The 144,179-nt window shown below is 43.0% G+C and overlaps 1 protein-coding gene and 1 long non-coding RNA gene across 2 annotated transcripts; one reads left to right on the forward strand and one right to left on the reverse strand.

Moving 5' to 3' along the window:
- The first annotated feature begins 1,306 nt into the window (after positions 1–1,306).
- Positions 1,307–61,203, forward strand: LOC139359739 (uncharacterized). Its single transcript, XR_011616127.1, has 3 exons — positions 1,307–1,819; positions 25,830–25,949; positions 60,964–61,203. It is a non-coding gene; the product is annotated as an uncharacterized lncRNA (long non-coding RNA).
- A 16,316-nt stretch (positions 61,204–77,519) lies between these two features.
- LOC105484978 (G protein-coupled receptor 139) lies at positions 77,520–123,227 on the reverse strand. The gene is made up of 2 exons (XM_011747095.2): positions 122,942–123,227; positions 77,520–81,888 (listed from the first exon to the last, which is right to left on the reverse strand). Exons 1-2 carry the CDS (start codon positions 123,066–123,068, stop codon positions 80,954–80,956), a joined length of 1,062 nt encoding a protein of 353 aa, XP_011745397.2. The 5' UTR covers positions 123,069–123,227; the 3' UTR covers positions 77,520–80,953.
- Positions 123,228–144,179: the final 20,952 nt, after the last annotated feature.

Consider the following 144,179-nt stretch of genomic DNA (forward strand, 5'->3'; position numbering starts at 1 on the left):
GGTCAGTTACAAACCTTACTGTGAGTCCCTGAAATAAAAACTGGGTGAGGATTCCCCTCGTTTTGTTTTATGTCCTTGAGAGCTTGACTTTGTGACCATGTAGGCATACTTTCTTCTGGTCTTTGCCATCTGGAGGGTGAGAATTTTCGGGTTCATGTCAGGCATTTGGTCTGAAAGGAACATGATCATGTCACAACTAGTCTTTGGCACTATTCACAATAGCAAAGACTTGGAACCAACCCAAATGTCCATCAGTGACAGACTGGATTAAGAACATGTGGCACATATATACACCATGGAATACTATGCAACCATAAAAAAGGATGAGTTCATGTCCTTTGTAGGGACATGGATGCAGCTGGAAACCATCATTCTCAGCAAACTATCGCAAGAACAGAAAACCAAACATCTCATGTTCTCACTCATAGGTGGGAATTGAACAATAAGAACACTTGGACATAGGAAGGGGAACATCATATACCAGGACCTGTTGTGGGGTGGGGGAAGGGGGGAGGGATAGCATTAGGAGATATACCTAATGTAAATGACGAGTTAATGGGTGCAGCACACCAACATGGCACATGTATACATATGTAACAAACCTGCACGTTGTGCACATGTACCCTAGAACATAAAGTATAATTAAAAAAAATAGTTCTCTTGAGCAGTTAAAAATGTTTTGCAAGTTCAACAATGACTGCTCTAGATACCTTCTGGGAGAAACAGTGGTGGCTGCCTCATGCTGTGGTTCAGTAGCTAAGGGTTTGTCGTTTGATGAAGGTGGCTAGGGTTCAATTCCTGGCTTAGGGAATGAGTTCTTTCTGGTTTGATAACATGTGGGACTTTTGCCATTTATTCTTTTCCCCTCCATGGACAGCTTCTGATTTCCTGTCTTGAATTTTTTTTTTTTTTTTTTTTCTGAGCTACCTCTGGGGCGATTCTAGATCTTCTAAAAGCTGCTTGTCATCTCTTTGGAAACACTTTGTGCATCCATGATTAAGTCATAATCTTAATCATGTCATAATCTAGTTAAGGCTTATTGTTTCATTTGGAAAATACCTTTGGGGAGAAAATGCTTAAAAGCCAGAGGTATTGGCTGTTTGTCCTGGCTAAAGTCTGGCAATAAAATATTTTTAAAAATATATTTTTCTTTTTGAAAAAGAGCTCTATGGTTAAAAGCCAGATTAATTTTAAAAGTCTTTTATGCTTTTGCTTTTCTTCTTGGATCTTGGTTTTTGAAAATTTTTTTTTCTTTTAGTTGACTAAATTGTTTCTCCGTTTACTTTGTTGTACCCAGTCCGTTTATTCCCCAAAGAAGTCCACCAGAGACTGCAGTCAAAGCCAAGCGGCAAGGATCTTTATTGCAGGTTCGAACCTGGACCCCCGACCGAGTGTCGAGCGAGAGCCCTGAGGAGGGTTAGGAACTGTCTTTTATAGTCAGCAGTAAACAAGTACAGAGTCAAAGGGGTCTTTTTGAACGACGCAAGCTTGGGATTGGTTGATATTTGAACAGTGCGAGTTGGCTGTTCTTGATTGGTTCCTGCCATCTCCCGCCATCCGAGCTATTTCAGTTACTCTTCTGACATGTTTATGACCTCTGGCAGGGATTTTCCTAACCGGTTTGTCCCGGCTTCAGTTCCGGGAGCCAACTGTATTGTTCCTCCCACAACTTCTGTCTGTCTCCTTGCCACCCACAATGCCTGCAAGAGAGGACCTCAGGTCATTTCTAACAGCCTAGGACTCCTTGGAAAAACAGAGGAGGCATCACAGACCCTGTTTGGGGAGAAACCTCTGTTTTCCTCATAGAACGCCATGAATTGTAAGCAGACAGATTCCTCTCACAATCTAATGCTTTGCTTTGTTTTGTATTACGTTACCTAAACATTCTGACTTTTGGGGGTATCACTTATTAGTTTACATTATGAGAAAACTTTTAGCCTTGGTGTGTACAAACACCACCTGGAAAGTCTCCGATAAGGAGACAGCCGTTCGAAGTTTTACTAAAAGCGCGGGGACCAAAAGAATTCCTTTGTTCCCCTGTAACTTTCGGGCTATAAAAAAGCAAGCACTCGCATTGTTCGGGGCCCTCTTATATGCTGTGGAATGGAGGGACCAAGTTCGAACTTGTAGTAAAGATCCTTGCCGCTTGGCTCTGACTCTGGACTCTGGTGGTCTTCTTTGGGGAACTAACGGTCTGGGCATAACATTACGTTACCTAAACATTCTGACTTTTGGGGGTATCACATATTAGTTTACATTATGAGAAAACTTTTAGCCTTGGTGTGTAACAGCTAGATGAGAAATACACTTTTAGGGATGGCTAATGATGGTTGCTTACAGTGAATGTTTATTACTGCAGGGCGATACTTCTTTCTTTGAACATTTAGACAAGAAGAGTGTGCTCTTGGGTACCTAGAAGGTATGGAATGGGGGGATGGGCTGATTACCAAATGCTGTGATTGGTACTGGGCTGCCCACCAGCATGGGAGAAATGTCCTTGCAGTGAGATGTGCTGTGGAAGCATTGCACTGTCCTGTCTTGTAGCATTTCCCTCTTTTTGGGGAACCAGGACTCGGGATAAAAATGGGATCCTCAATCCCTGGGAATCTGTTTTGCCATCCAGCTGTGCCTGCTTGTTAGGCCTTAGAAACGGACTTTTCTGGCCTTGTTCCTTAAAAGGCTCCACCCCAAAGCCAATAATCCAATTAAAAAATTTACATCTTTAAGGAAATCTCCATGAGTAAGAGTGTCTGCTTTCCCTAGCTATCTTTTTTTTTTTTTTTTTTTTTGAGATGGAGTGGCCAGTTCTGTGGCCTAGGCTGGAGCGCAGTGGCTCAGTCTTCTCGGCTCACTGCAACCTCTGCCTCCCAGGTTCAAGTGATTCTCGTGCCTAAGTCTCCCGAGTAGCTGGGATTACAGGCGTGTGCCACCATGCCCAGCTAATTTTTGTAATTTTTAGTACAGACAGGGTTTCACCATGTTGGTCAGGCTGGTCTTGAACTCCTGACCTCAAGCAGTCTGTCCGCCTTGGCCTCCCAAAGTGCTGGGATTACAGGCTTGAGCCACCGCACCTGGTCCGTGTCCTGGCCATCTTAATTGAACTTTTGCTCACACAATTTTCCCTTGGTTTGAGTAAAATATCAGTCCTCTATCTTGTTTCACCTGAGTTGTTCCTTTACAAATGCAAATTTAGAGTTGCCTAGCTGTATTTAGGCAGGAAACAGGTAATCAAAAGACTCGTGGTCTAAAATTGTCAAGAGAGAAACTGGCAAATGAAAAATGTATTACTGTACCAGATCTGCTTCTGTCTGTGTATTTATATGTGTTGTGTGTGATGTTTATAAAAAAGAGCTCTAATTAATTGGCTTAAAGAAAAACAAGTGCTTAAATAATATACTTTGTCAAAAAATGAAAACTTGAATGCCTTTTAGTTCACGTGACTTTAGTAATCTTTGGTATTACTAATAATAATTTAAAGATTATGAATAAAATAAAAACAACTTCAAAATTTAAGCATTTGGTCTACATTAGACAGCTCAGATACTGTCTTTACTAGATGGCTTTGAAGTAATAAACTGCTTTTATGACTTTTGATAATTATTCGACATGCTGGCTTTAGAGCTATTTTTAGGTTGGTGTGAAAGTAATTGTAGTTTTTATTATTAACAATAATAGATTCAGCTGGCCGCGATGTCGCATGCCTGTAATCCTAGCACTTTGGGAAGCTGAGGTGGGCAGATCACTTGAGGCCAAGAGTTCAAGACCAGCCTTGCCAGCATGGTGAAACCCCATCGTCTCTACTAAAAATACAAAAATTAGCCAGGCATGGTGGCACACACCTGTAATCCCAGCTATTCGGGAGACTGAGGCACGAGAATTATTTGAACCTGGAGGCAGAGGTTGCAGTGAGCTGAGATCACGCCACTGCATTCTAGCCTGGGTGACAGAGTGAGACTCTGCCTCAAAAAATAAAAAAAAAAAGTAATAGATTCTAGGTAAGGTTTGGGTACATATGGTGTTAGACATGAGCCCTAGCTATGCTAGAAAGTTAGACATTATCTGCTGTTCTGTCCTATGTCCCAGACTCTGCACCTGATACATAATTATAATTGCTTATGTTAAAAATAAAAATTATACGTTTTTGGTAAAAAGGCATGGGAATGTGGTTTTTTAAGAAAAACTAATTTTGTCTAATTTAAAGGGTTGGTAAAAGGAAAATAAGTCTTGGAAATCTTGGGACCCCAAAACCGCTAAGCTAAAGGGAAAAGTCAAGCTGGGAACTGCTTAGGGCAAACCTGCTTCCCATTCTATTCAAAGTCATTCCTCTGCTCACTGAGATAAATGCACATCTGTTTGCCTCCTTTGGAAAGGCTAATCAGAAACTCAAAAGATACCATTTAGGACATGGGCATGGGCAAAGACTTCATGACTAAAACACCAAAAACAATGGCAACAAAAGCCAGAATTGACAAATGGGACCTAATTAAACTAAAGAGCTTCTGCACAGCAAAAGAAACTATCATCAGAGTGAGCAGGCAACGGACAGAATGGGAGAAAATTTTTACAGTCTACCCATCTGACACAGGGCTAATATCCAGAATCTACAAAGAACTTAAACAAATTTACAAGAAACAAACAGCCCCATCAAAAAGTGGGCAAAGGATATGAACAGACACTTTGCAAAAGAAGACATTTATGCAGCTAATAAACATATGAAAAAAAGCTCATCATCACTTGTCATTAGAGAAATGCAAATCAAAACCACAATGAGATACCATCTCACACCAGTTAGAATGGCAATCATTGAAAAGTCAGGAAACAACAGATGCTGGAGAGGATATGGAGAAATAGGAGCACTTTTACACTGTTGGTGGGAGTGTAAATTAGTTCAACCACTGTGGAAGACAGTGTGGCGCTTCCTCAAGGATCTAGAACCAGAAATACCATTTGACCCAGCGATCCCATTACTGGGTGTATACGCAAAGGATTAGAAATCATGCTGCTCTAAAGACACATGCACATATATGTTTATTGCAGCACTATTCACAATAGCAAAGACCTGGAACCAACCGAAATGCCCATCAATGACAGGCTGGATAAAGAAAAAGTGGCACATATACACCATGGAATACTATGCAGCCATAAAAAAGGATGAGTTCATGTCCTTTGCAGGGACATGGATGAAGCTGGAAATCATCATTCTCAGCAAACTAACACAAGAACAGAAAACCAAACACCGCACGTTCTCATAAGTGGGAGCTGAACAATGAGAACACATGGACACAGGGATGCGAACATCACACACTGGGGCCTGTCAGCGGGTAGGGGACTAGGGGAGGGACAGCATTAGGAGAAATACCTAATGTAGATGACGGGTTGATGGGTGCAGCAAACCATCACGGCACGTGTATACCTATGTAACAAACCTGTGCGTTCTGCACATGTATCCCAGAACTTAAAGTATAATAATAAAACGAATAATAATCTAAAAAAGGAGAAGAAAAAAAAGAATGCAACCCGTTTGTCTCTCACCTACTTGTGACCTGGAAGCCCCCTCCCTGCTTGAGTTATCCTGTCTTTCCAGAGGGAACCAACGTACAGTACATCTTACATATATTGATTGATGCCTCATGTCTCCCTAAAGTGTAGAACCAAGCTGTGCCTTGACCATCTTGACCACATGTCATCAGGACCTCCTGAGGCTGTGTCTCAGGCGTCCGTCCTCAACCTTGGCTAAATAAACTTTCTAAATTAACTGAGACCTGTCTCGGATTTTCGGGGTTTGCAGGTTTAAAGATTATCTTAGGTTAAAAGAAAGATAGAGGCCGGGCGCGGTGGCTCAAGCCTGTAATCCCAGCACTTTGGGAGGCCGAGATGGGCGGATCACGAGGTCAGGAGATCGAGACCATCCTGGCTGACACGGTGAAACCCCGTCTCTACTAAAAAAAAATACAAAAACTTAGCCGGACGAGGTGGCGGGCGCCTGTAGTCCCAGCTACTCGGGAGGCTGAGGCAGGAGAATGGCGTGAACCCGGGAGGCGGAGCTTGCAGTGAGCTGAGATCCGGCCACTGCACTCCAGCCTGGGCGACAGAGCGAGACTCCGTCTCAAAAAAAAAAAAAAAAAAAGAAAGATAGAATAAAACTGATGGTTTAAGCAACTTGAAGAAGGTTGGTGAAAAATTAATATTATTAAGAAAATTGTGTGAGAAAGTTGGCTAAAATTAAGATTATTTAGTTTTCCCATAAATTACACATTAAAATAAAATCATATTGACGCAGGGCTAGAATTTGGGCCCATGTGTCAGAGTAACAGGGTTTTCTCGGAGTATTGATCGGTTCTTTAATAAAAAATTATAAAGGGTTATGAAAGGTTTATAAAAATCTTACCTTATGGTCAAATTGGTTACAGTTCGATAGATTTGTTTATAAAATTTTATTAAAATGAACTTTAGCATTAATACACTAATGCAGAGGTAACGTTTGGTTTTCTCTTTTAAACAAGATTTTCATTTGCCTGCAGGAAAAAGGGAGAGAGAAGAGACAGATTCCGTTGGCTTTAAGCTGTCTTTTTTGGGTTTTGTTGTTTGGAAAGCTGTCTCCTCTCTATAAAAGACCAATGGATTTTTGCTTTTTTGAAATCTTTGAGTTAATCACTTTGACTAAAATAAACTGTGGTTCTATTTTGTGATGAAGTGTTTTAAACCTTTGATATTTGATTAACTTTTCAAAATCATACTCTAAACCTTTTTTTGACTGGATTGACCTTTTTAGATATTAGGTTCTGTGAAGTCCAAAAGAGACGTATCTAGCTTATTTGGTACATAAAAACCATGCAGGAAACATTGTCAAATATAAAATGGTGTTTAACTTTCTTTGGGTTATATTTATATGTTATTTGTATGTATCACAAAATTATATAAAATTCCTATAATTCTAATATATCTCAGTATTGTGTTGTTAGTTATGATTGTTATGTTAAATTACTGTGTGCCCCACGGATGACTAGATTTCCTTGTCAATTGTGTCTTTCACTGTGGCTGCCCTAAGACTTTGGTCCTCTACAGACAATCGTCTTGTTTTGATCTTAGTCAAAAGACAGTTTAGAATCAGCTAGAGGACTCTGACAGGTACTCTTGAATGCAGGTCTCTGATAACTTTGAGGATTGAGTCATTAGAATAGAGGCAAAAATTTCCAAGACTTTCTTGGGGAGGTAATGTATTCATAAATATTGAACAGACCAGAAGTTAATTGCACGGACCAAACTGATAAAAGATTTTGCTTGAAACGCTGCTGGTCCTTTTTATTTTGTTTTTCAGAGTCAAGAACACTTTTTTTTTTTTTTCTTTTGAGCTACCTACAGGTTTTAACAATTGAGTCAAGTGTGCTTCTGTGAACAAAATTTCTCTAATTTCTCTATTTTCAAATAGAATTTGAAAACTATGAGTATTCTTAACTTATAGCAATATAGTTATTTGCATAAGTGCAATAAGAATCTGTTTTCTTTTATGATAGGACACACTTGGAGATATTGGTTATTTACCAAGGCTTTCACTGAAATGACATGCTTTCACATATAAGCAGACTGCTTTAGGGAATCAAAGTTGACTTATAGAGCCGATAAAAGCTCCTTGGGAGAACTGGCCTCATACCTTGTCTACCCAGTCCCTGCATAGGGTTCCTAACCTGTGGTAAGTAAAGAATATAACTTTCTTTTTGCCTTTTTTTCTTTTCTTTTGTTTCCTTTTTTTTTTTTTTTTTGAAACAGAGTCTCACTCTGTCACCCAGGCAGTGGCATGATCTTGGCTCAGTGCAACCTCTGCCTCCCGAGTTCAGAGGATTCTCTTGCCTCAGCCTCCCGAGTAGCTGAGCCTACTGGTGCATGCCGCCACACATGGCTAATTTTTTGTAATTTTAGTAGAGACGAGGTTTCACCATGTTGGCCAGGCTGTCTCAAACTCCCAACCTCAGGTGATTTGCCTGCCTTGGCCTTCCAAAGTGCTGAGATTACAGGCAGGAGCCACCATGCCCGGCAAGAACATCACTTTCTAACAGGCCCAAAAGCCCCAGTTTATCTTGGGACCTCTAGAAGAGAGGAATTCACCCAACTCATATAGGTATTTGCAGGCACAGATAAATGTGCGACTGGGCTTGAGGCTTTAAAAAGTCAAATCTGGTATTCCTTATGGAAAAAGTTCTAGGAAAGCCAATTTAAAAGAGACCCTGTATGGGAAATAATTATTTTTGTTGCGCTTTATGCAAATAATCAGGCCAAGTGTAATAAGATCAAAACTTCTTTTGCAAATTGGTCCTGCTGTGATTTGTCATTGACAAAAATGAAAGACTGGATGGAGAAAGCTTATAATATACCTGCTGTTAGATTCTGTTCTTGTTCATTGTTTTTGCTCATTGTTTTTGAGTTGAAAAATTATTTGCCACTGTTTGGATTGAATCTTAAGTCCTTTCTCTGGACTACAAGTCTCCAAACTAATGTTTTCAAATTTTTCTTCCATTTTCTGATTTAATAGGATTTCTACTGTCTTTTTCCTGATTCCCTGCAAGCTAAAGCTTATTCTTTATGATACAGGTGAGAACTTGTCAGATTGCCACTGCCTTCCTATGTAACTAAAGATGCTTTGAATCTAACATCTGGATAGATTATGCCCACCATTAATGCTTGTTTTTCTTCTGTTTCCATAGAAATGCGTCTATTAAAAGTCTGTTTGCTTTATATTTCAGACAACAGGAGACTGGTTTTCCAGCCTGCTAACTTAAATTTCAAATGGCATTCAATCCCTTCTTATAAGCATTGTTAAACTGAGCTTAAGCATTTTGTTAATTATTACTGTGTGCTATTTGATTTTAAAAATAATTATCTGTTATATTCAACAGGGGTGCAGATGGTTGAAGTTTGTCTTTCAGGCTTCAACAGTTCATGTCAAACTCATAGTGGTGCAAGGATCCCAACCCCTACCATCCCAGGAGGAGCCAAGCTCCTATAAAACACTAAATCAAGAGGTTTTTATGACCTCATAAATTAGACAGAAACAATGACCCTGGCCAGCAGGAAGTAGCTCCAAAAGATGAAACCACTGCTCTTTCTCCTTGAGAAGAGGGAGAATAAATTCTCTCAGCGGGGAATGAGACACAGTAGAGATGGGGTTGGTTCAGCTCACATGCTCTAGAGCATTCTTTCATGCAGTCTCACTGATCACAAACCCACCCCACTACCTCAATGCTAAAAATTCCAGGAACTGGCTCTAGGAGATAACCAAGGTTGCAGAGTATCCCACCTTGGAAGGGAATGCTGAACAGTGGATTTATAGCCTTGTTGCTGCTGGCCAGACCACCAGGTGACCCATGACTCCAAACAGCCATTGCAACCTGGTATACTGAACTGCACACCCTACCCTTCACATACCTTGCCCAGTACAGCCTGCATACCCTCCCCATGATGTCAATCCCCATGTTTTGCCTAATAAAAAAGCCCTGCCCACTCTTTTCAGGGAATTGGTTTAAGGAATTCCCTCTCTCTCTTGTGCCGCCTCCCTTATGCCCAAGCATAAGCTCCAATGAAGCCTCATTGGATATCCCATGATCCCACCATTGCACTCCAGCCTGAGTGACAGAGATACTGTTTCAAAAGAAAATATTTCGATGCCTCTCCCTGGGACATAATCAGAGAAACACAGGAATTCAAGGGACTTGTGTGGGCATAGACCCAGAGTCAGCAAACTATGGCTGCCACTTGTTTGTGTAAATGAAGTTTTATTGCAACACAGACGAGACCATTCATTTACGGATTTGCCTGTGGCTGCTTTTGCAATACAACAGCGGAACTGAGTAATTGCAGCATAAACTGTATGGCCTGCAAAGTTGAAAATACTGACTAACCCTTTACAAAAAAAACTTTGCTGACTGGCTTGGATAATGTGCATCTCAGCAGAGACTACCTGGGGCAAAACCTGTGAGTATTGCCTTGAAAGAATAGGGCTAAGACCTGAGAACTTTTGTTCATCCCTTGTGGGTAGGGGGTGGTGCTCAGAAAAGGTGTTCTGATAATCACTGAAGTCCCGTTTTCCACCAGGACAGTGGATGGCCTCCCAGAGTTGGATTGAAGTTGATTTAAATAAAATGAAGGAACAGGATAACCTTGCACACTGGAGATTTGTATCTGCTTGGGTAAAAATAGCATGATAATATTATATTACCCAGTGCATCCCACCACTTCTGGAAATTTCGTATATCATTTGCCCTCCCACCTGAGACTGCAGTATTCCATACTCATCACCATCCAGGGATGGCTGTTATGGCAGGAATGCACAGAAGAAGAAGAAAAAAAGCCAACACTCACCTTTTGAGTTTCAAAACAGGTTTTTGAAATGCTTGGCACCTGACAATAATTTTGAAAACCAAGGATTTTGCTTTATAAAAGCCAGGGTTTTTTTTTTTAATGGTTTCAAAAGCTTAAGTCCTAAAGAACTTCGGATGTATGGTTTATATCATAATAAAAAACTTGGAAAGGGTAGATGAGGAGGCAATTTTATCACTACAGAAATGATAACATCTCCCTGGGAAGAGACAGAAACAAGGAGATACAAGAGAATTAGGTGTGGATAAGTATGGAATCAGTTATTTATTGCTGTGTAAAAACCACCCCAAAACTTAGTGGCTTAAAACAACAATTCTTATTTATTTTGCTCACTGTTCTGCAATTTGGGCAGGGCCTTCTCTGCTCCAGTGACATCAGCTGGGATGGCTTGATGGCGTGGGGTTGGGAGGTGGTTAGGAGATCTGTTTTCCAGATGGCTCATTCATATGGCTGGTAAGTTGGTGCTGACTGTTGGAAAAAACAGCTGGGGCCAGGGTCAGGGATCTCAGTCCTCTCCACAAGTCTCTCCATGGCTACTTGGACTTTTCTGCAGCATAGGATTTGGGTGCTAAGAGCAAGTATCCCAAGACAGGAGGATAGAAATGCATAGCTTTAAAATGATCTAACCTTGGAAGTCATATAGTATCTCTTCCACCGTCCTCTACTGATGGAGGCAGTCATAAAGTTCTACTCAGGTTCAAGGGAAGGTGCTATGGTTTGAATGTTTATCCCCCCAAAAACTTATGTTGAAACTTAAAACCCTAATGTGGCACTATTGAAATGTGAAGCCTTTAAGAGGTGATTGGACCATGGATGCTCTGCCCTTATGAGTAGATTAATCCATTCATGGATTGATGGGTTAATGAATTAATGGGTTATTATGGGAGTGGCATTGCTAAGTTTATAAGAAAGAGACACCTGAGCTAGCACACTCAGCCCCCTTCCCATGTAGTGCCCTCCTCAGAACTCTGCAGAGAGTCCCTATCAGCAAGAAGGCCCTCACCAGATGCACCCGCCTTGACCTTGGGCTTCTCAGCCTCCAGAACTGTACGAAATAAATTTCGTTTCTTTATAAATTTCCCAGTTTAAGGTATTCTGTTATATGCAATAGAAAATGGACTAAAACAGAAGGAGATACAGACTCCACCACTCCATGGATGGAGTATCAAGGTTACATTACAAGAAGAGCAAGTTGGACAAGAGATGTTATTGCCTCCATCTTTGGGAAATCCAATCTGCCACAAGTCTGTTTTAGAAAGGACTTTGGCTCTTGTTCCCTCACCTGACTCTCAAGTGGGGGAGGGGTTGCATAAGTAAACTCTAGTGAGGTTGGGAGATCAAGAGCATTGGGGAATGGTGCCTCAGCTGTCAGGCCTTTCAGAGAAGCTTCTACCCGGCTCAGCTTGAAATGGTAGATAAGAGGTGGCTGTGAGTGTTGTCTGAGCAGACTGGTCAGGGGCAGGCTCACTGCGTCATCAACATCTCCAGCACCTCCTAGGAAAAGAGAACATGCTTCTGTGGCCAAGGTTAGCATGGTGGGGGTGGTGAGAGCCTTGTACAGGGAATGATGGAAAATGGCCATCACTGACTAGTGAGACCAGAAAGCATGAAGTCCCCATGAAGTCAAGAGGAGTAACGACGTTGATTGAAGAGAAGCAACTTCTCAGTGGCTACCAAAGGGATATCCAAGGGCCAAAGAATGCCCCCCACCAATGCCATGATGCTATGAACACCTCCCAGAAATGCGATGCAACTGGAAGGAGAAGGCAGAAGGAAGTAGACCATGAAATAACCAATGAAACCTTGAATTTGCTGAGTTCTTCCTGAATTGTCCGAGTTTATCCTCAATTGAACAGGATTAGGTTTACTGCAGCCACATAGAGTGGGGGCCCTGAAAAATAATAAAATTCAGTTATAAGGAAGTAAAAGAGATTATATTTTTGCTCACCTGGGTTTGCGGCTTTTAAAATGTTATATCTGCTGCAAAGAGATATGCATTGGCTACAAAAAGCAGCAGAGAACCAAACAGTTTTGAAAAAAACACTTAGGAGGTGAGGTTGGGGCTTGGTGGTGAATGAGTCAGTAGGAGATGCAGACAATGATCTTTTGGAATACCTGCATTGTAAGGTGCTTATCTTCTCTGAATCTCTGTGGAACTGAGGGGTAGCCTGGCGACAGACACAGTTTTAATCCTCCTTCTTCTGAAATGCAAGACGGAGTCACAAAATTGAACAGAAAAAAAAAATGATGGACATTTTTGCATCATTGTCCAATTTGGCCAAGGCTATATCAACTCCACAAGCAAACAAGCACTTGGCATCCCTCGGCAGGTTTTTCCTCGAGTCTCATTAGTTCCCCAAATGAAACAGCTGCTGCCAAAGCAGTTTGCTCCACCAGCCCAGCGCTCGCTCCTCTGCCTGCTCAGGCTCCCTCAGCTCTGGAGGAATTAATTTCATCTGTAGCAGAGCTCAGAGGCACTACGGTGACTTCAGTTGGCGGCCAAGGGGTTCCAAGCAGCCAAGCTAAACATGGTGGGGGAAGCAAGCCCTGTTGTCCCAGCTGATGGCTGGCACGCCAAGACTCCATTAGTCAAGAGCACTTCCTGGTGCAGGGTGGGAAAGGGAGGAGGCTGGAGTGCAATTGCATCCTAAGCATGGAGCACACCTGCAAAGGGGAACCTGTGTTCAGAGCTGCTCTCCCTTGTTTTCTGCATTTATGCTACCTTGTACTCTTCCCTGTAAACAGCCATCCCTATACGGGCGGCCTGATAGTCTAGTCAGTGGTAATGTTCCTCAAGTGTTAATGTGCACAGGATACCTGAGGATCTTATCATAAAAGCAAGTCTTGGCTGGGTACAGTGGCTCACACCTGTAATCTCAGCACTTTGGATGGCCAAGGCAGGAGAATCACTTGAGGCCAGGAGTTCAAGACCAGCCTGGGCAACAAAATGAGACCTCCATTTCTAAAAAACTAAAAAAATTAGCTGGGCATGGTGGCATGCCCCTGTAATTTTAGGAACTCAGAAGGCTGAGACAGGAGGATCTCTTTAGTCCAGGAGCTTGAGGCTACAGTGAGCCACGATTGCACCACTGTGCTTTATGTACTCTAGCCTGGGCAACAGCGCAAGACCCTGTCTTTAAAAAAAAAAAAAGACAAACTTGGCATGTCCTGAGACTCTTTTTTGAATGAATGAATGAATTAATTAATTAATTTTAGAGACAGAGTCTTGCTCTGTCGCCCAGGCAGGAGTGCAGTGGAGCAATCATGACTCACTGCAACCTCCACCTCCTGGGTTCAAGCGATTCTCATGCCTCAGCCTCCTGAGTAGCTGGGATTACAGGTGCAGGCCACCATGCCTGGCTAATTTTTGTATTTTTAGTAGAGACGGGGTTTCACCATGTTGGCCAGGCTGGTCTCGAACCCCTGACCTCAGGCAATCCGCCTGCCTTGGCCTCCCAAAGTGCTGGGATTATAGGCGTGAGCCATCATGCCCGGCCTGAAATCATTTTTATTGTGATAAAATATACATAATACAAAGCTTACCATTTTAACTATTTTTAAGTATACAGTTTTGTGGCATTAAGTATATCACATTGTTGTATAACCAGTCTCCAGAACTGTTTTCATCTTCAGTTTTCAGCTGAAACTCTACCCATTAAACAACTCCCCATTCTTCCCTCTCCCCAACTCCCAGCAACCTCCATTCTACTTTTCGTCTCTATGAATTTGACTACTCTAGGGACCTCATATAAGTGGAATCACACAGTATTTGTGTTTTTATGACTGGCTTATTTTACCTAGCACGATGTCCTCAAGGTGCATCATGTCAGTATTTTCTTCCTTTTTAAGACTGGATAATATACTGTTGTATATACTACATTTATCCATTTTATTCATTCATCAGTCAGCATGCTGACATTTGGGTTCTTTCCATCTTTTGCTTATTGTGACTAATGCTGCCGTGATCATGGATGTGCAAATAAGACTTTGCATTTCAAACAAGCTCCCAGGAAAGGCTTGCTGCTGTTGATCCTTGGAACCCACATTGAGCAGCCAGAGCCCTCTAGTGAAAGGTTTGGGCCCCAGATTCTCACCCTCTGGGTTATATCTTAGGTCTGTAATTTATTAGCCATGTGACATTGGGCAAATAAGTTTTTTTGTTAGTTTTTGGGACAGTCTTGCTGTGTCACCAGGCTGGAGTGCAGTGGCATGATCTCAGCTCACTGCAAACTCCGCCTCTCAGGTTCAAGCAATTCTCCTGTCTTAGCCTTCCAAGTTGCTGGGACCACAGGCATGCACCACCACACCCAGCTAATTTTTTTGTATTTTTAGTAGAGACGGGGTTTCACCATCTTGGCTAGGATGGTCTCGATCTTCTGACCTCATGACCCGCCCACGTCGGCCTCCCGAAGTGTTGGGATTACAAGCATGAGCTACTGCGCCCGGCTGGGCAAATTTTTTTTAAATTTATTTTTTATTTTTATCTTAGAGGCTGGAATGCAGTGGTGTGATCATGGCTCACTGCAGCCTTGACCTCCTCGGCTCAAGTGATCCTCCTGCCTCAGCCTCCTGAGTAGCTGGGTTTATAGACATGTGCCACCATGCCCAGCTCAGGCAAATAATTTAACCTTAGTCTCCTCTGTTAAATGGAGATAGTAATGGAATCTTGGAGGGTGATATGGCTTGGCTGTGTCTCCACCCAAATCTCATCTTAAATTGTAGCTCCCACACTTCCCACGTGTTGTGGGAGGGACCCAGTGGGAGGTAATTGAATCATGGAGGTAGGTCCTTCCTGTGCTATTCTTGTGATAGTGAATAAGTCTCATGAGATCTTATGGTTTTATAAAGGGTAGTTTCCCTGCATAAGTTCTCTTCTCTTATCTGCCACCATGTGAGATGTGCCTTTCACCTTCCACCAGGGTTGTGAGGCCTCCCCAGCCACGTGGAACTATCAGTCCATTAAATCTCTTTCTTTTGTAAATTGTCCAGTCTCAGGTGTGTCTTTATCAGCAGCATGAAGATGGACTAATACTGAGGGCTAGATGGGTATTGAATAAAATGATTATGTGTTAACTGCCTAGCACAGTGTCTGGCGTATGTTAGGTTGCCCCCTGTGAAACTGTGCTTTATGAAATCGCCCAGGTCAGAACTGGTAAAATATCAATTCATATGAGTCTGGTCATATGAGAGTTGGTCAAATATCAATTTCATATGAGGCAACCTAATTATAAGCTTTAAAAATATTTTTAATAATAATTATTGAATAATGTTAATATTAACCCTCATTTCCAACCCATAGTTACTCATCTCCTTCCAGAATATAGTCTGCATCTTGGGGACTTCCAGAAGGGAACATCACCACCCCTTTGCTGCTTTCCCATCCCATCTTGACACCAGCTGGCAGTCACAGCTGCCACCTTGGCCTTCCTTTGGCAGCATACCCCTTTCCCCCAGCCTGTCGAGGTGAGAAAAGGCCTTCTGAATGTTCAGTGGTGCTGTCTGCATTTTTCTGCCTAGAGATAATTTTTGGGTGTGCGTACATCTTGCCCTTGTGTGTGTACAGTTTTACTAGTGACCTGATTTTGCAAAGCTCAGCAACCTGTGAGGACCAAAAGGGACTTGTTGACTAGGACAGTTCAGTGTTTGCTGGTTCATGCATTTAACTGCATAATGCACTGCATAACGCCCGTGGACCCAGCCCTGAGTCTTCCCTCATCATCCCTGTAGTCCCACGGGTTTCTCACGTGTCCCCCTGACCAGTCTTCTCAGCTCCCACTCTGCATCCCCTGGCTGACCTTGGCTGTCTGATAAGATGTGAGAAGGAAGGACATTCACTGTGGCTGCTGAGTTGGTGCCTCTGAAAATGCCAAGCCCTTGGTCAGGGGGTTCTGTCCTCCACCCTCCAAAAATGACAATCCCTGGAGATGATGTAAAACACTGCATCTGAGTCCATTTCTTGCTGCATCCGAGTCCCAGGGTTGAGAGAAGGCCTTTCTCGGCTACTCTGGCTCTGGGTCATATTTTATCCTGTGGACCTAGGACCCAAGACAGTCCTTGTTTTTTTTTTTTTTTTAGATGGAATCTTGCTCTGTCATTCAGGCTGAAGTGCAGTGGCACGATCTCAGCTCACTGCAACCTCTGCCTCCCAGGTTCAAATGATTCTCGTGCCTCAGCCTCATGAGTAGCTGGGATAACAGGTGAGCAACACCACACCTGGCTAATTTTTGTATTTTTAGTAGAGATAGGGTTTCACCATGTTGACCAGGCTGGTCTTGAACTCCTGACCTCAAGTGAGCCTCCTGCCGTGGCCTCCCAAAGTGCTGGGATTACAGGTATGAGCCACCACGCCCAGCCTGTGTTTGGGTTTTATGTTGAAACTAGCTCCTTTGGCTGTGTCTCCCAACCATGATATCCAAGAGGCCAAATGAAAGGACAAACTCCCAGTCATCCTCTTCATCTTCCCCTATATCTTTGTACTTCAGAGCCCAAACTTTTCCTTGCCGACTCCTTTTACCATGTGTGAAAAGCATAATCACTAACTTTTACTGAGGGATATTTTAGATTTTATAATTTCCCCCCCATTATTTGCCTCCCGATAAAAGGATTATATATTCCTGCTCATTGCTGTGTGATTGACATGCCTCCCAGTGAGAGGAGCAACATTCTTGTCCCACTGATATTAGACTTGGTCCTGTGACTTGCTTTGGCCAAAGGTATCTGGAGGATGTGATGGCTGTCTGAGCAACTTTTCTGCCAGCTCCCTTGTTCCTTTCCTCTGTCACAAGAATGGTACATCTTAGGGCTTATCCCAGAGAGGGACTGCCCTTCAGCATGAAACCAGGAAGTAAACTTTTGTGGTTGTAAGCCACTGAAATGTTGGAATTATTTGACATTATAACAAAGCCAATAATTAGAAGGGCTTACCATGTCTAGGCACTGTTCTGTGTTTCACGTATATTTAATAATTCATTTAACTCTTAGAACAATGTTATGAGCTATTTGGTTGGTGCAAAAGTAATTGTGGTTTTTGCAATTAAAAGTAATTGCAGAATGTGCTAATTTTGTCATTTTGCAGTTTTTGCAATGAAAAGTAATTGCAAAATTCACTAATTTTGTAATTTTTTGTTGCTACAGCAAGCCTACCCCATCCTACATACCAGTCAGGATGGGGTAGGCTTTGCTGCAGTAACAAAAGAAAAAACAATTCCAGATACTCTATGGCTTAGCTAGAATAGAACTTACTTTTTCCACATGCTGTGTGTCTGCTGAAGGTCAGGAGGGGAATCTTTTCCTCATTGTTACTGAGGAACCCAGGATGATGGAGGCTCCAAATTGTGACATGTGGTCACAGTACAAGAAGGGGCACATAGCACATAGTGCATTGGCTCTTAAAGTTTTTTCCTGGAACAAATACACATCATTGTGCTCATGTTTCACTGGGTCGAAGCAAGCCTTAATTCCACATAGCAACCCTACAAAGCAGGTGGACTTCTCTCTGGTTCTCAGGTGAGGGACCTGAGGTTCAGCAGGTGAAGGACTTGCCCAAGGTCACACAAGGGGGGTGGAGCCTGCATTTGAATTCAAATCTGTTTGACTCTAAAGCCTGTTCTCTTAAGCAGCACATCCTTCTGCCTTGGAAAAGTTGGTCTCTTTCAGGTCAGACGACCTATGGTTTCTCCCAGGAAAGGGTGTTCTTATCTTCAGATTTTTCAGCTTCCTTGAGCTCAGAGATGGTGAACAGAAATCCAAGGGTTGGATTTGACCTCCAGAAGTAATTTGTTCGACTTCTATGTTAAAACATCCTTAAAAATTAATTGCAGGTATTTGAACTGGAAAGATATCAGAAACGCACACACAAATTCCCCTTTCCCAAATTCTTGGAAAATTGAAGATCCTCTCACAATGGGGATCATTTGCATATGGGCAGGCAACAATGGCCAGGAACCGAGTAGGGCCATCCCTTTTAGGTGATGTCTGTGCTCTCTAGTTTGTCTCTTCCCCTCGTCTCCCAGCCCAATTCGCTAATTTGTCATGCCCGCCTGGTCCTGGCAGGCACATGAATTTGGACTCCTGCCCTGATTCTCCCCTACTTGGCTCAGAGAGTTGCCAGGTGGAAAACCAGCCTGCACCCAGTCAGTGGAGATGGGAGGGGGTGTGACTTCCTGTACAAAGAAATGGGCAAATGCGTCACCCATCAATAAAACTGTAACACAATAATCCAGAGTGGTCCCAGCTTCTAGGACAAGCAGGCTACACACACAGAAGTAGGCTCAGGGACAATCAGATTCAATAAATATAAATTTTATATCAGCAAGTTTTACCACCAGCTCATTAAACTGGAGTAATAAGTATGGGGCTGAGTACCCTCTTAACACACGGCAGCCAGAAGGAGGGCTGATGGGGAACCAGGCAAGGGACTCACGGGGGAATGGTTACCGGCAATAAGAAAACATTCATCACAGCTGCTGAGGAGGCCGGAGAATGCCCCATGGTGCACAAACTGCCGGCCATGGAGGAAAAGGTAGAGGGAGAACACCGAACAGGAAGCATTTAAGGCAGGGCAATTTGTTCACAGTCCTGGTGAAATTAAGGGACTGCTAACTATTACCTGGTGCCTTGTTTCCTTCTTCAGGAATGCTTTTTCTCCCCACTGCAGCACAGCGTTGCTAGAGACAGTTGTACAACTGCACAACCCGAGGGGGTGCCATTCCCACTGTGTTCGTGTGAATGTGCCTGCTGGAGTTGAGCAGTGCACAGTCTGTACAACTGCATGTGGCAGGCTGGTGCCTGCACTTCCACGTCCCACTCATCTTTCCAAGTCGAGTTCAAATGGCGTGGCCTTCCAGAAGCCTCTTCTAACCTTACTTCCTTTGAACTGCCTCTACCTTTTGCTGTCTCAGTTTTCTAGCATTTACCATTTCTCCAGAGAGTTCTTCCCTGACCAGCCCTCTCCCCGACAACCTAAATGAATTTTCTCTTGTTATTCTCTCTCATAGCATCATGTTATTTCCTTCATGGCATTTATCCAAATTTGTAATGAAATATTTATCTGTGTGATTATTATTTCATGTCCTTTTCTGCAGCTGGGCTGTAACCTCCCTAAGAACAGAGATCAAGCCTTGATTTGTTCACAGCTGTAGTCTCATTTGCAGCACACAGTAGGTGCTGGGTAAATATATAATGACGGAAAGAATGTGCATAATTATCATTTCATTTACTATTCTGTACGATATGGTTTGCTTCTGTGTCCCCACCCAAATTTCATTTGGAATCGTGCTCCCCATGTGTCGAGGGAGGAACCTGGTCGGAGGTGATTGGATCCTGGAGGTGGTTTCCTCCATGCTGTTCTCCTGATAGTGAGTAAGTCTCAGAAGATCCGGTTGTTGGATAAGTGTGGGGCTCTTTCCCCTTCATGCTCTCTCTCTCCCTCTCCTGCTATCTTGTGCAGGAGGTGCCCGCTTTTCCTTTGCCTTCTGCTATGATTGTAAGTTTCCTGAGGTCTCCCCAGCCATTTGGAACTGTGAGTCAATTAAACCTTTTTCCTTTATAAATTACCCAGTCTCAGGCATTTCTTTATAGCAGTGTGAAAACAGTCTAATACACTATAGGTTAAGAGAGGGCAGGAACTGGTTTTACTCATGGTTGGGTCCCCCAAACACTTGGCAAAGTCCTAACACACAGTAGTTGATCAATCAGTGTTTTATAGAAAAGTAAAGGATATGAGACAACTGTCTCTAGCAACGCTGTGCTGCAGTGGGGAGAAAAAGCATTCCTGAAGAAGGGAAAAAGGCACCAGGTAATAGTTAGCAGTCCCTTAATTTCACCAGGACTGTGAACAAATTGCCCTGCCTTAAATGCTTCCTGTTCGGTGTTCTCCCTCTACCTTTTCCTCCATGGCCTGCAGATGAGATGGACTGTATTTGCTTTGGTCTTTCTCATAGCAAACACCCCTTCCTGGATCTTCACTGTTTTTTCTATGAATCTGTCTTCCTCCAGCTTCTTGTATGAGAGGCTTTCATACCTAATGGACAAACATGGGTTCCATCTTTCTTAGATGACTGTCTAACTCAGGGTTCACCAACTACAGCCCATGGGTCAAATCCTGCCCCTTGCCCATTTTGTACATAAAATCTTATTAGAACACAGCCCAACCCATTTGTTTATGTATTGTCTATGACTGCTTTTGTGCTACACTGGCAGAGTTGAATAGCTATGACACAGACCATGTGACTCACAAAGCCTAAAAAGTATTTGCTACCTGTCCCTTTACAGAAAAACTTTGCTGACCTCTGTTCTACCTCAGTGGCCTCGAACAAACCATTTAACTTCTCTGAGCCTCAGTTTTCTTATAAAGGGGCTTATAGGCGCTGTGGCTCATGCCTGTAATCCTAGCATTTTGGGAGGCCGAGGCGAGTGGATTGCCTGAGCTCTGGAGTTCGAGACCAGCCTGGGCAACATGGTGAAACCCCATCTCTACTAAAATACCAAAAAAATTAGCTGAGCATGGCAGCATGCGCCTGCAATCCAGCTACTTGGGAGGCTGAGGCAGGAGAATTGCTTGAACCCGGGAGGCAGAGATTGCAGTGGGCCAAGATCGAGCCATTGCAGTATAGCCTGGGCAACAGAGTGAGACTCCTCCTCAAAAAAAAAAACCAAAAAACAAAAAACAAAACAAAAAAAAAACCCCCAAAAAACGGCTTATAACAGCTACTTCATAAGATTATTGTGAAACTTTGTGGATAGTAGGTGTTCAGTAAATGCTTGTCTTGTCTCTTTCTTGCTTGCTTTTGTAAACAGAATTCTGGTCCCTTTTCCTGTACCTGAACAGAAACTCTGTGTTATCCATCCATTCAACACATGTTTATTGGGTGTCAACTATGTGCTAAGTATTCTGTTAGGTACTGAGCATTCAAGGGTGAACAAGGCAAAGACTCCGTCTTCATGAATCTACTGGTCTATAAGGGGAGAGACAATTAACATGTAACCAAAACACAATGTGATAAGTGCAGGTGAGTAGGAAATGCGGGGGACTGAAGGAGCACACAGTGGGCCAGCTCATTCAGCCTCTGCAGGCCAAGTAAGTGTTCTAGAAGAACTAACATTTCAGCTGAGACTAGAATGCACAAGATTAAGTTAGCCAGGGGAACACATCTTAGAAGGACTGTCTCTGGAACTCTTTCTGAGTTCATACTTCATGGGATGGCAAGATACTACTGCTGAGTAATTGCAATGATCCAACTGGAGTTGAAGTTGGAGGGGGAGAGAGGTGAACAACAAGGCTGGGCAGGAAAGCAAGAGTTTGATTGAGGGGGCTTGGAAGCCTCTTGCTCCAGGTCTATCACCAGAATGTGAGTGTGGAGTCCCAGGGCAGCCCCAGGGCTGGTGCTGTGAAATGAGTGCTGGAATTCATAGCTCCTGGGGAGGAGCAATGATGGACATGTGATTTCAACGAAGCCCACAGGGTCACCAATGCAAAGGCCTGCAGGACTGGCTGCAGCAACGCCCATGCCCATGGGGGATGGCCAGGTGACTAAGTGCTGTGGGTGATCCAACAGCCTTCCTCACCACCGAAAGTGGGCAGACACCACCTGGATCCAGGTAAGTGTGGTGGTGAGAAAATCAAGAAAATCTAGAAATTTACATTTTATTCTATTTTCTTTTCTTTTGAGACTGAGTCTCACTCTGTCGCCCAGGCTGTAGTGCGGTGCCACGATCTCGGCTCACTGCAACGTCCGCCTCCTGGGTTCAAGCAATTCTCCTGCCTCAGTAGCTAGGACTAAAGGCGCCCAGCACCACGCCCGGCTGATTTTATTTTTAGTAGAGATGGGGTTTCACCATATTGGCCAGGCTGGTCTTGAATTTCTGACCTCAAGCAATCCACCCACCTTGGCCTCCCAAAGTTCTGGGATTACAGGTACGAGCCAATGCGCCTGGCAGAAATCTACATTTTAATGTTGATAGCTAACCTTTATTGAGCATTTACTCTATTCCAGACACTCTTTTATAAGCTTTCTATCAATGAACATACTTAAGTCTCTCATATAACTAGGAGGCGAGAACTACTATTACCCCATTTGGCAGCTGAGAAAATTGAGGTCAGCATGTGTGAGCAGCACAGGTGGAAGCTGGGGGAGCTGGGATGTGAACCAAGGTGGTCTCTGTTTAGGACCATGACTAGATTCTTTCAGAACACTGGTCCAAGAGCCTAAACAGCTGGCCAAATAAATTCTCAAGTCTGCCAGCTTTAGATCTCTGATTAAGAGGATGAAAATGAACTTCATAAATGTAAAATGATGATGGATTTAAACAATTGGCTCACTAATATTAAACAGAGCTCTTGCAAAAGCTGTCTTGTTCTTCATGGATCAAGATGTACCAAGCATCAGAGAGGGATGCCTGGGCTGTAGTTCCCAAGCTCCAGCATGCTTGACACTCTTTCTCGGGTGTTTATTTAAGATGCAGACTCCAGATCTTTTGGTGAGAGTGTCTGTTTCAAAGACTGGGGGCAAGACCAGCTAATCTGCATTTTAACATGTGCCCTAGTTTGATTCTGCTGGGGGTGAACCCAGGACCACCTTTAGAGGATCAGAAAAAGTCTGATCCAGCCTCCAGGTGGTGATGAAGAAGGTCAGATGCTCTTTCTGTCTCTGGGCATCAAATCAACTCTGCACTTGAGTTCAGAAATAATGACCACATCAGCCGGGTGTGGTGACTCACGCCTATAATCCCAGCACTTTGGGAGGCCAAGGTGAGCAGATCACCTGAGGTCAGGAGTTTGAGACCAGCCTGGTCAACATGGTGAAACCCCATCTGTACTAAAAACATGAAATTTAGCCAGTCACGGTGGTGCATGCCTGTAATCCCAGCTACTTGTGAGGCTGAGGCAGGAGAATCGTTTGAACCCAGGAGGCGGAGGTTTCAGTGAGTTGCTATCGCACCACTGCACTCCAATCTGGGCAACAGAGTGAGACTTCATCTTAAAAAAAAAAAAAAAATGACTACATCACTTCCCAACCATATGATCCGCCCTTGGAAAGTCACGTGATCTCCCAAGCCTCAGTTTTCTTATCTGTGAAATGGACGTAAACAATGTGATGAGGACCAAATTTATTTACTGCTTCTTTTTTTGTCTTTTGAGATGGGGTCTTGCTCTGTCTCTCAGGCTGGAGTGCAGTGGTGCCATCATAGCTCACTGCAGCCTTCAACTCCTGGGCTCAAGTGATCCTCCTGCCTCAGCCTCCTGAGTAGCTGGGATGCATGCCACCACACCCAGCTAATCTTTGCCAAAAAAAAATTTTGTACAGATGGGGCCTTGCTTTGTTGCCCACACTGGTCTTGAACTCCTGGCTTCAAGCAATCCTCCCTCCTTGGCCTCCCAAAGTGCTGGGGTTACGAGGCTTGAGCCACCACGCCTGGCCCATTTGCTTCTTAGCTGTGTACTATTAAGTCAGAACCTCTCCAAGCCTCAGTTTTCTCATCCATAAAATGGGCAATAATAATAGTGAAGACATTAAAAGACTATTGGATGATTAAAATAAAATAATTACAGATAAACAGAGACTGACAAAAAAAGAAAATAAAATAATTAGGAAAAAAGTTTATTGGGTAAATTAAATGAGGAAAAATGGACAAGCAATGAGGAGGTTGTTGATAAATTTTTCTTCTCTGCTCCCTCCTACTCTTATTGGTTCAGTTAATTCTTTCTCTGGGTGAATTTATTGCTTCAAAAGGAGATGCTCTTTCATAGTGGGCACTTAGTTAGAGCTTGGAGTTAATGAGATCCCAACTGTGGTTTGAGCCCCAAGGTGCTGGGAGATTTAGTTACTTCTGTTCAGAAGCCCCTCCTGTGGGTTTCCTCACTTCAGTCTGCAGCCCCCACCAGCCCAGTGACCTGGCAGATCAAGGCAGATGAGGGAGAGCAGGCAGAGGAAGGGCCATCCATCACCATTACCAGCCAAACCTCTTCACAAGACACAGGTATCCTTCAGCAGCACTCAGCAGCAGTAGCCTGGAATGGGAAGACAGCTCGTTATGAGTTTATTAATGCACAGTTCGGCGGGGCTGGAAGAGTCTGCTGGGTATCCTGGGGGGTCCCGCCAGGTCATGCTGGCAGCCGGCCCAGCCATGTCCTCCTGGGTTTCTGGGAAAATTTGGGAACAGCCTTTGCCTCCCAACCCCCTGCTTCCCCGGTTCTCAGCAGGACTCTTATCAATCTGTAGGGAACTCTGGAAGGCCTCACAGCACGTCTTCAGGCAAAGACGACAAAGAGGAAAATTTGTACTTGGAGAAAATATCAGTGGGACGGGTGGCTTCTGGGTGAATCACATTTTCCATGGAGCCTGCCTTGACACCCTCTCCATTTTCAGAGAAAACGGAGTACTTTCCTGCTTTGTGCCCCATGATACCTGAGCACCTGTACTACTATTTGACTATGTGTTGGATTCAATTGACTATTTATTTGAGTATCTATTTCTTGATTTTGGTTGTTAATTACACGATACCTGAAATGTTGTCCCTGTAAAAAAATGGAAATTACAGATATGTCTAAAGACCCTTTTGTTCTTCATTCTCATTCCAATACCCCTGTTGTTTATATTATTATCATTATTTTTCTCTTTTATTTTCATTATTTTCATTTTGTATGTATCTTTCCAGATCATGAGTGGTCATAGGAGTAATAATAACCATTGTACTAGTATTGATAATAGCAAACATTAATTGAGCACTTACTTTGCATCAGCTTTATATTAGCTCATTTGATCCTCACAATAACTCTATGATGTATATACCATTTGTATTAGTTTGTTTTCATACTGCTGTAAAGAACTGCTTGAGACTGCATAATGTATAAAGAAAAGAGGTTTAATTGATTCACAGGTCAGCATGTCTGGGGAGGCCTCAGGAAACTTACAATCATGGCAGAAGGTAAAGGGGAAGCAAGACATTTTCTTCACAAGGCAGCAGGAAGGAGAAGTGCTGAGAAAAGGGGGAAGAGCCTCTTATAAAACCATCAGATCTCGTGAGAACTCACCCACTATCAAGAACAGGATAGGGAAACCACCCCTATAATTCAAATACCTCCACCTAGTCTCTACCTTGACACATGGGGATTACGGGATTACAAATTGTACAAATGTACAATTCAGGATGAAATTTTGGTGGGGATACAGCCAAACCATACCACCATTATCATTTCCATTTTACAGATGAAGAAACTAAGCCTCAAAGCGTTTCAGAAACGTTTTCAAGGTCACATAATCAGTAAATGGCATAACTGGAAGTTGGGTCCCTGAAGTCTGAGTGCATAGTTTGTGTCCTTAATCCTCATTGTACTGTTCTCTACCTAATGTATATGTTTATATGTCATTGGAGGTAAATGCTATTTATGTGTGTATGTTCATGCATATGTGTGTGCACAATGGATTATTTTACCTTTTTTTTTTTTTTTTTTTTTTAAGACAGAGTCTTGCTCTGTGGCCCAGACTGGAGTCCAGTGGGTGATCTTGGCTCATTGCAATCTCCGCTCCCCAGGTTCAAGCAATTCTCCTGCCTCAGCCTCCAAGTAGCCGGGATTACAGGTGAGTACCACCATGACTGGCTAATTTTTTATAGTTTTAGTAGAGATGAAGTTTCACTATGTTGGCCAGCCTGGTCTCAAACTCCTGTCCTCAAGTGATACATCCATCTCGGCCTCCCAAAGAGTTGGGATTATAGGCATGAGCCGCTGTGCCCAGCCAAAATGGGTTATTTTTAAATTGTAAATGGTATCTTATTGAATAGTTGCATGAGAAACAACTATTAAGCTATTTTTTTTCTTAACAAATTCAACCAGCAATGTGTCTTGGAATTTTTTCCATGTCGACATATATAGACTTCTATAGACAGATATAGACTTACTTCATTATTTTAAATGGCTGCTAGATACTTCATGGACTGCAAATATAACTGTGTTTTGGTTTTCTTTTTTGGGGTGGTTCTGTTGATGGACACATTTGTGTTTCTTTTCTTCTTTATTTTAAACTAACGTTTCCCTTTAAATTGTAACTAAAAAAATGTACATTTCTTAGTACCTAGGACTTACATTTTGAGGAAGGAGATTGCTGTGCACACATTAACCCTGCATCCTTGTGCACGGATTCCGCATTATTTGCTCTGGGCTGTGTACCTTGCTCTCATTTATATGCTAGTCAGATCCTGCACTAGAATGAACAACCTGAGGATACAGACCATGCCCCAGTTGTTTCTATGTCCCCTCCCCTAGTCTTATGCCTGGTGTGTCATAGGGGCTCAGTGAATGTTTGAATGAATCAGTGATTGAATGGTGTATTAGTTATTGTTGGTTAATAAATTTCCACGAGACTCAGTGGCTTAGAAGAACACACATTTATTATTTTACAGTTTCTGTGGCTCAGGGATTCAGGCAGAGCTCATCTGGGTTCTGTGGCACAGGCTGCAGTTAAGGTGATAGCTGAGGATTCGGTCATCTCAAGGCTCCACTGGGCAAGGATTTGCTTTCCAACTTACGTGGTCTTTGGATGGATTTAGTTGCTTGTGGTTGTTGGAGTGAGGACCTCATTTCCTCTTGTTTATTGCCACATGGGCCCTCCAGCATGGCAGCTTGCCTTATCAGAATGTGCAAGTAATAGAGTCTGCTAGCAAGACAGGAGTCACATTCTTTTGTAACCCAATGTGGAAACGGCATCCCATCACGTTAATTGTGTTTTGTTGACTCACTGCAACCTCCTCCTCCTCCGGAGTTCAAGCAATTCTTCCTGCCTCAGCCTCCCAAGTAGCTGGGATTACAGGTGCCCGCCATCACGCCCGGCTAATTTTTGTATTTTTTAGTAGAGGCAGGGTTTCGCCATGTTGGCCAGGCTGGTCTTGAACTCCCGACCTCTGGTGATCCAACTGCCGAGGCCTCCCAAGTGTGACTTCTGGCTGTGTGAATTTGGGCACTGTCTTCTGTTATCCTCTCTGAGCTCAGACTTGTCCTCTGCAAATGGAGTTGTTGTGAGGATTACATGCCATAATTAATGTATGTAAAGTGCCACTCAGTGTGCTTGGCACATAGTCTGCACGCATGGGGTGTTGCTGCTGTTTTTACGGGAGCTGGTTGGGCAGTGGTATTGTTTATAAAACGTGCTTTTGAAAGTTCCTTCAAAACTCAATGATTAATTGTTAATGGACTGAGCCCAGGGCTTCTCTTTTTGAGGTATCGTTTACGTGGATATTCTGTTTGTTGCTTTTGCACATATAAACTCACTTGATTAAGAATTGATGAAAGAAAGTCATAATTCAAGCAAATAAAGGATGCTCCATGAGGGGAAGTTCTGGCAGCCTTGAAATTAGTGCAGGAGTGTGGTTGCCATGATTAATTGGGACCAAATAATTGGCCTCGGGGAGAACCTGCCAAGTGAGGCAATGGATATCAAGGGAACTTACCCACTGGGCATGAGATCAGGCACCCAGAAGGCACACACTGGGTGGTGAGGTTTCAGCCAGATGGTCACCTCTTTGCTCTATGGGTTTTCGACTGATGGAGAAATTAACAGACACAGGAGTCAGGGATCAAAATATCAGGCCTGTTGCTGGCTAATGTGGGTGGGAGGACATGGCTTGGACCTGTGGACCTAATCATCCTCCTGAATTCTCCTCTCCTGGTCTAGAACTTGAGAACTTCTTAAGATAAGAAGTGAGATAAGAGAAAGGGGAAGAGAAGGCCAACAACAACAACAACAACAACAACAAAACACCAAAAACCAAAAACAAACAAACAAACAAACAAAAAGCAAAAACACCCCAAAAAACTGCGGGGAGGAAAAGAAAGGGAGAAAAGGGAAGAGGGAGGTGGTAACACTTTAACTCTTCCCCCAAACAATGGACCAATGAAGCTCAGATTCTTGCCAATCTGCCAATCAGATGCATTGCTCCACTTCCTGGGGGAGGAGGAAAAAGCTTATTCACCGATCAATGGCACTAGTCAGTATTTTATGAGTCAGCCTGGCTTCTGGGTGAGGGAGACTCTGGTTTCCCGTTTCATCAGGGAATGATCATCATCATAATACCAAATATTTATGGAGTTTTTACTGTGTCAGGCATTGTGCCAACTCCTTTAAAGGAATTATCTAATTTAGTTATTGAGAGTCAAATGTATTTGTATATTTCTGGTTATCACAGCAACCCTTTGAGAGGGAGAATAAAATTAGCTGCAGTTTACAAATGAGCATGGTGGTACCATGTCACCTTTCGACAATCCAAGTCCACACAGCTAGTAAATGTCATGCTGAGATTCAAATTCAAGTCTGTCTGCTCTCAAATTCTGTGTTTTTTACATACTAGTTTTCTCTAAAGGTGGTCCATGGACTTCCTGATCAAGAATCATTTGGGATGTGTTTTAAAAAATGCAGATTTCCAGCATGGCTGACTCTCACACCCAAATGCTGACAGGAGGTCTCAGGAGGGACACAACGAAGTATACTTTAAATAAGGACCCTGGTTGTGTGATTCAAACACACACCAAAGTTCGTGAGTGATTGCACTTGGAAGGATAGATGCCCAATTCATCTTTCACTAACATATCTATGGGACAAGAAAACGGACGCTTGTTTGCAAGCAGGATTTTTCTTTACTGATTTTTGCTAATGTGTTGAATCTGACAGTTTGTTGAGAGCCAGGCAATCCAGGCCTCAGGTAAGCTGGGTCTCAGGTATCTGAACTCCTGCAAAGATCTGGATGTCACCTCTGGTACAACTTTTCTTAAAATTTTCAATCTAGAGACTTTGACTTTTTGCCCAGTGGTGACTCCTGCACCAAGAGAAGCCAAGACCAGGGGAAATTGCCTTCTGAAAAGCTGATCCTCCTTTTTGCTTTTCAGGGCATGGTCATTTACATAGATTAGCATGGCCACTTTTATTCATTTGCATATATCTGCATATATTTGCATGCATAGGATATGTGCATGGCTTTCCCTTATTCATTTGGCTCCATTCTGGAGTATGCTCTGTATATTGCAACTTTCCACCCTCCCATACTCTGATTTGGACCTTCTTGAACTTTGATTTCAACGTTTTATTTTAAATTTTCCACACGGTGGGCAGTTGGCTTTGGGAACCTGACCTGGTTGCTGGGACAGGTGGAGTTACCTTTACTGGCAGATGGGAGGCAGTGGAAGAGTGGTAGCTAACAGCATAGACTGCAGTTAGATCTGGTTTATACACTTACTAGTTGTTTAACATTGAATAAGTCACTTAAAGGCCCCAGGGCTTTGTTTCCTCAACTCTTAATGGGAATAATAATAGTACCTACTTAATAGTATTGTTGTGAGAATTAAGTGTCTGTAAAGCAGTCAGCATACTGCCTGGCATGGCCCTGAAAATGGTACAATTAATATGGTAATTTTCTTATGATGATGATGATGATGACGATGATGATGAAGATAATGATGCAGCACTCATCATAATGCCTTCTAAATTGTGACTCTCTTAATCCTAGAAGATAAGCACTCAGTGGAAGACAGAAAGGATTCAGTGATAGCGTGGTTTTGAAAAATATGTCCACAAGAAATAGGAACACTTTTACACTGTTGGTGGGACTGTAAACTAGTTCAACCACCGTGGAAAACAGTGTGGCGATTCCTCAAGGATCTAGAACTAGAAATACCATTTGACCCAGCCATCCCATTACTGGGGATATACCCAAAGGATTATAAATCATGCTGCTATAAAGACACATGCACACGTATGACACATGCACACGTATGTTTATTGCGGCACTATTCACAACAGCAAAGACTTGGAATCAACCCAAATGTCCATCAGTGACAGACTGGATTAAGAAAATGTGACACATATACACCATGGAATACTATGCAGCCATAAAAAAGGATGAGTTCATGTCCTTTGTAGGTACATGGATGCAGCTGGAAACCATCATTCTCAGCAAACTATCACAAGAACAGAAAACCAAACACCACATGTTCTCACTCATAGGTGGGAATTGAACAATGAGATCACTTGGACACAGGAAAGGGAACACCACACACCGGGGCCTATTGTGGGGAGGGGGGAGGGAGAAGGGATAGCATTAGGAGATATACCTAATGTAAATGACAAGTTAATGGGTGCAGCACACCAACATGGCACATATATACATATGTAACAAACCTGCATATTGTGCACATGTACCCTAGAATTTAAAGTATATATATATATATATATATATATATATATATATATATATATAAAATATGTCCACAAATTCTTTGATATTCTTCCCTTCAAGAAATGTAACTTAAGGCCGGTCTTTCTGAGTGTGAGTTGGACTTAGTGCTTAACTACTTCTCTTCCTCCTCCTCCTTCTTTCTTTTTAGAATTAGTCTGAAAAACATTTTTATTTAAAAAATTTTTTAAATGCATTTACTTGTCTATTTTTAAATTGATAGAGAACACTGTATGTTTTAATCATGTAAGAAATGATGTTTTGAAGTACATCTACATGGTGAAATAGTTAAGTCCGGCTAATTAACAAATGCAATACTCACACAGTTATCATTTTTTGTAGTAAGAGCACATAACAGCCACCCTCTACATTTTTCAAGAATACAATATGTCGTCATTAACTATAGTTACCTTGCCGTATAATAGATCTCTTGAAATTTATTCCTTGGTGCCTGACTTCTAATTAATAACATATGGCAGAGGTGATAGGTTTTCATTTCCAAGATTAGGTTATAAAAAGGCTCAGCTTCTGCCTTGAGTGCATACATTTTCTCTTTCCTGATTCACTCTCTTTATGAGCAGCCCTAATAGAGAGACCCACATGGTGAGGGACTGAAGCCTCCTGCCAACAGCCATGTAATTGAACTTGGAAGCAGATCCTCCAGCTCTTTTAGAAGCAGCTGCAACTCATGGCGATCTCATGAGAGAACTTCAACCAGAACCATGAACCTAAGCCTCTTCACATTCCTGACCTTCTGAAATGATGAAATAATAAGTGTTTGCTGATTAAAGTTTTAGGATAATTTTTCCTAAGTTTGGGGGCAATTGGTTACACAGCAATATATAACTAGAACAGTTGGGAAGAGGGTATTCCAATTGTGGATGTCCAGTTCTGGGGACTGAGGTGTTATGCCTCTTGGTCTGAAGGCAGAATGCTCAAGGTGGTGCCAGGAGAGGTCTGTGCAGAAGTGCATTGAGGAATAACTGGAATAATGGTGAATGTTAACTTGTTGTTGACTGCCACCCACATAATTGATTCCTTTACTTGCATGACACACTCACATATACATTTCTAGATTTCAGATAACTTAATCAATTCACGAATACATAAAACATGAGTAGGGGAGAAGAGATTTCTTTTCTCACCGACTGCTAGGTTCATGACTGAGGCCCCTATAAGAAGAGACAGATTAACAAGAGAAAAGCGTGCAAGTTTATTTAATATAAATTTTTCATTACATAGGAACCTTCAGAAATGAAGACCCAAAGAAACAGGGAAACTTACGTATTTTTATGCATAGGTTTGATGGAGTGGACAATCATGCAGAAGTATGATTGGGCAAAGGTGGTGTCATCTAATGGTAATAAACTGGGTGGAACTTAGCAAGGCCTGTTTGTTCAGGTTATTCACTGCATCCCTGTGTCATCGGAGATAAAGGCATTCCTTTTTTCTGGGTATTGGGAGGGCATCTCTGGAATGAGGATCTTATGACCTGCTTTAAGGGAATGTCAGAGAATTCTTTTCTGGCCTGATTCAGGGGAGAAGAGTGAGGGGAAAGTGAGAGTGACCTTCCTGCTTCTGCTGTTTTCTCAAATGCCAGGGTGTTATATCTTGGGTTAGCATGTTGTGAACCTCATCCCGTGACTACAGTTCGCAACAGCTGTGAAGGTACATTAGTACTATTAGTATTCAATAGAGGATGAAGCACAGTTGAGCTAGGTGAGGGTTACATCCCAATTTTAGCTGGAAGCCTACTCTGTTATCTTCCATTCATAAAGCCTAGAGGATGTTATCCATTTATTTACAAATATTTGTTGCATACCTACTGTATTAGTCCATTTTCACACTGCTGATAAAAACATACCCGAGGCTGGGCAATTTACAAAAGAAAGAGGTTTTATGGACTTACAGTTCTAAGTGCCTGAGAAGGCCTTACAATCATGGTGGAAGGTGAACGGCACCGCATTACATTGGGGCAGACAAGAGAAAAGAGTTTGTGCAGGGAAACTCCCCTTTTTTATACCATCAGATCTCATGAGGCTTAGTCACCATCATGAGAAGAGCATGAAAAAGACCTGTCCCCATAATTTAATTACCTCTGACTGGGTCCCTCCCACAGCGTGTGGGAGTTCAAGATAAGATTTGGGTGGGGACACAGCCAAACCATATCATCCTGCTTCCGCTGCTTTCTCCAATGCCAAGGTGTTATATTTGGGGGTAGCATGTCTTGAACCTCATCACATGACTATAGTCTGCAACAGCTGTGAAGGTACATTAGTACTATTAGTATTCTATAGAGGCTGAAGCACCGTTGAGCTATGCAAGGGTTACATCCCAATTTTAGTTGGACGCCCACTCCCTTCTCTTCCATTTATAAAGCATAGATGATGTTATCCATTTATTTGCAAATATTTGTTGTTGCATACCTACTATGAGCTGTTTACTCTGGTAGGTCCTGGGGAGTCTATGGTAAATAAGACATTCTCTGCGATCACAGAGAATATAGTGAAAAAAAATCTGCAGGCAGCAGGTAATTAAACAAACAAAAATAATAGTGTGTTGAAAATTATGATAGATGCACTTATTAGAATGTTTTTAGCTATAATGGCAGAAAATCTTGATTAAAACTTGTTTAGGAATAAACTATTTAATCACACAGATAGAGCAGTTCACATACAGGGTAGGATCTAAGTAAGAAATGATCAGCAACTCAGTGATGTCAAGAGGACCCAGATTCTCTCCATCTCTCTGCTTTATCCTCCTGGAGCTGGCCTCATCCTGGTTCTCCTTGTAGGTAAAAAATGGCTCTCATAGGCAACTGAGGCTCCACCACTTCATCATTCACTTCTAGCAGGAGAGAGGCTAAAATCTCCCTACTTTGCCCAGGCTGTCTCTTCCCTTCAATGTAATTGGCCAGTTTAGATCATGTGAGCTATCCTGAACCAATAACAGTTGCCAGGAGCATGCCTAATTCTGATGGGTTAAGATGAATTAGGACCCGCTAGAGCTGGGAACGGGTTACCATTGCCCTAAAACAGGTGGCAGGTGTGAATGCCTCATAGACTCAGACTCAGGGAGGGATAAAAGGGAGGGTTTTGAATTCTGGGCAGGCAGCCAGATGTATCTTTTTATAATATGGGGAGACTGGGTAGGTGTGGGAATATATGACTGGGAGTCTGGGAGGACTTCACTGGGGAAGTGATGTTGACATTGAGATCTGAAGGATGAAGACATGGAGTCAGATGAAGGGACTAGTGTGTGTTGTGTACATATTTTGAAGAGTGTGGCATCACAAGATGGAATGGGCCAGGAACCTTGGGCATTACTACAGTGCCAACATTGAATCTATACCAATTTATAAGAAGAAATATGCAATTCATAAAATTCTGCCCTTAAACAGCACCAGTATTAATATATAATATTATACACAGCACCTTTTATCACTGATGGAATTTACAGAACCATTTTACCATGATCTCCTTGACTTTACCATTTTAGGGTACAAGGGCCTGAATTCCAACTTTCTTTTTTTTTTTTTTTTTTTGAGACGGAGTCTCGCTCTGTCGCCGGGGCTGGAGCGCAGTGGCCGGATCTCAGCTCACTGCAAGCTCCGCCTCCCGGGTTTACGCCATTCTCCTGCCTCAGCCTCCTGTGTAGCTGGGACTACAGGCGCCCGCCACCTCGCCCGGCTAGTTTTTTGTATTTTTTTAGTAGAGACGGGGTTTCACCGTGTTCGCCAGGATGGTCTCGATCTCCTGACCTCGTGATCCGCCCGTCTCGGCCTCCCAAAGTGCTGGGATTACAGGCTTGAGCCACCGCGCCCGGCCTGAATTCCAACTTTCAGCATTTATTTATATATATATTTAAAGCTGGACCCATTTTATCACCATTGTGGCAGCCTGAAGTGCTAGAGAATGAACACCTGCTCCCAACATCCTCCACGCAGCTGAAGGAACACAGATGTGGGGCACACAAACATTCAGTCCGTAACAGGTATGACTAAAAGGTGTGGTTCATGGGAGCCACCATGGAATAGTCTATAGCCCTCTCATTTTGCAGTAGGGGAGGCAGAAGACATGTGCGCCCCTAAGGCCAGATAATCTGGTTAGTTGGGCCCTGGGCCAAAGTCCTTCTCACACACCTGTCAGCTTCTGTATTTGGAGCCCTGCTAGCTAATCCATGCACAGGAATTTGTTTTGTTTTTGTTTTTATTTTTGTTATTTTTGAGACAGGATCTCCATCTACCACCCAGACTGGAGTGCAGTGGCATGATCACAGCTCACTGCAACCTCAAAATCCTGGGCTCAAGCGGTCCTTCCACCTCATCTTCCTGAGTAGCTGAGACTATAGATGTGCAACACCACACCTAGCCAATCATTTTTGTTTTCTATTTCTGTAGAGACAGGTTTTCACTATGTCGCCCAGGCTAGTTTTGAACTCCTGGCTGCAAATGATCCTCCCACCTCAACCCACGTTAGTAATTTCTTTTTTGTTTTTGAGATAGGGTCTCACTCTGCCACCCAGGCTGGAGTGTAGTGGCAAAATCACGGCTTACTGCAGCCTCAACCTCCTTGGCTGAAGCCACCTCAGCCTCTCGAGTAGCTGGGACTACAGGCGTGCACCGCCATGCCTGGCTAATTTTTTGTAGAGACAGGGCTAATTTTGTAGTAGAGATAGGGCTTTGCCATATTGCCCAGCCTGGTCTGGAACTCCTGTGCTCAAGCGATCCTCCTATCTTGGCTTCCCAAAGTGCTAGGATTATAGGTATGAGCCACTGTGCCCAACCTATGTGCAGTACTTTGAACTAATATTTACACCCAAGCTCTCTGGGACAGTGTGAGTTATTTGTTGTCTGAGAAGGACACAATCCTCTGCCTTTGGACTCTTGTGCTATTTTTTGGGTCTTGTTCACCTCAACAGTCAGAGCCAAACTTTTCTTTGGCTTTGATGTGGTTGAAGAATGATGACTTCTTTTCTTTGAATAGCTTTTTTCCTTGCAACACAGTGAGATGCATTAATTGAAGAACATATAAACAAAGAAAAGGAAGAAATTTAAAATCACCTGTGGGGATCATGATGCTGCACATCTCAGATGCCCCTTTGAGAAAGGACCTTATGTTGCATGTGGTGACTGTGTCCAGGCTCCAGCTGTTGGCCCTTCAGGGATTGCCTCATGTATTAGTCAGGGTTCTCCAGAGAAACAGAACCAGTGAACATAAACACATAGATACACAGAAAGAGATTTGTTAAGAGAAATTGGCTTATGTGATTATGGGGGCTGAGAAGTTCCATGATCTGCTGTCTGTAAGCTGGAGGCCCAGAAAAGCTGGTTGTGGAATTCATTTCAAGTCCAAAGGTCTGAGAACCAAGGAAGCCAATGGTGTATGTCCCAGGCTGAGTTCCAGTGCCTGAGATCCAGAGATGCTGATGTCTGAGGGCAGGAGAAGATGAATGTTTCAGCTCAAGAAGAGAGAGTGAATTCACTCTTTTTTTGTTGTTGTTGTTATTCTATTTGGACTCTCAATGGATTGGATGATACCCACCATATTGGCAAGGGTGTTCCTTTTTACTCAGTCTACTGATTCAAAAGTGGATATCTTCTGGATAGACACATCTCATAGACACATCCAGAGTTAATGTTTTACCATATATCTGGGCATCCTTTAGCCCAGTCAAGTTGTCATATAAAATTCGTCATCACACCTTGGCTGCAGAGAGCTACCTCATTCAATGTCACACCCTTCAAGGGATGGCTCACATCCAATGACTGAGGAATCAGGAAGCATCAAGGTCTGGGCACTTTGGACCAACTTGGGACACTCTGAAGGGTTGTTCTAGATCTAGAGCTTCCTGCATCAAAGCTCAAGCTCTCCTTCCGCTCTGCCTCCTGTATCCTTCTTCCCATAGCCCTCTTTAATCAACATGCCTCAGGCTATCCTCCACCTCAGGGATTGCTTCCTGGGGAACCTAACTGTGATATCACCTGTCATCAATCTCATTCTCCACAGATAACCACTCTGAAGATTTTGGTCCATATCATGGCCATGCTTTAAAGTGCTCTGCCTCTTTCTACATATAATACTTTTTGCTTTTACAAAAATAAGATCACACTGCACAAACTCTGCTCAACACAGTGCTATGTGGGGGTTAAGAATGCAGACACTGAAGACAAATTGCCTGGGTTCAAATTTTAACTCTGCCACTCACTAGGCTTGTAATTTCAGACATGTCAGATGTCTCCATCTGAGCATCTGTTTCCTCATCTCTGATATGGTGGGTAACAGCAGTACCTTCTTTCCAAGGTCGTTCTGAGGATTCAATGAGCAGTATACAGAGTAAATCCTCAATAAACATTAGCTGCTAATGTTATTTCATAACTGGGTTTTCTCAAAGGTTATTTAACATTCTCCCATGACATGAGATATTTTTCTCTATCATCGGTTTTAATGGCTTCACAATATTCTGTTGTAAGAGTTTGCCATCTTTTATTTAACCAGTCTTCTTTCATGGAAAGGCATTCTTTTTCTTTTCTTTTCTTTTCTTTTTTTCTTTTTTTTTTTTTTTTTTGACGGAATCTTGCTCTGTCGCCATGCTGGAGTGTGGTGGCACAATCTCCACTCACTGCAACCTCTGCCTCCCGGGTTCAGCAGTTCTCCTGCCTCAGCCTCCTGAGTAGCTGGGACTACAGGGGAGGCATTCTTGAAAGAGGAATCAGTCTGTGCGAAACCCACGAAGCAAGAGAGCATGTAGACCTGCAAATGATCGAGTGTCGGGGGCACTGGTGAGGAGAAAGCAGGATCAGGTCACCCTGAACCTTGTAACCTCTGAAGTTTGGGTTTTACCCTGGGACTGGTGGCTGCCAGTGAACAATGGCTTTCTAATGGTAGAGTTGCAGACACTGTGACATCTGGAAGAAAAAGGAATCTTTCCCAGGAACATATTAGGGGTCCTGCTGAACCTGGTTGGTGAGGCTTTTATGCTGGGAGCAGGAGACAGGGCAGCAGCGTGATGTGCTGTTTGCTCGTTTGCCTCTGGAGAGGCAGCTGTTGTCTCACCCCCTGACAATAACCTCACATCCTGAGCGGCCAGGATGCTGCAAGCTCCCTTAGCCTGAATACACTCCTCAAATTGAATTCCCGGGGCAGGCAAACAAACCCTCAGATCATCATGGGCTGTTGTGGGCAGAGTCAATTCACTTGTGGTGAGGAATTGTTTGCCAGGGCGAGGAACTCAAGTGCAGGGCCAGAGGGAAGGTGAGCTCATTGGGAGGAAGCCCTGCTTGCTTTCTCCACGTATGAAAACCTATAAACAAATAACACTCAGAAATTCCCTCTTGGATAAAAGAAAAGAAGCTCCTGGTTTATGAATGTTATGATCCTTTCATGCCCTCAAAAAAGGCGAGGCTATGGAAAGAGAAAAGTGTCACCAGGAGGTTGAGCAGGCTAGACACTGAAGAACCCGTTCACATTATAGCTGATGAGCTTGGCAGCTCCTAGGGCTGTGCAGTGTCCAGTTGGAATGGCTACACGCAGCTGCCCTTAGGTAGGTGCCTGAGAGAGGACCAAACTCTTAGTCAATCACTTCCAGGGCCGGGAAGGAGGCAAACATTGACCTTCTGGTTCTTTTCAAGGGAAGAAAATAGAATTTCCCAAGTATTGGCAAAGGAGGAAATACATTTCTGCTTTGAAATCTCTTCCCTAACATTTATCAACCTGGCCATTTTTCTAAAATAATGTATTTTTTTTATTTGAATAGGTAATAATTCCACATGGTTCAAAATTCAAAAAGCATGAGAAGGTTTTCAGTGACAAGCCTCCCTTTCATTCTATGCCTTAGATGCTGGATTGCTTTCCTCAGAAACAGACAATGGTCCCAGCTTTTCTTTTCCTTGGCCACGTCTTAATTCTACTTCAATACTTTGAAAAGCTTTCTTGCCCACTCGCGGTGGCTCATGCCTGTAATCCCAGCACTTTGGGAGGCTGAGGTGGGTGGATCACAAGCTCAGGAGTTTGAGACCAGCTGATCAACATGGTGAAACCCTGTCTCTCCTGAAAATACAAAAAAATTAGCCAGGCATGGTGGTGCACGCCTGTAATCTCAGCTACTCAGGAGGCTGAGGCAGGAGAATCGCTTGAACCCGGGAGGTGGAGGTTGCAGTAAGCCGAGATCACACAACTGCGCTCCACCCGGGGCAACAGAGTGAGACTCTGTCTCAAAAAAAAAAAAAAAAAAAAAAGAAAGAAAAGAAAAGCTTTCTCAACCCACTTCCTCCCTGCAGCCAACCAACATTCCAACACTCCTGGTGGCATCTGTCATTCACTCTTTAATCAATTAGCCTCTCTCCCTTCCTCCCTTTCTCCTTCCTTCTCTCTTTCTTCTCTCCTCTCTCCCTCTTTTCTTTTCTTCCTCCTTTTGTAGTTTCTGGGTCCCAGGGGGCAAGGTTGAACTAGTCATACCTCTTCCTGCCTAGTAAATTACCACCATGTATGTGGACAAAGCTCCCTTTTGTGTTATTACTAATTAAGTAATTCCCTTTTATTTCATCCCTCTCCAGCTCCCAATAGACAGCATTTCTAATATGTCCAGTGTATATCCTTTTGTTTATATGAGTTCTTGTAAATGGGGAGGCATGCATTTTTGTAAAAATTTCAAGTAAACATTAAATATCCACTCTGGGATAGGCTTTGCACTGGGGGTTCAGGGAAGCACAAGACAGGCTAGTTCAGCTCTAAAGTCTCCAGGATGGAAGTCATTTGGGAGTGTTCCTTGGCTCTGTGTTCCTACACAAATAACTCACTGCTCTTTTCGTTCCTCCATCTCCTCTCTGCCTCTATATGTCTCTGTGTCTGCCTGTTTCTGTTTTCCTATCTCTGTTTCTCTTTCTTACTTAATAATTACTCTTGGTCAGTCACTTTACATGGTTAATCTCATGAATCTGTCCTCCAGCGCTGTAAATCAGTGAACCCAGGCTTTCTGGTTTGTCCAGAGGGGCTGCTGTTCTTCACACTCCCCCCTAATAGACCCATTACTTCAGTACATTAACAAAATGTCATTTTTTTTTTTCCTGAAGATTTTATGGATGTGGGGAGGGTGGTTCACATTGCACAGCATTCAGCAGAAACCCAATCAGATTCTCCATGAAACATCTGCAGTTCAGCCCACCAAGTTTTCTTCCCCCTCTGTTGGGGAGCTCATCCTTTCCCATTTGTCTTCTCTTCTTCCTTTCTCTCCCTCCCTTTCCTTTCCCATCTTGCAGCCTCTAAAAACCTCTCTAGTGTCCTGAAAAATTCAACATGCACCCTCAGTTAACATCTCTCTTTAAGCAAGAAGAAAGCTGGAGATTAACAGTAAAAACCACCTCTTGTCAGGGATAAGGGGAAAGATGGGAGTAGAAGTGGAAATGATTTGTGGGATGGGAGCAGTCTGACCTGTACCAGGAGACAGGGGCTGTGGGGGAAAGGGTGTCATTGTCTGCAAATAATTCAAAGCAATAACAAAACTGAGAGTAGGCATACCTTTCCTTATCACCAAACATTGACCAGAAGTTCTAAACCATGTCTATGATAAAGTACTTCCTTTGACCACCATATGCAACTGTCACTACACATTGGGTGCAGGATGGCAGAATGTGTAAGCCTGGAGTTGAACAGTCAGGCTTGAATGCCAGCTCTGATGTGTACTAGCTGTGTGACCTTGGATGAGTTACTCTACCTCTCTGTACCTTAGTTTCCCACTTGTAAATTTGGGACTATACAACATCGTGGCCTTGTTGGTAGGTTTACATGGGTTAATGCCTAGGATTAGCTTGGAGCGGTTAGTCATTAATGAATGATGGCAATTATGAGTGTCAGGAAAATTGTGAAAAACTTACAGTGAGCAGCAAGGATGGCTGGATGTCCTCTCTGGTGCACCTTTCTGGGTTATTACCACCTTGCATTGTCTTTGAGCTATTGTACAACTCTCTAAGTTGCAGAAAACTGATAATACAAATGAATTTTGTCCGTAGAAATGCAAATAAATTATGTCTAGTAGAAGGCAATTGATTATTGCACTGCGGATATTAAGCAGTTTTGCATCTATTAACCAAATTTATTTCAGGAATCCTGATTACCTATGTATGTGTCTATTCTTCGGCTTCTTTGAATCAGTCGTAAGCATATTTCTGGTTTTCTCTTTAATGAATGAGTTAAATAAAATATCTGACATGTATTTATGAGAGTCATTGTTTTACTTGTTTTAAACATTTCTGCAACTGTTTGTACAATTTTTCTTCAATTTCTTAAAGAAAAACCACAGCAATGGCGGGCGCCTGTAGTTTCAGCTAATCGGGAGGCTGAGGCAGGAGAATGGCCTGAACCCGGGAGGCGGAGCTTGCAGTGAGCCGAGATCGTGCCACTGCACTCCAGCCTGGGCGACAGAGCGAGACTCCATCTCAAAAAAAAAAAAAAAAAAAAAAAAAAAAAAAAGAAAAAGAAAAAGAAAAAAAGAAAAACCACAGCAAAACTTCTCTGCCCTCATCCAAACTCGCCAAACGGAAGAAACCTCTTTAAGTGCTGTGGTGGCTTGGTAATGGTTCAGCGGTCTGAGCTGAACTACATTTCCCAGAATCCTCTTCCCTTCACATTTCCAGGTAGAGTGGGCTATGAAAGATTCCTGTGGGAGATTGGAGCGCAGGAGTAAAACTGCCACCATTATGCAGCTCATGCACATTGCTTGCCTCCTGGCTCTCCTCGTTGGTGTGAGGTGGTGCCTGGGTCTGCAACTGCTTCCCTCCTCTAGATTCTCCTGTCTCCCTCTCCTGGGCAGCTGTGAGTGTTCACCTCCATAGTAGGGTTACCAAGGTGAGAGGCTACAAGAACCTCAGCTCTTGCTTGTGGTCTCCAGTCTGGTCTCAAGCCCCACTTTCTTTACCCTCCTGAACTTCCTGCCCTGAACTTTCTGCTCTGTACACTTGAAGCCCCAGCATCAGATCAAAGAAAACAGCCTTCCAGAGGCTACTTAATCTATTCCCATAGTTGTGTAAGGTCAAGTGTGCAACCAATCCCTTAAAAAACCCTAAATTTAAATCTATATCCATATCTGCTATCTGCTAAATGTTTGTGCCCCCCACACATTCATATGTTGGAACTGAATCCCCAGTGCGATGGTGTTTGGAGGTAGGGCCTTTGCGAGGTAATTAGGTTTAGATGAGCTCAGGAGGGTGGTGCTCTCAAAAGGAGATTAGTGAGGCTTCAAAGAGCTCCCTTGCCCTTTCGGTTATGTGGAGATGCAATGAGAAGGCAGCTGTCTATGAACCAGGAAGGGGGCCCTCACCAGACACTGAATCTGCCAGTGCCTTGGTCGTGGACTTCCCTGTCTCCAGAACTGTGAGAAATAAATTTCTATTGTTATAAGCCAACCCATCGATGACATTCTGTTATAACTGCCCATCCAAACTAAGATAATATCCATATTCACCTTCACATTCACATGTACATCTTCTCAGTATCTGTGTATCTCTTAGTGGCTCTGCTTCCCTGATTGAACTCTAACTGCCCAGCTTAAGGACACAGAGCTGGCCAGTGGTGGAACCCAGATCTGTGTGACCTCAAAGCCCCCAGTCCTTGTTCTTGACTCCTTCTCCACCCTCCTGGTGTGTCAGCTCTACCTGGGCTGTCTCTTTCTTCTCTGGTAGCTCCTCTGTGCTCTGCCCCAGTCTGCTCTTTTTTTCTTTTCCAGCTTTCCTTTCCTTTCTCTACTTTAACTCTTTTTCCCATACAAAGAAGAGATGCTCAACCATAATGATTATAATTATGTTGACTGTGAATGACTTAAAAAATCTGTAGGTGATTTAAAAATCAGGTGACTTAAGAAAAAAATAAACGAGGTAAAATGATTTTTAACTGGGATGTGGCTCATAATTGTAAATTTGTTTTTCTTCCCCCGATAAGGTTCTCAGTAGGGAAAAGTTCTGTACTCTGGTGAAGATGATCTTCTGGATCCAAACGGCCCAAGCTCTGTTTTAAGTGTCTTTCATCTCAGGCCTGGTGCCATCTGGATTTCCACATGCAATGTGATTGTGCTCCCATGAGGGATCAGCTGCTTTCTTTTCCAACTCCCTACCTCTCAATCCATCTTTTGCCCAAAGAATGACCAAATCTCTTTCCTGCAGTGGTTAGTTTTGTAACCCAGATATAGGTCTTCTATAGTGGTCATACATAGCCCTGAGTCCCATTCGAGAGAGCCTTCCCCACTAGATGCTGAGGGAAGATGGACCTGTTACTGAAGATGTTGTAGGGAGATGAAGAGGTATGTTTATATTGCACAGCACACACCAGGAACTTATCGATATGGTTTGACTGTGTCCCCTCCCAAATCTTATCTTGAATTGTAGCTCCCATAATTCCCATGTGTCATGGGAGGGACCCGGTAGGAGGTAATTGAATCATGGGGGTGGGTCTTTCCCATGCTCTTCTTGTTATAGTGAATAAGTCTCATGAGAGGTGATGGTTTTATAAAGGGCAGTTCCCCTGCACAGGTCCTCTTGCCTGCTGCCATGTAAAATGTACCTTTGCTCTTTCTTTGTCTTCTGCCATGATTGTGAGGCTTCCCCAGCCACGTGGAACTGTGAGTCCATTAAACCTCTTTCCTTTTTATATTACCCAGTCTCGGATATGTCTTTATTAGTAGCATGAGAACAGGCTAATACACTTATATTCCCTCCTAGTCTTCTCCCCAAAGCTTCTTACCCCTGGTAGCCACCTCATTTACTCTCCTCTTCCCCTACACAGACTCCTGGGTTTCATTCTGATTTATGGAATCAGAATCCAAGAAGGCAAGGCCTGGGAACATGAATTTTAAAAAATATCCCAGATGATTGTCATGCACAGGAAAGTTTGAGAGTCACGGCAGGAGACGTAGTCCAGATTCTCAGTTTTTAGGATATGTGCTTTTTAAAAAACCCAAGCCTTGAATGACAAACTGCCTGAATTTGAATTGCAGCTCAGGTTTTTGTTACCTCTGTGATTTCTGCAAGTCATTTTATCACTGTGAGCCTCAGTATCCTCATCAGTAAAATGGGGTTGATGGTAATATCTATTTCATTGAGTGATAATAAAAATTCATAATTCATTTGCTCATTCATTCATTAATTCAGTTGGTATTGAGCACCTATGATGTGCCAAGACCTCTTCTAGGCATTGAGGAATATAGAAGTAGAACACACACAAACACATGCACAAACATGTGCACATACATATATACCTTGTCCTAATTGAACCAGTGCAAGGGTTTTGGCATACTTTTCCTGTAATGAGCTAGATAGTAAATATTTTAGGCTTTACAGGCCACAAATGACTTCTGTTACCTATTTTTCATTGTTTTCTTCTAAAACTCTTTAAAAATGTAAAACCATTCTTAGCTCATGGGCTGTGCAAAGACAAGCCACAAGCTGATCTGTGTTGTAGTGGATTAAATGGAATAATAGCTATAAAGTATTCTAGCAGACGTGATGATGATGATGTAAAGTGCTTAGCACAGCTCCTGGCCTGGAGCCTGGGCTCCATAAGTAGTGAGCTGTTTCATTTGCCAACCTTAACCCCCAGTGATGCTCCCTTGAACTTTATGCTCCTGCCCTGGTCACCGTTCTATGGTATCTTGTGTCAGACCCAGACCCGTTGGCCACTCAGCCTTGCGGAAGTGAGCAAGGTCCTTCCTGCTGCTGTCTTTCTTTCCACAAGGTCAGAGGGGTAGATGTGGGCATCCATCCTCCCTTCGGTCACGGCTGGCAGCCCCTGGCAGTCTTGCTGCTGGTCTCTTGCTTGGCCAGGGTACACTTCCGTCCAACTCCTCTGCCTCCTGGGGAAAATAGTTGGAACCAGCTGGGATGACTCACGATGCGGCGGCCACGCGGCTTGGATCTCTGCAGGGCCACAGCCTCTTTGTGTGTCAGCTCAGGGGGTGGCGGAAATGGATGGGCCGCTGCTCAAGATGTCCTCTTGCCAGGATGGGGCAACCCGAGGACATATCACTGCTGCCTGATGCTTTCTGGACATGAAATGAAATGGTCCAGGGCTAAATCAGGTTCCCCACTGGGCAGTCAGCCATGGGCTCTCACATCCTGGGGAAAATTGGGGACTGAGTTGACCTTTGGCATTCTGAGGGGCTCCAGAGTGGATTGGCGTGTCCCATTTTTGAGGCCTGGTACCACCCTGCTGTCTTTAATTACATGGCAAATGTTGTCCCTGAAAAGGAAACTTCCCCAAGTGTGGCTGAGAGGACAGTCCTCATCCATCTCCTTGCCCCCTTCTGACCCTCTCTGTAATCCATCTTCCACGCTACAGTCAGCATGATCTTTTAAAAATGCAACTTTGATCTTGACTTTCCTGCTTTAAAACACTTCAATGGCTCTTCATAACTTTCAGAATAAAGTCAAGAGTCTTTTGAAAAAATAATTTCAACTTTTCGATTTGGGGTTGCATTTACAGGTTTGTTACATGGGTATATTGTGTGATACTGAGATTTAGAGTACAGATCCTGCCACCCAGGTGGTGAGCAGAGGACCCAATATGTAGCGTTTCAACCCATGCCCACCCCTCTTGTGTTTCTCAGTGTCTACTGTTCCCTTCTTTGTGTCCACATGTACTCAATGTTTAGCTCCCACATATAAGGGAGAACATGTGATACTTGCCTTTCTCTTCCTGTGTTAATTGACTTTGGACAATGGCCTCTAGCTGCATCCATGTTGCCGCAAAGGACATGACTTCATTCTTTTTTATGTCTGGGCAGTATTCTATGGTGTGTATGTACTACATTTTCTTTATCCAATCCACTGTTGATGGGCACCTGGTCGATCCCATGTCTTTGCTATTATGAATAGTGCTGCCATGAACCCATGAGTGCATGTGTCTTTTTGGCATAATAATCTATTTTCCTTTGGGTATATATCCAGTAATGGGATGGCTGGGTTGAATGGTAACTCCATTTAAAGTTCTTTGAGAAATCTCCACACTGCTTTGCACAGTGGCTGAAGTTCAGAGTCTTCAGCTAAGATGAGACACCATCCATGACCCTGTGGTACCTCTATCTCTCGCCTCGTCTCCTTCCCTCTGCATCCTAGCCATGCTGAATCACAGGAGCTGGTTTCCAGAAGTGCCATGCCTTCAGAGTCCCATGGCTTTGTGCCCACTTTGCCTGATATTCCCTCTCCCTCCTTGTCACTGGCGTCCTTCCCTCTTTTGAGCTCCTACTTGCAATTGACTCCCAAGTCTAGATAGCATGCTCAGGAACCTGGGTTTGAATTCCAGTTTGCTCTATTGCTAGCTGTGTAACATCGAGTAAGTGACTCAATCTCTCTGAGCTTTAGTCTCATCTGTAAAGGTGGGCTGATAATGGGACTTGCCTCATAGGGTGCTTTTGTTGTGAAGATTGGGTGAGATGATGCAAGTAAATATCACTGCACTGTGGGTGGCCTGTAGTAAATGCTCAGTAAATTCATCAGCATTACCCCTGGCTGACACTATGAGCAATTTAAGGGCAGAGCAGTGGCTTCATCTCTGGATCCCCCCAGCACCCAACACAATGCCTGGATTATATCAGCCATTAACTGAGCTTTTATCTAAATGCTTTTGAATAAAGGTCATGAAGAAAACTAATCTAGCCTGTGTATCAAAATTTATCTATATGAGGATGTCCATTGCAGCATTCATTTGGAGAATAAAATATTGAAAAACCACTGAAAGCCCTGCAATAAATCGTGGTACATCCTTACTATGGAATATTTTGCAGCAATCAAAGAATGATGTCACCCCATAAGTGCTGACATAGAAAAATATCTAAGACATACTCTGTGAAAAGTTTGAGTTTGTGCCAGCAGATATAGTGTGATACCATTTATGTGTGTGTGTTTAAAGGACATTTACATGTAGAAAATGATTAGACGAATACTGAAGAGACTGTTAACTGTAATTATCTCTGAGAGGGGAAGAGGGAGGGAAAAGAAGGAGTTTTGCTGTTTACTTTATGCCAGGGGCAAGTAAACTACAGCCCTTGGGCCAAACTCAGCTGGCTGCCTGTTTTCGTAAACACAGTTTTATTGGCACACAGCCATGTCCATTTGTTTACATATTGTTCGTGGCTGCATTTGAGCTTCAAAGACAGAATCGAGTAGCTACAACAGCCTGCATGGCACAGACCATATGTCCCACAAAGTCTAAAATATTTACTATTTGACCATTTACAGAAAAGGTTTGATGATCTCTCTTTATCCCTTTCTGTACTATTTAATTAAAAAAATGGGGTATAGTATCTAAATTGTTTTATTTGCAAGTTAATGTGACCTTATTTTGTAGTAACGGGATGCTGAAGCCGCGGACTACCATATCCATTATCTGTTGCCACTATAATGCTGTAAAAAATATATTACTCCAAAAGTCAGTGGCTTGAAACAACCACCATTTATGGATCATTAGGGTGGTACTTCTGGCCTCTGCTGGGCTTATTTACATATCTGTGGGTTGTGTAGGGGACTCTGCTGATTTTGCCTGCGCTCTCTCATGTGTTGGCCTTGGCTGGGACAACTGGGCTGCTGTCCATTGGTCTCTCATCCTCCTGCATGGTGGCTTGGACTGTCCTCAAGGTGATGGCAGTGTTCTGACAGTGAATGAGAGAGCAGGTCTCTTTAGGCGTAACCTTGAGACTGACACACCCTCACTTTTACACTTGTTGGCCAGCACAAGTCGTAAACCCAGTCCAGATCGAGGGATGGGGAAAGAGTCTACCTTTTGATGGCAGTGGTTGCAAACCCAGATCATAAAAGAGAGTGTATTAGTCTGTTTTCATGCTGCTGATAAAGACATACCCGGACTGGGTAATTTATAAAGAAAAAGCGATTTAATGGACTCACTGGGGAGGCCTCACAATCATGGTGGAAGACAAAAGGGACCTCTTACATGGCAGCAGGCAAGAGAGAATGAGAACCAAGTGAGAGGGGAAACGTCTTATAAAACCATCAGATCTTGAGAGACTTATTCACTACCAGGAGAACAGTATGAGTGACACAGCCCCCATGATTCAATTATCTCCCACCAGGCCCCTCCCACAACATGTGGGAATTATGGGAGCTATAATTCAAGATGAGATTTGGGTGGGGACAAACCCAAATAGGAACACAAGAAGGGGTGGATAATTGAGGACAGTCTTACAACCAATCTACTGCGATGACTCCCTTACCCTGACAGAGCACTGCCCCCTACAGGCTGCCTAGTGAGCTTCCAAATCACCCTTTAATGGTAGGTAGTCCCGTGCCCTTACCCCTATTATAGAGGTAGCTGAGGAAGCTGAGACCTAAAGAGACCTGCTCCAATTGCTCCATGGGGCAAGCTTAGACTGGAATGTGAACCCAAATCTCCTGACTCCTAGCACAGGGCTCTTCCCCAGGCTCCTGGTTGCTGAGCTTTCTTGGTCCATTTTTTTTTTTTTTTTTTTTTTTCTGTTTCACATGGGCTCTGGGAGAACAGTGAGCGTCTCTTGTTCATTTTTGTATTCCTAGTGCCTGGCACTGACCATGTGTTCAGTTGACATATGGGACAGTCTGGGACTGTTTTTCCAAACAGCACAATGAATGGCAGTATATTGAATATGAAACACTTCCATTTTTGGCCACTCACCAAGCAAACTACTTTCTGTATCTGAGGAATTTCCCATCTTATGGGCCCCAGGTGGGTGATTAAGGCTTCTCCAGTCACAAAACAAAACTCTCTCGGACCCCCACCCAAAAAGACAGGGTCTGGAGGCTCCTCTGTTGGGGTGGGGGCCTCACTGGTCCAATCCTGTGGTGTGAGTTTTGAGATGGTTCCTGTCCCCAAATCTTTAGACTTGGTTCTCCAGCCTTTCTGCCAACCACTAATATCCTTCAGTTAATTCCTTTTTCATGGAAATTACCCAGAGTTGGTATCTTAGTCTGTTCATGCTGCTGTAACAAAAGACTGGAGACTAGGTGATTTATACAGAACAGAAATTTATTGCTCACAGTTCTGCAGGCTGGGGAAGCTCAAGGTCAGAGTGCTGGCAGGTTTAGTGTCTGGGTAGGGCTTCATTGGTGGCATCTTCTCACAACCCCACCTCTTTTTATTTATTTATTGTTTTTGAGATGGACTCTCGCTCTGTTGCCCAGGCTGGAGTGCAGTGGTGCGATCTTGGCTCACTGCAAGCTCCGCCTCCCAGGTTCACGCCAATCTCCTGCCTCAGCCTCCCTAGTAGCTGAGACTACAGGCGCCCCCCACCACACCTGGCTAATTTTTTGTATTTTTAGTAGAGATGGGGTTTCACCATTTTAGCCAGGATGGTCTTGATCTCCTGACCTCGTGATCTGCCCGCCTTGGCGTCCCAAAGTGCTGGGATTACAGGCATGAGCCACTGCGCCGGGCCTGGCAACCCCACCTCTTAATACCACATCATTGGTGATTAAGTTTCAACACAAGGACTTTGGGGAACATTCACACCATACCAGTTGATTTCTGTTGTTTGCATTTAAAAACTCTGACTCTTATGTGTAGCAACTATTATGCTGTTATGCTACAAGTAACTGTCTTAAAAGATCTTTTTGGCTAGGTGCGGTGGCTCATGGCTGTAATCCCAGCACTTTGGGAGGCTGAGGCAGGCGGATCACCTGAGGTCGGGAGTTTGAGACCAGCCTGACCAACATGGAGAAACCCCGTCTCTACTAAAAATACAAAATTAGCCGGGCATGGTGGCACATGCCTGTAATCCCAGCTACTTGGGAGGCTGAGGCAGTAGAATCACTTGAACCCTGGAGGTGGAGGTTGTGGTGAGCCGAGATTGCACCATTGCACTCCAGCCTGGGCAACAAGAGAAAATTCCGTCTCAAAAAAAAAAAAAAAAATCTTTTCTCTGTCTCAGTTTCTTTATATTTAAGATGTAGAAAAGGAATGGCTCTCCTAAGCTTTGGAGGATGAAAGGGAAATCCACGGACAAAGAGAGGTGAAAAGCCTGGAAAATTAGCTTCAGAGAAAGACAGTTCAGCTGGAGCTATTTGGAATTGAATCTCACACCATATAAGACTTGCCTAATTATTCAGAAGAGTTCACACCCATATGTGGAGTGAATTGCTGCTTTGACCTTAAACATCAGAATCATGCAACTGTTCAAACTGAATTAAGCTGCAACCAACATCAGCAGGTAGAAGCGAGTGTCTTTTGTCCTCTCAGCTGTTTGGCTGTTGCAAAGGTGTACTAGTTTCCTAGGGCAGCTGTAACAAATTGCAGCAAACCCAGTGGTATAAAACAACAGAAATGTATCCCCTCACAGTTTTGGAAGTCTGAAATCAAGGTATCAGCAGGGCTAGGCTCCCTCTGAAGGCTCTAGGAAGCATCCTTCCTTGGCTCTTCTAGTTCCTGGTAGCTGCTTGCAATCGTTGGTATTCCTTGGCTTACAAATGCATTTCTGCCTCTGTAGTCACATGGAATTCTCTGTGACTGTGTCTCTTCTTATGAGGACACCAATGATTTGACTTACAGCCCTCTCTAATCCCAGCCATGCTGGTAGTTAAGAGCATTGACTATAGAGCCAGGCTGCTAAGGGTCTGAATCCTGGCTCTGCCATTTATTAGCTGTGTAATCCTGGGCAAGTTACTTGATGTCTCTGAGCATCAGTTTCCTTTTCTGTAAAATGGGAATAATAATAATATTATACCTAATGCAAGAGTTGCCACGAGGGTTAAATAAGCTGATATGTCAATGGTGTCGAAGAGCTGAATAAGAGTTTAACAAATGTTACTGTTCTTGTTCTTTCTACCAATAAACATTCATTGAGCACTTTCTGTCTTCTAGACCCTGGCCTTGGAGCTTGAATACAGGGTGGTCACAGGCATAGAAGGCAACAGTCATCCTGATTTACTTGGTATCTCATAGTATCCAGCCCACTGTCTGGTTTGTGGAGGATGCTCAGTAAATATTTGTATATTAATGGAGCGTTGGTGCTGATCTCCCCACTACACTTTGGGCTTCAGAACCTTGGAGCATGTACATGGAACCTTCTGTACTGACCCTCGTGTGAATCTGGGTGAATAATGGTAGCTGTAGTTGATGAGACTTTCCTTGTCATCTCTCCACATAATGACTGAGAGCCCATCCCTGGGCCTTTGCACTCGCTGTTCCCTCTGCCTGGAACATATCACTCTCCAGCTTCCTTAGTTACCAACATATTCTCCTTCAAGTGTCTCAGAGAGGACTTCCCTAACCAGCCTGGCTAAACGCAGGGCTCTCCATTCTCAGTCGTTCTTCTATCCCATCATCTCATTTCCTTCAGAGCACCATCCTGTGCTAAATTTATCTAATTGGTTTGCATGCTTACTTTCTCTCTCCTCCACCAAAATATAAGCTTTACAAGGGCAAAGACTTAGTCTAAGTGGTTCATCCATGTTTTCTGAGCAGGAACTCTACCTGACACATGGTAATTGCTCAATATGTGTTTGTCCAATAAATGAATTATCCTAACAATCAACGGCTAAAATTCATTAAGCACCCACTACGTGAGAGGTGTTGGAAGAGCACATTAGATACGTCATGTCACCTGATCCTGCAAATGTTATCGCCTTGAGCCTTACAGCTGAGGAAACTCAAAGAGCACACGGGACCTGCCCCAAGTTGCACAGTCGATGATGTTACACTTTCATTCTGAGCCCTGGCTCCTGCCTCTCAAAACTCCCTGCTCTCAACCGCCATGCTATGTATCCTGCCTCTTAGGACATCAGGAAAATGTCTGGACTCTTCTCTTCCCACCCTCAGCCCTTGGGGGCTCTTGAGGAGATTAATTACAAAACTCCAGACTGTATTCAGCCTTGTGCAGGAAGCTCTGTTTCCACAGCGGGAGCAGCACTTGGGAGGGGCACCCAGGGATCTGCCAGGACTGGCTATATCTCGAGCCCCAGAGCCCCCGAATGTGCACGCTGCTTGTGCCTCTGCTGCTTGCATGACAGCCTCGCTGTCACGTAGCGCTGGACCGCAGGTGCTCTGCACCAGACCCTCTTTCAGAAAGGAAATGCAATTAGGGCTGCACAGTTGGCAGACTTCATCTCCATTCCGGCCTTGGGAGAGGGATCAAAGGGCAGCAGGCAGGGCTGTGTGTGCATGTGCATGTTCATGTACGTGTGAATGACTGTGTGTCTTCGGTTAACCCCTGCAGGCCTGAAAACAGCTTTCAGGACTCACAAGGCATTGTTAGGAAGGGGATACTGAACACTTTTCATTCCTGCCAGTGACTGTTGCCTCATTGTTTACCAATCATAGTTATATTTCTTGAGAACTTACTGTGTGCCATTTACTATGTTGAGGACTTCGTGTATATAATCTCATTTAAAGCTCATAACCACTGTATGACTTAGTGTTGGTGTTAATCTCGTGTTACAGATGAGAAAATGGGCTCAGGGAGGCTAAGCGTTAGTTGGTGAAAGTCCAAGACAGGAATTAAACCCAGGTTGTTCGGACTCCACTTACCCACCGCATTGTACTGCCTTTCCAATAGCCTTGACATTGCTTTTTCATTTTTAAAGCAGACTGAAAAACCTCTTTCTTTGATGTGACACTCACAAGTAGTTTCCTCTATGCAAACTGTGTCCTACATATCATTTTGTATAGGTGCCACTGCTTTGTAACTCTTTCATAGTCATTATTGTATGAGGCAGGGTAGGTATTTATTGAGGGTTCTTTATGTGCCATGTATTGTCCTGCAAGTTGGAGAAATATTAGGGAAGAGTTAGACAGTTTCTACCTGCATGAAGATTTCTTTCTTCTTTCCTTTCCCCTTTGTGTTTTTTTCTCTCTTGCGCTCTCTCTCTCTCTTCCTTTTTCTCTGACTCAAGGTTCACCCTCATTAGACATGTAACAGAGTTTCATTGAGTGTCTAAGTGTCCGCTATGAGCCAGGATGATGGGAAAATGTAGCAAGCAAAGCAAGCATCATTCATGTTCAATAGCACAGCAGCGATTTTTCACTCAGAAAATGGACAGTGTGGGCAATGCCTGTAGGTTCTGACTGGGCCTGATCCCTTGGCCTCCAGAGGCTCCCACTATCTGTCTTAAGCCCCTGCTTCCCCGACCCTCAGCATCCTCCCCTAAGCTCTCTTATGCATTCTCACCAGAGCCAGCGGCTGCTGGGGCCGTCTGATTCTGCAGAAGGCTTTGAGGATGGAGCAGGCACACAGCTCTTTGAGCCTCAGCCCCTGACCAGCTACTTTCTCAGGCATGTCAGGGCTCTGCTCCACTTGCCTGCATGAAAGGCCAGAGCTGATGGACAAGGCTGTTATGTCCACAATGCTGACAGGTGACGGTGCACTTTGCAAGGTGCACCTCTGAGAAGAGAGACGAAAAGGGTCACAGATGGGGTTTACCTTTGGGCTATACGGAGCAAATAAATGGAAACTTCTGAGTCAGAACAAGGCGTGGTTTACATCAGAAAGACTAAAGGGCTGCAATTGGAGAGAACTGGGATTGGATTCCAGCTCAGCCTCTAGCGCTGCTTGAGTTGGGAGAAATTTGTGTCCTCTTCTGGTATCACTTCCCCTATCTGTAATGCCTGATTCCTAAAACAACTTCACCATTTGGCTTTGTCCATGTACTGCCTGGAGATTACACACTGTCTTTCTTTTAAAATGCCTCGCTTTGCCAGAAGCGGTGGCTCACGCCTGTAATCCCAGCACTTTGGGAGGCCGAGGCGGGCGGATCACAAGGTCAGGAGATCGAGACCACGGTGAAACCCCGTCTCTACTAAAAATACAAAAAATTAGCCGGGCGCGGTTGTGGGCGCCTGTAGTCCCAGCTACTCGGGAGGCTGAGGCAGGAGAATGGCGTGAACCCGGGAGGTGGAGCTTGCAGTGAGCCGAGATCGCGCCACTGCACTCCAGCCTGGGCGACAGAGCGAGACTCCGTCTCAAAAAAAAAAAAAAAAAAAAAAAAAAAAGTGCATTTTTTCATTTGTATAGATTTAAAGGGTACAAGTGCAGTTTTGTTATGTTGATATATTAGATAGTGGTGAAGTCTGGGCTTTTAATGTATCCGTCACCTGAATAATGTATGCTGTACCCATTAAATAATTTCTTGGCTGGGTGTGGTGGCTCACGCCTGTACTCCCAGCACTTTGGGAGGCCAAGGTGGGTGGACTGCCTGAGCTCAGGAGTTCGCGACCAGCCTGGGCAACACGTGAAACCTCGTCTCTACTGAAATACAAAAAATTAGCTGGGCATGGTGGTGTGCGCCTGTAGTCCCAGCTACTTGGGAGGCTGAGGCAGGAGAATTGCTTGAACCCGGGAGGTGGAGGTTGCAGTGAGCTGAGATCATGCCACTGCACTCCAGCCTGAGAGACAGAGCAGCAAGACTCCATCTCAAAAAACAAAACAAAACAAAACAAAAAACTTCATTATCCACTTCCCTCTTATCCCCCACTTTTCACAGTCTCCAGTGTCTGTCCTACTCCCCATGTCCATGTGTACACATTGTTTAGCTCCCACTTGTAAGTGAGAGCATGTGGTGTTTGTTTGTTTTTGAGTTGTTTCACTTAAGATAATGGCCTCTGGTTCCATTCTTGTTGCTGCAAAAGACATGATTTCATTCTTTTTTATGGCTAAATAGTATTCCATTCTGCGTATATACCATATTTTATCTACTCATTGGTCCATGGGCACTTAAATGTCCATTAATGGACATGTAGGTTGAGTCGAAATCTTTGCTATTGTGAATAGTGCTGTAACAAACATAAATGCAGGTATCTTTTTGATGTAATGATTTTTTTCCCTTTGGGTAGGTAAAATGTTTTATCATATATTTATATTATGAACAAAAAGCCTAAATGGCTATAAATAGAAAACAACCATGAAAATAAATAGAAGGAAAACAAACCCATGACATTAAATTCTATGCAGAGACTGTTTCCCGTTGGAAGGTCTGTCTGATTTGTTACATGGGAAAATGGCACGTTTTAGAGAGGTGTTATAGACCTACCTGTGCCAGATGGAGACTTTTATGTGAGGCAATCAGAAAGATAAATGGAGAAGAAAGCACTACCCCTTTATGTGAATTGATATTATTTAATGTCGTGTCTGAGCACCACATAAAAACCAATCTCAACTCTCATCAGTGATAGTCATTCCTTATTTTTGGAAGCCTTGATGATTCTAGGGTTTCTTCCTGCTCACGCATTTCAGGGTTCTTAAATACCCTGGTGAACTGGTTTTATTTTCTCAACACCACTGCCTGGTGAGCAGGTGGCTTTGTTTCCTTTTTAAAATGAGTTAATTAAAGTCTCAGTGAGGTTGGTCCCCACGCCTTCTATTGCTCAGCTTTCTTGCCTATTGTCCAAAAAGGCAATTTCAAACCCTTTCCATTCTCATGCCTCCTGATATTTACCATTGTCTCAGCAGATGATAACGGACACTATCAGTCAAATGTGTGCCGTCTTTTCCAACCCAGCCTCTCATCATTCCCCTTCTATGGCTCAAGAGACCTCTCACCTGTTCTTTGGAATCCCCCTCTTGGGTTCTCAGGGTCTTTACTCCACCAATCATCCCCAATCTCTCCAGCATTTTCAACTTCTCTCCCGTATTGGATCATTCCCACCTACATCTATTAGGGTCTATAAATTTTTTTCACTATAAATGTACAATTTATTGGGCAATAAACAAGACTCCAAAGAACCAAGGTTATTTGGCAAACTACCTCCTACTTCTTTCTTGAGGACAGTTACCTATGTTTTGACAAATAGTTCAATCTGCTAGAGCAGGGTCAGCAAACTATAGTCTATGGCCCAAATCTGGCCTACTGTCTGTTTTGGCAAATAAAGTTTTATTGGAACACAGCCAGGCTCATTCAATTTATGCAACATCCCTGACTGCTTTTGTGCTACAATGACAGGGATTGAGTAGTTGCAACATACATAGTACAGCTTGCAAAGCCAAAATTATTTGTGGCTCTCTGCAGAAAGAATTTGCAGACCCTCATGCTAGAGAAGAACTAGTTGTGTATGTCAAGGTGAAGAATCCTGCTTCAAATTTGTCACATGTCTAGAACTATCACCTCAATAGAAATGTGGCCACAGGTCAGAACAAACCATAGCTTGATGGTTGAAGAGTGGAACTGCACACAGGATGTGACAACATTTGACCCATTCAACTCTTAGATTTTTGCCTGTGTTGAAGCAGTTTGGTGAGCTGAGCATTGTTATATTGGAGTAACATGTGTTTTTGGAGGAGTAAAACTGGGTAGTGATGATGATATTTCAAAGAGCATACATCCACTCAACGTGGCAACCACAGCACAGTTATGTGAAATGACATCCAAGTGAAAGCCCCTCAAAGTTTTACACATCATCACCTTCTCCCCCAGGAAATGCCTTCCTGCTATCATTCCCTAGCTTGAGCTCACCTGTCCCTTCCATGTGACACATCCATCTACTCATGCCTTTTTCTTGGAAGAAACACACACATTTAAATTGCAATTTGGTTATCATGCATTCGGGATGCTGTATTTAGTCAACACAAGATGAAACAGATATTTTAGGATGTTAAAACTAGAGTATTCTTGTCTTCGAATTTTGGATAAGTCCCCAGACCTGTGAGTAATAGAGGCCAAGCCTTCCCATATTCTAAAGGGAGGTGCTAGACTGTTTTGGTAACTTTTGTAGGCCCCCAAATTGGATTTTTCAGCATTAGCCCATCCCCAGTCACCAGACTATGGGGGGAAGGCTGAAGATTCATTTGTGGGTAAAAGCGTCTTTACACGTGTGTGTGTGTGTGTGTGTGTGTGTGTGTGTGTGTGTGTGTGTGTTGGACTTAAAGATACCTGCTTGGAAAGGTTGAATTCTATCCCTTGAAACTCGAACAGAGTAACTGTTACCTGTTGCACACCTAAACATTCAAAGCCAGGATGCTGGCTAGAAGTAGATGATGAGATAAGGTTGCCTGAAAGCAGTTTGCATTCGGCAAGGTTGCCTCGGAGTTACCCATGGGAGGGGGGCGGCTGTGGTTAATCCTCAAACGTGTGCCACACACGAGGATCATCTAAAGAATTAAGGCTATCCTAGGGTGAACTGCCAGGAGCCAGGACCGAGGGACAAATGAGTTGACAAAAGTTTGTTTCATGGAGCAATGGTGAAAAAAAAAAAAGTTTTCCATTAACCCCTGTTCCCACCTTCAATCCCAGGTAACCATTAATCTACTTTCTGTTTCTATGGAATTGCTTTTTAAAAAATATTTCACATAAATGGAACAACATAGTAGCGGGCTTTCGCACCTGGTTTCTTTCACGGAGCATAATATTTTTGGGGCTTACCCATGTGGTAGCATGCATTGGTATTTTTGTTTTTGTTTTTTTTCTAGAGCATGATAGTTTTATTTATTTCTAAAATTTTTTGAAGGTTTAATTTTTGTGGGTACATAGTAGATGTATACATTTATGGAGTACATGAGGTGTTTTGTTACAGGCATGCCATGTGAAATAATCAAATCATGGAGAATGCGGTATCCATCCCCTCAAGCATTTATCCTTTGAGTTAAAATCAATCCAAATACACTCTTTTGGTTATTTTGAAATGTATCCTTAAGTTATTATTGACTATAGTCACTTTGTTGGGCTATTAAGTAGTAGATCTTATTCATTCTTTCTAACTATTTTTTGCACCCGTTAACTATCCCCACATCCCTGTCAGCCCCCGCAGCTACCCTTCCCAGCCTCTGGTAACCATCCTTCTGCTCTTGATGTCCATGAGTTCAATTGTTTTAATTTTTAGATCCCACAAATAAGTGAGAACATATGATGTGTGTTTTTCTTTGTCTGGCTTATTTCACCTAACATAATGATCTCTAGTTCCATCCCTGTTTTTGTGAAACTACTACATTTGTGTTGTATTTTGTTCCTTTTTATTGCTGAAGAGTTTTCAGTTGTATGGATATGCTGTGTTTGGGGACTATTTGAAAGTTCCTCAGGTGATTATAATGTGCAGACTGGGTTTAGAGCCATTGAATGAAACCATTCTGTTATAAATAAGTATACTCGAAACACCCAAGCAAACATGTTTAAGTTTCTCTTGGTTGATAAAAAATCAGTGAAACTCCCCCAACCTTATACTTCCATGCAGTGAGTGGCTTTTTCCTTGAATGTTCCTTCTTGATAAACTTCTTGGCCAGTGTCCCCAGTTCCTCTCTCCTACTTACTTCTCAACCTTCTAGCACCGAGCTTCTGATATGCCTACTGCTTGAAAACTGCTAAAGCCGAAGGAGACATCTCTCTGTCAACCTTGGTCTTAGCCTTGGGAGCATTTATTCCAGGAGTTGCTTCCTTGTTCTTGAAACTTGGATACCATATCATCAAAATTTTATGTTTTTCCTCTGAACTCCTGTTTCTTTTCATAAATATTTTATTTGTCTTAGTTTTCTACTGTTGTGTAACAAATTACCACACAGTGACTTAAAACAACACACATTTATGGTCTTAGTTTCTGTGGATCAGGAGTGCAGGCACAGCTTACCTGGGTCTTCTGCTGGCATCTGTGAAGGCTGCAATTAAAGGGTTGGCTGTACTTGGGCTGTGTTCTCATCTGGAGTCTTAACGGGGGAAAAATTCCATCCCATACTCAGTCAGGTTGCTGCCAGAATTCATTTCCTTGTAGCTGTATGACTGAGGGTCGTGCTTCTTGTTGAGTGTCAGCTGGGGGTGGCTCTTAGGTCTTAGAGGATCACTCATGGTTTTCTGCCATCTGGCTTTTTCACAACAAGGCGGTTTATTTCTCCAAGCCTGCAAGAGTCTCTCACTCTAGTCAGTTCAGGCAGAAAATTATATAATGTAAAGTAATCACGAGAGTGGCGTCCATCACCTTTGCCACATTCTATTGGTTTGAATCAAGTTACAGGTTCTACCTGCCCTCAAGGGGAGGGAATTATGTAAGAACATGGCTTACTTTGTGGTTACTTTATGGTGTATCTGCTACATCATTTTAAAATATTTTAAGGCACAGAAACCCATAGGAGATAACACGAAGGATACTCATCTGTAAAATATCTTGACACTTTGCCTTGTGTGTTTCAGAATTTTTCTAAAGTAATAAAACCCATCAAATAGAGTTGCAGTCCCTTGTGTTTATTGCCTTCTTATTTCTCCCTCTTGTCCAAAAAGTAATCACTATAAAAAATTTGGAATTGTACACTTTTGTTCATGTTTTTATACTATTTCTATAAATGTATATATGCATGAATGGAAACTATATAAATGGAATAATACTGTACATGGGCTTCAACTTTCAATATTCTCTTTTTGAGGTTCATCCATGGTGACACCTGTGGCTTTAGTCTATTCATTTGCTCTGTGTTCTAGTATTCTCTCTCTCTCTCTCTCTCTTTTTTTGAGACAGAGTCTTGCTCTGTCACCCAGGCAGGAGTGATACAATGTTGGCTCACTGCAGCCTCTGCCTCCTGGTTCAAATGATTCTTCTGCCTCCCGAGTAGCTGGGACTACAGGCATGTGCCACCATATCCTTCTAATTTTTTTGTGTGTGTGTGTTTTTAGTAGAGATGGCATTTCACCATGTTGGCCAGGCTGGTCTCCCACTCCTGACCTCAAGTAATCTGCCACCTTGGCCTCCCAAAGTGCTGGGATTACAGGCATAAGCCACCATGCCCAGCCATATTCCATTTATTTATTCATTCTCCTCTTGATGGACATATAGATTGCTTCCAATTTCTTTTTGCTGATGCATCAATCATGCAAGAAACCTTGTCATATCCATCTCTTTGAGCATGCGTGTGAGAATTTTTTTCCTAGAGGACACACCTGGAAATAGAATCGTTTGGTTGTGAAGTAATGCATCAGCAATTTTAAAATATATTTCCCAGTTTCTCTTCATAGTGGGTGTAACCATTTTCACTGCCACCAAACACCCTTGTCTTTTTCATATCCACCCAAGACTTGAGGTTGTCTGTTTCTTTTAATGATTATAAATCTGATAGGTGTAAAAATTGCTGATATGTTCAGTCACATTCCTGATTTTTAGTGAACTGGAACATGCTTTTTATTTTTATTCACCATCCAGGTTTCCTCTTCTAGGAATTGCCTATTCATAGATATAAATTTTATCTTTTTATCCAAACACTGTGTCAAGGCGACCCGACCTGGAAGAGGGACCTGTTTCTACCTGTGGTTAGAATGTGGCACTGCTTTAGCCCCTCAGTGACCTTTTCATGGTGGCTTTTGTCAGGAATGGCAGCAATGAGATCCTCTGAAGTTCTTCATAATCAGGAGATGTCAACAAGGAAAACCTGGGACAAGAGGGGAAGAACAGGGAGGACTCCACGTGGAGATGATAGCTGGCCAGATGAGGATGCATGAAATGCAGGCAGATACTCCCAGAAATACTGAACAGGGGACCTGCGTGAACACATGGAGGCAAGCCATGGAAAATTTAAGACACTGGGATGAATGGAATATTTTCTTTCTTTTTTTTTTTTTTTTTTTTTTTTGAGACGGAGTCTCGCTTTGTCACCCAGGCTGGAGTGCAGTGGCCGGATCTCAGCTCACTGTAAGCTCCGCCTCCCGGGTTTACGCCATTCTCCTGCCTCAGCCTCCCGAGTAGCTGGGACTACAGGCGCCCACCACCTCGCCCGGCTAGTTTTTTGTATTTTTAGTAGAGACGGGGTTTCACCATATTAGCCAGGATGGTCTTGATCTCCTGACCTCGTGATCCGCCCGTCTCGGCCTCCCAAAGTGCTGGGATTACAGGCTTGAGCCACCGCGCCCGGCTTCTTTTTTTTTTTTAATTTATTTTTATTTTTATTATTTTTATTTTTTTTGAGATGGAGTCTCGCTCTGTCGCCCAGGCTGGAGTGCAGTGACGCGATCTCGGCTCACTGCAAGCTCTACCTCCTGGGTTCAGGCCATTCTCCTGCCTCAGCCTCCCTAGTAGCTGGGACCACAGGCGCCCGCCACCACGCCTGGCTAATTTTTTTGTATTTTAAGTAGAGACGGGTTTCACTGTTTTAGCCAGGATGGTCTCAATCTCCTGACTTCGTGGTCCACCCGCCTAGGCCTCCCAAAGTACTGGGATTACAGGCGTGAGCCGCCACACCCGGCCTGAATTGAACATTTTCAAGGTAGCTCTTTCTGTGTTCACAGGATGGTGAGACAGAGGTATATTTGGATTATTACACAGTTTAGCCTTTTCTGGACTTGGGGATAATATTGTCATCAGTTAATTCCTTTTATAGCTCTAGCAGCATATGTGTAAACAAAAAAGAAAAGTTAATCTTCCAAAAACAATGTTGCTTCCCCAGGCATGATATCTCATATCATAAGGTCTCCTTCTGTCTCCTTGTTTCATTTCTGCATTTCCTTCATGTCTACAGGAATAAGTCACAGAAGACTGGCTCTGGGATCATCAAATACTGCACTTAGGGATTATTTGGAACCCATGTATGGAAGAGTATTTTGTCTTAACCTAAGTAGAGCTCCTGTAAGCCCTGTCCGTCCACATCATCTGGATCCCTCATCAGGTCTTTGTGTGTAAGGACCAGACTCCAAAAGCCATGGTAGCCAATAATCTTGACATTTTTGGAGGACCAGCTACTTCAGAGTGATTTTCTTGGATTATTTAGGTCAGTAAATAAAACAAACACAACAACAACCAACTGCCTTTGTGACCTCAATATCCATCCATCCATCTATCCATCCATCCATTGATTTATTTATCTATTCATCCCCAAACTATTTAATTAGTACAACTACTAAGTACTGGGCTTAAGGTTTGCAGAATAAAATATTTTGTATTCTCCTGAGTAATATGAACTTATTCCAGGATTCAATAGCCTCCTTTTCATACTTATGCATAAATCATCTAGAAGAAAACCCTTTTGTTTTATTTTATGAAGTGTAAATGCTGTTTTCTGATAATAAAATTGATGTATAATTGTATTAGTCCATCCTTGCACTGCTGTAAAGAAATACCTGAGACTGGGCAATTTATAAATAAAAGAGGTTTAATTGGCTCATGGTATAGGAAGCACAGTGGCTTCTGCTTCTGGGGAGGCCTCAGGAAACTTACAATCACAGCAGAAGATGAAGTGGAAGCAGGCATGTCTTACATTGCTGGATGAAGCAGGAGGAAGAGAGAGTGGGGAGGTGCCACATGCTCTTAAACAGATCTCGTATGAACTCACTCACTCACTATCATGAGAACAGCACCAAGGGGATAGTGCTAAACCATTCACGAAAGTTCCAATCAGCTCCCACCAGGCCTCACCTTTAACACTGAGGATTGCAATTGACCCTGATATTTGAGTGGGAACACAGATCCCAGCCATATCAATAATCATTGAAAAACCTTCATTGAATCAGATATTTACAATTTAGATAGTGAAAATTCTTTTAAAACAAGATGGAATTATACTATACATACTATTTTCACTTAAAAATCTAAGGTAGATATCTTGGCCAAGAGTACATACAGATCTAACTCATTATTTTCAAATAGCTTCATTATATTCCGTTTTATGGAGGTACAATAACTTATTTAACACATTTCTTATTGATGAGCATTTAGAACAGTTCCGATAATGTACTATTATCAGACAAGGCTGCAATACCTTTGTTCAAATATATGTGTATGGTTTGTCAACAATTGAAAACATGATAATGCCTAGAACTAGGATTGCTGAGTCAAATGGTAGGTGTATGAATAGCTATTGCTAACTTCCCTTCTAAAAAGTTTATATGAATTTAAACTGCTACTAGTAGTATGTATGAGTGTACACATTTCCACACATGCTTACTCACACTGTGTGTCAGTGACATCTGGCAAGATAGAGCAACCTTATGTTGTTTTAGTTTGCATCTCTTTAAGTAATAATAAGCGTTAGTGTGTTTTCAGGTGTTTATTATCATTGGTGGTTCTTATTTTATAAATTACCTCTTTGTATTCTTTGCAAATTTTTACAGGGGTGTTCTTCTTTTTCTTTTTTCTTTTTAACTACTCTTTACAGATTGAGTATGGATATGGTTTGGCTGTGTCCCCACCCAAATCTCATCTTGAATTGTAGTTCCCATAATCCCCACGTATCATGGGAGGGTCCCGGGGGGAGGTAATTGAATCATGCGGGCAACAACAAGTTTCCCTCTTGTTGTTCTTGTGATAGTGAGTTCTCATGAGATCTGATAGATTTTTAAGGGGCTTCCCCCCATTTTGCTTGCACTTCTTTTTGCTGCCGCCATGTGAATAAGGACGTATTTGCTTCCCTTCCACCATGCTTGTAAGTTGCCTGAGGTATCCCCAGCCATGCTGAACTGTGAGTCAGTTAAACCTCTTTCCTTTATAAATTACCCACTGTCGGGTATTTCTTGATAGCAGCATGAGAATGGGCTAACACAGGTATGAACTCAGTATTTTGTATATGTGTTCATGTTTTTTACGGTATGCTTGCTTTAAATATATTGACAATGTCTTTTATCATGAAGGAGTTTAAACTGTTTATATGATTAGGTCTGTTAGTCTTTTCATTCCTTTTCCTCCCTGGTTTTTGGTGTTATGCTAAGGAAAGCTACTGTTAAAGTAAATTAAAATGAAAACCAGGTGGGAAGAATCCCTGAGCAAACAAAGCCAGTTTGGTCTCAATAAGTGACCTTAACCTTGTTCGATTTGCAAACCTAAGTGAAACTTAACTTGAACTATTTCTTATAAAAGACTGTATTAAAGAATAACAGAACTGACACTCAACCAAGCAGAAGCAGCCAAAAAACTTATAATTATATAACTAGAGACTTTTCAACAGTATAGACCAAATAAGACAACTGCGTACTGTAACCAAATATTTCTTTGCTTTACTTCTATGTTTGCCCTATAAAACTTTCCCCTTTCCATTCCCTTGGCAGAGCTCCCAAACATCTTCGGGTTTGGAGTTGTGCAATTCATGAACTGCTGTTTGCTCAAATAAACTGTTTTTAAAAATTTGATTGTTAGTCAGTTTACCATACCTACACTCAAGATAATAAACAGTGTCCCTTCTACTTTTCTACAAAAGTAGTATTTATGTTTAAATAAATTTATCATGGATTTGTAATTCATTTTGATCACATCCTAAATTCCTACATATACATGGATCTATCTAGATTCAACTTTTTCATTTTATAAATGGAGGAACTCAACAGAGGAAGGATTTAGTGACTTCACTCAAGCAGTTAATGGCAGGGCTACAGTTAGAACCCAGGGATTTCCCTTTCTTAACCAGGGCTTTTTTCAACTTTTCCCCTTTGCTGTTAACTGATTTATATCATAAATGCCTTCTAATTTCTAGGACATTTATAGCAATATCTAACCCAGTGGTTTTCAGCTGGTATGCCAGAGAAAACTTCTTAGATCTTCCCTCAAATTGGAAGCAATGAATATAATTTTATTTCAGCCACAGCTGAAGACATATACTGTAAACCAATGTCTATCAGGCTGGGCACAGTGGCTCATGACTGTAATCCCAGCTCTTTGGGAGGCCAAGACAGGTGGATCACTTGAGGTCAGGAGATCGAGACCATCCTGGCTAACATGGTGAAACCCCGTCTCTATTAAGAAATACAAAAAACTAGCTGGGCGAGGTGGCGGGCGCCTGTAGTCCCAGCTACTCGGGAGGCTGAGGCTGGAGAATGGCGTGAACCCGGGAGGCGGAGCTTGCAGTGAGCTGAGATCCGGCCACTGCACTCCAGCCTGGGTGACAGAGCGAGACTCCGTCTCAAAAACAAAAAAACAAAAAAACAAAAATACAAAAATTAGCCAGGCGTGGTGGCATACACCTGTAGTCCCAGCTACTGGGGAGGCTGAGGCAGGAGAATCGTTTGTATCTAGGAGGTGGAGGTTGCACTGAGCTGAGATTGTGCCACTGCACTGCAGCCTGGGTGACAGAGCGAGACTCAGTCTCAAAATAATAATAATAATAATAATAATAATAATAATAATAATAAAATCAGTGTCTATCAGATGAGTGTGCATGGGACTTACTGTGGAGTGGGTATAACTTCCTGGAAGAAAGAAGTAAGAAGTGTAGTGTAACATCATGGTGGTGACAAAGAAAGACAATGCTTACAATGGTGGTGTATTTTACACTATCTGGAATCACTTTATTACAAATTCAACTAGAAGATCATTAAGCGAATTGTTCATACTAAAACTCTCAAATAAGTAAAGGTTTTATCTGTTATGAATACAATATATCTTTAAGAAGAACTTAGTTTACTGTGGAGTCATTTACGTCAAATGGTAAAACTTAAAAAATATCATTGATTTCCCACACTAGTCATTATTTTCTGAGTGGGGTCATTATCTGAACAATCTTTGAAAAGCTTTTTAAACAATCAGAGAAAAGGTGTTTAATGTCCATAATATAAAAGTAAAATGTGAAATCTATTAGTGTCAGGATAATTGCTATTTCATCAGGAAAACTGTTAGTAGCCCAATCAACAATGCCTACTCTATCATGATGTTGGGAACACGTAAACATTTGAACTTGTTTACCATCCTTAAAGGAGAAATTAGTGTTTCTGATCTAAATTCTGCATGACTTAAGAAGGACTTTAAAAATCTTCCCTTGATAGAGATAAGGTTCTAAAATTAGCAAGTTAAGGTGGAACTGAGTATAACAAAAATTGCCCTTGAAAGTCCATCAAATCATTAATGAAATAGAGTGCGGTATACAGCAGAAGTATACTCTGGCATTGAAATATCAATCTAAGAAACAGAGAGAAGCCCTTTAAAAAAAATGATATTTAATCGGGGTGGCATTGCCATGAGAATACACATGCCACAGTAAACTAGGTGTGTATTCAGGGAGGTAAAGGAAGGCAAAGATTTTTAAAGGAAAACTGCAGGAGAACAATGTAATTGTTTTGAGATAATTATCCTTGGCTACAAGGATCAATAACAAGGGTGATATTGTTCTGAGGTTCGACAGACAGTTGAGACGTCCTCGCAAAAGTATTTTTTTGTGTAAGGCTGCAATGGCCTTTGTACAAGATTGCAGATTTTGTGGGGTCTTTTGTCCTAGTTTTGTTGTCAGGAATTCAAGTGTGAGAACCCTCTCTTCATAGCCTTCCCTGCGCTATTCATCAGGATTTTTGTTTGTTTGTTTTTTTAAACACAAATGACTCCATTTTGATTCTTACAACCTTCACAAGAACAAATATTTACTCAATTGAGGACCAATTGAAGTAGTTGGCTTGTATTTTGGGGTCAATTACATGAAAAAAATCCATGTTTTCAGGCACGAGATCACTCCAGGTCAACTGAGATGCTCACACTCTGAGAGACATGTGGAAACAGAGACTTAATCAGGTGTAGATTTATGTGTCCCGTTTCAAACTCATGCTCATGTTGCAGAATGCAGAGGGTGACTCTTACTATGTATATCGTTATGATTATCATTGCTGTGTCTCATTTTATTTCTTTCTTTGGCTTAGTTAAATGTCGGTTTGTTGGAATTCTACTAACACAGATTTTACAAGAATTTTACTTTGGGAGTAGGTAAAAAGTCACAGGTAGGCCAGTGAATGTTTCTAGTAAAACACAGTTAGTGCTGAAGGGCCACTAAATAATGAGTTCAGTAAATGCAAATGCTTTTTAAATTTTTGTTTTGAGATGGAATCTCACTCTACTGCCCAGGCTGGAGTTCAGTTGCACCATGATAACTCACTGCAGTCTAGAACTCTTGTGCTAAAGCGATCCTCCCACTTCAGCCTCCCGAGTAGCTGGGACTACAGGCATGCACCAGCACACTCTGCTATTTTAAAAAAACCTTTTTTTGTAGAGATGGGGTCTCACTATGTTGTCCAGGCTGGTTTTAAACTCCTGGCCTTAAGCAATCTTTCTGCTTCAGCCTCCCAAAGTGCTGGAATTGTAGGTATGAGCCACCACAACCAGCTAGATGCTTTTGTAAAAGGACCAAAATATGATTGCTTTGTAGCAGCAATTGCACTGCAATTACCATTGACTTTTAAAGACTTGGTTTGATTTTGTTAATCCCTTCAAGCATGTTCCTGAAAGTTTTGGTATTTCAAAGTTGGCTGTAAACAAAAAGAACCTGAAGAATCTCTGCTTTAGATTTATTTTAATTAGTTTAAAATTATCTAAATTAATCTGAAATTTTTTCCCCTGATTAAGTTGTCTTCCTTACTCAGGAAGAATAGATAAAAGAAATAGAATACTAGCAATAAAATTATCTGTGGGTGGTGGAGACAGTATTGGTGCTTGCAGTATATTTGGAAAGAGGCACAATTCTCCTGGAGAAAAAAAATGCTAGAGGAAATGTAAGAGTTACTGAAGTCATTTGGATTAGAGAAGAAAATTGTGCAATTTAAGAACTCCCTGCAAGTTTAGGCCAGACACGGTGGCTCACACCTGTAATCCCAGCACTGTGGGAGGCTGAGGCGGGCAGATCACTTGAGGTCAGGAGTTCGAGACCAGCCTGGCCAACATGGTAAAACCCTGCCTCTACTAAAAATATAAAAATTAGCCTGGTGTACATCAGAGTGAACAGGCAACCTACAGAGTGGGAGAAAATTTTTGCAATCTACCCTTTTGACAAAGGGCTAATATCCAGAATCTACAAAGAACTTAAACAAATTTACAAGAAAAAAACAACCCCATCAAAAAGTGGGCAAAGGATATGAACAGACACTTCTCAAAAGAAGACATTTATGCAGCCAACAGACACATGAAAAAATGCTCATCATCACTGGTCCTCAGAGAAATGCAAATCAAAACCACAATGAGATACCATCTCACACCAGTTAGAATGGTAATCATTAAAAAGTCAGGAAACAACAAATACTGGAGAGGATGTGGAGAAATAGGAACGCTTTTACACTGTTGGTGGGAGTGTAAACTAGTTCAACCATTGTAGAAGACAGTGTGGCGATTCCTCAAGGATCTAGAACTAGAAATACCATTTGACCCAGCGATCCCATCACTGGGTATATACCCAAAGGATTATAAATCATGCTACTATAAAGACATATGCATACATGTATTTATTGCAGCACTATTCACAATATTAAAGACTTGGAACCAACCCAAATGTCCATCAATGATAGACTGGAGTAAGAAAATGTGGCACATGTACATCATGGGATACTATGCAGCCATAAAAAAGGATGAGTTCATGTCCTTTGCAGGGACATGGATGAAGCTGGAAACCATCATTCTGAGAAAACTATCACAAGGACAGAAAACCAGATACCAATTGTTCTCACTCATAGGTGGGAATTGAACAATGAGAACACTTGGACACAGGGCAGGGAACATCACACCCCAGGGCCTGTTGTAGGGTGGAGGACATGGGGAGGGATAGCATTAGGAGCAATACCTAATGTAAATGACTGGTTGATTGGTGCAGCAAACAACATGGTACATGTATACCTATGTAACAAACCTGCACATTGTGCATAGATACCCTAGAACTTGAAGTATAATAATTAAAAAAAAATTAGCCTGGTGTGGTGGTGTGCACCTGTAATTGCAGCTACTTGGGAGGGTGAGGCACAAGAATTGCTTGAACCTGAGAGGCAGAGGTTGTAGTGAGCCAAGATTGCACCACTGCTGGTGTTTGCACTCCAGCCTGGCCAACAGAGCAAGACTCTGTCTCAAACAAACAAACAAACAACAAAAAACCAAAAGAATGCCCTGGAAGTTTAAAGAGGATTCTGAAATAAAGAGCAAGACTGTTTGTTATTCTGTAGAAGAAGAAATAGAGAAGAAACAACTGGATGTTAATGGGTGAGGGTTGGTCTTGCTACTTGGAAGAATTTTTGAGTTCTCATCCTATTCTCCTACTTTCTTTCCCAATACCATTCGTTAGTCATAGCATTGTTAAGTTTTCATGGGTATTTGTAAGCTAAAATATTGTTCCACAAATTTTGGGAGAGAATTGACATTGGTTCTGAAGGATGTGTTCATATGTGGTTAGTTAGGGAAGGGCAATGGAAGGAGGGACATTTCTTTGGGGTCTTTTGCAGCCACTTAGGAGAGTGACACATGGCTAGTCAATCTTGAAATCCAATGACCAAGAGTCACTGGATACATTTGGTAAAGCTTATCCATCTCAGAAGTATTTTAAAACTCTGTAAGATAATTCTCTCACTCTTGAGAGAGATAAGCCATTACATCTAAGGGTGCTCACAGGGAGAACCTTTTGAGGAAAGAGTGATGGCACCGTGGGGTCTAACCCTGTGCTGGATTCACTTTCCCTTTTGGGGGGTTCCCACTCCAAGGTTGTTTTGGTTTTGATTGGGGATACCCTCTTATTTAATATTTCAGTTCAACCAGTAGAAGATGGAATTTTTTTTTTTTTTTTTTTTTTTTGAGACAGAGTCTTGCTCAGTCACCCAAGCTGGAGTACAGTGGAGCAATCACAGCTCATTGTGGCCTCGACTTCCTGGGCTCAGAGATCATCCTGCCTCTGCCTCTCAAGTATCTGGGACTACAGGCATGCACCACCATGCCCAGCCATTTAAAAAATATTTTAATTTCTTTCTGTAGAGACAGGGTCTTGCTATGTTTCCCAGGCTCGTCTTGAACTCCTTACCTTGAGCAATGCTCCTGCTGCTCCCAGCAAAATGCTGGGACTACAGATGTGAGTCACCACACCTGGCCCGAGATGGAATGTTTAAATAGGACTTTACTAAAGCTCTGGGTCTATGGCAGAAAACCAACAAAGAGAACCTTAAGGAGGCAGTGAAATGTAAAGTTGGGTTACCTCATCAGTAGGGTTTCAAGAAAAACAGTCAGTTTTCTTTCAGCACCACCTTTGTCTTATCCTCCCTAGGAAAACTGAAAGAAGCACAGCCCTCTCTCCTACCTTCCAAGGCTCATTTTCCTTTCCCTGTTTGATGACCTGCCTTTTCTCTTGATGACAGATGCTATGATGACCTCATTCTCTGGAAAAGACCCTGTACTTTCCCTCAGGGAGATGGCCTTTCTCTTGCAGACCTGGCTGGGACAGCCATGTCAGAGCATATCACCATGCCCCAGACAATCAAATACGCTGAGGCACACACATTTAGCAACAGGGGGTCATTTCCTTACAGCTTCTTAGAAATCAGATATTTACAAGATTAATTTACAATAACAAGAAGCCCTTGTCTGCAGCTGCAGAATATTTGTGGCCTCTCTCAGAGCCCTAGAGACACACTTGACATAGTGGGGACAGGTCACCTGTATCAACACTCCCCCACCATTAGGTTGCTATTAGTTGACTCCAGGGATATCAATTAGCTCTATCTGATGAGATGGGAAAGTGGCCTTTATGCAGCTGCCATCACATCACCCTGAAGACTAAAGTTTAGCTCCAGAGACTAGCAGTGGATGGAAATGGAGAGAGAGAACTAAGGTAAAATGGGGAACCACATTTCATAGTATTGAAATTGAATATGGAGTGACTGATGGTCTGCCTTCTTTATTCCAAATTCTTGATGTTCTGTCTTTTTCAGGGACTCTTACTAGATGACTGAAATGAGTGATATGCTTTCTCTACTTTGGAAAAGAGAGAAAGCTGGGAGCATGACATTGCTAAAATCTTTCTTTCTGGGAGTGGTCTCATCATCTCAAAGTGGATGCAGTTTCTCAGAGAAATCCCAGAGGAGGCAAAGTTCTTCTTGCCCCTATTACAGAGAACCAAATAGTAAGAGAGTTTATTAATGTTTCAGATACTTAAAATTATTATAAATAATTCCCACCACCCTGTTTTGAAGTCAGTACTATTGTTATCTCCATTTTACAGATGATGCAATAGTAGCTCAGAGACTGGAAGTGACTTGTCCAACATCACTCAGGTGAAGAGTGGTGGCGTCAGGATTTGAACTCAGACCTGCATGACCCACATCCTTTTCACACCAGGAGCCTGGTTTCAGGAGCTGCAGTGCTTTGAATGTGTAACTGCTTTGATTTTGGCACCAATTTTTTCACTTTTGGAAGTGCTATTTGGTGTCTGTATTTAGTCAGTTACAATTATTATTATTATTTTTTATTTCAGAGCCTTTAGAGAACTGTGTGAGAGCTGGAAGAGATGAGTAGGCCAGGGCTGAAAATCTCTGACCCTGAAGATAGAAATATGCTTTTACAGGCACTCAACACCCCTACTTTGAGGACAGTGAGGTGCTGAGAGGACCAGGAGGATCATTCCTTGCCTTGCTTCTTTAAGTATTTTAGTTGCACAGCACACCTGACTGTTTGCCTCCATGCAGGTTATAGAATTCCCTGAGCCACTTTTATAGATTCCCTAGGTCATGAGGAGGTGAATGTAGGGGGAACTATATTCTTTCTAGTAGTTCTATGTTAGTCCATTACTTAGGAATTCTTGTTCTTAATCTTTCAGAAGCATTTGGGAGGTAACTTCTCTCAACTTTCCTCTTTTACTGCACTCCCAATGGAGAATGAAGGTCTTGACTGATTTGTAGAATTGGGAGAAGGTACAGAATATATGTGAATAAGCCTCCCTCCCTCCCTATTTCTTAGGCCAGCCTGACCCTAGGAGGCCGGAATTCTTCCTATGCTCCCATCTTCCCTGTAGGACCCCCTAAGTGGGTTGTGGTCCATGCCTGGCTTCCAAAGGAAGGTCTAGATGCCCATCGCGAACTGCCTTCACCAACAAGTCTTGACTTGGAGGCAGAAAATCTGCTTGCAACAGTCTGCACAACTTTTTTCTATGAAGTCCCAGACTATCTCATGGGTGCCTGGCCGAAGACTGAAACTCATTGGGTGGGAAATCCGTTGGCCCTGGGTCAAGTTGAAGTTCTCCAATCCACCCTTACAGTAATAGAGCTTATAACTGATATTCACTAGCCAATTCCTTCATTTTATTCCTCAACTTGTTCCAAAGCCAGATTGGGGGATAGATGGGTAGGATTTATCAGCACCCTGAAACCTCAACAGTGAGATGTGCACACACTGTGGACTCTCAAGCAATTGTGAAGAGTCTGAATTTGTGAAATGGCCAAATGATGATTATTTTGGAGAGCTGTATTGTATTTTCCCAGTTAACCAAGTGTTACCAAGTAGCCAAGTGGTTCTCAATCCTGGCTGTGTGTCAGAATCACCTGGGAATGTTTTTAAAAATTCTGATGACTTGGGTTCATTCCTGGAGGTTCTGACTTCCTTCATCTGGGAATAGTGTCTGAATATAGGTTTTGATAAAAACTCCAGGTGAGTCTAAAGTGCAGATAAGAGCTTCTGAAGCCTCCTTATTTAATAGATCAGTGTTTCCCAAAGTATAATGCTTGTAACACTGAGTGTGTGGGTTGGCTTAGATAGCACAAAGTTTGACTTTGATAACACTAAAATATGTTGTGAAAAAGTTTGCCTTTCTAATTTTCTATTAATTCTTCTGATTAGATTAAAAAGAATGTCTCAATATGGTGGTACTAGATGCCTAACACCTATCTTTTAAAAGAGAGTAGATATGAAGTTCACACAATAGTATGTATTGAGAATTATTGATAGTCTTTAATCTTTTTGTACAATTTCTGTCTATTTATGGTAGGTGATACTGGCTTTCCATTTATGGTAGGGATGTGAAATTTTCTTTTAAAAAAATCAGTGGCTCTCCATCTTGGCTTCACATTGAAATCATTTTAGGAGCTTTAAAACATAATGATACCTGGATTTCATCTTGGGCATTGGGATTTTCAAAAGCTCCCGAAAGGTGTAAAACTACAGTTTTAAAGTGCATCAGTTTAGTGCTCTTCAAACTTTGATATGTGTATGAATCACCTGAAGATCTTGTTAAAATTCAGATTCTGGTTCAGCAGGCTGGGGTGGGCACTATGATTCTACATTTCTTGCAAGCTCCCAGGTGACGCTGCTGCTGCTGATAGGTGGGCCATGATTTGAGGACCAAGGCCCTCGTGGAACTTGCTTCTGTACCTTAAATATTTTGATAAAGTAAACAATGCTGTCGCAATTTATTTTTTATGGGAGGAGTGCAAATCTTCTTAAAATGGGTGTTAGTCTTCTTGTTCAAAAGTCATGGTCAAATAGTTTCAGCACCTTGGACAGAAGCACAGGCAATTATTTTAAAGGGCCAGTGCCTAAGCTGGAGAAGGAACAGGAGCTAAAAATCTCTTGTGTATTAAAAGCATTTGTAAAATAATAATGTTGAAAATATTATTGAAGATTGTGAAAGAAAGTTAAAAAATAATTATGCATCTTTTTAAATGCCAACGCTGCTGGTAGACCCTGTATTATTTTATCTGCCATCTTGTAGGGCTAATGCTCTGCCAGATATCATCAGACACATGAGTCGGGTTATGAAATAGAACCATATAGTATTATGCACTGATGATTTCTGACTCCTCATTAATGGAACTATAAGATGACTTTAGCCTAAATATCAAGCTTGGATGATGAAAAGGCTAATGGGGCCAAATTGCAAATTCAGGAGAGAGAGTGTGGAATGTCAACAACAGCATGTCAAAGTGGCCTGAACTGAAGTGGCTCTTGGAGTCAGACAGAACTGAACTTGAATACCAACTCATGAATTACTCACTGTGACCTTGAGTATATTTAATTTAATCCCCATGAGATTCAGTTTTCTCATCTGGGTAATGGAGGTAACAACACTGTCTTTCAAGAATTGTGAAGATTAAGTGATGTAAGAAGATCACATCAGTTTCTTACTTCAAACTTTTCAATGGCTTCCCACCAAATTCCTTTTTAGGGACCACAGAGCTCTACATGTGATATGGTTTGGCTCTGTGTCCCCATTCGAATCTCATCTTGTAGCTCCCATAATTCTCGTATGTTGTGGGAGGAACCCAGTGGGAGATGACTGAATTATGGGGCAAGTCTTTCCCATGCTGTTCTCATGATAGTGAATGGGTCCCACGAGACACAATGGCTTTAAAAACAGGAGTTGCCCTGCACAAGCTCTCTTTTTGCCTACCACCATCCATGAAAGGTGTGACTTGCTCCTCCTTGCCTTGTGCCATGATTGTGAGGCTTCCCCAGCCATGTGGAACTGTGAGTTCTCCATTAAACTTCTTTCCTTTGTAAATTGCCTAGTGGCAGGTATGTCTTTATCAGTAGCATGAAAACTGACTAACACAACATGATTCACCTCCTCCCTATCCCTTCCTTCTTTTGTTCCATACCACTCTATCCCTGGATCACTAGGTTTCAGCAATAGTAATCTTCTAATTGTTCCATGGGCACCCAAGTTTATTCCAATCTCAAGGCTTTTGTACTCTCTGACCCCCTTGCCTAGCATGCTCTTTTTATGACTGTCTCCTTTTAATTTGGATTCCAGTTCTGTCATCACCTTCTCAAATAAACCTTCCTTGATGCATGTATCTAGGGTCATTTCTGCCTGACCTTAGTCACTTACAATTATTTATTTCCAGCACTTATCACTCCCTGAAATTATCTTATTTGCTTTCTTATGTACTATCTTTCTCATTACAATGTAAGCGCCAAAAGGTCAGGGGTCTTATGTGTCTTGTTCATTAATGAATCACTATGCCTAGAATAGATCTTGACACATAGTGTATTTCAATAAATATTAGTCAAATAAATAAATGACTAGAGAAGTGCCTGGGACTTGTTAAATGAGTGCCTACTCTCTTGACTCTTTTCATCTCCACCCCTAAAGATGTTCAAGGTGAAAGCCTGGTCATTGGAGATGCTAAGGAATAATATAAGAAACTTCTGGCCAGGTGCAGCGGCTCATGCCTGTAACCCTAGCACTTTGGGAGCTGAGATGGGTGGATCACTTGAGGTCAGGAGCTGGAGACCAGCCTGTCCAATATGGTGAAACCCTGTCTCTACTTAAAAAAAAAAAAAAAAAAAAAATCAGCCGGGCGTGATGACACATGTCTGTAGTCCCAGCTACTTGGGAGGCTGAGGCAGGAGAATTGCTTGAACCTGGGAGGTGGAGGTTGCAGTGAGCTGTGAGCTGAGATCATGCCACTGCCCTCTAGCCTAGGCAACAGAGCAAGACTCTGTCTCAAAAATAATAATAATAAAAAAGAATAATATAAGAAGTTTCTAACCATGAAGGTTTAGAGCAAGCTTGCAGAGGTATATAATCTATTCTATATTTCTGGGAACTGTACAGAAAGATCATTGGAAAGAGGATCTACTCATGACTAGGTTGTGTAGCTTTGGATGAGGGGTTCTTTCGGGCCTTAGCTTTCTTTTTTGATCTTTGAGTGAAATAGTCTCTAAGATCCTCTGTGGCTTTCTAATGGTTCTGTGATAGTAAAAGAAGAATTTAACCTTTGTGGTTATTCTGCGATTGCTTCCTGTCTCACTTTATTATTCTTCACTGGCTTGTGCCCTGGGGTCTTCCCACTGTGGACTGCACCACCTGCTGTCTTTTACTGACTGGCTTCTGTTTGAACTTGACCAGTGGGCAGCATCAGCATGATATCAGAAGTAAGGAAGAGAGAGGCATTCCTTCCACTCTGGCATCGTATCTCTGACTGTGGTGTGGCCCCTTCTTGCTGGAAGGTCCCTCCTCCAAGGCTCTAGACCTCACTGAGGTCTACTAGGCTCTAGACTTCACTGAGGTCCACTAACATCCTTTCCTTTCATTGCTTCATTAGGAGAGGTAAAGCTTCCTGTTATTTCTAGTTCCAAGGTACATCGACAGCTAATGGAAAGCTTCCTCACAGGAAGCTTCACCTCTCACAAGTTCCCCTAATCTTGCTCAAGCCATTGTTAGCAGATTTTTTGTTAAAGTCAGCTCATGAAACCATCTGATTGAGATTTGGTTCCATGTAAGACTCTGATCGACAACCCATTTTGAAATATGTCCAGAAAAGCAGATTCTAAGAACTTCCACTGAAAATCATTTGTGGTGTTAATAGACATTTCTATAATGATTTCTTCTTTGGGTTTAATCTGGAACTCTCATACTGCAGTTGAAGTCTTACATTCTCTTGTTCCATCTCTAGTGGAGAGAAATGTCATTCTGCCATTCTCTCGGTAACAAAGCTCCAAAGGCATGGCAACTCCTCATGCAGAGTTGATGAGGAGACATCTCTCTTCCCTGTGGCCCTATTTACTCATTTTAAATCAGAACATTCCCCTCCTCTGCTTTTTTTTTTTTGGCATGACAGTGGCACATTCTGCCCATAAGCCCAGGAAATTCACAGTATCTATTTATCCCAGTAGACACGAGCCTCTTATCCCCCTTGTTGTGTCTGGCAAGTACATGGGATTAATTGCACAGTCTCCAAAGAGGCCGGACTATCACATTTAGCTGAGTGCACTAATAAAAGGATTATTATTTAATGGTTCAACCTCCTTCAACTCTCCTTTATCCTGCCTCCCTGAATTGGAGGACAAAATTAATGAGGCTGCTGTGACCATGCCCAACAGCTTCTGTTTGCCACCCTTTCAGCAAATTCTTTGCTTTTCTGCACTTCCCCCTCAACTCCGAAGTCACTTTTATTCTCCAAGTTGATGCAAAGATGAATTGTGACAATAGTTTGTGGGTGGCTGTCAGAATTGATGGTGGTTTGTGTGGGAAAATGCATAGCAAGTTTGAGAGCTTTGGTTAGGATTCCACATAGAGTCAATTAAAAAAAAGTTCTACTCACAAGGAAAGGTCAAGCTGAGAGTTTTAATTATGAGGCTGTTATAATATATATATCATGCTTGGATGATCTGGGTTTGAAGAGTTGCAAAATTATGCAATATACTCAACTCTAAAATGGGCATAAAAACAATGTGATGTTTTGAGGGAATGACTTAGAATTTTGCAAAGAAGGTAATGAGGTGAAGTGAAAAGGATGGAGTGTTGAGTGACCTGGGTTCCACTCAGGCCCAGCTCATTCACCTCTTTGGGCCTAGCATCCTCACCTGTAAAATAATGTACAATTGGAGGCTTTTAAAAAAACTCTGTTACTAATAATCACTTTATAAGTTACCTACTGGAATTGTAATTAGCTCCATTTTATGGAGAGAAAATTGAGACTCAGAGAGAGATTGAGAACATTGCTTAAGTTCACACAGCCAGCAAAGTTATAGCCTGTAATAACTGACTCCAAATCTTGGGTTCCAGACTATCAGAGTTTCTACATACCTTGAAGACAACTGGAAAAAATTTAAATTGTGCACCATTTTCTAGATGAGGATAGTCCTTAGGAAATCTCCAAGGACTTGCTCAAGGCCATTCATCTAGTAAATGGTGGAATGGGACATGAACTCGTGACTGTCTGACATCAAAGCCTAAGCTCTTAGACATGGTGCTGGATTTCCAGTTATGATTATTAATACATCCATCACTGTCTCAAAGATGTACGGAGGATATGATCAGAAGCGAATTCAGATTTATACCCAGTAAACTACCTAATTTAGGATTATAGGGAACAACGTTCAGTGGTCTTAAATTCTGAAGTATATCTGCTAACCAGGAGTCAGGTGGAACTCTGGTTTTATTCTAGCACCCAGCACAATGTATAAGAAAGATGTCCACTTAAATGTTAAATGTTTTAACCAGCATTGTGCAATTTGGAGGATATCATGCTTAGTGAAATGAACCAGGCACAGAAGGAAAAAATACTATATGATTTCACTTATATGTGGAATCCAAAAGAGTCAAACTCATAGAAGTAGAGAGTAAAATGATGGTTGCCAGAGGCTGGAAGTAGGTGAGAAGCAGGGAATGGGAGATGTTTGTCAAACGGCACAAAGTCTGTTAGATGGAAGAAATAAATTTTGAGATCTATTGCATAGCAGGGTGAGTGAGTCAGTAACAATGCATATTTCAAAATAACTAAGGTAATAAATTTCAAATTTCTCACCACAAAAAAATGATAAGTGAAGTGACAGATGTGTTAATTTAGCCTGATTTAATTATTCCACATTGTATACATACATCAAAACATCACATTGTATCCCATAAATGTATACAATTATGATTTATCAATTAAAAATAATAGTAATAAAAATCAGCATACTGCAATTGCTTGAACATAGATGCAAATACCAAACACCAAGTGCGCACCATATTAGAATTTATTATAATACAAACAAGTCCAAACACAATATATAATCTAATTAAGAAAATATGAACATTTGCTTTTTTTCTATGGTAACTTTCTATTCCATTCTTTGAACTGGAATAGCCAACATTAGAGTCTTTTATTCACGTCTGGTAGGCTCCCCATGTTGAACCAGGAGGTACCAACTGTGCAAAGTGATCTTTTCCAATAGCAGGGTGTTCGCAACACACAAGTTCATGCCCACTCCGGTCTGTCTTTTATGGTTTGTCTGTCATTCCCCTCATTTCCTTCCCCATGAGACATTTCAGTCATCAAGTTGTTCAATAAAAAGACACAGCATGGTGGTGCGTATCATCATTGCAATGTCCAACCAAGGACACAAATCATCTAGCAAGAGAGAAGCTAGTTAACCGTCTTTGAAAGAGGCACCACAAAAACCCAGGATAAGGCAATTGCTTTAGTGCCACCAGCAGCAGCCGTTTACATGACAGGCTTCAAAATTCAAGGCTTTATTGTTAAAACTGGCCTGAAAGAAAAGGCTTACAGGTTTTTAAAGTTTTAAAGTCAAAAAAACCCATTACATGATGTCCAAAATTATTACTATAAATAATAATAAATTAAAAGTCCTTAGATAATTTGAAATAAATTTTAAGAGATATGTATCAACCTAACCCAATGGGCATTCATTTGCATTTTAAGCAGAAGACAGCAATTCACTAGAATGCCTTCGAGAATTGGACCTCTTTTAAATATCATTTAGCAAAATATAAAACATATTCAGAGGAAAAGAGATCACAATACTACGTGGTAGAGCCTCTCTCGTCAAGAGAAGTAATAAATTAAAGTGTCAGAGGAAAATGTTCCCAATGCACACCCAGTTTCTACACATCAACAATTAATTGTTACATACAATTAAAAACATGGAGCAGAGAGCATGGAGAGTCACATACATAAATTTCATTTTATGTACGTTCTCAAAAAGGAATTGCTTAACCTTTGTAGATATTGCACTTTGACTCATTCATGTATAGCTCAGACTAGCATTTTTCAGAGCTAGGTGTTTAAAAAATAAATAAATAAATATATTTATATATATCTATATATATTCAGTATAGGTAGCCTTTGGTCAATGTCCATTCATGAGGGGGCGTGGTGGAATTGCATCATACACACATTTAATGAACACATGTCCAATTACACGTGCTTGGCAAAAAAGAGACAGAGAGAAATGCAATTTAAGGGAGGTGAGAGAATCTGCTTACCATTCCACTCAATGAGCATACGCCCTGGGGAGCGTGGGAGATGGGAGATCTGTCCCTCAGTCAGACGACTTCCATGAACTTCTTTCAGTGGAAGCATCTTGATGCACCAGGGTGGTCCTAATGTTCTCAGATACATTAGAATCACACAATATGGTCCCTAAATGAGAGCCAATTTTGCCTTGTCATCAACCAGATAAACAACAACTTGTTCCAGTGCTAGAGAAAAACTTAGCTGTGTTAGGTTTTGAAAGCAATGGAATATAATCTCCAACATGGCTGTTTTTTGAGGATCTTTTGCAAAGGTAACTTTGGCTCTGTAAGGTTTTATCTTTTGCACTGACTTTAGAATCTAATCCTTGGCTCTGATGAGATTCTATTGCAATCCTTTAAAAGGGGTAAGAATTAGGATCATCAGGACTAATATAACCTAAGTTTATATTGAACTAGTATTGACAGCATTGGCTGAAGTTTAGGGTTTGTGCTGCCATGGGGCCTTTTCTTACCCCATTCATTTATTGAAAATTCCCTTAAAAAAGATAGACATGTCTTTCAACTTAGGGACAAAATGCAGTAAAAATCCAGCCTGAGGAACTAGATATTTCAGGTGGACTGTCTGCTGTTTGTTTGGTCACCAAAAATATCATGTAATTTCAAAGTCATTTTGGCAGATTTATTCTAAAACAGGGATGAATTCGAATACTGGGAGTCAGAGAGAAGTTAAAAAAAAAAAAAAGAAAAGCTAAATAAGAGGAATATAATCGTGTGTGTGTGCGTGTGTGTGTGTGTGTGTGTGTGTGTGTGTGTGTGTGGTGCACACATAAGTAGCAATTTCCAGGGATGCCCCTATTTATTACATCCTAGAAGTGTTCTTGCCTTGGACAGGCAAGGGTAGAATAAATAAACACACTTATATTTTATCATTTTACAAAGGATCTGGGTTAAATAGCTTTACCAAGAACTGGCACCACCCTTTTAAGCCATGTGCGTCAAAGGGCAGACTAGGCGTCAGCATGGGCACCTTTTGTGTCTGTGTTTGTGGCGAAATGGCAATGCCAGCTGGGCTGTGAGGCAGAGCTGAGAACACCTCCTCTCATACCCGCAGAGATGCAGTTCCTGACCCTTGAATATTAAATTCAGTTCGGAAGTCACTTCAAATAAAACAATTTGGTGAGGGCCTCAGCAAGCAAGGAGGCAGGGTTGGCAACTCGACAGGCTTGAGCTTCTCTAGGAAGCTTGAGTGATACCATAACAAGAAGCAATTTTGAGTAACGGGATTGTATGCAGCTGACACAGGAATGGGTTGAAACAATGGCAAGTGTGGGCTTATTTTTTTGTTTTTCTGGGCTCAAGAATTCCTCCTTTCCTCCTGCGCACCAGGCAGGGTCTTTGTTTTGGAGGAGATAGAGAAAATCTATACATAATGATAAATAGAAAACTGCCTCTTAGACCCCAGGTTTGAGGTCACAGCTATGTGGGTTTGGAGATTTCCTGAAGCAGCTCTGGCCAGAGTTTGGGTGGGATCCAATACTCTTCTATTCCCACAGTGTCATTCTGAAGCTAGGAGTGCCAGGGCCACTTCAAGACCACAAGCCTCTCTAGGACAAAGGGCACCTTGAAAAAAATCCTGAAACGGTCATTATTGTTAGCTCCTGGGAACAGCACAGGGAAGTGATGAATGACCTCAGCTCTTGGAAGAAGAGTGCAGGCTCAGCTATGTGCTACTGGGGTTTGGTAAGTCACATAAATGAAGGGTTCCCAGTGACTGTGGATGGTACCAGCGCAAAATCACAGACTATTTCTCTACTTTGTGTCCTAACTGGTCACAGGATGATGACACAAGCTCCAATGGCATCTTCAAACTGGTAGGAACTTTCGCTGTCAATGCGAAATCTGTGGAAATAAATGCATAAGTAAAAACAAGCTTTATGCTCTCCTTTCTTCTCTTCCATCTCTTCTCATCTACCAGTCTGAGAATTGCCCAGTCTGCCAGAGACAGGAAATTGGATTAGCACTCTTAAGGAGAGCTGCTCAGCCGTAGGATGGGACACCTTCCCATCTGGAAATGGATTAGACAGAGGCAGTAGTTGCCACACCTAGGGAATCACGGGGATACTTTTATAGGTTTTCCATTTTTGTCATACTGGTACACCAGCATCTTGATGCAGTGTGAGTTTGCCGGTGAGATCCAGGGGCTACTTGTTATGGAAAAGTTATGATTGGTGTAGAACTGTACAGGTTGCTTCTGGCACTTGAAGAAGGCCTTGAGCGTGGCGGCTGCCATGGTGCGGAACCGCTTGCTGATGAAGCAATAGAGGAAGAAGTTGATGGCTGTGTTCAGAAGGGCTAGCATGTTGGCAATGTCGGACATGATGTGCACCAGCCAGCGGTTCTGGATGGGCGCCCCATAGAGGTGGTAAAGAATCATGATGATGCGGGGGGCCCAAAGTGTGGCAAAGATGGAGGTAATGGTGAACAAGATGGCAGTGGTCTTCCCCGTGGAGTAGCCACGGAGACGAAAATTGCTCTTCCTCCTGAGCTTGTACACAATGATTGAGTTCAAGATGAAGAAGATGGAGCAGGGCACCAGGTAGACGGTGAAGCAGTGGATCCAGATGAGGACGTGATGCACAGAGGTGCTGATGTAGTCTTCAGTCCAGATGTTGGGCCACCAGTAATAGGGGATGCTGGTCAGGAAGCAGGTGATGTAAACACTTACAATGACTTTCCGGGTGCGTGCTGGGTATGAGACCGTGTGGTACTTGAGTGGGTGGCAGACAGCGATATACCTGTCAATGGTCAATGGAACAGTAATCCATATGGAGGTGTGGATGGATGAGAATTCCAGCACTTCTATGATCTTGTCGGGGACTTGAGGCATCTGCATGTTCAAGATGAAATCTTCCAACAGGAAGTCCACAAACACTATGAAAAAGAGGACTAAGATGTCAGCAGCAGCGAGTGCCAAGAGATAGTTGTAGGAGGATTTCTGCCTTCTTGCCACCAGCTGGGAGAGGATGATCACTGTCAAGATATTTGCTGTGGAGAGAAGAAAAACTGGTTTAGCTCTGAAGCAAAGATGACTTCATTGGCTCCTATTGGGGCCCTAGGCATATGTTTATTGTTCACTCCCATGGAAGTCAAAATGATTGAATCAATGCTTTTGAGGGACAACCTCGGCATTACAAATAGCACCTCATACAAACACGTGGATACTATTTTAAAGTTGTGCTTATATTCTAACACAACCATGAGAGGAGGTGCCTCCATTCCCCTCATCTTAGAAATGAAACTGGGGCTCTGAGAGCCTCACACAGCCATGAGAAGAGGTGCCGCCATTCTCCTCACACAGCCATGAGTGGTGTTGCCGCCATTTTCCTCACACAACAATGGGAGGTGGTGCCACCATTCTCTTCACACGACTGTGAGAGGTGGTGCTGCCATTATCCTCATCTTAGGAATGAAGCTGGGGCTCTGAGAGACTCACACAACCATGAGAGGTGGTGTTGCCATTCTCCTCACACAACCATGAGAGTTGGAGTCGCCATTCTCCTCACACAACCATGAGAGGTGATGCCGGAGTTCTCTTTACACAACCGTGAGAGGTGAAGCCGCCATTCTCTTCACACAACCGTGAGAGGTGGTGCCGCCATTATCCTCATCTTAGGAATGAAACTGGGGCTCTGAGAGTTTAAGCAACTTGCTTAGAGCCACACAGTTGATAATTCATGGTAATAGGATCTCCTGATCCCACATCTCATGCTCTTTCTTGTGTTCAGTTGCATGAAGAATTTGGGGCTGAGGTGGCATTTCTTGCTATATGTGTTCGGGAAACAGACTGGACCATATAACCTCTTAAGAACCTCTTCAGAGCTTGGATTTTAGGATCTTTCCTTTTTAAGTAGATTTAAAATTGGAGGTGCAGAGAAGATTGTGACCTTCAGATTAATTTAAAAATAAATTGCATTTATTTTTGGAATAGGTAATCTACATACACATACATAATCAAAAATAATAACAAGGAAAAGTACATTTTCCTTCTACTCTTGTTCTCCAATCATCAAAATTCCCCTCCCTCAGGGAAACTACAATTAATAAATAATCTATGCTTATATATGTCCATACAATGTGCATGTATCAGGTTGGTGCAAAAGTAACGGGCAAAACCGCAATTACTTTTGCAAACCTCATATATAGTTTTTGCACGAACAGCAGCAATGTATTATTTTTTGTGGGGTCATATTTGTTTTGAAAATACATCTATATAGTTTCTGATCAGTTTTTTAAAAAAAGTCTCCCTGAATTAAGCATGTTTAGAAAGTCATTAGGGACTCACTCCAAAATGATATTCCAATGAATAATATCTAGAAGTCATTCTACACATTTATTTTCATTCATTCTCACAATCAACCCTGAAATTTGAACACTGATAATGCTATTTTGCAAGCTAAGTTCTCAGAAAGCTTATATTCCTTGTCTGAAGTCCAATGGCAGAGCTAGAATCCAGATCTTTCTCTCAGTCTCTCTCTGTCTCTCTTCCTTTCTTGGTAGCCGTTTAAAATGTTATACAATGGTTCCCATGTAAAAATGTCTTATAATAAACACACCTGCAAAACCTGGTGTACTCATCACTCAGATTTAACAAATTTTAACATTTTGCCATATTTACTTCAGCTTTCTTTAAAGAAAGAAATGACACTATAGATACAGTCGAAGTCTCCTCTGAAGAAGCTCTGTTCTCATTCTTTTCCATCTTCTTTCTCTAGATGCAACCACCATGCTGCAGGCTGTGTGCAGTGACCAGTGCCACGTCTACATAGTCTTTCTTTCTTTCTTTTTTAGATACAGGGTCTTGCTATGTTGCCCAGATTGGAGTGCAGTGGCTATTCACAGGTGCAATCATGGTGCTTTACAGCTTTGAACTCCAGGGCTCAAGTGACTCTCGCACCTTAACCTCCTAAGTAGCTGGGACTACAGGTGCACATCACTGTGCCCAGCCTTTTGCTTTCTTTTATACTGAAACTGCCATTCTATACACTGATTTTGTCATTCAACATTGTATTTCTGAGACCCATTTTTGTTGCTACCTGAAGATCTAGTTCACCCATTTGAATGCCTACATAGCATTCTGCTGTAGGAACTTACTGATTGATTGATTTATTTATAATTTATTATATTAAATATGTTCATTCTTTTAAATTGGTTCCAGGATTTTGCTGTTATAAACCAAAGTTAATGTCTTGACATGACTTTCCATGAGAAGTACTTATATATGAAAGTTTATCTGGGGGAATGTATACATGGAAGTGTATTTATTATGTTTTAGAGTATGTGCCTCCTCATCTTTAACAGATACTGATGAATTGCTTTGTAAAATTTTACTAATTTAGATTCCCAACAGCAGAATATGAGAATTCTAGTTGCTCCATATCCTCTCAGTATTACCAGTTTTTTTTTTTAAAGTCTATGCTGTTCTCATTCTTGTCCAAAGCACTTTGAAACAACATTTTGAAGTGGTAGAGAGTTAAGATACTGATTATATTAATTAGCCAGGATTCAAACCCAGGACCAACATCCATGCTCAAAATCAATCTGCAGTATTGGTACTTATTCCCAGTGGGGTGGGGGTACCATGAAGATATGCTATACTGCACACAATGTAGAGAAAAATGGTGAATATGTCCTACTTAAGTCACTACTTAAGAAAAAATACCCACTAAAGCAAAGGTCCTTACATTTGTAAACTTGATATTTCAAAACTGCATTCATGCATTATGTACCTATTCTGAGCTGTGTCCTGGAAGGGGATGGTGAACAAAATAGACATGGTCTGTTTAGCCTGCATGGAGCTTAGATTCTGTTAGGCAAGAAGAACATCAGCTGAAGAACCATGGAAGAAAATGCATTAACTGCAAGTTCTAGTGAATGCTATGAAGGAATGTTTTGGAGTAGGAATCAGAAAAATCTTTACTGAGATTTGGAAGACCAGGAAGAGGTTAAAAGGCAGAAAGCTTGGAAGGAGCAAGTGTTTCAAGCAAAGGAAACAGCAAGTGCAAAGGTTCTGAGGGGGAGAAATATGAAGAGTTTGGTTTATTAAGACAAAGAATATTTATATTGAATTCTGCTTGCTTTGTAAGCATTCTTGCGTTTTATAGCTCTTTTATTAAACAGCCTTGCTGTGTTCTGTTGAAAAGCATTTCAAAATGTTTTATTCATCCAGAAATTTTTCCAAAAAGTATTTAGCATCTACTTTCTGTGGGCAAATGCCTGTACATAGGCCTAAGGTGGATATACATTAGGTACTCTGGTGGATACCCGTAAAGTCTCTACTCAGAGAGTGGAGAAACATCATATAAGTGGTAAGTATTAAAGAGATAAATGAGAACACAGTATACAGGAGCTGCTGGTGAATAGATAAAGAAAGGACAAAAGCTTTGGTGAAGGGTTCTGATTAAAGGCTTTGCTTGCAATCCCTGCTCCTCTGACCTAATCATATATAGTCAGAGCTTCATGGAACCCAAGCTGTAAAGAGGTTGAGGTCTAAAGGTCTATTGTATCAAGGGTATGGGAATCCAGTTGCTAAGAGTGTGGGATCTGGGGCTGGGCTGCCTGGGTATTATTACCACCTTGTCTTTAGACAAGTTTATTCAATATTTCTGTGCCTCAGTTCCCTTCTTTATGAAATGGAGTGTATTAGTCTGTTCTTACACTGCCAATAAAGACATTTCCAAGACTGGATAATGTGCAAAGGAAAGGGATTTAATTGACTCACAGTTCCACCTGGCTGGGGAGGCTTCACAATCATGGCAGAAGGCTCATGAGGAGCAAAGTCACGTCTGACATGGTGGCCGGCAAGAGCTTGTGCAGGGGAACTCCCCATTATAAAACCATCAGATCTCATGAGACTTATTCACTATCATGAGAACAGCATGGCAAAGACACAGCCCCATGATTCAACTACCTCCCACTGGGTCCCTTCTATGATACATGGGGATTATGGGAGCTACATTTCAAGATGAGATTTGGGTGGGAACACAGTCAAACCATATCATGGGGTTAATAAGACTATCCACCTCATAGGATTGTTCTGAGGGTTAAGTGAGATAATTTCAATAAAGTGGTTAAAACAGTGTCTGGCATGTGGGAAGTGCTTAATGGATGGTAGCTATTGCCTGAGAGTCCATTCATGCAGCAAATATCAACTGGGCATTGACTATGCCAGGCATTGGATGAGGCATTGGAGATACAGGTATTAGCAAAGTGGACAGATTCCCTTTTGCCATGGAGTTTATAGTACAATGAGGGAGACAGACAATAAATAAACACACACACAAATGCACAACAGAATGTCAGATGTGATACTAGGAAGAATAACACCAAGGGATGAGACAGATTCATGGGGTAGTAACTTTTAGATTAAAAGCAACATTTCAGTCCAATCAAGGATGAAGAGAAGGGAGGCGAGATGCTGTGGCTCATGCCTGTAATCCTAGCACTTTGGGAGGCTGAGGGTGGTGGATCGCTTGAGGTCAAGAGTTCCAGACCAGCCTGGCCAACATGGTGAAACCCCATCTCTACTAAAAATACAAAAATTAGCCAGATGCGGTGGTGGGTGCCTATAATCGCAGCTACTCAGGAGGCTGAGGCAGGAGAATCACTTGGATTAGGGAGGCGGAGGTTACAGTGAGCCGAGATCGCACCACTGCACTCCTGCCTGGATTACAGAGTGACATTCTGTCTCAGAAAAAAAAAAAAAAGAAAAAAGAAAAAGAAGAGGAAAAAAGAAGGGATCTAGGGATCTGTCATACAAATACTTGTGGGAAAAAGATTCTAGGCAGTGGGATTGGCAAGTGCAACAGCCTTGTGGTGAGAATCAGCTTATTATATTCATAGAACAGAGAGACATGAGAATGATTTCCCATTTTAGAGATGAGGAAACCAAGGCTGGCATTTTTAGATAATTTGCTCAAAGTCACAAACAGAACAAGTAAGGGAGGCAGAGAAAAATGAAAATGGAGACCCCAGCTCTGTCTGACTTTCTGGCTTATTAGATTCTGCTTTGTTTATTTTTGGTCATAGAAAAGGGTTCTCAACATAAATAATGCGATTCCTGTTCCTTAGGTTGCCCCTGACTTAGAAAAATGCCGTAATTTCTTGCAACCTCTTTTTTTCTTTTTGTTGAGACTGAGTTTTGCTCTTGTCTGCCAGGCTAGAGTGCAGTGATGCGATCTCGGCTCACTGCAACCTCCGCCTCCCAGGTTCAAGCGATTCTCCTGCCTCAGCCTCCCGAGTAGCTGGGATTAGAGGCACGTGCCACCATGCCCAGCTAATTTTTTTTTTTTTTTTTTTTTTAAGTAGAGATGGGGTTTCACCATGTTGGCCAGGCTGGTCTTGAACTCCTGACCCCACGTGATCCACCAGCCTCAGCCTCCCAAAGTGCTGTACTTACAGGCGTGAGTCATCATGCTCAGCCACAACCTCTTTTTTCCGCCCCCATCCATTAAACAATGCCTGCTTTCCCTTTCACATCCCTGCTTCCCAAGGAGGCAGGATGTATAAATGGCAGGGTGTCCCCAGAAAAAGTGCTATATATATATAATCTATATATATATATTCTATATATATGTAAAAGTGCTATATATATATATATATATATATATATATATATATATATATATTCTATGAAAAGTGACTCTCCCACTTTTTCTTCCTCCCCAGCTGAACCCTGTTTGAAGTGTGGTGCTAAAAATTCTCCATATTGAAGCTCTTTAAAAGTATTCCAGCCCCATCTAATTAATGCTTTAAGTCAGGCAAGTCATCAACTCCAAGTGAAATTGCTAGGTATTCATATTTGACATTTCCTTAAGTTTCTAGTGATTGCCTCTCTTGAGAAACTAACCCGCAGACAGTGAGTTTCCCATTTCTTTTGTACAGGTAGATTTTCCCCCACGGCAACATCAAGAACATGTAGGAGATCTTTGGGGTGGGAGAAAGAAGTGTGAGCTGAGGAGACCCAGAGGGGAATGGTGCGGTGCCTGTGTATTGATTTTCTGAAAAAGAAATGAAAAGGTAGAGTCTTCAACTCTTAAAAGCTTGACATTTGCTGTAACTCTCCATATTTAAAAATTCTTTCATTTCTACAGTGGCACATTTTCCCCAAAGGGAAAGAGTGGTGTTGACAGGGTCTGTGTGTATTTATAAGGGGTGAGTAAATGAAGAAACCGAAGTTCTCACTGCCTGAAATTCCATTTCTGAGCTTTCCTGTCAAACTGAGCCAGTGATTCCATTGTTGAGGAAACCCAACCAATCCCATCCAAGCAAGCCCTGCTGAACTCCACCACCAAAATGTCAATGCTTCTAAAAAGCAAATCCTTTCTGTCAATGGTGTCGTCGGACAGGTTTAAGTTCCTGGATAATAAAAAGCCCATGTTTTGTGACTGCAAAGCTTCTTGGTTATATTCTTGAGGGAATTCATTTCCCGTATTTTGCAGCTTACTGTGCTCAAGCTTGGGAGGATTGGGGGAGTGGCTGAGAGAACAACGCAGGTTTTGTCGTCAGACCACACCACTGAATTGTCTGCTGGCCCAGAGGGAAAGGGTCAAGGTCTTCTAGAGGTATTTTCTGTGTCTGTGATGACTAAGGGGTCTCTGCAGGTTCCTTGGAAGAAGCAGCTCAACTGGGAGTTCTGAGTTTATATCTTTTAGTTCTGCTACATTGCCTTTTTCTTGTCTTTAAAAACTATTTTTTCAATTACAAAAGTAATATGCGCCTGTCAAAAATTAAACATTATATCAGTGTCTAATAATAATAGTAATAGAATTTGGCTACTTTTATTGTGTATCCACTGTGCTCAGGGCACTTCTAAGCATCTTACATACAATATCTCACTTAATCTTCACAACTACCTTGTGTAGTGTAGTGGGTACCATGATTTAAAAGCCCCGAGGTTCAGAGAGGTTAAGTAACTTGTTTGAGATCACACAGCTAGGTGGTGAGCCAGGACATTAAACCAAACTGTTAAATGTATAAACTCTCCTGAGTTTATACATTTAATGACTACATTAGAAATTAGAAGGGGAAAGTCTGTCAAAACCCCATCTTGCATGGATAATGTGTCAGCTAGCCTCATAGGCGGACCCTTGTGTACCATGCCCCCGGTAGACATTCCTCTATGTAGTCTCCATGCCTTGAGTTGGAGCTGGCACTGTAATTTACTTTTGACCAATACATTATGTCAGGACTGATACTGCGTGACTTCTGAGGCTAGGTCATAAGTGGGTCTTTTGAACACATGCTCTCGGTATGCTCCTTCTTGGAACCCAGTTGCCTTTCTGTGAGAGGCACATGCCACTTAGGCCATGTGTAGGGCCTCTGGTTGAAAGCCTCAGTAAAGCTCATGGCCAATATTGAGCATCCACTGTCACCCATGGGAGTGAGCCATCATGGATATCCAGCTCAATAAAGTTCCCAAGTGAGTATAGTCCCACTGCTCACTGGTTGCAAATGCATGAGAGGCCAGAAGCAAGAACCACCCAGCAGAGCCCAGTCAGCCCAGGAACCATGACAAATAATCATAAATTGTTGCTTCTAGCCTCTTAAGTTTTGGCGTTTGCCATGCTGCAATAGATAACCAGAAGTTTGTTGGACGCTTGGTGTTTATATCTCCAGGATGCTTATATGCCCACAATAATAGCACAACTAGTAATAATAATTATCCCCACAAAATCAGATTTTACAATAATGTTGTGCAACTTGATTTTTTCACTTAGACATAAATAATAGATTTTTCCATATGTCAATGATATTCATGAAATATTCACCTATTGCTGGACATTACTTATTATGACTATTTTTGTTACTATAAGCATTAAATTCATGAAGCATTTTTGTGCATTTCTTTTGGATAAATTCCCAAAAGTAGAAATGCTGGTTTAAAGAGTAACACACTTTTCTTCCCTCTTTCCCTCCTTTCTTCCACTTTCCTCGTATTCTCACTCCCTCTCTCCCTCCCTCCTAAAGGCAGCTAAAAGAATTTGCAAGATGGAAAAGAGCTCAAGTTAGATATCAAGAAGAACTTTTTTGATTGCAATGGCAGTTATGTGAAGAAGAGCAGGCCACTCTTGAGCACAGTTGCTCAGTCTACAGGGGTCTTAAGAATAGGAAAGAGAATTGCCTCTTTGGGATCATTAGATTCCTGGAGTGACCTTTTACAAATCCTAGTTCTCTGCATCCTAAATTTCCAAAAAAAGAAGCCACTCACCCCTTTCAGTCACCATCCCCTGTGACTTAAAAGCATCTCTTCCTTTGCTTGAACCAGGGAGGCAGAGGTTGCAGTGAGCCGAGATCATGCCCCTGCACTCCAGCCTGGGTGACAGAGTGAGACTCTGACTCGAAAAGAAAAGAAAGAAAAGAGGAAAGAGAAGAAAAGAAAAGCATCTCTCTCTGACAAAGTTGCCATCTTTTGCATCAGAAGAGTCAGCGCTCATGTTAGGCAGACTCCTGGCATTATGGACAATTGCAGCGGTGTTATTTTACCTGCTTCTGGGAGGTGCTCCAAGGATGGATTTTTAGGAAGATCAATTTCTAAGACTCCTACATAAGAAGTCAGCAATGCCCTTATTTAGATCAGCTGAGGGGTAGAGACCGAATCGTATGATGGGGCACTGCCTCTGGTGGCTGCCACCTCCCTCACTGTTACCTGCCCCACTCTGGACCCTGGGATGGAAGAAGGGTAAATAAAAAGATGATGCTGACAAGACTTGGTAGTCAGTCTTTTAGCTTCTGAAAAAGGTGCTGGGAGGTCTCCAGGAGGTTCGGTGTTGAGTGGTCCCCTAGGAGAGAAGCAGGAAAAAGTTCCCCGGGGCTGCTGTCCCACCATATGTCTCCAGTATCAGGCACTGACAGCTGGCCAGTGGCCATCCTTGTTTCCTGTTGTTCCTCTTGCCCCAAGGCAGAAAACTGGGAATGTGGAGCTTTCTTCCCGCAGTTGGTTAGTAGAGGCATGAAACTGGTTGTAGACTAGGGAGGTGGAGGTTAGGCAGGGGCACCCTCCTACCATAGGAAAGACAACCCCTTGGGGGGATGGCTTTCTGGTTCCCCAAAGGGCTATTTTTACTTTTTTGCAGGCTGACTCTTACCCAAAATATTTGGGTACCAAAGAACCTATCCTAGTTGGGAGCATAGTGGTTAAGAGTAGACTCTCTGGAGGCAGCCAGCCCAGGTTCAAATCCCAAGACAGCCATTTACTAACTGTGTGATGGTGAGCAAGTGAGCTAATGTCTCTGAGCCTCAGTGCTTACATCTGTGAAATGGGCATCATAATAAATAGTACCCACATAGGATATTATGAGAATATATAAAATAATATAGGCACAATACTTAGCACAGTTCCTGGCCCATAGCACTCAGAAAACATTAGCTATTTTTACGTGTTAACATTTGGCTAGTTCAGCTCAGCAGACAATTACTGAGCATCTTCTGGAGGTGGGAACCTGCCCTAGAAGCAAAGATGAGTGAGAGAGAGTCAAGCTCTCAAGGAATGCCAGCAAAGATTCTAGCTTCTTCCCATGAATCATCCCAGGCACTAACAACCCTGTTAACCTATCAGGAAATGCTTCATTGCTTCTACCGTAAGCCCTCTAGTTGCAGTTGTATTCCAAACCTTACCCTCAACTTTGTTTCTCTGCTTGGTGGAGAATAACATTGGTCTTTATCTGTAGAATCAAACCCTTAAAAGCCATTATTGCATGATGATTCAGTTGTCTCTTGCATCCTCTGAAATAGCCTTGGTTCTCTTAAAATTTTAGTTCCCATTTTGATAGCTCTTTAATTTTCTTTGTAGCTTCACTATCATCTCCTATTATTTTTCTTGTGAAGACCTCTTTTTTGTGTTTTTCTTTTTCTTTTTTTTAAACTACATTTTAGCACTTGAATGGATTCTTTTCAAAGCTAGAATCAGCATTTTCTGGGTTTTTTTTTTTTTTTTTGTATCTCCCTTTATAAGGGATCATGTTTCATCTTCTAAACTAAAAGTGAAAGAATGAACCTTCCATCAACTTAGATGGGAAGGGGTTGTTGGAAAAGCAAATCTGGGCATAAGACTGGAAGTTCAATTTTGGACATGTTGAATTTAAGATATTTTTTAGACTTCTTCATGAAAATGTTGAACAAGCAGTCTGGAGTTTCAGGGTAAGATCTACAGTGAAGAATAAATGTGGGATTCATCACAAGATGGTATTTAAAGGCACTATAGTGGAATGCCAGAGGAGCAAGCTGAAGAGGTCAACAGGATCAAATCATAAATGATCATGTGTGGCATGCAAGGAGTTTGAACTTTATCCTGTAGGAAACTGGGAACCTATTGGAACCAAGTCTATTGGTAATGGCTGTCTGGGTGCCATGTTGAAAAGTATTCTAACACCATCCCTGGGCTTAGTGGTGCTTTGATGGATTGGTGATGTCTGCCAAGGTGGAACATATGTTGTGAATTTGTCCTTGGGGTCTTGGGCCCTGGATCCATGGTGCAGCCTCCCTGGCTTCTCCTAGAAATTAGCAAAGCGATGGTTTCCAATGTAGACCAGAACAGTTGAGACCTAGCAAGTCTCCTCCTTGCTGATGAGTAGGCAGCAAGAGATAAGATGGCTGCTATCCCAGGACAGTCTGACTCAGGGCAATGGAGAAAAGGTGAGTCAGCAGCCAGGCTGCAGGGCTGGAGTCAGTCTTGCCAACCAATTGACCTCCTCTTGACAGCAGAATTGGTTCTGGCTTTTTGACCAGGGACAGCTTCATTGGGTAACCATAATAAGTGCTAGACCTCAATCATGAAGTCACATCCAAGCCAGCCAATAGACCCAATGGTTTTCAAACTGTTTATCTCGGTACCAAAGTTCATTTTCTAATGACTGTCCTATGTTGAGCAGCACCTACTATTCTATGTTGAGCAGCACCTACTATGTGCTGGGTGGCTTTGCATAGATGAGATGATTTTATATGATTCACTGATGAACATATTTATTTTTAAAATTATGCATTTAGTTTTAATGGTATTAGAGGAATGTTATTTCTCTGTGTAAGGTAGTGATAAAGACCTGCTTATATAATAAGGTCGGTTTATTTAAAAAGTGAATTGATTAAAAAAAAAAACTACAAGGAGATGGCAGTGCAGGTAGAATTCTGGTCTTCATTTTACAAATGAGGAAACTGGTATTCAGAGAGGGTAAGCCACCTGCTGAAGATGGCACAGCTGGTAAGATGAAGTATCTTAAAAGGACTTGATGGCACGATCTTGGGTCAAGTTTCATACCAAGTGATGAACGCAGTGGTGTTTTCTCAGTTCTGGGAGTTTGTCACAAAGATAGATGGGGTCAGGGCTTTACAAGAACAAGTCCTGAACATGCAGGTGGCTCTCCGGCAAACAATGAGCAGAGGAGTTACCAGAGAGGAGAGGATACTTAAAACCAGAGACATGCATTTTGGAGCATGTCTGGCATGCAGACATGCTGATCCAGATGAGCCTTCTAGATCTGCACGTTTCTAGCTGGTGCTTTGGGACAAGTTGTGTAAACACAATGAACTTCGGATTCCTTACCAATAAAATGGTAGTAAAAATGGTACCTGTTTCAAAGGGATGCTGTGAGGATTAGAGAGAATTGTGCACACAGACCTCTTAGCACGGAGCCTGGCCTAAAGAAACCACTCAATAGTTATTAAGGACACATAACAATCAGTCCTGCTAAGGTGACAAATTGAACCAGGCAAAGGCTCAATGAGAGGGAAGAAGCACTGGCAATTCTAGGAACAGTCTTCTGGTATATTTCTTGATTTGTGGGAACTAGCTCTAGAAAGGACCCTATTTCTCAGACTCAATCGATGAAAATGTCCTTAGACTTCCCAAGTTTGTCAGGAGAATCTACACTGTTAGGTTGGGCTCTGATACAGACTCCTATCTGCTAATGGACAAGCCACCTTCCTTCTTTAAGCCCTCAGTTTCCATATCTGTAAAATGAACGAGTTCATAATAGGCAATAATAATGATAATGACAGCATCGTGGCTCACATCTAGGGCAGATGAGTAGGAGTTTAACAGGCAGATAAGACACAAGAGGGCTCTCCAGGGAGAGTGAACGGCAATGTGCAAAGGTAAAGAAGCATGAAAGAAGAGATCCCCACTGTTCCCTCAGAGCAGCTAATAACTATTGAGTGCTTATCTTGTGTTAGGCACTGAGCTCACATCTTCATATACGCCAAGTATACTGCATATCTATAATATGATATATTACCTAACATTATAATATCAGGCAATACCTAATACCTACTGTTAAATATTCAGTACTTAATCCTTACTAGTAAGGTAGGCACTATTTTCATCCTCTTATGGATAAAAAAGACTCAGGCTTGAAAGGGTTAGGAAGTTGACTAAAGTTGTATGCAATGGTATCAAGTGCCTCTTCTAGCTTTCCCACTCTCCAACACCTGAGCAAGGCTGGTACATTTAACAATAACAGTTCCCTTTATTGAGCACTGACTGTATTTGGCTCACTTGCCAGAGGTTTCACTTGCACTCATTTTTTTTTTTTTTTTTTTTTTTTTAACTGAGTCTTGCTCTGTCACTCAGGCCGAAGAGCCATGGTGCAATCTCGCCTCACTGCAACCTCCGCCTCCCGGGGTCAAGCAATTCTCCTGCCTCAGCCTCCCGAGTAGCTAGGATTACAGGCACCTGCCCCCATACCCAGCTAATTTTTGTATTTTTAGTGGAGACGGGGTTTCACCATGTTGGCCAGGCTGGTCTCAAACTCCTGACCTCAAGTGATCCACCAGCCTCGGCCTCCCAAGTGCTGGGATTACAGGTGTGAGACACTGCGCCTGGCTACTTGCACTACATTTTATCCTCATACATCATGAGATAGCTACTACTAATATCCCTATTTTAAAGACAAGCACACTGTGGCTCAGTGCTCAGTGAGGTTAAGGAATTTGCCCAGATCACACAGTAAGTGTGTGCTAGACCCAGGGTTCAAAAACAATTTGTTACTCTAGAGTGCATTTGGTGCACTTACTTGTCCAGATACCTCCATAATCAGCTCAGGGAACTGACTATTAACTAGAAATGGGCCAGTTGTTTTCTTTTGTAACATTAGTATTTTTAAACAGTGTCCATCAGCTGGCACATATGAGGCATGAGGGAAGTTGAGAGAAGAATCAGTTTCAGAGCAGTCGTATGGCCTTTGAGAATGCTTGCCACTCCCAGCCCCTGGGAATCAGTGGGGATAAGCTAATCACCTCCTCGAAATCCAGGGCATACAACTGAGCTCCTGCCCATCGCCCCTTTTCAAAAGTGAATAATGCTCCCCACTGGCTGATTCTCCATTGTTTTGGCCCCATGTGCTGAGCTTCTGCCAGTCCTACCCATCTACTGACTTCCAGCTAGTGACTGCCTTGGCCAGGGGATGCTTGTTAGTTTTTGCTGTTTTGTGGACACAGGGGTGATGGCTATTGGGTGCGAGGGGACCAACAGGAAATCAGAGGCATCTGTGCTCTTCATCTGGAGTTCACTGGGGTGTCAGAGGCTAATTGAGGCTCTGCCTGGGTTGTCGCTGTTTGATTAAACATCTTGTGCTAAGCATCATCCATCTGCTTCTCCCAGTGGCTGCCAGGGGTAGGTATTTTTAGCTGTGGGCAAATAGCTTATCAATTGTGCATACAAAATAGAGCCAACACAAAGCCATCATTTTCCATTACCCTGCCTCATTCTCCCATGAAGACAAGGACAAAGGAAGAATTAAATAAGATGGGCATTCACTTATTCATTCAACAAATGTTTACTGAGCTGCCCACTGTGAATCAGGCACTGTTCCAGACACAGGGATGCAGGCACTGTTCCAGACACAGGGATGCGGCGGTACACAAACACCCAAGTGGTTTGCATCCACAGGGAGCTTACAGTCCATTCTGACCCAGTAGAAATCTGCTCTGCCACCAACCAACTCTGTAGCTTGGGTAAGTCGCTCCTCTCTCCGAGACTTCTTTTATTCCCATAGCGTGTGCTGAGCATGTATTACGTGTCATTTTCTGCGCTGGGGCTGCAGGTGAGGGATGGCAGATCTATTTCACCCTCTAGTGAGGGAGGCAGAGAGGGAAAGAGGCTACATGACCATTTGGTATGCGTAAGCCAGGAGACCGAGGCATTTTCTTGGGCACTTGGAGAGGAAGCAGCAATGAGTTCTGGGTTCTGAGTTTATGGCAAGGGAAGGCTTCAGAGAAACATGCAGGGGGAGATTGAGGAGAATGGCACTCGAGGATCTGGAAATGGTAGGGACTGTGAGTGACAGTGAAGAAAGAGAAGCAGTAAAAAAAAAAAAAATGGCCAGGCTCAGTGGCTCACACCTGTAATCCCAACACTTTGGGAGGCCGAAGTGGGAGAATTTCTTGAGGCCAAGAGTTTGAGACCAGCCTGGGCAACATTGTGAGACCCCATATCTCTTTAAAAAAGTTAAAAAATCAGTTGAGGGTGGTGGTGCAAGCCTGTAGTCTCAGCTACTTGGGAGACTGAAGCAGGAGGATCGCTTGAGCTCAGGAATTGGAGGCTGCAGTGAGCTATGATCATGCAAAACAAAAACAAAAACAAAACAAACTTTAGTCAGCTACTCAAGCTGTCTTTCTAGTCTTAAAGTTTCTCTTCTTAGGGATTTTTTTTTGTTTTTGTTTTTTGAGGTTGAGTCTCACTTTGTCGCCCAGGCTGGAGTGCAGTGGCACCATCTCGGCTCACTGCAGGCTCCATCTCCCAGGTTCAAGCGATTCTCCTGCCTCAGCCTCCCATGTAGCCGGGATTACAGGCACCCACCACCATGCCTGGCTAAATTTTGTATTTTTAATAGAGATAGGGTTTCACCATGTTGACCAGGCTGGTCTCAAACTACTGACCTGCGAGGCCTGGCTTGGCCTTCCAAAGTGCTGAGATTACAGGCGTGAGCCACTGCACCCAGCCCTTAGGGATCATTTTTAAGGGACCGCTGACCTGCATGCCCTGCAGCTAACGCATATATAAACTGCAACCAGCAACTATTGACTTTGCATCCTCTAGCTCCTTCCTCGTATAAGGTCTGCGTCCAGTGTCTCCAACTTAAAAGAAGAAAAAGCAATAACACGTGACATCAGGGGGAAAAATGAAGTAGCCTATACCAAGGTTCTAGAGCATGATTTGTGGTTCATTTACATACCCAGGGTTCCATGGCAGCATGTGTCATGAAAGCTGACCACAATTATAATGACCACCACTTTAAGGATTCAGAAGGTGTGTCAGGGGCTCCTAGCATCATCTCAGAAAGACAGGTGGTGGAGTACAGATTCCGGAGCCAGATTGCTGGGATTCAAACTTGCCCCTGCAGCCTTCAAGCTGTGTGACCTTGGGCAATTTACTTAACCTCTCTGGGCCTTCAGTTTGCTCATCTATGAAAAGTATGCTGACACAGCACCTATCACAGGCTTTTATGAGGATTAAATAAATTAATACGGGGAAAGTGCCTGGTACTAGGAGCGCTATACACTTTTTTATCATCATCACTATTAAACAGGGTAAAAGTTTGGAAGGGCAGGAAGTGCGCTTGCTTTGCTGATTATTATTAATATATTGCCAAGTTCTTACACAGTTCCTGGCATACAGTAGGTTCTCAATAAGCACCTATTGAATGAATAAATGAAGGAATAACTATGAATATAGATTAACCTAACATTGCAGACAAGCAAAAGGCTGGTTAACAGTTTTGAATGTACTTAGGGTTTACTGCAGAAAATGAATCAGGTGATGTAATCCAGGGTAATTGGAAATTAATTGGAAATTAATTTGGTGTTCAGTGTGTGGGAGAGATCTTTTTGGGACCATTAGCTCCCTGAGAAGAGGGTTTGTGCCAGAATTTTCTACATGAATCCAATTCAGTTCAATATAAATTTAGTGATGCCCAACAGTGTGCCAGAGCCTGAGTCAGGCTCCCAGAGTACAAGATCCGTTCCTTAGGCTCAAGGTGCTGAGAACTCACTAAATAGTTCATCCCAAGGCAGCATGAGGTGTCATTTCAAACTCCCTGCTTCCTTCAATGGCACCGCGTTAGGTCTTGCAAACTCAAATGATGACAGGGCCTGGGCAGGAAATATAAATGTGTGGAGTGGGCATGCCATGTGGGCACCTCCGGTGAGCAGGATATTGCATGCCCCATTGCAGGAGGGTGGTCACCGTTTAGCTCCACTTGGTAGTTTCCCATGAGGGAATGACAGCCAACTGTGGTCAGGTCTTCCAATGTTTCCAGAGAGGCTTGCAAGCAACACACTTACACACCCCATCCCAATACACAGTGTGGTCCGTGGGTTGTTGGTTTGAGACCTCTGCTTTATCAGCCAACATCCAAAATCTTTGCACAACCCACAAGGTACCTCCTGCACCATCAGCTCCCTTCTGCAACCCCTGCAAATGCACCTTGCCACTTCATTTTAGCAGCCATTGCCTGAACGTGCAACACACTTTCTTACCTCCAAAGCATTGCATGGGCTATTTCTTCTGCCTGAAATACCTTCCCCTCCACAACCCTTTGCCTAGAAGACTATTTTTAAAACCTTCTCTGATCTCAATTCATTGAGTTAAGTACCTCACTGGCCAGAGTATTTAACACACTTTTATGATGATATCCTTCAAGATCTTAATCACCCATTCACTGGGAGCCTCTGGAAAGCAGGGACTGTATCTCTTTACTTTAAACCTTGAGGACTTATCACAGGGCTGTCAAAGAGTATGCACTCCATCAATATTTGTGGGATGAAAGAATGATGGATGGATGGATGAACGGATGGTTAGACGAATGGATGGACTCCCCAAGGTTCTGTCTGTGTGACATCCATCTGTTTGCTGTCATTTTCATGGTATTCCTTTATATGTGTGATGACTGATCTCACTACTTACCTCTACTTTTTTCTCTCTAAATCCAGTGTCTATGCAGCTTCTTGGGCACTTCTTTCTGTTACTTTCTATAATAGCTATTGAATCAAATTCCCCATTAACTGACTTGGGCATAACCCTTAACTCAGTTTTCTCATCTGTGCAATGGCGACATCTTTCCAAAGGGCTGTTAAGAAGACTGAATAACTTAATGTGCAAAATCATCTGTACCATGCTTGGCATGGAGTAGATGCTCAGAAATAGAATTAATTTCCCTATTGAATGTGATTGACAGTTTCGCTCTTAGAACACTTTTCCCTCGTTGAAACAAGGAAAGGTTAAGAGCTCCGAGAGTGAAACCGACTTCATGGGGTTGAATTCCAGGTTTGCCGATTCCTAGTCTTGTGAGTGTGACTGAGTTACTTAAACACTCCATGGCTCCATGTTCTTCATTTGTAAAGTGGGGATAGTCATGCCTACTTCATATGATTCTTGTGGGAATTAAATACATTAACACAAATAAAGTGCTTAGAAGTGCACCTGGCACATGGTGATGGTCAATAAATGTTATTTTGGTTGTTCACTGACCCAACCCAAGTGAGGAGGATTTTGCATTTTCATCAAGCCCACTCAGGCCAGTTTCCTTCGCTTTCCTTCCGTCGCAAATAGTGACTCCCTAATGTGTTCAGGCGCCTTGCCACAGGTTGCAGATGTCAGTAAACCTGAAGAACCAGTTTCTGCCCTCCTGGAGGCTACAGCCTGGCAGAGAAGCCAGATTGATACTCAGAGAGAAGCTCCATGATGGAAGAAGACAGTATGCTATGGGAGCACTTAGGAAGAGGGAAGAAATCTAATATAGAGGATCATGGAAGGCTTCCTGGAAGAAGCAGCATGTGTGCAGTGATGGGAGTGGGAAATAGGAGCCAATCAAGTGACTGGGAAGCAAAGCATGCCAATAGGAGGGAATGAAATGTACAAAGGACAAGAAGCAAGAGACAGGATGACTGTTGAGCAGGTAGAAGTTCAGCATAGAATAGAGGTCACAGACTGACAGCTTGTGGGGTGGATTCTCGGCAGCGGTGGGTGGGGGTAGGGGGCAGATGCATCTATAAGGTTTCTGAATTAGTTGCTGTATTTATAAACTGGAGTATTTCATGTTCAATCCTAGATTTGAGCTTCTTTTGAAAATCAGAAGGGAAGGCCATGCTAGACTCACATTTCCACGTATGGCTTCCCTCCAGTTCACATTCCCATGAGGCTTCTCTCTTTTATGTCATCTGCTCACCCTCACCCAAGAGAGAGTAGGGAGGGAGGTCTGGCTGGAGACAAGGTAGAGAAGTAACAGTCCTCAATTTCAAGGGCTTTGCAGCACTATTTGAGTTGGATCTGTTGGGAGGCAATAGGGAGTCATCAAGGGGCATTAAAAGGTTTTACTAATAAGAAACTTATTATTTGCCAAGTGCAGTGGCTCACGCCTGTAATTCCAGCACTTTGGGAGGCTGAGGTGGGCAGATAGCTTGAGTCCAGGAGTTCAAGACCAGCCTGGGCAACATGGGGAGACTCCATCTCTACAAAAATACAAAAAAATTAGCCAGGTGCTGTGGCACGTGCCTGTTGTCCCAGCTACCTGGGAGTCTGAGGTGGGTGTATTGTTCGAGCCCAAGAGGTCAAGGCTGCAGTGAGTGGAGATTGTGCCACTGCTCTCCAGCCTGGGCAACAGAGCAAGATCCTGTTTCAAAAAAAAAAAAAAAAGGAAAGTAAAAGAAAGGAAGGAAAGAAGGAAAGAAGGAAGGAAGGAAGGAAGAAAGAAAAACTTAGTATGTTTTCCCCCAAACCACAGACATTCCTGAAGGTACAAGAGGTGGGAGGTGAAGAACAGAGGGTCCTGTATACCTCAGTGAAACTCTCAAATAGGGATTGGTATTGGAGCTTTTTCATTTATACAATTTGACAAGAGACAGCAGAAATGCTGAGAGGTAACAACCTCCCACACAATGCACACCCTCCTCCGCATCGTGGGTTAGCAGAGGGAAGGTCCCACGGGATCTGGATGTCCAAGAACATTAGAAAATTCTTTGGTGCAAATGGCTCAGCTGCCCGTTCCCCAAGGCCACCTCTCTAATGGACATTCTGTTCCACCATGGGACTCGCGTTCTCGCAGCAGATGCAGTGTTGAAGTGGCAGCATCTGTACCAGAAGATGTGGACAGGCAGGGAACAGGCCATGCCCAGAGGACAATGTCTAATTACCCAGGGGCCTCGGGAAGCAATTTTCTGTGGTTGGAGAAATTGTTTTTTGTACCTCCAGCCCAAGCACACAGCCAAATGACATGTAGGTCAAGGAGGCGTAATTATATGGAAATGGAAATGGTTTTATGTTTGGGAACTTCTGAAAACCCACCTCTGCACCCTGGGAGGAGGTACAGAGAAAGCGGCTTCCAACCTGCTCCAGCTGAGTTCAGCGGGTGAAGGTAGTTTGCTTCCTCATGACTCTGGAGGAGTTTGCTTCTTTTCTGGTTTCAGGACACGTGCTTGCGTGTCACAGAGAAAAAGAAGCAATGCCTTCTCTGCTCAGTGGTAATGAATGTGGGTGCTGGATCCAGAGCTGATACATACTTGCTGTGTGACGTTGGGCAAGTTACCGACCTTCTCTGTGCCTCTGTTTCCTCACCTCTAAAATGAGACTAGTATTGGGGTACATAACAAGCACCACTGGAATCTTGGCCCCTGTGCCAGTCTCCATCCCATTTTACTCGCCCCTCCTGCCCACCATATGTGGGCTGAAAGAAACCAGTGTCTTTCAAGTTCCCTAAACAAACCACACTCACTCCAGCCTCTGGGCCTTTGCCTATGCAGTTCTCTCCTCTTCTAACACTTCCCCCATCTACTCTGTCTGGATGACTCTTGTCCGTCATTCATGAACCAGCTTGTCCAGCCACCAGTGATGATAGGTTGATGCCCCCAGCCTTTGCCTGTAATCTTGTCTATGACAAAACACACTAACTTCCTTTTTCCTCTGGAATACCATTTCCAAGACAGGACAGAGAAAGTGTCAGTAGAAAAAGCCAGCAGTTCTCTGCCCCACCTTAGAAATAAGAGAACATGGAAATCCTAATAGCAGAGGCAGCAGTGAGGATGCTGCTGCTGCTGATGATGATACACGATTCTATAACTTTTTCTTCCAGAAGGGAAGTAATCTTTATAATAAAAAAATAATAGCTTCCATTTAACAATCTCTTATTATAAGCTAGAAATGGGAATAAGTGTTTTTAAGAATTATTAATTTTAAGTTCCAGAGTACATGAGCAGGATGTGCAGGTTTGTTGCACAGATAAATGGTGCGTCATGGTGGTTTGCTGCACCTATCAATCCATCACCTAGGTATTAAGCCCAGTATGCATTAACTATTTTTCCCAATGCTCTCTCTCCCGCAGGTGTTTTATAAGTAATAGTCATGGCAGCTCCCCTCACTTTGAAGGTAGGTGTTAATGGACTCTATTTAGGAGGGTTAGGATTGGGTTTAGAGACTTGCCCAAGGTTATATAGCTGGTAAGTTGAAGAGGTGAAATTTGAAGCCAGGTCTGCTCAACTCTAATGGGTCACTTGTTAGATTTCTTTAAGAGAAGACATGGGGACCACTGTTTTCACTGACACCCAAATCAGATGCAGGACAGAACTTATGCCCGTCGGCCTGCAGGTCTACCCGTGACATGGGCATCATTGTTGGGTGCTCTCTACTCCGAGGTGCCCGGACCTTCCTAGCTGCCCCGGGAGGAAGAGAATCTTCCCTGCCTGCCTAGGGTTTCCTTCAATGAATAGGACACTCCTTGGATGGGCAAGGATGGGTTTCTTTCTTGGCAGAGGGAGCCGCAAGTGCAAAATCAAGGAAGTGTGAAAGTATGCTGTGTTTGCAGAACTGTAAAACGACAGGCTTGGCTGGCGTGTGGACTGCAGGGAAATGAGGGATGAGAATTCAAGAATCCAATGTGATAACCTCAGTGAAATTGCTTTGCAAACTCCCAAGGTTGTTGTGGGGACCTAAGGAGATAACACATGTGAAGCGGTTTTGCAGAGTGGATAAGCATTAGACAAATGTTAATTATCACGAGATATTTCAGAGGTAGCCTGATTGGTATTGAGAGCGAGATAGCAGAAAATTAAAATATCTGCTAATTTCTCTTCAATCCGCATTCTCAAAAGCATTCCTAGATGAAGAATTCTAATTTCATTGCTCTCATCTTTTTTTTTTTCAGATGAATAGATTGTAATAGATTTCAGAAGCTAATAAAAATTCAGCCAATTTCCTGGTCATCATCAATTACACAACCAGGTTTTGAGACGTGGAGTAATATTTTGTTGCCTGCCTGTAAGATCACATCCAGGAAATTCTTCATCAAATTACCTCTCAGACCCATTTTGTCTTATTTTTTTCTGTGGTCATCCTGACACTGGGGGCTTTGGGAGGGCAGATATGTGTCTGTCTTGTTTAGGGCCACATTCTTAGTCCCTAGCACGGTACCTGACACACAGCAGGAACTTGACAAATATTTGTTTAATGCAGCACCTGAGTCTAGATGCCATCATTTTATACTTGAGTCACTGCAGGGACTTCTTAGCTCTGTGTTACCAAAGTCGTTCTGTTTGTGCTGAAAAACTCAGTATGTGTTCCTTATTCTAGTAAAATACCGTCGGTGAAATTAACTAATCCCAAATACTAATGCTACTAGTAAAGAATCCAAACCTGCAGGTTAGCCAAAGTCATCAGGTAGGAAACTAAAATAAGAGGTGTAGCAATTGGAGAAGGCACGATTGTTCTTATCAGTTTTTTTTTTCCAGGCAATATAATCACATGCTTAGAAAACCCAAGAGAATTAACTGAAAAGTTATTAGAGCCAGCAAGAGCATCATCAAGAGGACCAAAGCGCAAACGTATCAGTAATAGTTAGAAAATAGAATGGGAAAAATATTCCATTTAACAATGTTCTTTTTTTTTTTTAACTTTTATTTTAAGTTCAGGGGTACATCATATGCGGGGTTTGTTACATAGGTAAACTTGTCATGGAGGGTTTGTTGTACAGATTTCCTTCCTTCCTTCCTTCCTTCCTTCCTTCCTTCCTTCCTTCCTTCCTTCCTTCCTTCCTTCCTTCCTTCCTTCCTTCCTTCCTTTCTTCCTTTCTTCCTTCCTTCCTTCCTCTTTCTTTACTTTCCTTCTTTTTTTTTTTTTGACAGAGTCTTGCTCTGTTGCCCAGGCTGGAGTGCAGTAGTGTGATCTTGGCTCACTGTAGCCTTGACCTCCTAGGTTCCAGTGATTCTTGTGCCTCTGCTTCCCAAGTAGCTGGGACTACAGGTTCACACCACTATGCCTGGCTATTTTTTTTTATTTTTAGTAGAGATGGGGTTTTGCCATGTTGGCCAGGCTGGTCTTGAACTCCTGGCCTCAAGCGATCCACCCACCTGAATTTCCCAAAGTGCTGGGATTACAGGTGTGAACCACTGTGCCCAACCCCAGATTATTTTATCATCCAGGTATTAAGCCTAGTACCTATTAGTTATTTTTTCTGATCCCCTACATTCTCCCACCCTCCATCCTCTGATAGGCCCCAGTGTGTGTTGTTCCGTTCTATGTGTCAATGTTTCCCATCATTTAGCTCCCACTTAGAAGTGCGAACATGCAGTATTTGGTTTTCTGTTCCTGTGTTAGTTTGCTAAGGATGATGGTCTCTTCTTTGCAGGGACATGGATAGAGCTGAAGGCCATTATGCTTAGCAAACGAACACAGGAAGATTTACAACATTATTCATGCCCATAACCAAGGCGGGCTACACTTGGAGCAGAGGTGGGGAGAATTGCCTCCTTTCCAGCTCTGGGCTGTGCACTCTGTCTCCTGGGTCCCCAAAAGGCTCTACATGTGTCCAGAGTCTCACAAGACCTCCCACACAACTGTTCTGCCAATTTCTGGCTCTTTCCAATGTACAAAACAGAGCTCGAACCTAGTCCACCCGATGGGAGAATTAGATGCCACCCTCATTAACAATTTCAACCTCCTCTCAGAAAAAAAAACGACCTGGTTTGTGAAGATGTACCTTTGTCTCCAACATGGACAGCCTTTATCATTCTATCTACCAGAAGTGGGTGTCTCAACCCCACGTCTCCATTTCCAAAGACAGGGATGACTGTTTCATGAAAATACTCACTTGACTGAGCTTAGAACCAGACAACTTCCTTCCCAAAAACACTATTAAAATTCTCACCTCTTGCCGCTGTTCAGCAGATGGGAGCACAGGCTCTAGCACCGGCTGCCTAGGTCTGAAGCTTGGCTTTGAGCCATTTAGCAATTTGTCATGTGCCTCAGTTTTCTCATCTGTAGAATGGGGTAATAGCATCTACTTCATAGGGTTAGAAGGATTAAATTAGTTAATTTGGGTAATGTGTTTAAAACAGTATCTAACATGTAGTAGGAACTCAATGTTAATTATAATTGTGGTAAATGACTATTAGTTTAGTGTCCACCATTAAGAAGTCAGCAATCTTACTATCCATGTTTCAGCCGTGGATACTGTGAAATGAGGGGATGTGGTGGTGGAAAGGCATGAATGCAGTATTTGGCCACCGATCTGAGGCTATGCCATCATGCTGTCAACCCCACACTTTCCCCAGCACTGCTCCCCAACCCAAGACTGGGGTTAATGCACTTCCATTTTTGTTCCATGGTACACTGGGCTTTCTTTTTGCACATCACACATCAGTCTTCACAGTAATGTGATTTACTTCTGCATCTCTCCAACTAGACTCTGCCCTTCCTGAGGGTAGGAACCCAGATTTATTTGCCTTTGTGGCACCAGTAGCTATCACACAATTTACAAACGAATGAACAATGGAAGGTCCTAGTAGAATTCAGAGGCGTGACTTCATTTTGGAGGTCATTCCCGCCTTCGATAGCTTTGTGTCTGTATGGGAATGATGAGCTCTGGGTGTGAGATCCAAGAATGTAGCTTTGGTTTTCAGTCCTGCCTACTAGCAGTAGCTTAGGAGAGTCTCTTAACTCTTCTGAGCTTTCAGTTTCATAATGGATGAGCTCTTTGTAAATTTTAATTCACTTTGCACATTGGTCAGCACTTTATTAACATTAATGGTTATAATTGATGACTCATTTTAAGCATTAGGAATAGAGTCTGGCACATAATAGGTGGTCAATAAACATTCACTACGTGAACTGGATTCGGAATTCTAAGTACTTGACTGAAATTGAGCCCACTTGAGGTTGAGAAAGCAAACCTTAGAAGGAAGGATCTGGAAGAGGAGAAATTGTTTTCAGGGGGATTGTTTTATCACAATATTCTTTTTAAGGAAGAGGGAACTCAATTTCCATTTTGTAGGTTAGGTGTGGGGTGTAGAGGAAATTCACCTACCTGTCCTTGCTTAAAAATAATCTCAAGTGGCCGGGCGCGGTGGCTCACGCCTGTAATCCCAGCACTTTGGGAGGCCGAGGCGGTTGGATCACAAGGTCAGGAGATCGAGACCATCCTGGCTAACACTGTGAAACCCCGTCTCTACTAAAAATGCAAAAAATTAGCCGGGCGAGGCGGCGGGCGCCTGTAGTCCCAGCTACTCGGGAGGCTGAGGCAGGAGAATGGCGTGAACCCGGGAGGCGGAGCTTGCAGTGAGCCGAGATCGCGCCACTGCACTCCAGCCTGGGCGACTAAGCGAGACTCTGTCTCAAAAAAAAAAAAAAAAAAAAAAAAAAAAAATCTCAAGTAATTAAAACATCTGCTTGGGAAGAGGGTAATGGGGATGATGTCAGGAGAATCTTCATTCGGGAAGGAAGACACAGTTCCTCAAAACAGCTGCAAAGTCCATGCTGGGAGGACGAACCAAGACAGAGAGGTCTGTAGACACAGCATTTTTCTTGTCCTGTGCCCTGAATACCAATGTCTGCAGTGGGCCCAATGGCAAGCACAGAACGTAAGCAGTGACATGCAGGCTGGTTGCATCTCAGCTCTGCTGCTCACTGGCTGAATTACCTTGGGCAGGCCACTTTACTTCTCAGAGCCAAGTGGGCATGATGGAAGTACCAGTCTCACCAGCACTGCTGTAAAGATTAAATACGGCAACACGGAGCAACATTTTGGTCTAGTGCTTGGCTCAGAGTAAGTACTCAAATGGCAATGGTGGTGATGATGATGATGAAGATAGTTATGATCAAGACATTGTCTTCAGTATTCTTGGAGGCTAGTATGAAGATTACATTTATGGGATTAAGAAGGTAGTCATCTATCCATCTATTCCATCCATCCCTCCCTCCCTCCCTCCCTCCATCCATCCCTCCATCCATCTATAAATCCACCCACCCATCCATCCAATATCTACCAGGCCCCCTACCCTGTGCCAAGGCCCACCAGAGGACACTGGAGCCAAGGGTTGACTTAGACTCCATGCCTACTGTCAAGGGTACACAGTCTAATTCAGCATCTTTTCAATGTTCCTATGCAGAGATAAGCCCTTCCCCCAGTCCCCACAGGAATTTAAATGCCCTCATCCCTCACCATCCTCACCCCATTGTAGAACTAGTCTCATTTTATTATGATGATCAATTTTCCCTTCTACCTAACTAGAGCGTGACTTGTTTTAGGACAAAGGCCATTTCATGTGCATCTCTGTCTTTCCCTGCATCATTATCCCCTGTAGTCCCTGGCACAAAGTAGGGCCTCATGAAATGAAACCTGGTCCTTGATAATGCAGCCTAAAGAGTCCAGGTGAGGATCCACTAGGAAATTCTTGTCAGTTTTTATAAAAGGTACTCTTCTATTGGTTAAATGCCTACTGTGTGCCAAGCACTCTATGTATATTATATTACATATTCCCTTCAATAAGATGGGCACTCATCCTTATTTTACAGGTATGTAGCGGTTAAGAGAATTTATACCCAGCAAGAAAGTCCAAACGGAACCCAGATGCAGGTGGTACAGCCCTTCTTTCTTGCAGGAAAGGCATTTAGAATGGCTGGAGAGGAGATAAGGCAAATAATGTGATGTTGTAAATGGATGTGGAGTGTGTGTGTGTTTGTGTGTGTGTGTGTGTGTGTGTGTGTGTATCATATACATAGTCAAATCTGAGGAAGGCATGAACATAGTTAACTCAAATTCCTACAGGGGCAAGGCAGGGAACAGACGTGAGAGAAACAGATTAGGTGTAAGAAAAATCTTTGTGTTGTGGGAGGGAATAGGGAGAGGCAGAGCCATCCTTCTCTGGCCTGAAGGTCTATTTTGAGAAGATCCAAGAAGCAACCACCTCTTTCTTCCCTCTTCCACGAGCTATGTCTGCCGTTTTCAAGATGTCCTTGGAATCTCCACCTTGGTCTTGGGATCATTATTCCCTTTTCCCTGCTGGACACTATGTTATGAGCACTGAATGCAGTCCCAGGGACAATATCCCTCTGTCACATTGGCCAGAACTCTATCCCTTTTATTTGTCAAATGACAGTGCTGAAGGTGACCTTTTGCTTCTTGTTCGCCTCTGTCGGACAGCAGCCCAGCCCAGGACCTTGTTTTCTCTCTGTTCAGGATTCTTACAGCTGACAGCTGGGTCATTAGCAGGATTCGCCCACTGCCACGACCGGGAGGATTGCTCTCCACTGAGCCGCGGGCGCTTCCCACAGCCCTCGAGAGCCGGGCACAGACGTCCTTGGTGTCTGAGGACATCATTATCCTGCTCATTTCTCTGGGCTGTCTGTATTTTGTGTGGAGACTGAAAGTGATGGTGGCTGGGGTGGGAGGAGAATGAGAGAGGGTGGATGTGAACATGACCTCTGAGCTGCACTCCTATTGGGTGCCAGGCCCTGTGCTGGGCACCCTGGTGATGCTCCTCTCTCTGCCCAGCACCCGTTAGAGCCTTCCTACTGCCATGGCCACCTCCCTCTCCTTGCTAAGCCCCTCTCACCTCTACCCATTTACTCTTTTCATAGCAGCCAGAGAGACTTTTGGAAAACCCAAATTAGATCACATCAACCCTTCAAAGGGCTCCTGTGCCTTCTTGCAGCATGTAAGAAGTCAAATCTCAATTCCCCACCATCACCCACCTAGACCAGCCTGTGCCTCTCTCTTCCCTGTCATCTCCTGCCCCTTCTCCCACTTTTTCACTGTACTCTAGCCCCACTGGTCTTTTGTGCCAGCTCATTCTCACCTCTGGGTTACCCTGGCTGTTCCCTCTGCCTGGTATTTCCTTCCCCTTACGCCTCCCCTGGCTGATTCCACCTCATTATACAGGTCTCTGCTCGAACATCACCACTTTGGAACACCCTTTCTTGACCACCCACCCTAATGGAGCTCCCTATCACCTTTCTCCGTATGATCTCCATGGCACATGTCAGTATCTGAAATGGTTTTGTGTGTGCATTGACTTCCCTGCCTGCTGCTTGTCTCCCTGCTTACGTAGAGATTTCTTCGTATTTTCCTTTGCTTTTCTCCCACTGCCTAGAAGAGTGCTTGGCACGTGACGGGCTCATGCATATGAGCTAAGTGAACACAGTTGATCTTATCACCCTCATTCCCAGATGAGGAAACTGAGACTCGAAGAAAGGGAAATGACCTGCTCACAGTCTTGCAGCTAATCAAGTTGCAGCACTGAACTCAAGCCCAGGTGTGTCCTATCCCTAAACCATTGTTGTCTCCGTGACGTCCTCTGCCAGGAAGAAGGGGTGTTCTGGACGGGTTGTGGGTGTGGACGGAGGACACAAGGCAGAACCGCAGTCTGTGAGGGCCAGGAGTGTGGGTCCCTGATTCCTTTAAGGGATGCCCACCCCGACCCCTCCTTATGACACCACCTGTCTTGTGCTCTCTCTCCAACCACTGCCCCTTCCACCACATTCCAGGGAAGACATTGCTTCCTCTCAGGAGGCAGATGATGGATCTTGTCAGCAGCTCTGTGGAGCTGAACTGTGGTGAGGCTGGAATGCTAAAAGTTAAAAGCTGCAGCTAGAATAGAACCATGGCCATTCTACACCTTTGGCTGCAGGGTGTGTGTGTGTGTGTGTGTGTGTGTGTGTGTGTGTGTGTGTGTGGTGTATGTGTGCATCTGTGTGTCTATATGTTTGCGCATCTCTGTGTGTGATGTGTATCTGCACGTATGTCTCTGTGTGTGCATCTCTATGTGTGCATGCTGATGTGTGCTTCTGTGTGTCTATATGTGTGTGTGTCTCTGCATGTGGTGTGTGTCTGCATCTGTGTGTCTGGGTGTGCATGCTTGTGTGTGTGTCTGTGAGTCTGAGTAGAGTCCCACCGCTGAAATGATGAGGCTGATCGCTTGCTTTGCACTTAGCTGAAAATAAGAAATGTCTGTGGCTGAAAAGCAATTCCCCCAGCTGTATCCGTGGTTGCCAAACAAGCAGGGAAAGAAAAGAAGTCACAGTGGACATGTCAGTTCATACTCTGTAGAATGTGTTGTCCTAACTCAGGGTCAATTTACCTGCTTCTGTAAGGTGCTGACCTCCTGTTTCACTCTGCTTGCATCTGACACCATGCATCCCCCTTCTCCTTTTTTGGTCACTCCAGACACTGTGGCCTTCTTGCTGTCCTGATATGTGTGTACCAGTCCCCTCCTGCCTCAGGGTCATGGCACAGCCTGCTCCCTTTGCTCCCTCCATTCCACTCTTCCCTTCTGTGTCCTTCAGATTTTGATCACTTCTTCTTGAGGGGAGTTTTCCTTGAGTTCTCTTGTTTGGGTCAAGTTCTTCAGTGATAAGCTCTCATAGCACCAAGTAGCTCTCTTTCGTGACATTTTCTCTGTTGCACTTCTATATTTATTTGGGTTTCTGATCATGCCGGTCTTTCCCGGGTGTGTGTGTGTGTGTGTGTGTGTGTGTTGTGCGTAAATGCTACAAGGGCAAAAAATGGATCTTTTTTGGCTCACCATGTACCTCACATGGTGCCTGCTATCTAGCAATACCAGGCCTAGAATGGATGGATGGACATGTGGATGGATGGATGGATGAATGGATGTGTGGATGGATGGATGGATGGATGTGTGGACAGATGGATGGATAGATGCATGGACATATGGATGGATAGATGCATGGATGGATAGATGGATCGATGGGTGGATAGATGGACGGATGTGTGGGCGGATGTATGTATGTATGAATGTATGAATGGATGGATGTGTGGGCGGATGTATCTATGCATGAATGGATGGCTGGATAAATGAATCAATGAATGCAGGTGCATTGTCTGATTGTGCTCTCTGGTTTATCTTCGCATCCCTCTTTGCCATGGGGCAAAATGAAAACACACATTCGAGGTTAAAATTCCTAGCTTCCTCTCAATGCAGTCCAGCAGGTCATGACCATCACTTAAGGAAAGCACAAGCCATTCTGCTTCCACTTAACAGAAAAGCAATGGTCTTGGGTCACTCATACAGTAAAATTCCCTCCCTTTGAATTGTACTAGGATCTAAGGTAGTCACCTCCTCACATGCCTGACCCTACCATCTTTATATTTCCCTTGGTAGAGGTGGAGGCAGGAGGGTTATTCATGCTGCTGCAATGGCCAAAGCACACTGGATTTGGAATCCCAGAGATTTGGGGTCAAGGCCCAGCTCTGCTGCTAATTAGCTATGTATGCATCCCTGGGGAACTTCCTTTCCCTCTCAGCCTCAGTTTTTCCATCAAGGGCATTGTAGGCCAGGTGCAGGGTCTTGTGCCTATAATCCCAGAGCTTTGGGAGACTAAGGCAGGAGGATTACTTAAGGCTAGGAGTTCGAGACCAGCCTGGGCAACATAGTGAGAACCCCCCCATCTCTAAATTAAATATACTTTTTTAAAAGGACATTATATTAGAACAGTGTTCCCCAGACTTTAGTGATTGTCCTACTGCAAAGGATTGAATGTGTTCCCCACTGAACTTGTATTTTGAAGTCCTAACCCCCAATGTGATGAGATTAGGAAATGGGGCTTTTGGGAATTGATTAGGTCCTGAGATGGAGCCTTTATGAATGGAATTAGTGCCTTTATAAAAGGGACTCCAGAGGGCTCTCTTCCTCTCTTTCCCCCGTAAGAGGATACAACAAGAAGTCAGGAATCTGCAACCTGGAAGAGGGCCTTTCCCAGAGCCTGACTGCTGTGGCACCCTGATCTCAGACTTTGAGCTTTCAGAACTGCGAGATGTAAATTTCTGTGGTATATAAGCACCCTAGTCTATGGTACTTTGTTACAGCAGCCCAAACAGACGAAGACACCCATCAACTTTGTGATTTTTACTGCGTTCTTGTGTCACCAGTACTATCATTTTATTTAGCATTTTGTTTGAAAGTGATTTGCCTTTTTTCCCTTAAATTTACACTTTATATAATTTTGCTGCCCAATATAAATATGAGTCACATATGCAATTAAAATTTTCCTAGTAGCCACATTAATAAAGTAAAAAGAAGCAGAAGGTAATTTTAACAATATATTTTATTTAACTATGTACATCCAAAATGTAATTTATGTAAATTATCGATGAGATATTTCACTTTTTTTCATGCTAAATCTTAAAAATCTAATGTGCATTTCACGCTTCCAGCACATATCTCTATGGATGATAAATTTTCATTGGAAGTCTCTGACTTCTATTTAGATGTCATAAAATGTATGATTGAAAGAGTAGATTCACATACTCAAATTGTTCCAAGTAAACAGTCATTTTCTGCTAACTGAATTGAGTATGCGATTTTAGTTGTAAATTAATTGAAATGAAATGAAATAAAAAATAAAAAATTCAGTTCCACAGTTGCACTAGTGAAATGTCAAATGCTCACTAGCTACATGCAGCTAGTGGTTATTCTATTGGATGGTACATGTATATAACCACCCCAGATCAAAAATCAGCCTCCTTTCCCCGTTGTAAACAGGAGGTAGCCTTAGACAGAAATACAATGACAATACAAGAGTCACATTAAACTCCAGCTAGGTGCTGCTGCCTGCCAAGGCCTGAGCCCAAGGCTTTCTCTGTGTCTATTCAAAAGAGAGATTTAAACTGAGTGCAGTGGAATGTGCCTGTAGTCCTAGCTACTCAGGAGGCTGAGATGGGAGGATCACTTGAGCCCAGGAGTTCAAGGCTGCAGTGAGCTATGAGTGAGCCACTGCATTCCAGCCTGGGCAACAGAGTGAGCCCCTGTCTGAAAAAAAAGAAAAAGAGGGAGATTTAGCACATATTTTAAAAGGTGTTAAACATACACTAGCACCAAGCTGAAACTTTCGCTTTCATGGAATCAGAAGGATTAAGAGAGCTGAAAAGAGATTCAATGCTACAGACTTGTACCACCTAAAATAATCCTATATACCAACAAAACAAACCAAAAATATCTAGACAATCATTCTGAGCTCTCAAATCTCCCAGCCTCTTTTTCCTTTACTCCTATTCTTTTGCTTCCTCCTAAGAGACTGCTAGCAGTGTGATTTCGTGAAAAGTGAACTGAGACTTGGGAAAAGTAAGTTCTGGTTAAGACTCTGCTATTGTGTATTAGTCCATTCTCACACTGCTACAAAGACATAGCTGAGACTAGGTAATTTATAAAGGAAAGAGATTTAATTGACTCACAGTTCCACATGGCTGGGGAGGCCTCAGGAAACTTACAATCATGGTGGAAGGCGAAGGGGAAGCAAAGACCTACTTCACATGGCGGCAGGAAAGAGAGAGCTAGCAAGAGCAGGGAAAACTGTGTTACAAAACCGTCGGATCTTATGATAACTCACTTTCTATCATGAGAAAAGCATGGGGGAAACCACCCTTTAATCTAATAATTTTCCCTCAGGTCTCTCCCTAAACACCTGGAGATTACAATTCAAGATGAGATTTGGGTGGGGACACAAACTTCAACCATATCACACTCCTAGCTCTGCAGATTCCTCATTTCATAAAATGGGGATGTTTGGGCTCATAGAAAACACGGCAGCCATTACTGCTCACACCTGTAATCCCAGTACTCTGGGAAGCCGAGGTGGGTGGATCACTTGAGACCGGGAGTTCAAGACCAGCCTGGCCAACATGGTGAAACCCTGTCTCTACCAAAAACACAAAAAATTAGCTGGGGATGGTGACTGTAATTCCAGCTACTTGGGAGGCTGAGGCAGGAGAATCACTTGAACCTGGGAGGTGGAGCTTGCAGTGAACTGAAATGGCACCACTGCACTCCACACTCCAGCCTAGGCGACACACTGGGACTCTGTCTCAAAGAACAACAAAAAAAGTTAAATAAGTTAATGCATTTGAAGTGTTTTGAAGAATTCTTAGCACATAGTAATGGCTAGTACCAGACATTGTGCCCCATGCAACCCTGAATTTTCTCTTTTCAGCCACACCATGAATCCTGTGAGAAAGGAACTGCAGATAGGAACACTGAGGCTCAGAAAGGGTGAAGCCACTTGCCAGAGCCCCATTAATAGGAAACGATGAGGGTGGAATTTGAACACAGGTCTGGGGACCACGGAGCCCACATCCTGATCCACCATGCTGGTAGGTTGTAAGGACACTTCCTGTTCCCTCCGCAAAATGGTGGATTTGTGTTTCAAGGTGTTGTTAGCATGCAATTTGTGGTATTTTTTGGAGTTCTTTATTCCAGGTTATCCCAAATCCCTGGTTTCATGGGTTGGCATGCTTTTCCACTTTAGCCACATATTTCTCTGTGTCTCCCTCCCGGTTTTTCCTCAGTCTTCCCTCTAGATTCTTCTTCTTTTTTTTCCTCCACCCCTGTAACTCCATTGGTGTTTTTTGGTGCTTCTTGCAGCTTTTCCAACCCCTGAGTTTATGAATTGGCAGCGTGGTGGGCCATATCAAGTCTGCAGATATGTTTGGTTTGGCTCACAAAGTATTGGCTCACATAGTGTTTTTGAAATTTTTGAATTAGTTGCCAACATGTGAAACAACGGACATTTCATATGAAAATCTAGATTTCTAGATTTTTTGAACAACTTGGCAACACCGAACCACTGGCTGGAAAGCGGAGTGGCAGTGGCACTTTCTAGCTCCCTCAGTCCCTAGCTTTCCTGTTGTGGTCACTCCCACCTCTCTCCACCTGGTGTGAATGTTGGTTATCATTGAGGAGCATTTGCTGCTGCTTTCTGATATGAAAGCTGAGAAGCAGTACTGAATACTGCCCTGTCATTTCTTCCCTGTGTGACCTTGGGGAAGTGTCTCAAAGTTCTCACCTGAAAAACGGGTGTAATGTATATATGCCTCAAAGAATCGTCAAAGAATCATTATAAGTTAAATGAGGCCAGGCGCAGAGGCTCACACCTGTAATCCCACCACTGTGGGAAGCCGGGGTGGGCGGATCACTTGAGGCCAGGAGTTTGAGATCAGCCTGGCCAAAATGGTGAAACCCCCTCTCTACTAAAAACGCAAAGAATAAGCCGGGCATGGTTGCGCACGGCTGTAATTCCGGCTGCTTGGGAGGCTGAGACGGGAATCGCTTGAACCTGAGAGATGGAGCTTGCAGTGAGCTGAAATCATGCCACTGCACTCCACACTCCAGTATGGGCGACACAGTGAGACTGTCTCAAAAAAAAGTTAAATAAGTTAATGCATTTGAAGTGTTTTGAAGAATGCTTAGTACATAGTAAGCACTATAAGTGTGTTAGCAATTATTAAGAGGAATAGTTTGGGGTTTTTTGGTTTGTTTTGTACATCTGTTTCTATAACTGAGAGAAAATAAGAGATGAGGAGAGCCACAAGCTCTCAGAAAAACAGCAGAGAAGCATGATTCTTTGGGTAAGTGAAGCATTTCTTAAAAACTAGACTACTTTGTTCATTTGCATTATCTGATTGCTCCGTTTAAATATTTGAATTCAAGACACCTGGCCACTATCATTTCATGGTGCCCTCTGCGGGGCTGGCACTGGCTATCACCATTTGCCAATACGTTTCAGATCCACATGGAGGTTCAGAGGCAGGACCCTTTCTGTTCATGATTCTGACTGCAGTATCCAGGACAACCTTGCTGGTGGTGCTTGTCAGTCTCTGCCAGCTGTAGCTGAAGGCCATTTCATGTTCTGCACTGATATTATTTCTGGGCGTTTCACTGAATCACAGGCAACTCTTTTAGGGGGACAAATTCCCTAGGCTTATGATGGAATTGATTGCTTAATCCATTGGATCATTCTCTTCTAGTTTGTCAGGGCATGTTATTTCATTTCCACTTGGAGTGAAATCGTGGATTCATGGAAAAGACCTATGTACAGAGTGATGTGTGGCTACAGGGCATTTACCAGGCTTGAGCACGTGGACATGTTAGACAATAAAACAATGCGAGTTACTATTCGCCGAGCTCCTACAATGTGGAAGGCACTGTGAGAAGCCTTTTCATATTTTATTTCTAATCGCCACAGCAACCAATCCAGGGCACAGAAGGTTAATAGCATTTACTGAACTCTTACTTTATGTGAGAGTGAACACGTGCCAAGAATAGTGCTAAGCATTTTATAATTTCATTTAATCCCCAAAACAGCCCAATGAGAGAACTATTGTTATTCCATCTCACAGCCAAAGAAACTGAGGCTCAGAGAGGGTGAAAAATGTGCCCAAGGTCACAGATTCGTAGTCAGGGGAGCAGGATTCAAAGGCAGTCAGTTTGACTTCAGAGACCACTGCTTAACTGCTAAACTCAACTGCCCACTTTCTTGCGGATGGGAAAACCAGGGCTCAGAGAGGTGAAGTGTTATACCTGTGATCACATAGCAAACACGGTTAAGATACAGGATTTAAATCCACGACCAGTTCCGAAGCAATATATTTTACACTCAACCTCACAAAACAAAACTAACATGATCGTTACAAAAACTAAGCAGGAGTGAAAACTACAAAAGTGCTGTACTGGACCCCAGACCAAAGCCAGCCCAGGCAGCCTCCAGCATAGCTACATCATTGGTCTATGCTCATGTCCTGTCCATAGGGCCATGTCTCCAACTACGGCAACAGAGCAGAACTTGGCTCTCCTGGGCCTTTGAGAGACCCATTAAGAATAACTTGGCCAAGGTCACATAGTGAATTATTGCCAGAGCAAACCTGGAATAATGAAGTGCTCTTTTTCTCACTGCTATAATAGGATTCCTATAGTCAAATGTGCCTAAGGATGAGTCATACAGGTTACAGAGGTCAATTAGATGCACCATTAGGGACTATTCAGAATTGGAATGCCGGCCAGGCACAGTGGCTCTTGCCTGTAATCCCAGCACTTTGGGAGGCCAAGGCGGGTGGATCATCTGAGGTCGGGAGTTCAAGACCAGCCTGACCAATGTGGAGAAACCCTGTCTCTACTAAAAATACAAAATTAGCCAGGCGTGGTGGTGCATGCCTGTAATCTCGGCTACTCAGGAGGCTGAGGAAGAAGAATTGCTTGAACCCAGGAGGTAGAGGTTGTGGTGAGCCAAGATTATGCCATTGTACTCCAGCCTGGGCAACTAAAGCAAAACTCCATCTCAAAAAAAAAAAAAAAAAAAAAGGAATTGGAGTGCCTATGTGCCTTTGAAAGGGGGGCAGCCAACCAAGAAACTATGATTCAAATACACAATGGAATACAATACAGCTGTGTAAAAGAATGTGAAAGCTTTATATAGACCATCATGGATGATTAATATATTAAGAAGAAAAAGAGTAAATGTAGGACAATGTGTATAATGTGCTCATTTTGGGGACAGTGAAAAAAAGGGAGAGTTGAAGTCCATAATTCATATTTTCTTGGATATGCATGAAGATACTCTGAAAGAATACATAAGAAACTAAAACACTAATAACAGTGGTTACCTCTGTGGTGGTGGATTTGAGAAGTGGTGAACAGGAGAAAGTGATGGAAGGGAGACTTTCCAATGTGTACCTTTTTATATTTTTAGGTTTTGAGTCACATGAATATCATTATCTATTTAATGCAAAAAAAAAAAAAAAAAAAAAAAAAGAAGAAGAAGAAAGGAAAAATAAAATAAAGCAAGCAGCTATTCCTTAGCTTCAGAAAATTGCTGCCTTCCGGGCATGTGAATCTAATGTCAATTCTTCTGGTGTTTTTAAGGGAACTTGGAAATCTATTTTATAAAATTTCCAATTTTTGATTTCAAATTGTTCATTGGTAGTATATAAAAATACAATAGGTTTTTACATACTAACCATGTATCCTGCAAACATGCTGAACTCACTTATTAGTTCTTAGGAGTTTTTTTGGTATGGAGTCTTTGTGATTTTCTAGGAAGGCCATTGTATCATCTGTGAACCAAAACTAGTTAATTCCTTTCTTTCTGTATAAATTTTATTTCTTTTTCTTGCCTTATTGCACTGGCTAGGACTTCTTCCAGTATGATGTTTAATAGCAGTGGTGAGAGCAGTCATCCTTGCCTTGTTCTAGATCTTAGGGAAAAAGCATTCAGTTTTTTTTTATCTTTAAATGTGTTGTAACATGTAAATTATTTATAGATGCCCTTTATCAAGTTAAATAGGTTGTTTTTCTCTTTCTAGTTTGATGAGTTTTTATCACAAATGGATGTTAAATTTTGTCAAATGCTTCTTCTGCATCTATTGAGATGGATCATATGGCTTTAAATTTTTTTTTAGTTTGTTAATATGATTAGTTATACTGAGTGATTTTCACATGTCGAGCCAGTGTTGTATTCCTGGGATAAACTCAAGTTGATTCTGATTTGTTATTCCTCTTATATATTGCTGGATTCAAATTGCTAATATTTTGTTGATGATTTTTGTGTCTATGTTCATGAGGAACATTTGGTTGTAGTTTTCTTTTTTTGTAATGTCTTTGTCTGGTTTTGATAAAGCTGGTGTCACAAAGTGAGCTGGGACTTTTTCCTAATTTTTAAATGATGAAAAAATAACTTATAGAGTGCTTACCATATTCCAGGCATTGTGCTCAGTGCTCAGCCCGTTTAATCTTCACAGCAACCCTATGAAGTGTAGACTATTCTTATAATCACCCCCAGTTTAAACAGAAAATCCGAGGCACAAACTGGTTAAAGTCACTAGCCCGAGGTCACATAACTTGTAAGCAGCACAGCCAGGACTCAGACCCCAGAGGTTCAGCTCCAGAGTGTGTCCCTTTAACCTATTTATTCCATTTTCTCTCATTAAAAATGTTTACATGGTAAAGAAAACATATCTGCAGGCCTCAGTCCAGCTGACAGGTCACCAGTTTTCTACTTCTAGTGAACAACAATGGTAACTACCATGCGTCAGGCTTATTTACTATCTGCCAGGCTACAGACTCATCATCTGCCTTCATCTTGCACCAACCCTCAAAAGCAGATGTTACAGATGTTATCATCCTCACTTGGCAGTGGCAGAAATGCATCCTTCTGCTGGGCAGCGTTCAGTTTCAAACCATCATCTCTTTCCTCACCTTGTCTTTCTGCACATCCATGGCACTCTTTAGAAGGTAATTTTTAAAAAATCTCTCAAGTCTCAGTTTAATTTCACGCTGCTCCTTCCTTATCAAGCTGGTTCACCTATCCTCCCTCTCACTCTCTTCCCCCAGGGGCTCAAGTTCATCATTTTCTCCTGCATTGCTGTCTCTTTTGCACTGTCTCATTCCAGTTGGCCCAATGAGTGTCCCAATCCTTCCTTTTTGGCTCTGCTGACTTATTTTGTGTGTCTCAAGAAGTGAGAAACATCTCGCTTACTTAGAAAGGAGGAGGAAAGAGGGAAAGAGGTGGAGTTTTAGGAACAGGTGGGACACCGATTTTCTCCACGGAGCACAGAAATGAGGGACCGAGGTTAGTTCAAACAACTGCCTGGCGGTAATGAAGGCAAAGCCACACAATGAAATTGCACTGCTTGCTTTATTGCACTGTTTAATAAGACAGTATGTTTGCATGCTGACCTGACTGTGCGACCATAGATAAGATGCTCCGTTTTTCTGAGTCTCAGTTTGTTCACTGTAAAATGAGTTCGAAGACAGGCATAGGTCACAGAGGTGTGGCAGGGATTAAGTGCAATAATATAGGTGACAGAGATCCGGTATGGAGAACTCACTGAGTGAGGAATAAGTGCTTTTCTCAGACAAGGCACTGTGCTAAGTCATTTTTACGTAGATGATCTTATTTAATATATACCACCTGTGTGGGTAACAGGTACTGCTGTTACCCCCATTTTGCAGATGGGGAAAATTATGGTGGAGAGAGGTGGAGAGTTCTTAAGTGGTGAAGCTGTACCCATATTTTGCATTAGAATTCCTTCGATCCTACACCAACCAGTTAAAAATTAGACTGTCTGGGGCAATCCCCTAGCTCTTCCTCCCAACCTAGAGACTGAACGTAGTCAGAGCCATCCACCACGTTTCTGTGATACTAGCTCTGCTGTTGCTAAACATTCAGGCGCTCCCCATTCATCCCTTAGTCCCCACCCACGTCTCCAACCACTACTGCGAGAATTTGGGAAACTTGGGGTGAGTCCACTGCCAGGAATAGTGATTCATTTAAAATCTCAGTTTTCAACAATATGAGCAAGGCCTGCGGTCTGTTACTCCACACCCAGCAAAGCTGCGTCTCCCAGTCAGTGGTGGAGTAATGAGAGTTTGCTAATTGCTGGTGGCTGGGGAGGGGAGGTGATGGGTGGGGACCACTGTGGTGAGCTCAACACGCGGAGTTACATGCTGACCTGAATGCTTTATTCTGTGTATCTCAGTCCCTCCTCTGGTCACTGGTGGGGCTGATCAAGCAGACCCCCCTCCTTACGACCTGATCGGCTTCATAATAACTATGACTGCAGCCGTGCAGTGTCAATCAATGAATGTCAGGCACCAAGGCGAGCGTTTCACTTGTGCCATCATCTCCAGCAACATCCTTACTTCTCAACACCACTCCAGGGGATAGCTATTCTCATAATTCCCACTTTACAGTTGTGGAAACTGAGGCACAGAGACATGAAAAGCCTGCAACCTAACCCCAGCAGAACCCGGATTAACACTCACTCTTCATTGCCAGGACATACTTGTCTCCCCTTATGGTTTTGAGAGAATGACTTAAAGAATTCACCTTTGAACCTTTAACGAAGGTTAAAGGCTGTTTAACAAAACTGCTAACAGACCAAGGCTTTTGGATAAGCCTGGCCTCCCCAACCATTCTTCTCTAGGTTGCTAGGTCCTTATGCATCCATCTTTTGCCTCTGGAATCATGTGCTTCCATCTGGGAGCTCCTGGAACTCAGAGACTGCATCCTAGGAGTCTTTGTGTCCTTTTGACACCCAGTTAATACTTGGCATACCACAGTGGCCAAAACTATTAGTTGAGGATATGAAGACGTCAACAACAGCCAAATCCTAACCCTAGCTTCATGCTTTTAAGTTCTCAAGCTCTGGGCTAAGCCTGTGGCTAGCACAGTGCCTGGCATATGGTAGATGTCAATGCTATGTGTTAGGAAGGCGCTAACTGGCATAGGAGTTGGGACGTGAAGGTGTGAGGTACCTTGGCTTCCACCTTGAGGTCTTTGAAGGTCTAAGCTTTTCCTCATTTTCTTCATCCTCTTGTCCCTGCTTTGAACTCTTGAAGGGTCAACCTCTGCTTGTCTTTGTCTCTGTCCCTTAAATGGTTTCATTTGAAAAGCCTGGGATAGTGAGTGAGTGGCTACTTCACTCGGTAGAAGAGGTGCAAGGGTGGGTGGATTGTGGGGTGGGGGGCGTTCTGATGGGAATGCTGAGGGGGAAAGAGGTTCTGACACTTTTCCGGTTCAGCAAGCATCACCAAATAACCAACCTTCTCAAAAACTCATTTCCCAAAGCAGTGCTCTGGGGAGAGAAGCTCCGAAGGGCTGAAGAGGGGAGGTAGAACCTGGACTGAAATCAATCCCAGCTCAAGGTAATTACAGGACATTTGCTACCACCCTGGCAGGGCAAATCAGAGGCTAGCTGCTCTCCTAGGGCAGTCGGGGCGATTAGTTAGGAATAAAAGCCTCATCACGGACTGGGGGAGAGAGGCGCACACATTAGTAAACTTGCTCTTTCTCATGCCTGCCAAATTCGAGAGGGGGGATTTATTGAAGCAATCTCATCAGGGGCCCTGACTGCCAAGTTGAATGTTTTGGAAAGGAAATCTCAGCCAGGGTCTCAGAAATCCAGCTCCCAAGTTCCCAGGATAGCAAGATGCTAAGGTTCGCAGACTAAGAGATGACTAGCGAGATGATGCTAAGATTTTAGGGTGTACACTGGATTTTTTTTCCTCTCTTTATCTCCGCTGCTTTCAGTCCCTCTCTCCTCTCTGCAGGCAAGTAATCTTTAGGAATCTATCTGCCACCGAGACTGCCTGTGAGGAGGGTCCACCCAAAGCTGGAGCCCCAGGAAAAAACCTGTCTCTCTCCCTCTCTCTTGCACACAGCCCAGGCAAGCACTCCCTCCTTCTCGGCAGCTCAGCTCTCTTCAGGAATTCAGCACAAGTCTCAGCCACACTTTGAAAAGGACATTAAGATGTGAGACCAGCCAGACATCCGCAGCAGCGTGAGCTGCCTAGGGTGGGTAAACCTGGAGGCCAAGCCAGGGGGCCAGCCATGTCCTCAAGGAGACTGTGACCCCCTGAGGTGGCAGTCACCGCAGGCTGCCCTGTGTGTCTCTGCACCCTTGCCCTGGCCAGGGCACGGTCCCAGAGCCAACCCCTGATTCTCCTTAGCCAGCTGGGAGACCCTTTTCTTGCTAGGCATCCTTTCTCCATCCCAGTGCCCCCCCACCTCCCCGAGCAAGAGAGTGCTCAGTGTCAGGGTCTCCAGCTTCATTTCGTGTCAGGCAGAGAGGCAGAGGTGCCCCAAGTGGGGTGGACGTGCCGGGGCCACGGGAGAAGGGAAGCCTCCGCGAAGCCTTCTGTCCAGAACATGCAGTCAAGCCAAACACACACACAGCCCTCTACGCGCCGACCCCATGAAAGCCGCCCCCTCCAGACGCGCGCACAAATGCACCTTCGAATCCGCGCTCACACGCCAAGCCCATCGCCCGCCGTCAGTCATGAAACACACACACACACACACACACACACACACACACACACACGGTCCCCAGCCAGGGCACAGCAACTTCCTCCCCCCATGTGGAAATCTCCGCAGTTGACCTTAAAGCTTAAACTTTTTCCGAGTGGGTGCCAGGGAACGCACAGGGGAGGACGGGGGATTCTGGGCAGGGTTACCTGGCACTTGGGGTTCCTGACTTCCCTCCCTCTCCCCCACGCCCCTCACCTGGTAAACCGAGGCACAGCAAGAGGCTGTAGTAGACCACGGGCACGAAGCCCAAGCCGCAGGCCGAGCCGGGGGACCACCAAGACAGCGAGCTGTTGGCTGCGAGGTGGGCGTGCGTGTGCTCCATGAGCGCGCCCCTCGCTCCCCTCGCCGCTTCGCGCCCGGCCTGCCAGCCCGACTCTGGTCGCCGGCTCGGTGGCGGCGGCGGCGGAGGCAGCAGCTGGAGCAGCAGCGCCTCTCTCACCGCAGGACTGGCTCCTACCCTTGGCCGTGATCCCCTCTCCTCGCTCCGCACCTGCCCGCCTGGAGTCCCGGCTCAGCCCTCCCGCAGGGCGCGGGGCGCAGGGTGCGGGGCGCGCGGCGCGGGGCCTCGGGAGGGGCTCCCGGAGCCCGTCTGTGCGCCTCCCACCTCGGACCCGCTCCACTCCCGCCTCAAAGCCTGGGGGCTGGGACGCCGCTCCCCGCAGCCAATCAGCGGCTGCCTGGACGCGGAGTCTGTGTGGGGTGGGAGGGATGCGGGAGAGGAGGGGGTCCCAGCCACCTCGCTTGGCTCCAGTTTCAGGGGAGAAGATGCAGTTAGACCTGGGAACCCCGAAGGAAGACCGGGGTGGAAAACAGGCTACCCCCATCTCCAACCCCGAGGGAGGGGCGTGGTGTGGGTGGGATCTGCCTCTCCCGCAGCGGCTCTTCACTCCTCCAGCGTGTCCTCAGTTTGCCTTTCTCCACTCTCCTCGCAGCCACCTCTCTTGCCCCTTGCCAGTGCTTCCAGTCCATCTCCAGAGAGAGGATTCTACACCTAGGGCAAAGAACGGGGGAAGGGGTGGGGCTGTTGGAGCAGCGAGGATGCTAAAGGGTTGACGGTTTTCCTGGACCAGTGGAGCTGAGCTTGCTGGCTCTGGAAAGAGGGGTGCGTGCATCCCTGTGCGTGTGTGTGGCGACTCTGGGGGTGGCCGCCGGTGGACTGTCCCCTAACTGGAGTGCGTTTGAAGAGGATACAGACTGGCTAAGAGAAGCCCCTCCTGCATGCCGCCCTTCAGTCAGGGATAAGGATGTTGCAGCCACTCAAACACGCACTCACCCACGCTCACACAAAGACACACAATACCCAGGCATGCGGTGTACTCACACTCTCACTCATGCACGCGGATGCCCTTCCCATCCCACACCCAGATCCTTGAAAACACGCAGGTATCCTCATCACCGTGCACAAGACCACACTCACAGGGCACTCCAAACTTGCACAAACGCACGTGGGAGACATGGGGGCTTGTCTAGAGTGCTTGAAGGTTGTGTGAAGGGTAGCATTGGTAAAGCAGGTGGGATCCAAGCAATGTGTGGGTGGGTGGTCATTTCTCCTCAGGGCAGGCAGGTGGAGGGTTCCCTGTGTGGCCACCACAGACTTTAGGAGAGAGGGGAGACAGAGAGAGAGAGAGAGAGAGAGAGAGAGAGAGAGAGAGAGAGAGAGAGAGAGAGATCTGTCTGGGGCTCAAGACAGTGAGTGTGAGAGAGTTAAAGATTCTGCAGGAGTACCCAGGCCAGGCATCCCCAGGAGCAGACTGTAGCAGCTGCCTATGCAAAGAGCTGTGATGGGTCTGAGAAGCCTAAGACCCCGCCCCCACTGCTTCCCAACTGCCCCTCACCCCTCTATCACATCCATTCCTGGAGAGAAGTAACTGGCTGAGCTTTCCCCAGCCTCTTCCAGGTCTCCCAACGTGGAGCGGACCCCTGGCCCTCAAGACTAGCAAAGAGCATGTATCTAGTTCTTGTCTTTATTAGGGGTTACCCTAGGCAGGGATGGAGGACACTCTAGGGCAGAGTGGAAATCTCCAAAGCATACAGAGCCAGACAGTCTGCATAAGGGGGGCATCTACTGGATCTAGCTGGGTCTGTAGTAAGCAAGGAGGCACGTGGCCCCACAAAAGGGCAGATTACAGAGTCACATGGACCCAGCCCAGTGAGGCCAGGGCTGAGATTTCAGACCCCATTAGATGCTGAAATTTTATTGTGACCTCTCTCGATTAAATATGACTACTGCAAACACAAAGAAAACAAGAACACCGCTGCAATGATGAATAAAGCAGTGGCTGGCCATTGTAGAAGCTCAATAAATAATTGTTCAAAAACCTATAGATTGGATTGGTCTGCAGGCGGTTAGACTGAGATGAGAAGCTGGGGCTAGCCAGGGGCGAGGGGAAATGTATGTGATCTGACAAAGCCCTCCTAGTCTCTTCAGAGATGCCCTCTGCATTGTGAATGATGGATAAGGCTTCCGGGCTTTTGCACTGGCCATTCCCTTTGCCTGGGATGCTCTTCCTCTGCACAGCTGCAGGAAGCTGTTTCCTCACCTTCTTAGGGTCTTTGCTTATGTGTCCTTTTCTCTTTGAAGCTTTCCCTTATAATCCTATTTACCATTGAAATCTCTACTCTCCTCCCTGTTGAAATCTCCATTCCTCTCCCACCTCAAAGTATTCACATCCTCTGTCCCTCCCTGCTTAATTTTTCTGCATAGTGTATAGCACCATCAGCAGACCATACACATTGTATTTATTTATTTTACTTTCTCTTAGAAAGGCAGGGCCTTTTGTCTGTGTTGTTCCTGGTTGCATCTCAGCTTCACACGGTGCCTGCATGCCGCAGACTTTCAATAGACGTTGAAAGAATGAAAGGACTCAGCACTCAGGGCCTGCAGGAAGATGAGTTTACCTTTGCTTGTCCTTGCAGGCCAGGGTCTCAGAATGCTGTTGGGGTTGGGGGGATTTAGCATATAATGATCATATATGACTAGTCACTCCAAAAACGATTTGAGTGGTTTCAATTCTGGGGCTCTAGTTAGAGACTCTTCACAGAACTACAAACTTAACTAGGCAGAGGGACTGGGCTGCATGGGAAATCTTGATGGACCTTATTGTGTCCGAGCCTTTATTTCTCCATCTGTAAAATGGGGATGAAAGAAACCAGGTATGCCTTTGTCCTGGGAATGCTGAGCTGGGAGAAAAAGAGGGGCGTGGTGTGAACGGTGCAGACTGCGGTTCTGGAGAATGGGGAATTGGATTGGGTCCTCTGCTGGCTCCATCAGGAACACTAGCAGTTTGTCAAGGTCCAAGCTTCCTGGAAAATGGATAGTTTGGATGAGAAGATTTTTTTTTTTTTTTTTTTAAGAGATGGGTCTCACTCTATGGCGCGGACTTGTTTCAAACTCCTGCCTCAGCCTCTTAAAGTGCTGGGATTATGGTCATGAGCCAATGTACCTGGCCTGGATGAGATCTTCAAAGACTTAGGTCAAGCTTTGAGTGTTCCTGAGTCCCAGGGAATGGGCAGGATGAGTTAACAACAAAAGTCTTTTAATTTTGCTCAAGGGGCTGATCCCCTTGATTGGTTCTGTATGACAATGGCAGACTCAGTTCAACAACAGTGGTTGGCTGAATTCATTCACTTACTCATTCTTTCAACAGAATTTTACTGGACACATAACATACGCTGGTCAGGACCAGCCACATAATTTGCAAGTCCCAGTGCAAAATAAAAATGCAAGGTCTCTTGTTCAAAAATTATTAAGAATTTCAAGACACCAAGACTAGAGCATTAAACCAAGCATTGAGCCCTTCCAAGCATAGGGCCTTCAGTGACTACATAGGTCACATATCCAGGAAGCCAGTTCTGCTTCGGAGACAGAGGTGAGTGATAAGAGTTAACATTTACTGAGGGTTTGTTAAGAGACAGCCATGACTTAACTCATTGCATCTTCATTATCACAATGGAAGGAAGGTACAATTATTAGCCCCATTTCACAGATGAGAAAACCAAAGCAGAGAAGTTTAGTAATTTGCCCAAGACCACCCGGTTGGAATTGAATCCAAGGCAGTTGGCTCCAGAGCCTGTGCTGAAACCACCAGGAGCTCAGACTAGTGGAAGGATAGGTAAGTGATAGGAAACGTTACACACTGTCATGTAGGCGCTTTGTAACATGAAGGCAGGATCTTCATCTGTCTTACCCTTCACTGTATCCCAAGTACAAAGAGCAGTGCCAGGTCGGTGTCCAGAAATAAATCTTAGATGAATTAATAAATAAATATAATAGAAATATATACAGAATTTTAGAGGAGGAGTTTCACACTTGAATACCTGTGAGCCTGGGCACGTAATAAATATTCTTCACTTTCTTTTTCTTCTTTTTTTTTTTTTTGAGACATAGTCTTGCTCTTGTCATCCAGGCTGGAATGCAGTGTGCCATTTTGGCTCACTGCAACCTCTGCTTCCCGGGTTCAAGAGATTCTCCTGCCTCAGCCTCCCAAGTAGCTGGGATTGCAGTCACCCGCCACCACGCCTGGCTAATTTTTGTATTTTTAGTAGAGATGAGGTTTCACCATATTGGTCAGGATGGTCTCAAACTCTTGACCTCAAGTGATCCACCCACCTCGGCCTCCCAAAGTGCTGGGATTACAGGCACGAGCCACCCCACCCGTCTGCATTCTTCACTTTCATGGGAAATATGCTATTCCCATTTTTCCTGGAAACTCTTGGTCCTCTTGGTCTAGATTCTGTTTCTCCACCCTTTGATAGAGGCAGCGGTATGAAGGGATAATTCTTTAAGATAAACAGCAACATAAACATAACTTAAATTGCAACTAACACTTTACTCAGAGTTGGGAACGCAATAGGGAGTAGTGGGGACTGTAACAAACCGGAAGTGTTTATGCTAGTCACTGTATGAGATTCTGGGTATACAATTGTTTTTAAAAGTTGATATGATCTCTGCTTTCCTGGATCTTTAAGTCAAGTGCAAGATATAGGCATGAATCAATTCATACACACACACACATACACACACACACACACACAGATAATTTGCTCAAGGGGCTGATCCACTTGATTGGTTGTGTATGACAATGACGCACTCAAGCCAACTGTGGTTGGGGCTTGGATAAGGGTTATAAAAAAAGTGAAAGGAATGAGCCAGCATGCACCAGGGAGTCAAGGAAAATTCTATGTAGTCTGGCAGTCAGGGAAGGCTTCTCTGAGGAAGTGATATTTGAGCTGAATGTGAAGGATAAGTAAGGATTAAGGGATGAAGGATAAGTAGGTGAAGGGATGTTGGTCTAGGGGTGAGGGGAGCATCCCAGGTAGAAGAAAGAGGCAGTGCATAGGCCCTGGGGTGGGAGTGAGAAGAACTCTTTGAGGAGGTGGGAGACCGGGGGGGTGGGGGAGAGAGAGAGAGAGAGAGAGAGAGAGTGTGTGTGTGTGTAGGTGCAGTACAAGGAGATCCATACATTTAGAGAGTGGGTGAAGTCTTGTAGGCTATGGGGAGAAGTTTGGTCTTTATCCGAGGTCTTAAGCAGGGGAGTGCTCTGATTATACTTGCATTTTCAAATACTTGCTATGTCAGGGAGGTGGAGAATTGATGGAAAAGAGGCAAGAATAGAAGTGGGAAGACAAGTTTTGAGATTGTCATGTTGGATATGTGAGAAATGACAGTGGCTTGGACTAGGGTGGTGGTGAGGATGGAGAGGGCTGCATTCCAGAAGTTAGGAGAGTGTATGTGCAAAGAAAGAGGGAGAGGGAAAGGCAAAGTGAGAAAGGGAGTTAGGAGGGAAGGAGAGTAAAGGGTCAGCTAGAGAAACAGGGAGAGACAGAGATGTGAAGAGAGACACAGAGAGATGGAGACAGATGAATAGACAGATTGATAGGAAGTGAAACGCAAACACACAGTGATTATGGTTAAGGTTGTTCTAGATGGAAGGGCTGATGAAATGGGGCTTGTAGCACACTGGGTTCACTTGGCTGAATCCTCTGTCCTCCCACTTCCCACAGGCTGCCCTCTGGTTTCTCCCTGCTTTTCAGGACTCCTTTAAAGGATAACCTTGACCTCAAAGTCTTTCCTGACCTGCACATCCCCGTTTACCTCCCACATGGACAGTCTTTCTCCTGAAACATCCTCTTACCACATTGTGTTGACACTCAAAGGTTATCTGTTATCTGCCTTTCCTGCATTTAGATCACCTCCTGGCAGGGGAACTGTCCATCCTGGAATGTTCAAGGAGAACCTAATTGCAGTGCAAGTAGTGTAACTGTCAACTGTTGAGGCTTAAATCCAGACCTGGGTTTGAATCCCAGCTCAGCTCCCTTAGTAACCGTGTATTCCCCAGGACTCTTTTTATTGAGATTGTTGAAGAAAAACTTAAACTAGTTTTATTTTTAAAAAGGAATGTATTGGCTCTTATAACTGAAAAGTATAGAAGTTTGCTGGACTGCAGGCCTGGCTGATCCAGGTGCAAAAGCATACCTGGCTGTTTCCATCAATGGCTTCTGCTTTGCCTTGATTAACTGCATTCTTAAGCAGGTTTTTGCAATATAATAAAAAGATGGACACTATCATCCCTAAATTTATCCTATCAGCTTAATAACCAGAACGAAAAGAGAATTGGAACAAAAGTCCTGGGAACGATCCCTGGTGAACCAACCTGGGTCAGGGGCTTATCTCAACTAAACTCACAAGTTTGAGTTAAATTTCTGTAGCCAACAAAAAATATATGTACTGATTGCAATGTGTGTCTCATGTGTCCAATGACAAAGCCAAGAGAAGGGGTAAGTTCTTCCCAAACCACATTGACTCTGAGAGGACGTGGACCATTTATTGAAAGAAAAGTTGGGATTCCACAATGGGAGGAATGGAAATCAACGACAGGCAGGCTGCATGTTTGTGAGCTGAATTTGGCCCAAGGGATACCAGTTTACTAGTCCTGTCAGATTTACGTTGTATGTTTTATTTTAAAAAATTAAATAGACTTTGGTTCTTAGAGTTGTTTTAGATTCACTGCAATATTGAGTTGAAGGTACAGAGATTTTCCAAATGCCCTCCGTCCCCACACAGGCATAGCCTCCCCTATTATCAACATCCTGCACAAGAGCAGTCCATTTCTTACAACCGATGAGCCTACGTGAACACATCACTATCACCTAAAGTCCATAGTTTATATTAGTGTTAGTTTTCGGTGTTGTACATTCTATGGGTTTGGACGAACATATAATGACATATACCCGCCATTATAGTATCATCCAGAGTAGTTTCACTGTCCTAAAAATCCTCCATGCCTCATCTGTAGATCTCTTTCTGTGTCCCCCAACCCATGTGTTTTATTTCTGGGAGTCAAAAATACCTCCTGCATGAACTGTAAACAAATCTAGTTCATGCTGAGGTTCTGGGTTGAAGTGTACGAATGCCTGCCACTTTAAAATGCAACAAAAAATAGGCCAAGCCCCGCGTGGTGGCTCACGCCTGTAATCCCGGCACTTTCGGAGGCTGAGGTGGGTGGATCATGAGGTCAGAAGTTCAATACCAGCCTGGCCAACATGGTGAAACCCCATCTCTACAAAAATTAGCTGGGCATGGTGGTGCGTGCCTGTAATCCCAGCTACTCAGGAGGCTGAGGCAGGAGAATTGCTTGAACTGGGACCCAGGAGGGAGAGGTTGCAGTGAACTGAGATCATGCCACTGCACTCTAGCCTGGGCTACAGAGCGAGACTCCGTCTCAAAAAAAAAAAAAAAAAAAAAAAATCAAAAAATTAAAAGGATTGATGGGTAGCTAGAAGAATGGATAGAGGGGTAGATATACCTTAAAGCAAGGAGATGTTAGTGGTAGAATCTAGGTCAGGGGTAGATGGGTTTTCAGTGGAAACATTATGTCTGCTTGAAAATTATCATAATAAAATGTAGGAAAACGTGTCTTATGCAGTGTGTCTTGGCCAAGTATGTTATTACAAGCAATTGTTGAAACTAACATCTCCTGGTGGTGTTGCAATTCTTTAGAAGCTCAGCCTTTGGAGTTGGCGCGGAAGACAATTGCTTCCCTGCGATTAGGCTGTCAAAGTGGCACCTGATATTTTCCTCTGATGCTCCCAGCTCTCCACTGACCTTGGCCTGCTCTGCTAGAGCTTTTACCAGTTTATCTTTGATGGCGAGCTCTTGTTTGCTTTCCAATAAGAACTATAGCGTTGTGTTTTTCTGCTGTTTGTTTTACTCCACACGTGTGGCTTCTTGTTGAGGATGTCTTGGTGAACAGCTGAGCATCTCTTGTAGCAATCGCTCACAACAGTTCTTTGAGGTGCACGTCAGTTCTTACCGAGTTTGGATAGAGCCTTTTGTTGCTTGTCACTGACTTTTCAAGGTGGTCAGGGGCAGCCACAGAGCAGGATGGGAATACTTCCACAATTGCTTGCCTGCCTGCCTCCTAAAGCCCGGCAAGAGGGAAAGGACAAAGAATCCAAGCTGCACCTGGGTAAATTTCATCAGGATATGAAGAATGATCATAGATGAAGTGAAGGAAATGGGGTCCTGAGAGGAAGGGGAAGGCAAGAGTTAGGGGTATGTGTCTATGTATATGTTCATGTGCATGTATGTGTATGTATATGTATGAATATGTTTGCACACTTGTGCATGCATGTGTGTGCATGTGTGTATGTATGGTAGAATAAAATAGGATGGTGAGGACCAGGAGGTTGATGTAACAGGAAAAGCCTTTTCTTTCTGGTTCAGAGAGATGTGAGAGGCCTCTGTGCATCCCTTAAGACTCACTTTGCTCTGGAAAGTAACAGGAGTTGGGTGGGGAAGAAAGAAAAAAGGGGAGGGTTATAAGGGGAGAAGAGAGGAGGGAAAAGAGAGGAAAGAAAGGAGAGAAGGGAGAATAAGAAAGGAGAAGGGGAGAAGGGGGACTAGAAGAGGAAGAAGAAGAGGAAATAAAAGACACAGCAATATGTGTCACCAAATTACCTGCTTCCCATTGGGTGGGGAAACAGTAATGATGAAGAGAAAAACAAACAAAAACCTTGTCTGAGGGTGACACATTATGATTATTTAGCATTTAATAGGTCTCTGGGTAGTAGTTATTTTGCATGTAGGGATTGCCCAGAATCATCTTCTTCTTCCTAACAGATTGTGGTTTCCGTTTGGAGAGGGATTCTTCCCCACTGGGTATGGTTTTGGACAAAGAGTATATTCAGGTGCCTGCCACACCATTACAGAAGCCAAAGGGGAGAGATCCCTTGGCCCAGGGCAGTCAGAGGTGGATGAGCAAGTGTCCTGAGCTTGGTCAATTACAGGCTTTTTTCTTTTCTTTTCTTTTCTTTTCTTTTCTTTTCTTTACTTTCTTTCTTTCTTTTTTTTTTTTTTTTGAGACGGAGTTTCGTTCTTGTTGCCCAGGTTGGAGCACAATGGCGCAATCTCAGCTCACCACAACCTCCGCCTCCTGGGTTCAAGCGATTCGTCTGCCTCCGCCTCCTCCCAAGTAGCTGGGATTACAGGTGTGTGCCACTGCGCCTGGCTAATTTTGTATTTTCAGTAGAGACAGGGTTTCTCCGTGTTGCTCAGGCTGGTCTTGAACTCCTGACCTCAGGTGATCCAACCACATCAGCCTCCCAAAGTGCTGGAATTACAGGCGTGAGCCACTGCGCCTGGCCCAGGCTGTCATTTTGAACTTAGAACCTTGAGTGAAGGACGAGGGCAGCAGAAGAGTTTGGATTTCCTTCATCTTGGTGGGGATGGCTGCACAGGACTCATTTGCTCTGGGGCTATCGCTGTGGTTCTTGCTTCCTGAGCATTTCCAAATCCATGGCTTCCTGTTCCTCTGTGAGCCCCATGTCCTGACTCCACATTCACTGCAGCACGATGCACAGTAGCCAAGACCCAGAAACAACCTAAATGTCCAGCAGTGGAAGAATGGATAAAGGAAATGTGGTATAGACATACTGTGGTAAATTATTCACCTTTCAAGAAGAAATAAATCCTGCCATGTGCAACAATATGGGTGAATCTGGAGTACATCATGCCATGTGAAACAAGACAGTCACATAAAGATGAATATTGCATGATTCCACTTATATGAGGTATCTAACATATCCAAACTCATAGAAGCAGAGAGTGGAATGGTGGTTGCCACGGGTTAGTGGGAGAAGGAAATGAATGGGTGGTTGCTAGTCAACAGGCATACAATTTCAGTTATGCAAGATAAATAAGTTCTATTATTTAGATAATATGTTGTACAACATTGTATCCAAAGTCAATAATACTGTATTGTACACTAAAAAATTTGTTCAAAGGATATATCTCAAGTTAAATGTCCTTACTACAATTTAAAAAAATCCATAAAATGAAAACACATAAGGACTGTCCAGAAAAGGATCTATAGAGATTTGAAGGTTACTTAAAAAATAATCCATTTGTTTACATCAGTCAGGTCAGAGAAGGTTTCTGTTACTAGCAACCAAGGACATGCATTGATCAGCCAGTGATCCTTGCTCCATAGTAATACGTCACGATTGATAGAACTTTACTCTGAACGAAGTATAGCCATGTACACCATTTAATTTTAATCCTCATTGTTACCCATGTGAAGTGGCCAAGGCTGGCATCATAAGCCTGTTTTATAGATGAGAAATTTATAGCACAGAAAAAGCAAGCCATGTGTCCATTATTTCCTAGTGTTGAAGAAATGGGGACTCACAGAGATTCCATTCAATCCCCCCGTTTTACAGGTAAGATAATTGAGTCCAAGAACTTGAAGTGAAAAGTCTAAGGTCACACACAGTGTCAAACTGGAATGCAAATGAAGCTTTTTATAACTCAAAGTCTAATGCCATCCATTACATACATGAGAATTGGCCCCAAAAGAGATAATAACAGTAACTTGTAGTTGACATCAGATCTGTGTTTGAATAAATAGTTATCAGATGTCATTTTTCCCTTAATTTCTACAGCATCAGAGGCCAAGATTCTCACATTCTGTGTATTACACCTTAGAGCATTCCAGGTACTAAAGTTGTCAAGCTAGAAAAAGAGAGAAGGTTTGAATATTCTTTCCAACTAGATAATCATGAGAACATTTCCCCTATCTCTGAGCCTTTTTTTTTCCAACCACTGTACTCCAACTGCCCAAAAGTTCAATTTTCTTTAAGAGCCTCAGAAATAGTCCTAAGAGGGCGGCATGAGGAATTAAGACCGATGAGAGTGAAGGTACTTACCAGAATCCTCCCTGCAGGGATAAAACATTGAAATGTACAGAAAGCATGACTCATCAATGTACAGATAAGGCTGGTTCCGCCAAGCAGCAACGATGACAAAAGCAGAATATCCAGGAAGACCAGCAGGTAGGCAATCCAGTGGCTGAGCCAGGCTAAGTGAGGCAGAGCAATGAGCTGTCCTGCTCAGGAAAGTTCCAGAGTGTCCCTAATACCTGAGCACTGAAGGCTTCACTCTCTTTAACAGCCCTGTGTTCCTGGGACTGTATATCACTGGTCTAAGAGACCAATTTACTGTACAACGTGGGGTTATAGTACCACTCTGCCTCGCTCTGAAGCCAGCATTGTCAGGGGAGAAGCTGTAGGAAACTTAGAAAGAGGCTTTAGGGCTTTGCTCAATGTTTGCAGGTGAAGGTTAACCATACACGTGGCAGCAAATTCCTAAAGCCAGCAGGTCATTGGAGCCTTCTTAAGTGAGGCACATAAAGATTTTTAAAGTTGGATATTTTCAAATCTAGAAACAAACACGATTTGTCAGCATAAGATTCCGAACTCTGGAGCCTTGGGTTAAGGGGCCCCTGTGACCTTGATCAAGTCTCTTCTTGTCTCTGTGTCAATGTTTCCTACCCGTAAACTAGAGATAAAAGGGGCATCTACCTCTTAGGGTTGCTATTAGAATAAAAAAATGAACGGTTCCTGAAGTTTAGCCATTTTGGTACCATATGCATGATTTTTGTCACTTGTACTATTATTTAGTACTATTTAAACTGCCTCATGTAAAAATCCCTCTTTTTAAAAAATTGCATATTTAACATTTGTTTAAAAATTAAAATTTACCATATATATGCAAACTAGTGTATCTTGCTGTATAAAGAAGGAAACCGTTAAAAAAATTATAGGGGAGGTCAGGCACGGTGGCTCATGCCTGTAATCCCAGCACTTTGGGACGCTGAAGTGGGTGGATCACCTGAGGTTGGCAGTTCGAGACCAGCCTGACCAACACAGAGAAACCCCGTCTCTACTAAAAATACAAAATTAGCCAGGCATGGTGGCGCACGCCTGTAATCCCAGCTACTCAGGAGGTTGAGGCAGGACAATCACTTGAACCTGGGAGGCGGAGGTTGTGGTAAGCCAAGATTGTGCCATTGCACTCCAACCTGGGCAACAAGAGTGAAACGCTGTCTCAAAAAAAGAAAAGAAAAAAAAAAAAATCGGGGGCGGGGGAAGCCAATGCCATTAAAATTCTAGCTGGTGCTGTTGCCTGCCAAGGCTCTGAGAGTGAGGCAGGTTCATTCTTTGCTGAAAGGAGGAATTAGACAGTGTTAGAGAGGCGTTAACGACATGCTAACACCCCCCTGAGACTTTCCCTTGATGTTTTTAGAATGATGGGAAGGAGATGAACTCTTTCACCAACTGCTTCAATATTATTTCATATAGGGTCTGAGAACTCTAAAAACAATCTTCTCTATGGTCTCATTTGGAGAGACATTGCATTATTGTATTACACAGTACTTGGCCCATTGAACACAATCAACATGTATTTTTTTTTCCTCTTCTCTTTTTTGCTGCTTTTTCAGGGACAGCTGGAGGTTTAAACCTGGTAGCAACATCTCCACTGGGGACTACATTTGTTTTTAATCAACTGCCAAGGCTGGTTTGGTTTGTGGACGGTGTATGGGAAATTTGTTCTCAGTTTAAAATGCAGGTCAACACCCATCTGTTATAGTGTGTTTTGTGGTCCAAATGTGGCTTTAGAGGTCAAAATGTGTTGGAGCAGAAATGAGAAAGAATGAACACTTTTGAGGATTTCCTACATTTTCTATCCTTTCTGCATATCGTATAATTTATTTCTCACAACTCTTCATAATAGAAAGCATTGCCCTCATCTTAGAGGTAATAGATATCAATTATGGAGAGCTTGTTTTGTGATATAGACACTCTGGTTAGAACTGCTCTGTTGAAAAACAATACCTTCCCTTCTGAAGTAGAGAAAAATAAAAATCCAACAAGGGTGACAAGGCCTCCCAGGATCTAGTCCCTGATTGGCTCTGGGACTATCCCTTCGTTTGTTTAGTATGTCCAGACACACTGGCCTTTTATTTGCTCCATGAACACAAAAAACTCTTTTTTTTTTTTCCTCAGGGCCTTTGCACTTGCCATTTTCCCTGCTCAACCATCATGCTGATCTCTGCTCAAATTTCACCATCTGCCTCCAAAGCAGCTCTAGTTTGATCACTGCTTGACATTATTTTGTGATTTTAATAATCTGTCTTTCCTCTATTTCTTCCTACTTTACTGCGAGGTCCATGACAACAGGGACCTTGTCTGTCTTGTCACCATCAGAACATGCCTGGCTTATGGAAGGTTCTTAGTAATGATTCATTGAATATATGACCTATATAATTTCATTTCCACCATCCTAACAGGTAGGTAAAACTGCCTTCTGCATGTTACAGATGAGGGGACAGAGCCTCAGAGAGCTTATAAGTAGCTTACGTTAGGTTACACAGCTAATAAGTGGCAGACCCAAGATTTAAACCTGGGTAGTCTGACTCCAGAACCATTATACTGAGGTCCCAATATTGAAGTTGTATGCTAAGGTCACCTAGAAACTAAGCATTCTGGGCCAGCCCTGTCTGATCCCAAATTTCCTACTGTAGCCACTAGATCATGTTGTTTCCTGGAATAAGAGAATCTGGGATTTCAGAGCGTTGATCGCTCAAATGCTTGAGGTCAGTTGGTGCCCATGTTAGTTGATGAGGAGGTGATTGAACTGCAACCCCTAGTCACACCCCATAGATTTTTGGTGACAAATGTGCACAAGACAAGCCCTATTATCATTAATGAGACTACCTAGGTTGGCAATCCCATAGCTAACCTCTGAGGGTTTGTCCCCAGAACCTAGTTGCATTTTTGTCCATTGAGTTTCACCCCCCTTGCAATCCCACCTTCTCTTGTTCCCTACTGCCAACTCTAGACCATGCTGTAGCGTCAACCTACCGATGTTAGTTTTTTTTCTTTCACTCTATTACATATCCATAAACTAGCATTAATAATAGTATCTACCTTATGAGTTTGTTGTAGGAATAAATTATCAAATAAATTTCACTTTGACTGACATATTCCTCATGTTTCTTGGCAAAGCACAAAGAGCTCTTTATAATTTGGCCTTAATTCATTCTTCCATATCTCTGTCCCAGCCCCTGACCCAAATGGCCTAATTCTTTGCCAACTCTTTGAAACTCAAAGAAACATAGTTAGATTTGAATCCCAGAAGCCCTGCTTACTAACTGCAAGGAGTTTGGCAAGTAGTTTAACCTCTTTACACCTTAGTTTCCTCCTTTATAAAAAATGGCGGCAGTATTTCCTAACTTTGCAAAATTATGAGTATTATATTAAATCATGCACACAATATGTATTGATTGAATGATCTAATTTCATCTCAATGAGATGGGTGGATGCAGTTATTATGTCTATTTTAAAGATAAGGAAATGCCAAAAATTAAATCAATTGAGCTCATGGGCATAGAGCGTAGAAGGATGGTTACTCGAGGCTGGGAAGGGTAGTGGGGAGCTGTCGGGGAGGTGGGATGGTTAATAGGTACAAAAACTTAGAGAGAATGAATAAGACCTACTATTTGATAGCACAATAAGGTGACTATAATCAATAATAACTTAACTATATATTTTAAAATAGCTTAAAAAATATAATTGGAGTCCAGGCACAGTGGCTCATGCCTGTAATCCCAGTACTTTGGGAGGCTGAGGTGGGCAGATCACCTGAGGTCGGGAGTTCAAGACCAGCCTGGCCAACATGGTGAAACCCCATATCTACCAAAAAATACAAAAATTAGCTGGGCGTGGTGGCACACGCCTGTAATCCCAGTTGCTCGGGAGGCTAAGGCAGGAGAATCGCTTGAACCCAGGAGGTGGAGGTTGCAGTGAGCCGAGATCAGTGCTACTGCACTCCAGACTGGGCAACAGAGGGAGACTCTGGATTATTTATAACTCAAACAATAAATGCTTGAGGAGAGGGATACCCCATTCTTTATGATGTGATTATTTCACATTGCATGCCTGTTTCAAAGCATCTCATGTATCCCATAAATACATAAGCCTACATACCCCCCAAAATTTTAAAAATTAAAAAATGAGGAAATGGAGGTTCAAAGACAATGTCTTTAAGTACTTGCTTGAGGTTGCATGGACGATGGCAAAACTAGATTTGCGCATAGACAGTCTGACTCAAGAGGCTGCACTCTGAGCCATTTCATTGATGTGCCAAGAAGTTAAATATCATCAAGCTACAAATGTTAGCTTGCTTTCTTCTACTCTATCATTCATCTGTAAAATGGAATTAATAATAGTATCTACCATACGGGTTTATTGTAGGGATAAAATATGAAATGAAATATCAAATCTAAAGAGCTTAGAGTTATTTGGAATGTAGTAATTATACAATGAGTCCTATTAGTAGTAGTAATGGTATTACCATGCTTGACTGAATCAAGATGCATTTGACTGCAAGTAACAGAAAATCTGATTCAGACGGATGAAACAAAAAGGAAATTTATTTTTCACGTGACAAGAAGTCCTGAGGTTGAGCTGCTTAGGGTGTTCAATCAGTGATTGAGTGTTAAAGGCATAGATTTTTTTTTTTTTCTGTCTTCTGCTCTGTTATCTTTGCTGTTTCAGCTTTCCTTTCTATCTTGTTTTTCTCATGGTTGCAAGATTGTGGCAGCTACTTTGTGCATTTTGCATAGAAAAAAGGCCATTTCTTCTCTTGTTCATCTTTATTTATTTATTTTTTCACTGAAGAGAAGTTTTCCCCAAAGCTCCCCTATTCCCTAAGACTTCTTAGATTTTTACGGCCAGAGTTATGTCACCATCCCACACCTCAACCAGTCACTAGAATTGCACAAGAATGAGTGGTAGAATTTCACGACACAAAACCAATAGTCCAACTCTGTTCTTAATCTGAGTGATGGTGGGCAAGTGACTCTCTAAGTCTCAGATTTTTTTCATTGGTGAACTGGAGATACCATTGACTAATTCTCAATATTATAGCGAGATTAAGTAAGACAACGGCAAGTACCAGACATCTTAGTTGGTAATCCTCTTTGTCACTCTCAGTCCTCACAGAATGGTTAAATGGTACTGAATATTCAAATGTTGAATTTAAAGACCTGCCTCAGCATTTACTCGCTGTGAGTTTGTGATTACATTGCTTAATTTTAATTTTTTTTCTTAGAATTTAAGTGATAACGGGGATTACTATAACAATACTTGTTGCCTTTTACTGTGTGCTTGCTAAGTGATAAGTAGCATAATAGTTAATTTACATGCATTTGGCAATGTAATTCTTGTGAAAACTTATATTACTTAAGCATTGACTCTATTTTACAGGTAAAGGGTTAAGTAACATGACAAGATCAAATAACCAGTAAGTGGCAAAGCCAAGAATTGAAGCATGATTTATCTGTATTAAAATCCCCACACTTTTAATGCCTATATGATAGTGTCTCTATCTCCTATTATGGATCTCAGTTTCTTCATTTGTAAGTGGGCATAGTAAGATCTTTTCTTGTCCCCTTCACAAGGTTTGGAAGACAATCAGATAATATTGAGTCTGCGAAATCCCAGAAAAATAACTGTATAACTAGAGATCCCTCTTGTTAGTGTGGATAACAACTGGTGCTTTACCAAAGAAGCACAGTCCAGCACCCTCAGGTTATGGCCACTGATGCTGAATTACCACCATCCACCTTCTCTCTTAAAGAGTCTGAATTCTTAGTCTCTCCTTCCCTTTCCACACTCTGAAGTATCCATATGTCTCATTCTGTTTCATATGCCCTGGGGCTCTAGCTCTTCTTCCAAGGTGAAAACGAGATAATATGGTAAATTAATCAGTGCCAAGGGGCTAATGGGAGGATGATATAGGAGGTGCTGGAGGAACTATTAATACCATCTCTACCCCTCTCTCCCTCCCTCTCTTCCTCTATGTTTTTCTGCTTATGCCTGGCACTCCTCAAGATGTCTACTTTGGTAATAGTTTCTGGATAAATGCCTTCTGTTCTCCCATCTCATCTTCCTCCACTGCAGTGGCTCTCAATCACGATCAATTTTGCTCCCCAGGTGACAATGTCTGGAGATATTTTTGATCATTATAGCTGGGAGATGGAGCACTGCTACTGGCATCTAGTGGACAGAGACTGGGGTGCTGCTCAACACCCTACGATGCACAGGACACACCCTTATGACAAAGAATTATCTGATCTATAATGTCAGTAGTGCTGAAGTTGAGAAATCTTATTATTAGATTCCTTAAGGATTCTGTGTTATAAAGATTAAGTCATTGGAAGGAGATCAGTCAAGGCTTATTTTGGTTTTATGTTTTAAAAGCAGATTCATGGGCATAAAGCATTGTTTTCCCAGGGTCCAAGACTCTCTTTTGCTAATAGATTCCACCCCTGATCATAGGAATGAATATATAGTATCTCACTCATACACCTGGTTTCAGAAATTGGTCAAAGGAGAAGAAAAGACCCACATGTGACCAATCAGAGTTCTTCCTGGGGATTTTTTTCAAATGGGAGGTAGAGGAGAAAATTTGTTTTCTATTCTGCACCCAAGGCTGTTAGAATGGAAACTCAGGGATACATGTAGCAGAAAAAGCCTAGATAGGAGATCATAAAATTGGTGTTCAGAAAGAGGCAGCACTGATGAGATAGAGATGTTGTCTTAGTTTGTTTTGTGTTGCTATAACAGAATACCACGGAGTGGGTAATTTATAAAGAAAAGAAATTTAATTCTCATAGTTCTAGAGGCTGAGAAGTTCAATATTAATGTGCTAGCATCTGGTGAGGGCGTTCTTGCTGTGTCATCCTGTGGCAGAAGGTGAGAGGGTGGAAGAACATGTGAGAGAGCAAGAAAGCAACAAGGAGCTGAACTCACTTTTATAACAAGCCCACTGTCCTGATAACTAAACCACTACTGCAATAATAAGCCCACTCCCATGATAAGAACATTAATGCATTCATGAGGGAAGAGCTCTCATTACCTAATCACCTCCTAATACTATTGCATTAGGGATTAAGTTTTCAACACATAAACTTGGGGGACACATTCAAACCACAGCAGATGTAGACAAACTGATGGCATTGGAGACCCTGATTGTAGCCATTTCTTAGCACCAGCTCTGATCCTTTTTATATCCATTCTCTTTCTCCGCTTGTTTTGGGGCTCCAACAACATGAATGTTAGATCTTCTGTTACAGTCCCCCAGAGGATCTGTTCACTTTTCTTTTTTTCAGTCTCCGTCTCCTTTCTCTGTGTTGTTCAGATTGGGTAATTTCTATTGTCCTATCTTCCAGTTCATTGATTGTTTCCTTTCTCCCATTCATTTTGCTGCTGAGCCTCTTGGCTGAGTTTTTAAAATTTTGGTTATTGTATTTTTAAGTTTTAAAATTTTCATTTGGTTCTTCTTCATGTCTCCTGTTTGTTTGCTGACACTTTCAATTTATTTACTAAGGTTTTCTATGTTTTCATTTGTTTCAAGTATGTTTGTATTTGCTCATTGAAGCATTTTTTTTTTTTTTACAAAGGTTAATTTAAATTCCTTGGGAGATTATTCCAATATCTCTGGCTTCTTGATGTTGGCATCTATTGATTGTCTTTTAAAAAAATTCAGTTTGAAATATTCCTGGCTATTGGTATAAGGAGTGATTTTCTACTGAAGCCTAGACATTTTTGTATGTTAGGAGACTCTGGATCTCATGTAAGCCTTCTATTTTAGCTGGCATTCTCTAACACTGCTCTGGCATGGGAAAGCATGGTGGTGCTACCTGTTACTGTCAGATGGAGGTAGAAGTTGTATGTATGTTTTTTTTACATGTAGTATGCAGGACTTCTAGTTGGACTTAGCAAAAGGTAAAAGTACATCTACTTAACTTTCTTGAAAATCAATTTATTTTATTTATAAACACCTACTAAGTGGTAGAATGTAGTTCAAAGTTCATACATATTGCAATCAGATCCAGCCAAGTCAGAATCCCAAATCTTCTACTGATAGAATGTTCTGAGAAGCAAAGACAAAATACAGCACTTCTTGAAGTACTTTCTGTACCTTCTCACTTAACTTTCACATCAAATTGGTGAGGTTGGTCTTATCAACATAGTTTTACAGATAATAAAACAGACTTGGTTTTCAAAGGGAATGCTTCTGCTTCCAGTTTTTGCCCATTCAGTATGATATTGGCTGTGGGTTTGTCATAAATAGCTCTTATTATTTTGAGATACATTCCATCAATACCGAGTTTATTGAGAGTTTTTAGCATGAAGGGCTGTTGAATTTTGTCAAAGGCCTTTTCTGCATCTATTGAGATAATCATGTGGTTTTTGTCTTTGGTTCTGTTTATATGCTGGATTACGTTTATTGATCTGCGCATGTTGAACCTTTGAAAACTGGCACAAGACAGGGATGCCCTCTCTCACCACTTTTATTCAACATAGTGTTGGACGTGTTGGCCAGGGCAATCAGGCAGGAGAAAGAAAGAAAAGGTATTCAATTAGGAAAAGAGGAAGTCAAATTGTCCCGTTTGCAGATGACATGATTGTATATTTAGAAAACCCCATCGCCTCAGCCCAAAATCTCCTTAAGCTGATAAGCAACTTCAGCAAAGTCTCAGGATAAAAAATCAATGTGCAAAAATCACAAGCATTCTCATACACCAATAACAGACAAACAGAAAGCCAAATCATGAGTGAACTCCCATTCACAATTGCTTCAAAGAGAATAAAATACCTAGGAATCCAACTTACAAGGGATGTGAAGGACCTTTTCAAGGAGAACTACAAACCACTGCTCAATGAAATAAAAGAGGACACAAACAAATGGAAGAACATTCCATGCTCATAGATAGGAAGAATCAATATTGTGAAAATGGCCATACTGCCCAAGATAGTGTATAGATTCAATGCCATCCCCATTAAGCTACCAATGACTTTCTTCACAGAATTGGAAAAAACTACTTTAAAGTTCATATGGAACCAAAAAAGAGCCCACATTGCCAAGACAATCCTAAGCCAAAAGAACAAAGCTGGAGGCATCACACTACCTGACTTCAAACTATACTACAAGGCTACAGTAACCAAAACAGCATAGTACTGGTACCAAAACAGAGATATAAACCAATGGAACAGAACAGAGCCCTCAGAAATAATACCACACATCTACAACCATCTGATCTTTGACAAACCTGACAAAAACAAGAAATGGGGAAAGGATTCCCTATTTAATAAATGGTGCTGGGAAACTGGCTAGCCATATGTAGAAAGCTGAAACTGGATCCCTTCCTTACACCTTGTACAAAAATTAATTCAAGATGGATTAGAGACTTAAATGTTAGACCTAAAACCATAAAAACTCTAGAAGAAAACCTAGGCAATACCATTCAGGACATAGGCATGGGCAAGGATTTCATGTCTAAAACACCAAAAGCAATGGCAACAAAAGCCAAAATTGACAAATGGGATCTAATTAAACTAAAGAGCTTCTGCACAGCAAAAGAAACTACCATCAGAGTGAACAGGCAATATACAGAATGGGAGAAAATTTTTGCAATCTACTCATCTGACAAAGGGCTAATATCCAAAACCTACAAAGAACTCAAACAAATTTACAAGAAAAAAACAAACAACCCCATCAAAAAGTGAGTGAAGGATATAAACAGACACTTCTCAAAAGAAGACATTTATGTAGCCAACAGACACATGAAAAAATGCTCATCATCACTCACCATCAGAGAAATGCAAATCAAAACCACAATGAGATACCATCTCACACCAGTGAGAATGGCAATCATTAAAAAGTCAGGAAACAACAGATGCTGGAGAGGATGTGGAGAAATAAGAACACTTTTACACTGTTGGTGGTACTGCAAACTAGTTCAACCATTGTGGAAGACAGTGTGGCGATTCCTCAAGGATCTAGAACTAGAAATACCATTTGACCCAGCCATCCCATTACTGGGTATATACCTGAAGGATTATAAATCATGCTGCTATAAAGACACAAGCACACATATGTTTATTGTGGCATTATTCACAATAGCAAAGACTTGGAACCAACCCAAATGTCCATCAATGACAGACTGGATTAAGAAAATGTGGCATATATATACTGTGGAATACTATGCAGCGATAAAAATGGATGAGTTCATGTCCTTTGTAG

The sequence above is a fragment of the Macaca nemestrina genome, chromosome 18 (assembly GCF_043159975.1).
Source record: "Macaca nemestrina isolate mMacNem1 chromosome 18, mMacNem.hap1, whole genome shotgun sequence".
Classification (NCBI taxonomy): Eukaryota; Metazoa; Chordata; class Mammalia; order Primates; family Cercopithecidae; genus Macaca; species Macaca nemestrina.

Coding starts and splice junctions, on each gene's coding strand:
- LOC105484978 (XM_011747095.2), bottom strand. CDS start 123,068: ATGGAGCACACGCACGCCCACCTCGCAGCCAACAGCTCGCTGTCTTGG. Junction 81,889..122,941: donor GCTGTGCCTCGGTTTACCAG/GTGAGGGGCGTG, acceptor TTCTCTCCACAG/CAAATATCTTGACAGTGATC.